General features: G+C 49.3%; 2 protein-coding genes, 2 long non-coding RNA genes and 1 pseudogene across 6 annotated transcripts; 1 reads left to right on the top strand and 4 right to left on the bottom strand.

Moving 5' to 3' along the window:
* Positions 1–29,992: 29,992 nt before the first annotated feature.
* LOC141585253 (uncharacterized) lies at positions 29,993–35,714 on the bottom strand. Its single transcript, XR_012518649.1, has 3 exons — positions 34,536–35,714; positions 33,222–33,360; positions 29,993–30,101 (listed from the first exon to the last, which is right to left on the bottom strand). It is a non-coding gene; the product is annotated as an uncharacterized LOC141585253 (long non-coding RNA).
* Positions 35,715–45,465: 9,751 nt separating this feature from the next.
* TPRA1 (transmembrane protein adipocyte associated 1) lies at positions 45,466–62,264 on the bottom strand. Of its 2 annotated transcripts, none has more exons than XM_074404174.1 (11): positions 62,071–62,264; positions 52,358–52,499; positions 52,073–52,205; positions 49,942–50,028; positions 49,773–49,845; positions 49,580–49,659; positions 48,905–49,015; positions 48,722–48,782; positions 48,412–48,514; positions 47,852–47,932; positions 45,466–46,184 (listed from the first exon to the last, which is right to left on the bottom strand). In XM_074404174.1, the coding sequence occupies exons 2-11, from the start codon at positions 52,480–52,482 to the stop codon at positions 45,917–45,919; spliced, it is 1,122 nt and encodes a 373-aa protein (XP_074260275.1). In that variant the 5' UTR covers positions 52,483–52,499; positions 62,071–62,264; the 3' UTR covers positions 45,466–45,916. The 2 variants fall into 2 exon arrangements, with proteins under 2 accessions (XP_074260275.1, XP_003944170.1); XM_003944121.4 differs by lacking the exon at positions 62,071–62,264 and adding an exon at positions 61,656–61,974.
* Positions 62,265–65,028: 2,764 nt separating this feature from the next.
* Positions 65,029–68,711, bottom strand: LOC141585252 (uncharacterized). The gene is made up of 3 exons (XR_012518648.1): positions 68,597–68,711; positions 65,880–66,190; positions 65,029–65,110 (listed from the first exon to the last, which is right to left on the bottom strand). It is a non-coding gene; the product is annotated as an uncharacterized LOC141585252 (long non-coding RNA).
* A 97-nt stretch (positions 68,712–68,808) lies between these two features.
* MCM2 (minichromosome maintenance complex component 2) lies at positions 68,809–93,463 on the top strand. Of its 2 annotated transcripts, none has more exons than XM_003944119.4 (16): positions 68,809–68,890; positions 69,746–69,975; positions 75,843–76,018; positions 76,123–76,383; positions 77,274–77,493; positions 77,766–77,973; positions 79,423–79,557; positions 79,889–80,080; positions 86,876–86,969; positions 88,187–88,437; positions 88,594–88,720; positions 89,283–89,395; positions 90,309–90,560; positions 91,702–91,884; positions 92,077–92,232; positions 92,680–93,463. In XM_003944119.4, exons 1-16 carry the CDS (start codon positions 68,885–68,887, stop codon positions 92,788–92,790), a joined length of 2,715 nt encoding a protein of 904 aa, XP_003944168.1. In that variant the 5' UTR covers positions 68,809–68,884; the 3' UTR covers positions 92,791–93,463. The 2 variants fall into 2 exon arrangements, with proteins under 2 accessions (XP_003944168.1, XP_074260274.1); XM_074404173.1 differs by lacking the exon at positions 68,809–68,890 and adding an exon at positions 68,960–68,967.
* Positions 93,464–117,350: 23,887 nt separating this feature from the next.
* On the bottom strand, positions 117,351–117,441 carry LOC141585510 (small nucleolar RNA U13; annotated as a pseudogene).
* Between the last annotated feature and the right edge of the window lie 25,039 nt (positions 117,442–142,480).

Genomic DNA, 142,480 nt, shown 5'->3' with positions numbered 1-142,480 from the left:
GTTATGCTGCAATCTGTGAACACACTGAGTATGTAAGTAGGAAGACAAGATGCCCGAAACTCTCTTCCTTCACCTCACTGTCTTCTCAGCTCTCTGGTGAGTTGGCACTTCGGTCTGGATGAATGCCACTTCCTTCACGTGTGTCTTCTGGTTTGCCTGGTTCTTCTCCAACAGATCCTTACAGCGACAACTTCTCTACATGGAGATAGCAAAGCCCATCCCTGACAGCCTCTCTAGCTTCACTCCACAGGATGGATCTTCATCAGAAATGTCCTACATTGAGTCTCAAAGAGATAATTGCACACTCATGTTCATAGCAGCAATATTCACAACAACCAAAAGGTGGAAGCAATCCAAATGTCTATTGTCAGAGGAATAGATTAATAAAATGTAGTATATGCATACAACAGAATGTTAAATATTTAGCCTTAAAAGGGAGGGAATCTCTAATACATGCTACAACATGGATCAACCCTGAAAACTGTACTAAGTGAATAAACCAGTCACCGAATGACAAATACTTAATGATCCCACTTATATAAGGTTCTTACAGTGGTCAGAATCAGAAAGTAAAATAGTGGTTTCGAGAGGGACTGTTGGGAGGAGAAATGGAAGTTAGTGTTTAACAGGTACAGAGTTTCCATTTGGGAAGAGAAAGTTCTGGAGACGGATGGTGATGATGGCTGCACACTGAGCTATACGCTTAACAATGGTTAAAATGGACAATTTTCTTATGTGTATTTTACTACAACAGAAAAGTTTTTGAATTTTTAAAAAATGCCTTATGTTGAAGTTTGATTTTCTTCATGCAGGCAAGGCTTCAAATCTGGATGGTTGCCTTGAAAAAATTATTTGACTCTTCATGGTTCATCCCCTTGACCCAACTGAGAGATGACGTCTGGCTTGGGAATAGACAGCCTGGGATGGGGTGGCCAGGACAGCAGCGATTTCCTCAACCCTGACAAGCTCTCCAGGAAGGGCTGTCCACAAGTCACACAATTACGTGGTGTCAGGAGACAACCCGGGCTTCCCAGGCCTGCAGCCCCGAAATGTGCTTCTCCCCAAGATGCACACTCAGACATGTGCTCATGTGCACAAAAACTTCTGGTCACTCTCTCTAGGAACCTTTGGCAGTGTTCTGCTGAGCCTTGACACTCTCCCCTGGGTGCAGAGGATGCTGACTACTGGAGATGTTGGGAGGAGGACCCTGAGCAGCACTATACATCTGTTTTATAATCTGTTTTACAATACGCTATTGTTAACTATCGTTCTGCACCTCTAAGTAGTCTTCTATAACATTTCTTAATGGTTGCATAGCATTCCCTTGTATGTATGCAAAATAGATGATTTAATCAATTCTCTTTTTTTTTCAGATTGTGGTTGTTTCAAAGTTTTTGCTATTATAATTGCCCCTACAGGGAACACACTTGGATCTGAATCTTTACTCATTTAATTATTACCTTGGAATAAATTACTACAACTGGAATTGTTGGTTCAAAAGGTATGTGCATTTTAAAGGCTTTTGATACAGATTGCAAATTGCCTTCTCAGAAATGTTCCACGAATGTGCACTCAGAGCAGCAGGGTGTTTGAGTCCCCATTCCCTACACACCCCCAACTCTGGGTCCTATCTCTTCGGTGCCTCATCTCTTGCCAATTGCACTAGTTGTTGTTTTTCTTTAAGTATCTTATTGTTGTTTGCATTTGCATTTCTATGATCGCTGGTAATGTTGAGCACTTGTCATAGATTTATTAGCCACTTGCGGTTCCAAGTCTTTTGTCTGCGTCCTTTGTCCTTTTTCCATAGAGGCACCCGGCTTCTCCTTAATGATTGATAAAAGCTCTGAGTGTACCTACTTTCCTGAGCGAGGCCCAGCTGTGCTCCGCACCCTCTCTGGTTGCTATGCAGATGTGCCAGTGGCGGGCCCAGTCGCCATGGCCACAGATGCCCGGGTGTCAGCGAGGAGCGGCGTGGGGAGAGGTTGCCATGGCAATGCTACCCAACTGGGGCCTCACTCCCCGCCCACTCCCCAGAGGCTGGGCTGTGGGACTGTGCGCCCAGGCAGAGGCTTTGCAGGCTGCAGAAAAGGAGGTGAGGGAGGTTGTGCCCACTGTGTGCCTGGCAGTGCCCTGACTCAAGGAGTCAGAAGTTAGAATATTCTGTCTGTGAATGTGGAGATGCGTAAAAGACAAAGCCACACTCAACACAAAACTGAAAAGTTATGTCCCATGACCAGACCAGATAATGAGCTAAATGAACATTTTGGTTAATAATATTGCAATTATCTTGTGATTTGTACAATTGTGGTGCATTATCTGTTTAAAGTACTAACTTGTTAAAGTGACCACTTAAAATACAGACCCATTTATTTAGGCCATTGAGACATGCCTTCATTTTTTAGTATGCCAAGATCCTCCAATAAATAAATACATGGAAATGCCAGGGCCTCCTGCTTCTCCCAGTCTTGGGGATGGCCTGGCACCCCATCTCACAGGCTGCATGGTGGCTCCCAAGTTCACACACTGACCTCTATGCCAAGTACCCCAGAATGGGACTGTGCTTGGAGATACAGTAGTCCCTACTTCTCTGCTGTTTTGCTTTCTGAAATTTTAGTTACTTACAGTCAATCACATCTGAACATATTAAATGGAAAATGCCACAGCCTGGGCAACATAGCAAGACCCCGTCTCCAGAAAAAGTATAAAATCTAAAAACTAGCCCAGCATGGTGGCGTGCGCCTGTGGTCCCAGCTACTCAGAAGACAGAGGTGGGAGGGAGGATCACTTAAGCCTGGGTGACAAAGCAGGACCCTGTCTTAAAAAAAAAAAAAAAAAAAAAAAAAGAAAGAAAAGAAAAAGAAGAAAGAAAATTCCAGAAACAAACTATTCATAAGTTTTAAATTGCACACCAGTCTGCGGAGTAAACTTTAAAACCCCACTGAATGCAGCCCCATCCAGCTTGGGTGTGAATCATTCTGCTGTCCAGTGTCTATGCTCTACCTGCAACTCCCCCACCTGTGAGTCAACAACATCGTCTGTTCCCGACACCCAGCCTGCAGTATCATCATGGCTCAATGGCCCAGGGTCCCCACAGCAAGTGACCCTCCCTCTGATGTACATGTCATCAGAAGGTCTGCAGTAGCCTGACACTGTCACTGTCCCACATCACTCACTCACAAAGGCATTGTGTCATCTCACAGCCTCACAGAAAGGGTGAGTGCGGCACAATAGGGCGTTTGGAGTGAGAGAGACCACACTCCTGTAACCCTTATTACTGCTCTATTGTATTCGTGGCTGCTATTGTTAATCTCTCAGTGTGCTTAATTCATAAATTACACTTTATCATAGGTTGGCATGTGTAGCGAAAGTTCAGCACTATCCGAGGTCTCTAACATCCACCCTCGCAGATCAGGGGGACTCCTGCACAGTCAATAAAGAGGTACTTAGGTTAAAACGAGTGGCTCATAACCCAATATAACTGGTGTTCTTGTAAGAAGAGATCTGGACACAGACACAGGAAGGGAAATGACCAGGTGAAGACCCGGGAGAAGAAAGCTACCTGCAAGCCAAGAAGAGAGGGCCCTTAGAAGAAATTGTACTCACACGATGCCCTGCCACACACATCACCCAAGAAAGAACCCCAGGTGCTTCCTAGAGGGTAGGAAGCCAGCCCCATTCCCTTGCTTACAGCTGGGGAAACTGAGGCTGACGCTGCTCTATCTCCTTGGGGCAGCTGGAAGGAAGGAATTGCTCCCTTCAGACACCCCCAAGATCTAGGCAGTCCCTCGAAGGCCCAAGATCTTTCTACCCTGGATTAGGGTGATTTATATCTTTTTCATGCATTTATTTATTCATTTCATTATCTAACTCATATTTATAGAATACCTACTATGTGCCAGACACTGGGCTAGGTGCTAGGGAGACAGTGGTAAGCAGGGCAGACAAGATCTCTGCCCTCACTGAGCTTACGTGCTAGTGGGGACAGAGTGTACACCTAAAACCTAATGAAAGATCATTCTAGAGAGGGGCTCCAAAATGCTGGGGACTAGCAAGACAGTTAATAGGGACCAGAGGGACTGGAGCAGGGAGACAATGTCAAAAGGTGGTCAGGGAAGGTGGTATTTCAGTGGGACTCAAGTCACAGGTAGCAGCCCATGTGTGAGGCTGGAGGAGGTGTGTTCCTCGGGAAAGGAGCTGCACGTGGACATCCCTGCGTCTGGAGATAGTGTGGACTGTCAGAGGAGTGGTGAAGAGGGCAGTGTGGCTGAAGCACACTGAGCAGGATGAAGAGGAAGTGGTGAAATGGGGCCCCAGAGCTGTGAAGGAGAGCCTTGTCTTGCGTCTTCAGGAGCAATGTGCCAGGGGAGGGTCCAGACTCTGGGCTAACTCCCCTGCCAGCCCTGTCCACCCCTGGGCAGTCCCCTGGGTGGCAGCAAGGAACATGCGGAGCTGCATGGATTCTGGAGACAGAGCTAAACTGGAATCTCAGCTCTGAACCCCAAGCTATGTGACCTTGATTGTGTCATTTTGTAGAAGACACTGTCCTGTGCAGCCCAGATCCCTCCTTCTGGACCAAGGTGTCTGGGAATGTTGAAGCCTGAAGATTGACAGCTGCATCCCTGGGTACTGCCCCTCCTGGGAGGGAGGGAGATTTAGGGTTAGGCATCCCATATCCAGTGCCTGGCTGGTGAGAGGGTACAGAGTCCTGGCCCCTTAATTAGAAATTAAGAACCACGGCTGGGCGTGGTGGCTCCTGCCTGTAATCCCAGCACTTTGGGAGGGCGAGGCAGGTGTATCACAAGGTCAGTAGTTCGAGACTAGCCTGGCCAAGATGGTGAAACCCCGTCTCCACTAAAAATACAAAAATTAGCTGGGCGTGGTAGTGTACACCTGTAATCCCAGCTACTCAGGAGGCTGAGGCAGAAAAATCGCTTGAACCTGGGAGGCAGAGGTAGCAGTGAGCTGAGATCATGCCACTGGCTCCAGCCTGGGTGACAGAGCGGGACTCCATCACAAAAAAAAAAAAAAAAAAAAAAAAAAAAAAAACACTCTGAAGGGCCGTTCAGGTGGGAATGGCTGAGGCTTCTGTTTTGTCTTCACTGCTGCTCAAGTTCTCCCTCTGCCCAGGCCCCCTTCCCTCACTCCCTCACCAGTGTCAAGCCTGAGTCTACTCCCTAATAAACTTCCTGCATGCAAATCTTCATCTCACAGTTTGTTTCCCTGGGAACCAGACCTAAGACACACTTCATCTCTCTGAAACTCTGTTTCTACAGATGTACAACTCAGTTTCTGCAGGTTTACTGAGTTATAAAGATGAAAAGTAACTGATATATGCAAAGCTCCTGGCCCAGGACATGCGTCTTCAATAAATGTCACTTGTTCTCTTTTCTGGCCTCTCTGTGCCATTTAGTCTCACACATATGTGCATCTCCCATTGAGCTCAAGCCAAGGCCTCATGCAGGAGAGATGCCCAGTGTGTTCTGGATTGAGTGAATACACAACATATAAAAAGCATTGCACCTGTCATATTTATTAGAAGATGAAGTGGAAATGGTTCATTGTCTCCCCAGTATTCATGCTCAACTTCTGTCATAAAAATAAAACTAGATTTTTAGCTGAGTATACAGCCTTCCAGAATGAAGACTGCTACAGCCTTCCCTGCAGCTAGGTACGCCCATCCATTTAAATGCCGGCCAGTGAAACATGAGCAGAAATGATGTGTGCAATTTCAAATGTGTTCTTTAAAAGAAAGGTCATGCTTTGCCCTTCCCACTGGTAAGAATGCAGACATGATGACTGGAGCTAGAGCAGCCATACTGGACCACAGAATAGCAGGGCAACTGTGAAGCCGGCAGACGTACCCTGGGTTGATGCTCACTGGTTGTGCCTGTCAGGGCCTGGTGTGGCAAATCTCTCATCCCAAAGAGCCTTGGTGTTTGCATTGTGAAATGGGACAGAAATTCTAAGTGAGACCATATACAATGGAATTTCATTTTACCCAGCAGTTCTATTTTACGGGGGAGAAAAATTTCCTTAAAACTGAAGGACCTGGACTCTTGGGAATATTTTATTTCAAATTAACTCCTTCTTAATTAACTCATTTTGTTTTTATTTATCTTTGTGGTGTGACCTTCCTTTCCCGGAGATGGTCCAGATCTAGCAGGTCCAGGGGAAAGGCTAACAAATAAACAAGCAGGTCTCTCCCTGTCAAAGAGGGCATCGAGTTCATGTAAATTAAAATGTGGGCCTGGCAGGTCTCCAGCAAGGCACGTCAGAGGTCCAGAGGCACTCATCACGCTTGTACACTTGTTATTCTGTGATGATTTAAAATGCCCTCAGAGCTGCAGGCGCCATGTGGTCATGTAGGTCTGGAGAGGTAAAAGTAAAGCACGAGCTTTGCGGCCTCTGCATATAGAAGAAGAGGAGGGTTTTCCTATAGATCCTGGTCAACAATGGAGAAGTTTCCATGAGCTCACTTGTCTTGGAAGTTAAGAAAACAAAAAAGAAGTTTCCATAAGTACAGCAGAGGGGCAGAGGGTAGATCCTGGCCTAGATGAAGTGAAGGGTTTGGGGGGAAATTGGGAAGAAGAGTTTTAGAGAACAACTCATGAATGCATAGAAGTAGTGGGATTGGCTGTGGGTGTTGGTGGATCCAAGGACTGGCTTTCCTCTGGCCCGGACCCAGGCCTCCCCAGACCTCAGCCCAGCCCCATCCCAGCTTCCCTGCCTCCAGCCCCTGCCCACCCTCTGGGATCCAAGGGACCTCTCCTGAGAGCTTGGCTTTCTGCTCTATGCACCCCAGGGTATCACCCAAGATCATGTTTAGACCTTTCACACGAATTGGACAATTAGAGCTGACAAGTAGTATGAATAGCAGCAGTGCACAGCTCGGAATCTTGAAGGAGGCTGGGGTAGAGGACGGTGCAAGAGTACAGTTTCAAAGGGCTTTACTCACTGGAACTTCTTCAACCAGAAATATGGAAGAAGTCAAGGCACTTTTTCTTAGTCCCCTCCACCAAATACAGCTAAAAGTCATGGATATTCCGTGTAGAATGAATACAAGAAGGCCCTGAGAGGTAGAGAGAACGAGCAGCCAGGAGTCTCAGAACTCAGCAACAGCATGCTGGTGAATTCCACGGGCCTTCTTTTTGCTTCAGGTATGCCAAACTGGGTGCTAAAGAGTCAGCAACCCAGAAACACCAATGGGCTCAGAAAACAATCCCCAAGAAAAACCTGCTCCCTCTAGCCAGGCAAGGGACATTCCAGAAAACTTTAGATGATAACTGACCTAAGCCATCAGACCACACAGGAAAAGACCAGGCCCCACCCGACCCTGGCCAGCAGAAACTGAGGAGGGAGCCTAGGCCCCCACCTTCATCCAGATGGTACTGACTGAGGTGCCACCCCCTCTTTGGGAAGGTATCAGAGCTGCCCAGCGGCAGCAGGGACGTTCACCACAGCCCAGCCTCTGGGCTGAGACAGAGGTTTAAATAAGGACCGAAGCCCCTCATACAACTCCTAGTACCCAGGCTTCAATTGCAAATCACTCCACACCAGGATCCAGGAAACACCAACCCGGATGAGAAGAGACACAGAAACGAACCCGGGATGACACCAACGGCAGCATCATCTGAACACAATTTGAAGCCACCATCACAAAAATGCTTAACAGCAAACACAACAGAGTCAAGTGAGAAAACAGAACTTCTCTGCAGAGAAACAAGCCATAAAGAAGAACTAAATGGGTACTCGGGGTTGAAAACACAATAACCGAATTAACTCAGGGGATGGCTCAATGCCAGAACAGAGAGGATGGAGAAAAGAGTCAGTGAATCTAAAGATAACATAATAGAAATTACTCAGTTTGAACAACAAAGCAAAATAGATTTAGGTAAAAATGAGCAGAATCTCAGGTATATACATTTTGGTCTATATTTTGGCCTATCCATAACAGAAGATCTAACATTCCAGTTATGAGAGACCAAGAAGGAAAGATGAAGGTGGAACTGAAAAGACTTTTCAAGGAATTGATGGTTAGAAATTTCCGAAATTTGGCAAAAGACAGAGACTTACAGATTCAGGAACCTGAGCAAACCCCACATGGCATCAATCAAAGCAAACCTCTGCCAAGACACCTCCTATTGAGACTTCTGAAAACTAAAGACAAAGACAAAGTCTTGAAAGTGTCAAGAAAGGAACAACATCTTGGCTGGGCATGGTGGCTCACGCCTGCAACCCCAGCACTTTGGGAGGCCTAGGCAGGCACATCACTTGAGGTCAGGAGTTCAAGACCATCCTGGCCAGCACGGTGAAACCCCATCTCTACTAAAAATACAAAAATTAGCTGGGCGTGGTGGTACGCACCTGTAGTCCCAGCTACTCAGGAGGCTGAGGCAGGAGAATCTCTTGAACCCGGGAGGTGGAAGGTTGCAGTGCGCCAAGATGGCACCACTGTACTCCAGCCTGGTGACAGAGTGAGACTCCATCTCAAGAAAAAAAATACAAAAATTAGCCAGGCATGGTGGTGCACATGTGTAATCCCAGCTACTCAGGAGGCTGAGGCAAGAGAATCACTTGAATCTGGGAGGCAGAGGTTGCAGTAAGCTGAGATCACACCGCTGCACTCCAGCCTAGGTGACAGAGCAAGGCTCTATCCAAAAAAAAAAAAAAAAAAAAAAAAAAAAAAAGAAACAACATCTTACCTTTAAGGGAAAACCATTTTAATGACAGTGGATTTATCACTGAAACCATGGAGACCAAAAGGAAGTGGCACAGCACTTTTCAAGAGCTGAAAGAAAAGACCTCTCAGCCCAGAATCTTACATCTACTGAAAATATCCTTCAGAAATCAAGAGGAAATCAAGACATCTTCAGAAGAAAAAAAGAACAGAGACTTGGTCACCAGCAGACCTACCAAAAAGGAGTGATTAAAGGAAGTTTGGCAAACAGAAGGAAAACCACAAAAGAAGGAATCTCAAAGTGTAAGGAAGGAAGAACACAGTGAACAAAATATAGACTCATCTCTTGAGTTTTCTAAATTATGCTTGACAATTGGAGCAAAACTTATAACATTGAATGATGTGATTGTCAATGTATGTAGAGGAAACGTTAAAGAGAATTATATTATAAAGGAGGAGAGAACAGGGAACATGAAGGACTTAGGTTTCTCTACTTCATCCCCACTGATAAAATGTCAACATCAGTTAACTGTGATAAGTTATATATACATAATCTAATACCTGGAATGACCACTCAAACATCCGCACAAGGAGATGCTCCCAAAAGCACTATATACAAAACAAAATAGTATCTGGCAGGCCTGGGTACAAGGCTGAGACAGAGCCCAGTTGAAGTGTCAGAGTGGGGCATAAGCCTAGGGCTGGCCTGGCCACCAATTTCCGGCCAAGGGTGGCATGAGGGTGTGGAGAGGGAGGGCGCTGTGCAGACTGGGAGGAGTGGGAGACGAAAGAGGCATCCTCCACAAAAAATGCAGGGAGGCACTTGCTGCCAGGCCTGTGGGTGGCCTCCTAGAGGCTAAGCCTCATGGAGGAGGGATAGCCAGGTCCAGGCAGTGTGGCAGGTGAGGGGCACACTGGAACTGGAACTTGGAGAACTGATTCCAAGGTCACCCTCTCGGGGGTAGGCGTTTGCATGTCCCTAGTTGAATTTAGTGACCCAACCAGGGCAGGGTCTGGCCTGCAGGTCACTGTGGGGAATAGAATGCCAAATGGGGAAACTGAGGCTGAAGCACAAAGTGGTGGATTGGACAAGCACTGCACAATGGTGGTGGGTGTAGGGAAGATGCAGGAGCTTTGTGGCCCTGGAAGCAGCGACCTCCAGGTCACACCAGACACAAGGCTGAAGGACCATGGGGCAGACTTACATTCCAGAAGCGGCCACACAGCACCTCCCATCCCAGAGACTCTTTTGCAATGTGACTGTCTTAGTCCATTTTGTGTTGCTATGACAGAGTACCTGAGGCTGGGTCATTGATAGAGAAAAGAGGGTCCTTTAGCTTGCCGTTTTAAGAGACTAGGAAGTTCGAGGCCTTGGCCCTGGCTTCTGCTGAGGGCTTCCGTGCTGCTTCATAACATGGCCAGGGTCAAAGGGAAAATGGGCAAGTGTGAAGGGAGGTAAACCAAAGGGTGGCTGGCTTGATCACAACCCGCTCTAGAGCGAACTAACACATTCCTGTGAGAACTCATCCAGCCTCACCAGAGTGAGAACTCACTCACAACCTAGAACAGCTAAGTTCACAACCAAACACTAATGAGGGAGGGAAGGCCTCCTGACCCAAACACCCCAACTAGGCCCCATCTCCCCCCACCACCACCACACTGGGGACCCCATTTCAACATGAGTTTGGGGGACAAACAAATAATGGATTGACCTTGTCTTGTCCCTGCCTAAGGGTGGCCTCTAACTTCCCCGCCCCCATGCCCCTGGCCTTGAACCTGGCCTGGCCTTGCTGATTTCCTTGCATTGAAAAAATGTCATAGGAATGAGGTCAGAAGAATGAGGTCCCTAGGAACTGGGCCTCAGGATGCACCTCCGGAGCCCAGCCTGCCATGCTGTGAGGAGGGCCAAGCCACCCTTCGCTCAGGCCCAGGTGCCAGGCCTTGAACTTGCAGAGCAGAGGGGAAGCACCCTGATGCACTCTGGCTGAATTCCTGACCCACAGACTTGGAGAGCGGCAGAAAATGGCCGCTGTTTTAGGCCTCTAGGCTTGGAGTGGTTTGTCACCCAGGCACCTAGAACAGAGCTCCCTTCCTGTTCACCCATCCTCACCTAGGCCAAAAGACTCCCCTACTTTTAAGTGGAAAGGGGCAGAGGGTGGCAGGAGCTGGAGGCCAGGACAGAGGAGCAGCTTGTCTGCCTCAGCACAGGGCCTGCAGGATCTGGGGGAAAGACTCAGGCTCTTGCCCTTTGCCCCGACTGACTGCCACCTGGGCCAGTATCCTGGCTTCCCGGACCCCTGTACCTTCACCTGTCGCACAGAAATGGTGAGACAGAGAACATGCCCAGCACACCCTTGAGGCCAACATCTGGCTCCTGCTTTTCTTTATGCAGCTGCCACCATCAGGCATGTGTTGCCTGGTCTGTAGACAGCACCCAGGGGCATCTCAGAAGACGTAGGGCCGTGCACCTTCTTTTTTTTTTTTTTTTTTTTTTTTTTTTTTGAGATGGAGTTTCGCTCTTGTTATCCAGGCTGGAGTGCAATGACACGATCTCGGCTCACCGCAACCTCCGCCTCCCGGGTTCAGGCAATTCTCCTGCCTCAGCCTCCTGAGTAGCTGGGATTATAGGCACGCACCACCATGCCCAGCTAATTTTTTGTATTTTTGGTAGGGATGGGGTTTCACCATGTTGACCAGGATGGTCTCGATCTCTTGACCTCGTGATCCACCCGCCTCGGCCTCCCAAAGTGCTGGGATTACAGGCTTGAGCCACCGCGCCCGGCCTGGGTCGTGCACCTTCTAAGCCTCGACTTCCTGCTTCTCCAAGTGAGAGAAGCACTGCGCGGGGTACCTGACGCCGAGCCCTCTGTGCCTTACCTCCTCCCTTGCCCTTGAATTGTCGTCTTCTTCTCTCCTATTCCTCCCCCATCACCTGGCAACACTACTCTGGCCTGGCAGGACCCCAGCTTCCTCCCTCTCCCCGGCAACTCTCTCTCTCAAAGATGCCACCGAGACTTTAGAACTTCACAGCTGACTTCACCGCATCTGCTCATCGCTCTTCACATGCCACAGTCAAGGTCGCCTGTGACCTGGCCTGGCTGCCTCTCTCCCTGTCTCCTGATCCCTGCCCTGTGAAGCCTTGCCCTGCTTGGACTCCGGATATGACTCGACCAACAGTGGAGAATCCTGGCAGACGCCGCCTCCGCCAGTGACGGAGGTGAAGGGCCCCGGGAAGCAGTGGCGCTGCTGTGTGGACCCCATGTGGTGTGATGAGGGGCACCTCCCCTCTGTGTTCCTCCCCCTCAGGACACCAGTGCCATCATAGGGAAGCATCAGAGAAGCCCCAGGGGAGGGCCGTCCTGTGGACTTACCAACCAGAGTCCTTCTGGAGTGACCGGGTCACAAAAGATGAGGAAATGCTGGAGGGGATGGAGGGGACGAGATGACCACATGAAATGGATTCTGGATTACTTCCTGAAACAGAAAAAAGACATCAGTGGAAATGCTGGGGACATCTGAACTCTAGTTCATGGTGGCATGGCAACAGCTATTCCTGACAGTTGTGCCCTGGTTACGGGATGTGTTAACATACGGGACAGGAATTCTCTGCACCACCTTTCAATTCTTCAGTAAACCTAAAATTATTTCAAAATAAAAGGTTTCAAAACCCCTAGATGCTTAAGAGTTCCTTATCATGTCTCTCACTATAACTGTATGCAGAATCATTGCAATAACTCGAAGCAGCGGAGACTAGTAATGGTGACAGCGCCGGCCTCCCTTCAAAAAGAAGCTGGCATCATGTGTGTCCCTCCGGGTCCCATGCAGGTGTTAACACATATCATAACTCCATTTTGTTTTTCTTACAAAGGAGATATAAAGCACACTGTCTCCTGCCACTTGCTTTTTCTCCTGTTATTCCCCCTGGGACGTCTTCTAGGGGGGGCCCGTGTTCATGGCTGTGGATGTAAACCACATTTCAAGCAGGCTTCTCGATGAGCTATAATTTCTGTGTCCAGCTCCTCATCAGAGCCGATTCCAGAGACACTGTATTTACCCAGTACTGTGCACCGTGAGTGGCTCCTTCCAGGGGTGAAGAAAAGTGCCGCGTTACCATTTCTTGTTCTAAGCTCTTGCTTCCATTATCTTCAAAACACATTTCCTTCACATGAAACTTCTTAAGCCACTTGCTCGTTTTGTTAGGGTTAGTTTAATTAAAACCAGTAACTATAATCCACAAATCCACTTACCCAGGCAATTCGCTGAAACAGAACGGACCTGTGTGGGCCCTTCTATGCTTCAGGCCTCCCCCTGCTGCAAGGGGACAAGGCTGCCCCCAGCACCAGGGCCGAGGGAGGGCCTCTGGAGGGAGGTGCCGTCTTTACAGTATGCGTTGATCAAGCTGATTTCTTTCCTGTTGTGGAGAAACACGCATACAAAATAGAAGTTCCAATGTTTTCTTCTCACACCCTGTGGAATGCAGAGAAGTTCCGGCATATTTCCTGTGGCATACTCACCAGTGGCTTGGCCTGCACGGAGAGGGTTGGTGCTCCATTTTGGGGACCCCTGGGCCGGGTCCTCTGCCATCCTTCACCAGGCTAACTTGTCCTCCAGGCTCTGGGGACTCGCCTGCCTCCCAGGAACACGCACAGCACACACTTGAGCCCGACTCCCCAGCTGCATCAGGACGCCCCCCTCGCTCTGGTCACAGCCGCCACGCTCCCTTTTGTGGGACATGACGCTGACCATGCCAGTGGGTGCAAGCCGCCCCTGAAGCCTCTGAGAGCGAGCCCCGACTCTGTGCTCACGCTGCCCACAGACTGGTACTGACAGGCGCTGAGGATGCACCGCGGAGGAAGGAATGGGAGAAGAGTTTGCATCTGCTCTGAACATGGCGGGTGAAGGCCTGCCCCTCCCTCCCCGCCCCAGCCTGCCACGCCCCAGCGCACAGCTGTGCCTGCTCTGCATCTCACACCTGCCCCTCCTGTCTTCCCCACACTTAGCCACTAGTCGGAAAGCTGTGGCCCTGCTTCCCAGCTTCCCCTCTAGACACCCCTGTACCCCCAGGACTCACAGCACACCCTGCTTAGAAACCGTCCATGGTTCCCCCACTGCCCCCTCACCCTCTTTGTCCCTAGAACCTTGGCACAGACTTGGGATGCTCCCCAGCTCTATGCAGCCACCCTGCTCCATGTCACCTGGAACCAAGGCAGGGCCTCCTGCTGTCAGCATGATGTGCTTCTCTTCTCTGTAAAGGCCAAAGTGTCCCTGTGGACCCAGGGGTGTTTGCTAAAGGTGGGCACACGTGAGCAAAGGGAAGGAGCGAGGAGCAGCATGTCCCACCTCAAGGAGGTAAGGCAGTGGGCAGGGCCCCAGGCTCTGGGCTGAACCTGGCCATTGCAATCCTAGGTGACACAAAGGTCCAGGAAGGGTGGCGTGTGGGTAAGCGGCATACATGGTGGGCACGAGGGGGTGGGCGGGGCTGGAATCGACTGTCCTTGTGTGTCCTGCTTTCCTTCCGTGGGGGGTCCCTGGGGCATCTCAGCCTGGCAAACACAGCCTGGTGAGGTGTTTCCCTCCCTCCGAGTGCTGGCACGTGACCAAGAGAGGGTAGTGTTAGGAGGCACCTGTGCCTGTGTCTGTGGGAATCAGATCCGCCTGTCACCATGAGCTTTGTCTGCCTGGATCGTTGTGGGGGTGTGTGTGTTTGTGTACTGGCGTGTGATTGTTTTGGTTTGCTGTGATGGGTGTAGGTGTGTTTCTGTGGGGGCTGTGAGTGCTCTGTGGGGGTGTCTGCTGTGGGGGTGGGCCATGTCCCCACATGCCTGCAGGGCTGTGTGTAGGTGTCTGTGTGCTCAATGAGCCTGCGTGTTCCAGCTCTCCCCATCATGGGCCCGCCAGACCCTGCCCAGTTCCCCACTCTTTGCTCCCCTCCAGTTCCCATCACCTAGCAACAGACAGAATCAGAGCAGTGGCCTCTGCAGACAAAGAAGGTGTCTCTAGGAGGGAAGAGCTGGGAGGAAGTGGGGGAGGGGCCCCAGACCAGGCTCAGAGCAGAGCCATGCTCCTGGCCTTTGGCACAGCAGAAGGTGGCCTCCAGCAGCTCACCCCTTGGCACAGGCAGGTCTCTCTCCATCCCCTTTGCCCTAACCTTCCTCCTCCTTGCAGGCCCTAGAAGCTGGAGGGGGCTGGCCAGTGTTGAGCTCACAGACACAGTGGCGGGGCTCACAGAAGCTGCCCCGCCCACCAGGAGCCCCCAGTGGGCCTCAGCCAGCTAGAAGTGATGAGACAGAGGATGGAGTGGACTCAGGGCACGGAGGCCTCACCCCGAGTGCACCCAGGTGAGGGTGGGGGACACTCAGACCTGCCCCTCCCTGCAGAAACCTGGTTTCCCCGCCTTGGAGGCCGGCGCCGAAGGGCATTCATGTGCAGCTGTGGGTGAAGGGTGGCCCATCCTGAGGGTTGGGAAGGGAACAGGCTCAGGTGCTTCCTATGGTCCTCAATGCCCTGGAACCTGGCCTCTCCAGGGGCTCCAGTCTCCCCTGCACAACCCTTCTCTGTCCCCACACTCCAGCCCCGCTGGCCATTGGGCCAGACCCTCTTTCTCCCGGTCTTTGCACCACCCTCCCCTGCCCAGCGACACCCTTCCTCCAGGTTCCTGTGGAGCTCACGTCATGGTTCCTGTGGTCACGCATACACCACCACTTCTGCAAGGCTGGTCCTGGCCACTGTATGGCGGCTTCCCTCTCTACCCACTCTGTCCCTACCTCTGTTTTATCTAGCCTGAGGCACTTGGCTCGCTCTAAGATGGTCCTAGTTACTCCCTGATTGTCTATCCTCTGACTCACCCATGATCTAATAATAAGCTCCATGATCTAATAATAGCCAGATTCATTTAGCACTTACTATGTGCCAAGCACTGTTCTAAGTCCTTGGATGTCTTCTAACTCATTTTGCCCTTGGAGCAACCATACAATATAAGAGCTACTATCTCCAGTTAACACTTGGGGACACTGAGGCAAAGCATGTGGCTGAATATTGTGCCCATAGTGACAGAGGGACAGCCTATTTTGTTTGCTGCTGTGTCCCTCACACCTGGCACAGCGAAGATGTCCTGATAGATTTCTAGAGAGAATGGAGGGGAACAAAGTCCCCCCAGCACCTGGGGTTTTGTGCCTCCCTGCCGAGGGCCCTTGCAAATAGCGTTTGCTGGTGAGGGCTGAGGCTCTAGCTGACACCCTAGACCGGGGTAGGGATCCAATCTGGCTTTGTAGACATCGTGCGAAGCCTCTGCTCTGGAGATGGGAACCTGCAGACAAAGCCTCCTTATCTCGCTCCTCTAAAAACATTTTGACCTAGGAGACAGCATTCACTCATGAATGTAAGAAAAAAAATCCCTGATTCCTACTTATTGCCAGCCTCAATGCTGACTTCTAGTGGCACCAAGAAAAATGCAACTGAGCCTTCTTCCTCAGGAGGCTCACAGTCTGTGGGGACATAGAAAGTTAGTCGGTCATTCAGATTGCGGTGAAACCTCCTAGCAACTGTATTCACAGTGATCAATGGGTGTAGGTGTGTTTCTGTGGGGGCTATGAGTGCTCTGTGGGGGTGTCTGCTGTGGGGGTGGGCCATGTCCCCACACGCCTGCAGGGCTGTGTGTAGGTGTCTGTGTGCTCAATGAGCCTGCGTGTTCCAGCTCTCCCCATCATGGGCCCGCCAGACCCTGCCCAGTTCCCCACTCTTTGCTCCCCTCCAGTTCCCATCACCTAGCAATAGACAGAATCAGAGCAGTGGCCTCTGCAGACAAAGAAGGTGATGTGCACCTGTCGGGTGGAGCTGCTGGGGAGTGGGTATGGGGAGTGGCAGGAGGTGAGACTGGACAAAGAGGGACATCTCTAAGCTCCTGGCCAGAGAACTAGAGGGCAAATAGGGGTCATTCATGGTCCCACGCAAGAGAAGTGACACAATCACCTTTGTGTTTTCCAGTTGGCTCCCATGCAGGGGCAGGGGCACACACAGGCACACACACTGGGTTAGATAGTGAGGCGAGGTGCCACCTTAGGAGGCCCCTGGTGGAAAAAGGTTTAGGGGAGGGAGTCAGGGGCTTATACAACCTTTGGAAGGGCTGGAGCATCAAAAGTTGGGACTTGGCGTTTTACTGCCAGCTTTCAGGGAAGTAGGATGTTACTTTGCCTCTCAGGTCAGGAAACTGCTGAAAATTGCTGAAGATATTCAAGACTTTCTGTTGTTGTTGTGCTTAATAAATATGGAATGAATGAGTGAGTGTTCACAGACTCTCACACATATTTACATCACAGGGAGCCAGTTTTCCCCCAATTTAATAGTGATTTATTAGAAAGGTGAACAAAATTATAAATAAGGAAAATACTACCTTCACCATTAACTTAAAAAAATCCTAAATACAATTCTTTGGACTCTCTTGATCATTATTCGTAGGAATACATATGGATGCAATCAAAGTAAAGAATATAGTTTTGCATCCTAACTTTCTTTGCTTAATTTTTAAATTTTGAAATAACCATAGATTTATAGGAAGTTGCAAAGGTAATACAAAGATGTCTTCTGTAGCCTTTATCCAGTTTCCCCCAATGGTGACATCTTATGTAGCTACTCAGTACTGAAACTAGGACATTGGCATTGACACAACGTGCATGCAGAATTCTACGTCATTTTATCACATGTGTAGATGCAGGCCTGCTGCCGACCCGAGTCCCGCGACTGGTGTCCTGCCCGAGGGTCCTGCTTCCCTAGGCATCCCAGAAGTAGAGCCTCCAGGTTGACCAGAGCCTCAGAGAAGACACCCGCCTGCTTATTTGTCCCTTCATGTAGCAGGTGACAGAGGTGCCAGGGACATGGCAGGGGTTCCCTGACACAGCACTGCCCCACGGAGCCCATGTCCCAGGGCAGGAAATGCATGACACACAGCCAGCCAGATGAGAGAAGAAATGTCAGGTACAGAACACAATGAGAAGGAAGTTGGCTATGCAGGTGGCCCCACGCAGGCTAGGGTTGGGAAGGGACCCTGAGATGGAGGTGAACATGCAGGATGTTACTTAGCTGAGGCTTTTGGGTTGACACTATGGACAGAAAGGGCAGGAGGAGGCAGGGCTAGCAGGGAGCTGTGATCAGCTGCAACATAAGCCCCAGCAATGCTGGTAGAGGTTCTGAAGATTCACGGCCCTCCAGAGGGCCCCAGGTGGGCAGGGAGCTGCACCAGTCACTCACAGGGAGGGACATGACCTCAGGTGTGGCAGCTCTCTGCAGCTGGGTGTGCTGGCTCCTTATCCCTAGGGGTAGGGAGATGGTCTGAGCAGCCCCCACAGATGCTATTCTAATTAGGAAGGCTTCTGTGATGCCTCATTTTGTGCATCAACTTGGCCAGGCCACGCTGCCCAGTTTCTGGTTCAACGCCAGTCAAGACATTTCCACAAATATATTTTTAGATGGAAAAAATATTTAAATCAATGGATCTTGAATAAGGCAGATTACCCTCCATCATGTAGCTGGCCTCATCTGATCAAAGGCCTCAGTAGAACCAAGACTGATCTCTGCCAAAGAAAGAATTCTTTCAGCAGACGGCCTTCAGACTTGAGCGATGATGGCGACTCTTCCCCAGGGCCTGTTTGACAGACTTTGGGTTTCTTAGCCTCCACAATCCTGCGAGCCAATTCAGTAAGATAAGTCTCTCTCTTCTCTCTCCTCCCTCTCCCCTCTCTTCTCACCCTCTCTGGTCTCATTCTCTCTCTCTCTCTCTCTCTCTCTCTCTCTCTCTCTCTCTCTCTCCCCTTCTCTCTCCAGGCAAGAACCCCAGGGTAGCTGGGAGCTTGGTGTGTTCCGGGACAGCAGGGAGGCTGGAGCCACTGGCAGGGTGAGGAGTCAGAGTGCAGTGGGACTGCCGTGCGTATGGGGCCTCGTAGGGTGGCACAGACCTGTGCTTGTTCGGCGTGGACAGGGTTTGGATGGGGATGATGTTTCCTCTGTTCTCTGAGTAGAGACTCGATGACTGGAGGCCTAGGGAAGGCAGAGAGGCTATGAGGAGGCTGCTACTGTGGTGGCATGCATAATCCAAGGCAGTCATATTGACCAGATGCGGTGGCTCATGCCTGTGATCCCAGCACCTTGGGAGGCCAAGGCAGGAGGACTGCTTGAGCCCAGGAGTTTGAGACCAGTCTGGGCAGCATAGGGAGATCCTGTCTCTACAAAACATATTTAAACAATTATCCAGCATCGTGATGTGCACCTGTGGTTCCAGCTACTTGGGAGGCTGAAGTGGGAGGATCACGTAAGCCCAGGAGTTGGAGGCTGCAGTCACGCTCACACCACTGCACAGTCGCGCTCACACCAGCCTGGGTGACAGAGTGAGACCTTGTCTCAAAACACAAAAAAGTGCATTTTGCAGGCAACATCCGAAGGCCCAGCTGCTGGCTTGACTGTGGGCTTTGAGGAAATGAGCAGAGTCAAGATGGAAGTGTGGGTGTGGGCAGGCCCTGTTCCAGGCTCCGGATGTTTCCATCGTAGCACTGGTAAGGATGAGCTCATGTGCTGAAGCCCGTGTCTGGAGCAGGGAGTCACGCACTCCAGGAGGGCAGGGGAACGGGACATTGTTGAATCCTGCCTTATCCCTGAGCCTCCACAACTGGATAAATATGTGTAACGCGAATGGAGGGACTGCCTTCTTTCCACGCGTGTGGCCACTAGGTGCCGACAGCCCTGCTCCAGGCTAAGGGCATGGCTGCCTCCTGCCCGGGCAGCCTGCAAGGAGGGCTGTGCCGAGCCCAGAGCCAGAGCAAGAGCTGGCTTTGCCTGGAGGAGCTCATGCGAGTTGAGGAGATAAGGCACAAAATAATTAGTGAGCAGAGTGTATAATTAAGTGCTAAATTGTGTGTTTCAGACTCACTGAGCTGTGGGAGTGTGAGGTGGGGGGAGTGACGCCAGGCTGGAGGAGCTGGGCGAGGCAGCTTCTGCAGGTTGGGGGCATGCCTAAGGGGAGCAGCCCAGAGAAGGGACAGGGTTCCAGGTGGGGGCAAGGCAATGGGGTGAGGGGTGGCAGGAGCACAGTGAGGTGTGGAGAAAGAAGAGAACAGCTATCAGAGCAGTGGGGTCTGTAGGTTGGAGCCCCAGGACTGCACAGGGTAAGCAATGGATCCCAGCACCTTGTGACAAGCTGGGCCTCAGGTACCACATCTGTGAAATGGGGATGCTGGATGTGTTCAATGGGAAAGCCCAGGTCTGGTACATGGGGACACCCAAGCAAACAGACAGGCAGGCACATAGACAGAGGGGACAGGCAGACAGGTGGGAGGAGCCAGGTGGCCAGACAGATGCTCAGACATAGATGGGGCAGACAGACAAGCAAGAGAATTTCAAATAGACAGCTGGATTCATGTCTCCCAGCTCCTGGCCCTTCCGCAGCCCTGACCAGAGCAGGACCTACCCACCCTCATTCTGCTCTGAGAGGTGGGAAGTCTGGGGCTGCCAGGTGACCCGGAGCCTGAGGGCCCAGTGTGGCAGTGTGTCCTCACCACAGCATTCAGGAGCTGAGATTCGGGGTGAGTTGGGCTGACTTCGGGCCTTGGGGGCCAGGGCCCAAAAGTTCAAAAGGGCCCAAATGGATGGAAGGCAGGGCTGAGCAGGGGTGGCTCTGGGCTGGAAGGAAGCAGAACCACAAGGGACACATGTAGCCCGGCCAGGCCAGGCCCGGGCAGTCAGGCCAGACACAGGAGAACGAGCGGCATGTCGCTAGCATGGCAAAGGAGCCCAGCGGCGCGGGAGGCTTCCCCTTGGCAGTGCTGTGTTTGCAGCCTGGCTTAGTGTGCCGCCGCCTGTTACACAAATATTGTGACAGGCCCGCTCCGTGCACTCAGGAATGGCGGCGTCACTGGCTGTCACCGAGGGCGGCCAGTAATGCGGGCACTCTGCACCATGCAGCCTCTCCTTCCGACGCAGAGCAAGCCTGCTGCCTCAACGAACACAGGGCTTGGCTGCCACCAAACACACCCAGAGGAGACAGGGGAGTGGGGCCCAACCTGACTCCACACCCCACACACGCAGGCAGGAGGAGGCAGCCCCATGGACCCCTATGCCCGACCTGGTGTGGACGCATCCAGCCAGCAGACACCGAGCATCTCTCACATGTCAAGCACTGTCCTGGAAACCATGGAACACAGCGGCCAAAAGCCCTGCCCTGTGGAGCTCCCGAATAATGAAGGAGGCTGGCCATGGACGAATGGAAATACAGCCAGTCTGGAAACAATACAGGGCCAGGGGAAAAGCCACAGGTAGAGCATGGCAGATGTTAAACTAAAAACGGCCTGGAAAGGACTTCACACTTCTATACTAGAGTCCTTGTGGATGAACTGTGACCTAACTGAGGTGGACAAAATTAGAAAAACTGGTGTTCAAATAAGGTAAATGCCCATCTGCAACCAAGCCAGCTGTTTCTGTACCTGACTGCTGATTTCTCTATGCCATTTCCCTGTTTTTGTCTATAAATCTTCTTCCGCCACGTGGCTGCGCTGGAGTCTCTGTGAATCTGCTGTAATTCTGGGGCTGCCCAATTCCCGAATCATTCATTGCTCAATTAAACTCCTTTAAATGTCATTCAACATGTGTGTTTTTCTTTTATCACGGGATCGTCAGGAAAGGCCTCCTGGAGACTAGAGCAGAGACCCAAAGGAAGGGGAGGAGCCGGCGGGATGGGAGAAGAGCATCTGGAACAGGGCGTGCAGAGGCCCAGGGCCAGGGCTGTCGCTGGCCTGTTCTGGGGCTGGTAAGGAGCTGGGTGTGGTAGAAGCAGAGTGTGCACCAGGAGAGCAGGCCACCAGGCGGAGAGATCCCTGCCACTCTGTGCCGTTGTTGGGCTGTTTCCTCTGAGCAAGTCACGGAGGGCATGGAACAGAGGAGGGACAGGACCTCACTTCGGGTTTAGGAGGGTCCCTCTGGCTGCTATGGGGGCAGGAGCAGAAGCAACGAGGCCAGCAAGGAAGCTGTGGCGACAACTCAGGAGAGCTGGGGCAGGCGGCCCACGCCAGGGTGGGAACGGAGTCATCGCAGGGGGTCAGATTCTGGGTGTATTTTGGAGGTGGAAGTGGCAGGGTTTCCTTAGAGGCTGGATGTGAGGTGTGAGGAAAAGAGAAGAGACAGGGCCGAATGTGTTCATTCACTCATTAGTTCATTCATCCTACATTTACTTGTCTTTTTGACTTGGTGGACAGGGAGTGTCGCAGCATTGATGAGAGTAGCCTTGCGGCAACGCTCCTCTTAAACATCAAAAACCCAGCCTCGGTCACACAACCAAAGGGGAAGCCACTCTTCCAAGAGTCTCCCATCCACTGGTCCCTCCTCCTCCAGCCTGACCACCTGCTCAGCCCACGGGGACAGCAGGGCTCCAGAGCTTTCTGACCCGCCTGGGGCGACGGCGGGCCAGGGAAGGGTTGTGGACCACGGCAACCTGTGAACCCAGTCCTGGAGGAGTGCTGGGCAAAGATGAGGCGCAGGGTGAAGGTGGGAGGTAGGGCAGGGTCTGGGGCCCCGAGGGGCCCCACACACCTGCTGGAGGCTCAGCTGTGCTGAAACCAGGCAGCCCTTGCAGGATTGAAGGGAGCAATTTTGTTTAAGATGTCGCCCTCTGGTGGCCATGTGCAAAGCGTCCTGGAGAGAGCCCTGGGAAGGCCGCGGCCCCAGCTAGGGCAGGAGGAGAGGGCTCAGTCACCCTACCACAAAGAGGACAGAGGCTCTGTGCCCCCTCCCACCCAGACCCTCACACTGCCGCGGTGTGCTGAGCCTGTCTCTGCCCCTGCTGTTCCCTCAGCCTGGTCCCAACCTCACTGTGACCTTGGGCAAGTTCCAACCCCCACAGCCTCCATGGGAGGGCAGGGCCTCAGGATCTGTCAGCCAGAGGACCTGCCTGTCCTAAATCCACACTCCTTTTTGCAGAACCCAGCAAAACTGGGCAAGACAGGCCGGCAGCCCTCAAGAGGGCTGTGTCCACGGTGGTAGCACAGCTGAGCCGCCTGATTTCAGCATCTTTAAACAAAGCCTCCAGATGGAGCTCATTTGCCTGCTGGGGAGGGCTGGAGGGCTGCTGAGCTATCCTGGGCAGCTGCTCTCAGGGATCTTCCTCTAATTGGATCCCCTGGGAAGGGCCCTGGAAAGGAGAAAACCTCGACCCCAGCCAGCCCATCCATCTCCATTTATTCATTCCTTGAGAACCCATCATGTGAACCAGGGTCCTGAGCTGGGGTCTGGGTGAGCAGGAGGAGGAAGGGCTGCACAGATGGAGCACACACTTGGGCAGGTGGGGAGGCCCACAGTCCTAGGCAGGCAGGGATCTCGTGCATTATGCAGGAGGCAGAGCTAAGCAGGGTGGAGTGACCAAGCACAGGCTTCTCTGAGGAGGTGACATTGAGGCTGAGGCCTGAACGGCAAAATAGAGCCAGCCACGCCACAGTGCAGGGAGGGACTCCCGGAAGAGCGGACTGCAAGTGCAAAGGCCAAGAGACCAACAGGAGCCTGGAGGCTGTTTAAAGACCAGCAGGGAACGGGGGAAGGGTGGGGGTTTCAGCGGGTGCCTCTCAGGTAGGGCCTGTGGCTGTGGTAAGGAAAAATCTGTATGTTACACCACAGGTGCTCGGAGGGGCCTGCCCCAAGCCTGCTGGAAATGCCCCCTCTGCTGTGGCGGGGACTAATGATGCCACTCATCTGTGCACAGCCGCTTTATTATTACTTATTGGCCCACGTGATGCTCCACCAGGAGGAACTGTTAGGCTTATTTAACGGATCAGGAAACTGAGGTTCTGAACAGCAAGCAGAGCTGGATTTGAGCAGAAACAGTCATTCCAGCTGAATCCAGCCCTTACAACTAGTCTGTTTTACCTGCATAGCTTTGAAAAGCTGAATCTGTTGCCAACTCTAAAACATTGGGAGGCTTCACATGGAAGATGTTTTGGCTTCTGGCACCTCTTCAATAGTCTATGGCACTAGGCTATGGCTGTGAGCCCTGGCCCTGCACAGGGGTGTCTTCAGATGCCCCTTCAAACCGGAGGACAGGAGGAGCACAGCCCCGCTCTCCCAATCCCATGCCCCTGTAAGTGTCCTGTCCTGCTCATCCAGTACCTGGGTTTCACACCTGGGCCACCTCTGCTTGAGCCCACGCATCATGGCGAGCCCTGCCTTGCTCAGCTGACAAGGGATACATATGCTAGAGATTCCCTGAGGGAACTAACGATCCTCCCACACCACCCTCACCACTCCAATTCCACGACTGTCTCCTCACTGTCCTGCCACCAGACCTGAGACCCCCGACTCCAACTTCCAAGCTGAGAATGAATTCAGAGACTTTAAGAGCCAGAGACCATGGATGGGGCCATCCTCCAAGGGGACACTGAGGCCAGTGGGGTTCGGCACTGGCCAGCCTGTCACTCCTGGGGCTTCTGGAGACATCCTGTGAAGAATCATATTCTTCCCTCACTCTGGGGCCCAGAGCCCCAGCTCTGTCTCCATTTAGCTGTGACACTCAGGCCACAGGCCTCAGTTTCCCTAGCTGTTCACTGATGGGATCACGGTGAAGCTCCTGGGGGCTTTTTGGCTCATGTACCCATTGTCTCAGGAGAGAAGCAGCTTGTCTCTCTGGGTTCAAACTCAGCCTCCACTTTTAGCGATATAACGTTGGGCAGGTAGCTTAACATCTCTGAATGTTTCTTCATCCAAAAAAGGAGATATATTATTGGGTTTATTAGGAGATTCCAGGAGGTGATTCAAGAAAAGCCCTTGGCACAGAGCAAGTGCTCAGCAAACGTGAGCAAGAGGGGGGAATTGTGAGCTGACCCGTGTCCCATCCCCAAGGACTTATGCCAAGGTCACGACCAACAGGCCAGCATCCCAGAGAAGGCCAGGCTCCAGCCCTCCTCATCCAGTGTCCACCTGCCTGAGTGATACAGTCCCAAACACTCTCCACTCCCATGGCACTGAGTCCCTGCCACGTGCCAGGTAGCCCTGTCAATGCTGGAGAGAGGTCCCGTGGAGATGGACATGGGGAGGGTGCTGCCCTGGAGTTCTAGTGGGAGCAGGGAGGGAATAAATAGGGGAGAGAAACTGAAACATCCAGGGAGGAATTGGGACTACCTGGTCCATGGGGGTGGGGGAGAATTTCCGGTCATCAGGAGTGGTGGAGGGGCACTGCCAGGGAGGGGCGTTCTAGGTGAGGGAGCCACACTTGCTGGGGCAGGAGGCAGGCACAACCCTGAGGCCTTGTTGGATGGCACGAAGACTGCTGTGCCCACCTCGAGAGGAGGGGAGGGGGAGCCTGGGTGTCAGCTGGGCGGCAGGGCATTCATACCTCCTGGGGATTCTATTTTAAGGTGACAGGAGCCCTGGAGGGTTTGAAGCCAGCTCGGTGGTGGGCTTTCTATTCCAGGAGGCCAGTGGCAGGCTCAGCTCAAACCCTGAGAGTCTGGCTCCAAGCCCACAGCTCCAGGCAAGAATATGAAGCTCGGAGAGGGACTTGGAAGGGAGGGGTTGCGGATGGAAAGGTGGCGTGGCTGGGGATAGAGGGTCACAGGCTGTGGCCAATGGGTGCGGTCAGAGGCTGAGGGTTCGAGCTGGGGTCTGGAAGTGGGACACGTACTGGGTGCTGGAGAGGGGACAAGAGCTGGGGTACTGGGAGGGGTCAAGGGAGGAGGAACGAGGCTGGGGCACGGGCTGGGTCAGGGGGAGGAATGGAGGAGTAAGCCAGTCGGTGTTAGAAGCTCAGAGCAGACATACACCCTGGACTGCGCCCTGGAGAGGCGGGGGACGGGAGCCGGGGTACTGGGGGAGGGGTCAAGGGAGAAGGGACCGGGCTGGGGCACTAGGGGAGTGATCTGGGATCAGGCGGAGGGGTGAGGAAGTACGCCAGGCGGTGTTGGCGCAGCTCTGAGCAGACGCACGGTCTCGCCAGGGGCTGGGCAGCAGGGCACACGCTGTCCGCCCCTCCGAGGGCGCAACTGAGAGAGGTCTGAGGCAGTCTCGAGCCCCCGATCCTCCTTCCCTCCTCATCCCTCCCCTCCTCCCCTGGCCGCCTTCCCCTCTCTTTCTCCCCTCCCCTCTTCTCCCCTCTATATCCTTCCTCTCCCCTCCCTCCGCCCCCTCCCCTCCCGGAGCCCGGCCCCGCGCGCCGCCTTGCCTGGTGCCGCACCGCCCCCTGGTGCCCGCGTCGAGCATGGCGCGGAGCGACCGCACTGGGCCCGGGCTGTGCTGGGGGAAAGAGGCCAGGGAACCCCTACGGCCTCCGGAGGCTGGGCGTGGGGGGCGCGCAGAATGTCGGGGACTCCCCTGGGACCCACGATTAGCCCCGTCCTGCCTGCACGTGGCTGCGTCCTTGGGCGCCCCCCACCCCCCCGTGGATCTCGCTTCACAGCAGGACTCAGCCAAGGTCACCCACTGGGAGTGGCAGACCCAGCTCCAAGTCCCGTCGCCGCAGGCCAGCAGGCTGAGAGACTGTCTGAGCCTCAGGGTCCTCATCTGTAACACGGGGATCAGCATACCCCCTGCTTCAATCTTCACCTCTCCAACCATTGAAATCTCAACAGTAAGGATCCAAGTGCCAAATCCTCCATGAATGTCTGCATAGTTTTAGTTTAAGTCTTCCTTCCTGTGCATTTCCTTTTAGCACTGAAATGAACCCCAAGCGACAGGCCGGGCACGGTGGCTCAAGCCTGTAATCCTAGCACTTTGGAAGCTGAGAAGGATGGATCACTTGAGTGCAGGAATTCGAGACCAGCCTGGGTAACATAGGGAAACCCCGTCTCTACAAATAATTTAAAAATTATCCTGGCTTGATGACGGGCGCCTGTAGTCCCAGCTACTCAGGAGGCTGAGGTGGGAGGATCGTTAGGATCTCTTGAGCACAGGAGGTCGAGGCTGCAGTGAGCTGTGATCACGCCACTGCACTGCAGCCTGGGCAGCAAAGCAAGACCCTGCCAAAACAAAACGAAACAAAACACCATAAACGACATTGAACCTCAGAGTCTGGTATATAAAAAGAATGGTTTTTGAGAAGCAAGACCCTCCAGAAGTCAAGCTTTAGCCCTAACAAAAAGTGTCCAAGGAACAATCTTTAAACTAAAAACGCACTTAGAGCAAAAAGAAAAATCAAAAGACAAATGAGAAACTGGGGAAAATGTTTGCAGCTCCTCACAAAAGTCTGGCTCAGGGTCAGCAGGCTGTTTGTGTGGGGCTCTGCAGTGAGCACTTCCAGCTCTGGAGGCCATGAGGGTATCTGCAGCAACTACTCAGCTCTACTGTGGTGGCAGAAAGCAACCACAGACAGTGAGTGCAACTCTGTTCCAATCGAATTTTATTTACAAAAATATATATATATATTTAAAGGCAGTGGGTCCAACTTATCCAACAGGCAACAGTTTGCCAATCTCTGGTCTAGTCTAATTTTCTAGAATCTAGAAAAGTCAAGCCCTCAAAAATTGGCAGAGAACATCAATAGAAAGTTTACAGAAAACTCAAAAGGCCCCTAAACATATGACAAACACCCAACTTCACACATTATAACAGAAATGAAAATTGATGACATCAAGTTACCACTTCTGACCTATCAGAACAACAAAGAATTCGAATGCTGCCAACAGCGTGTGTGTGTGCACATGTGTGGGGGTGTGTGTGTGTGTGTGTGCATGTGTATGTGTGCATGTGTGTGTGCGTGTTTGCGTGTGTGTGTGTAACAGGTCCTTCCACATTGCCGTGAGAGTCAAGGGAACACACTCTGGAAGGGAAGCTGTTTATAGAAAGGGCTGTCATAATCACCTTGTGACCCTGCAGCCCCACCTCTGAGCATGGGTCTTGCAGACATCCTGGGCACCACGAAACCATGTGTCCTCACAGTTCCACCAGGGGAGCAACTGCTGCTGTTTGTAATCGCAAAAATATTGCAAACAACCCATCTAGGAGCTGGTTAGACAAACTCTGCTTTGGGCACACGGTGGAATACCACACAGCTGTTGAAGATAGTGAGGAGGCTCCGTGGGCTGATAGGAAAATTCTACATGCTGTTGGGAAACAGGTTCTTACACACTGCAGTGAGACTCACTACTACAGCTAGATCCCAGTACCCAGAACAGTCCTGCCACATAATGGATGTCCAATAAATACATGAAAGAATGAAGAATCTGCACACTCTACACTCTAACACTTAGGGACGAGCCAGGAGAGGCTGCATTCCCTGGGCCATGCTTATAGATGTCAGGAGAAAAACAAGCATGCAGAACCATGCACAGAGTATATGGCTTTTGTGTAGGAACAGGGTGGGGCAATAAGAATGTCTAATTGTATGTGTTTGTGTAACAAAACATTGAAAGGATCCATAAGAAATCAGTGCAAGTGGTCACCTATCTGGGGCATGGGGTGGTCAGAAACAGGAGGGAGAAAGAATTCTCAATATACATCACTAGTTTTTAAGCCCCATGAGAATATGTTTCCTATTCAGATATTTAAAATTTTTTTAATCAACGTATATGGCTCTGACGGGGAGTGAGGAAAGAAGCCAAATGCAGAAGGATATACATAGAATGCTACAGTTTGTATGGGAAAGGCGTTTCCTTCTGTGTGGAATATCTCTGGAAGGCTTACAATCCCCGCCTCCAGCGCCGGCAGTGATGGCCTCCGGGATGAACGCAAGGCCAGGGGTTGGAGAGAGGCTCACCTTTGACTGCTGATCCTTTCAGATGGTTGGTTGGTTGCTGTTTTTGTTTTTTACCATATCCATGCTTTGAGATCGTCAAATCAAAAGAAAAAGAGATGAAAAAGTAAACTGGTGAAAGCCCATGGCTGTTATAACAACAGCAGCACCCCCGACGGGCGTTCCAAGGGCGTTGGCTGCATTAAGTCACCTGGCATGCTCTCTGTTGGTACCATCACCAGCTCCACATTATGGCCCAGGAAGCTGAGCTGCAGAGCAGTGAGGTGGCCTGGCCAGCGTCGCGCACGGTGAGCACACTCCTGGCAAGTCCCCACGGCCAGCAGCTGGAAAACACAGATGCAGCCCCACACAGTTCAATGCTGGGATTTCCTCTATGAACCCACCTTAACTGGTTGCCCAGCCTGTGCTCAAATACCTCCCAGAATGGGAAGCCCACCGCCTTACAGAGAGGGTGTTCCATGGTCAGATGTTTGGGTCAAAAGCCCCTCCTCACACTCAGTGGCAATGGGCCTGCCTGCCTCAGCTCTGTCCTGGGAGCCCATCTGACCACTCCACCAGGGAAAGCCACGTGGGCACATGGCTGGGGAACCTGGGGCTATTCTTCATTCTGAGCAGTGCTGGCTGCTGCAGTTGCCCCTGCTGAGTGACTTGGGTCCCTTCCTCTGAGTCAATACAGATACACATGTCCCCCTTTGTTAGACCGCTGTGAGCTTCACAGGGGCAGTGCTAGCATGCACAGAGCCCTAGCCAGTCTCCCTAATTCTTCTCCACTTTAATCTTTGGTCTTGCACTCATCGGCCCAGCCTGGGCATGCACCAGGGCCCTTGCTATCCCCTCTGTCTGGAAAGCTCTTATTCTGCCTGCATCTCCCAGGCTTCAGTTTCTTAGCAGGGACGTAACCTCCTTAGAGAGGCCTTCACCCATGATGCTAGCAGCATGTCTCCCCACCATTCCCTTTCTCATTCCCATTTCACTCTGGAATCGGCTTGCTTCTTTGTTTCTTTGTTTGTCATCTGTTTCCCTTAGTAAAATATAAACTCCAGAAAACAAGGACTTTATTCCATTCACCACTACCTCTGGATTCCAGTGCCCAGAACAGTCCTGGCACATAATGGATGTTCCATAAATACACGAGTGAATGAGTGAATGAATCATAAAGAATGTACACTTTAGCACATAGCGCAAGCCAGGAGAGGCTGCATTCCCTGAGCCATAGATCTACAAGTCCAGCTCAGAGCAGCCCCCCTACAGGCACTGCTACAAGCCCTGCACCTCCCATCCACCACCCAGGGCAGAGGTGAGGCCAGGAGGCCATCCTCCCAGAGAAATATCAGGGCTCTAAATTCAATTTAAAACGGTTTAATTGCCTAATTGCTCAGCTCTTCGGTGCAGTTTGTTAACACAAGCGATTCTGCAGCAGCCAGGCCAACCTAGCAGAAAATTGGCATTTCAGCCAGAGGGAATTAAAGAGGCAGAGCACAGAACTGCCACTGCTCCCAGCCATCCCATAGCCCCTACTCCACCACCCCCAGCCCTGGGTGAGGCCCCGCCCCCTGCAGAACTTGCCTGAGTCCCTGTCGACACGCCCATAGGTATGGGGGTGCAGGGTGGCATTTGTGTTTGGGGATGAGCAGCTGCTCTGCCAGCATGTTTGGACATCTCAGCCATGTGCTTACCTAAGCATGTCTGTGCTTTCCTTTTCTTCATTTTTAATTTAGGCTTTCAAAGGAAAAACACATGCAAATGATAAAAAAAATTAACTCAAGATTTAAACAAGTTTACAGCTACAATGGGCCCCTCTTTCCCCAACCCTGATTCCAGACCACCGGCTCCCTTTCCCAGGGACAAACACCGCTATTGGTTTCCTGTGGGTCCTTCCAGAGATAGTTTATGTTTACATGTGCATAAAATTGTTTCTATGGAAATGATTACATACGATAAATACTATGCTGCTGCTGGTGATCGTGGTGGTTTTGACAATACAAACCACCACCATAGGCCCCAGTAGGGTGCAAGGAGGAGCACGCAGCATCCCTTCTATGCCATTCCTCTGAAAACACATAAGACCATTAGGAAGCAGCAGACAAACCCAAACTGAGGGACATTCTATTTTTTTTTTTAATGCTGGAGGATAATGTTCAAAGACATCCAATTCATGAAAGTCAAGGAAAGACTGAAGAATGTTTCAGACTGAAGGAGACTCAGGAGACAGGCTAACTCAGGACACCATGTGGTCCTGATCTGGATCCATTTTCTCTGAGGAGATTCTACAATTGGCAAAACCACCTTAGTGGGGTCTGGGGATCCAGTGCTTGTGTCCTCTCAGTGCTACTTTCCTGATTTGAATGGCTATGTTGCAGTCACAGAGAATGCTCTGTTGGAGGGAAAACCACACTAAAGCCTTCAGGGTGTTGGGCATCTTGTCAGCAACTCTCAGGTGGTCCAGGAGATAAAAGTTCTTTGTAGGCCAGGCGCGGTGGCTCACGTCTGTAATCCCAGCACTTTGGGAGGCCTAGGCGGGCGGATCGCCTGAGGTCAGGAGTTTGAGACCTGCCTGACCAATATGGGGAAACCCCATCTCTACTAAAAAATACAAAAATGAGCCAGGCGTGGTGGTGGGCACCTGTAATCCCAGCTACTGAAGACGCTGAGGCAGGAGAATGGCTTGAGCCCGGGAGGCGGAGGTTGCAGTGAGCCGAGATGGCACCACTGCACTCCAGCCTGGCGACAGAGCAAGACCATCTCAAAAAGAAAGAAAAAGTTCTTTATAATATTTGTACCTTTTCTGTGCACCTGAAATCATTTTAAAATAAAAATTATCTTTAATTTTACCCCAGAAAGGTGTGCTGGTGATTTAGACAATAAATTATATGGTCATCCTAACCACAAGGACTGCAATACAAACATCGTACCCCTTTGACCTAACCCTGCTGGTGAGCGGAGGGGAATGGTCCCCAGAGGCCCCTTATATGGTACTTGACATGGGACGTCAGAAAGGGAACACTCCCCTTTCCTACCCCAGGCTCCTTACCTATACCCACCTGCCCTAGAGCTCTAGCACTTCCTGAAGATGCACTCTACCCTCAGGCATTGCCACATGGAGCATCTGATCAGGACAGGTACCTCCAGGATGGAATGCTCTGACCAGCCCGCCCTGGTCAAAGCATTGGGCCTTCTAGCCATCAGTGTGGCCTATCTCAAGCTGCCCTGGGCTGGCATTCCTGGTCCTGGCTCAGAATCTGTCTTCCCTGGGAGCCATCTCAGTGGCTCTGACCCTGAGCTCCATCCACACACCCCCAGCTCTCAGTACTGTGCTGCTTGATTTCACTGTCGAAAGTCGGATATAGCTTCCCACCCGTCAGCATTCACCACACCACAGCACTTACCCATTCATTCATTCATCCATTCCTTCAACAAAATTACTATTGAGCACTCAAAAAGACTAGTCACTACCCTAGGCACTGGGGAGACAGCAGTAAACAAAGCATACCAAAACTCCTGCCTGCATGGAACTTACACGAATAAGAGAGATCAAAAAGAAATTGTGTTAACAAACAACCTCACAGGTAATTTGTAAACAGGAGTCTTATGGGTAAAACAACAGGACTCTATACTTATTATTCCTGTGCGCTTACTGTTTCTTCTGAACTTGCGGTACCCTAGCACTTCCTATTCCACTATCACTGTTCCCTGCACTTCCTGTGTCCCCCAACATACTCTGCTTATATACCTCTGTTCCCCTGCACTTCCTGTTACCCCTGCATTACTGTTCTCCCACACTGGCTATTCACCTGTGTATTACTGTCCCCTCACTTACTGCTCCCCCTGCACTCCCTCTTTCCCTGCACTTACTGTGCCCCCTTGCCCTTGCTATCTGCCCCTCAGTTACCATTCATTCCCCTGCACATACGGTTTCCTGCACTTACTATCAACCCATTATGATTAACTCTGCTTGTTTTTCTTCCTAGCACTCACTGCTATCTAAACCTCTATATATTCCGTGTGTGTCTCCTGGATTATCTACCTCCCACCCTAGAATATCAGCCCCTTCAGGGCAGGGATTTTTGTCTGGTTTCTTCACTGCTGTTTCCTCTATGTGGATAAATGAAGAACCAGAGGGGCTGCTTTCTGGTGTGGCTGTTCAGCTGTTTTGCTCTGGGAAGGTGACGCTGAGCAGAGAAGGAAGTAAACAAGGAGAACCTACAGAAGGGGTGAAGATTCAGGCTCTGTGGTGTCACCTCACCATTCCCAATGCGACGCTGATTTTCCCCTTAGATGTGCCTGCTCTGTGGAGCCACCGCTGTCTAACACAGACCTAGGACCTCAGCTGCTTCCCAGGCTGGCTGCAGCAGGCCCTGGAGTGGCAAACCAGACCCAATACAGTCACCACACCCACCCCCCATCTCACAGCCAGGTGGAGCAGCCCCATATTCCCCACCTCCCACTGCCTGCTCCACAGACTCACTGCCAGCCCAGGCCTTTCCATACAACAAGCCAGCCTGTGACCACCTTGGACCCTCTTTATTCACATAATATGCTCTGTCGCCAAGTCTTCCTCATCCTGCAAGTCTTCCCCGTCCTGGACAGATTGCTGACTTACTATGGAAGAGGACTTCCCCTGGGTCCCTACCCTGTCAGCTGGCAGTAAGTAGAATGATTCCTAGCAGCTGGGGCCTGTGGGTGTGATTCTAGCACCAGGACACACACAGATGTTTGGGAAATAAGTCAAGTTCTCAATCTCTTTGGAGAACCCACAGTTCTGAAGAGGCTTCTAAGCACTGGCTATTGTCCCTATTTTAAAGAAGAGGAAACTGAGACCCAGAGGGTAAAATGACTCACCCAAGGTCACTCTTCGAAGTAGAGTAGCACCAACAGATGCTGGAGAGGATGTGGAGAAATAGGAACACTTTTACACTGTTGGTGGGAGTGTAAATTAGTTCAACCATTGTGGAAGACAGTGTGGCGATTCCTTAAGGACCTAGAAATAGAAATTCCATTGGACCCAGCAATCCCATTACTGGGTATATATCCAAAGGATTATAAATCATTCTACTCTAAGGACACATGCACACGAATGTTCACTGCAGCACAGTTTACAATAGCAAAGACCTGGAACCAACCCAAATGCCCATCGATGATAGACTGGACAGGGAAAATGTGGCACATATACACCACGGAATATTATGCAGCCATCAAAAACGATGTGTTCATGTCCTTTGTAGGGACATGGATGAACCTGGAAACCATCATTCTCAGCAAACTGACACAAGAACAGAAAATCAAACACTGCATGTTCTCACTCATTGGTGGGTGTTGAACAATGAGAACACATGGACACAGGGAGGGGAGCACTACACACTGGGGTCTTTTGCGGGGAAATGGGGGAGGGACAGCAGGGGGTGGGGAGCTGGGGAGAGATAGCATGGGGAGAAATGCCAGATATAGGTGAAGGGGAGGAAGGCAGCAAATCACACTGCCATGTGTGTACCTATGCAACAATCTTGCATGTTCTTCACATGTACCCTAAAACCTAAAATGCAATAAAAAAATAAAAAAATAAAAAAATAAAAAAGAAGTAGAGTCTCACTTGCAACCCAAGCATCCGATTTCTTTCCCTCACACAGCTGCCCCTCTCTGCACAGTGCTGACCTTCCCAGCCAGTCTGCTCAGATCTGGCAGTGTCCCTCTGGCCTGAAAACCACAGTTTCCCAAATTGGGATGGAATCAGAGAGGTTGGATCAATGACACACTGTTAGCAACCCCCAGGGGCCAAGTGGGGTCAGTTGCAATTGCTCTGAGATGGGCTCAGAATGTGAGGAGTGCATCCCAGCAAGGTGGTTCCCAGAGCTCAAGCTGCCTCCTGAGGATCCATGCAGCAGGGGCAGTCAGCAGAACAAGGGCCTGTTTCCATTGGCTGCATTTGAAATAACTTTGTCTTAGCATCCTAAGAAGTAGACCCAGCAAGGGGGAACCACAGCCTGTAGCAACTCACCTGTGGACTGTTCCTCATATGCCCCGGCTCTATGGGTCTAAATGATGGGTCTGTCCCTTGGCAACCCTAAAACTTTTTAATCTCAGGACTGCTTTACACTCTTAAAAATTGAGATCCTAAAAGAGCTTTCGTCAGGAGGAGTTTTATCGATCAATGTTTACCTTACTCATTAGAATGCAGAGCTTCGAAGGCACAAGAAGTCATGAGCATGCACCTCACTGGCTGTCAGAGCTGTGATGTCATCACATGGCAGGCCTGGAAAATTCCACTGTGCACTGTGACAGAATGAGTGAGAAAGGCAGATCACAGCTTATTGTGAAAATCATTCTGACCTCATAAACCCCCTCAAAGGGTTTTAGAAATCCCCTAGGGCCAGGACCCAAGTCTGAGAACCCCTGGTCTATGTCACATCCCTGTTTCAAAAGCTCCAGGGATTGCTACGACCATGTAGAAGAAAACTTTGGTGGCATCGAGTGAAATTGAAGATATGTATGCACATGATCCCAGAAATTTTATTCCTGAAGATACACCCTAGAGAGTGCTTCAAAAGTCAAACACCAGATCGTGCATGGGGATGTCGTTTGCTGTCACAGCTTGCAAACAACCTGAATTGGCAGGAGAACTGACAAATAAATGATGCTGTATTCGTATAATGGAATGCTATGCAATAGCTGTATCTATGTAGATGAGTCCCCAAAACAAAATTAAATAAAACATAAAGTTGTGGAAGAAAGTAATCGGTATAAACTTATTTGATAAATTTAAATGCATACAAGACAATGCCACATACTCTCACAGATACATGCTGCATGGATAAACACAAAATTTGAGAGAGTGAGAGAGTAGTAGCCTACTGTGGGGGTCAGAGGAGGGAAATAAGAAAGGAGGATTACACATGGTGGGGTGAATTGTTTCCGTGATGGCTTAACTTATAAGATAATGTTTGAAAGACCTATCTGAATGACTATGGGAAATGATGACAGGCTGGTGGTGGTACAACACTACCACTACCATCAGCACCACCATCAGCACCACCATCATTACCAGAACCACCATCACCACCACCATCACTACCAGAACCACCATCACTACCATTACCACCATCACCAAAACCACCAGCACCACTATCACCACCACCACCACCACGTGTACCACCACCATCACTACTACCATCACTACCAGCACCAACACCAGCACCATCACTACCACCACCACCAACAAAACTACCAGCACCACTATCGCCACTACCATCACTACCAGCACCACCAGCATCACCACCACCACCACCAGCATCACCACCACCACCTGTACCGCAACCATCACTACCATCACTACCAGCACCACCACCACCACCTGTACCGCAACCATCACTACCATCACTACCAGCACCACCACCACCACCACCACCACCATTACTACCAGCACCACCAGCATCACCACCATCACCACCACCACCACCTGTACCGCAACCATCATTACCATCACTACCAGCACCACCACCACCACCACCACCATTACTACCAGCACCACCACCATTACTACCAGCACCACCACCAGCACCATCACTACCACTACCACCACTGCCAAAACTACCAGCACCACCATCACCACCACCATCACCACCACCATCACTACCAGCACCACCACCAGCACCACCACCAGCACCACCACCAGCATCATCATAACCACCAGGACCACCATCACCAACACTAGCACCAATTCGTTAGCTGATTCTTTGTATTTCTTAGCACATGTAGCAGAGACTGTCAATTGCCTATATAATATCCATTTTCTTTTCTTTTTTTTTTTTTTTTGAGATGGAGTTTCGCTCTTGTTACCCAGGCTGGAGTGCAATGGCGCGATCTCGGCTCACCGCAACCTCCGCCTCCTGGGTTTAGGCAATTCTCCTGCCTCAGCCTCTCAAGTAGCTGGGACTACAGGCTGCGCCACCATGCCCAACTAATTTTTTGTATTTTTAGTAGAGATGGGGTTTCACCATGTTGACCAGGATGGTCTCGATCTCTTGACCTCATGATCCACCCACCTCGGCCTCCCAAAGTGCTGGGATTATAGGCGTGAGCCACCGCGCCCGGCTATAATATCCATTTTCTTTCTCTGTTACTGATTTATGGGAAACAGCATGTGCCCAACCCCCTCAAAAAAGGAAACCCCACCTTTTCCAGCCTCCCTTGCAAACAGGAGTGGCTCAATCAGCAATTTTTGGCCAATGATGGGGAAGTGAGAGTTATTAAGTACAGCTGATGAGCCAGCTCCTCACAGGGAAGAGATGCTGGCCCAGAGCCCCAGGGACCTCAACAGAATGGGACAGCTGGAGCCACAGCTGCCATCCTAGGACTATGAGGCCACCTTTGGGATAGGAGCCAGGGCTGAGGCCAGCGGAGCACAAAGCCAGAGGGAGCCTGATCCATGGATTGGCTGCCTGCCCCCTCCTCACCTCAAGCTCCATCCCCACTTTATTTAAGGCCCTCTGGTCCGGCTGTGTGAGTCCACAGCAGCACACCCTCAAATCCCCATCACTGGCTGAGCTGAACAATCACACCTTCCCAGGCACATTCAGGGGGCATGCCGCTCACCGACAGTGCAAACGGCGTGTGCTCCGATTCTCCTACTGACTCATCCTAGCCTACTCTTTGCCTTTCTGTAGTCTTAGTTCTAACTTGTTGAGTCTTTTTTTCCTCTCCTTTTGGTGCCAAATAATGAAATTTCAGCAGTTAGCCTTGAGAACGCTAAGCCTTTCTTACTGCCAGTGAAAGAAATCTCAGCAAGATAAGAAGGAAGAAACGTTCCTGCTTCCCCTCAGCTGCAAAAACACAGGCGTTCTTTGGAATCGCAAGGCTGCCTCTGATAACGTGGGGAATTAAAAATGTTATATACATACATATTTTTTCCTCTCTCTCTCTCCAGTGTGGAGACTGATGAGAAAATGTAAAATCCCATTCTATTTTCTGTTAGTATAAAAGTGTCTTCAGAAGCGTTATTTGGACAAAGGGGTCTTTAAGGTGCTGGACTTTGGGCTTTGCCAGCACGAACTGCCATCCTCTCCAGGCTGCAAGACCCATTAGGAGGTGTCTTCTATGATCATTTCTTGTCCTGCTAAGAATATTTAGTTTGACATCTGTCACTTTCTGAAATTTCTTGGTCAAACTATAAAAGAATCGTTGCCATCTGCATGAAGGAAAAAATTAGTAAAAGCTAAGATGCTGTTTCATTCCTTATTTGAACCAAGGTTCTGAGAGTCGTGTCTTATTTCAGTCCACACTGATCTACTGATTTGTGCTCACAGCTTTCCCGGACTAGAATGCCCTCCCTTTCTGCTCCTCTCTTCATTTTCCTGACACCTGCTCTCCTTTCAAGCTCATCGGTTAGAAACCCCTTGCCCCCAGCTTGGAGCTGGGTCTCCTCCCCACGCCCACAGCCCCTGGGCATCCCTCTGCCTATCTCTCCCCTCATCCACATAAGACAGGGCTCCTCTAGTTACAAGTGACAAGAGTCCAGCTTAAGCTGGCTTGTGCCTAAAAGGAGCTGTGTTGGCTGCAATGCCTGGAAACCCTCACCATCCCCATCTCGGGCTTGGATAGGTCCAGGTGCTGGGTGAAGGGCTTGCTCCTGAGTGCTGCCCCTCTCCAAGGCTCTGCTGTGGCCCTGATGGCCTCATTCTCAGAGGCTCTCACAAGAGAGCTAGAGCAGTTCCAGAACCACATTCCACCAACCCTACAATCCCTGCAGAAAAATACTTCCTTTTTCAAGAATTCCAGGAGCAGCTGTTATCCGATTGGCTCAGACTGAGTCACATGAACGTTCCTCATTGGCTGGGCCTGAGCGTGTTCCCACCGTGGAGCCCAGGCGCGGGCCAGTCCTCAGAAGAGAAGTTGGGGGCATCTTAAACATCTGGGCAGGCAGGCCGGGTATGATGGCTCACGCCTGTAATCCCAACATTTTGGGAGGCTGAGGCGGTGGAGGGGGGTACCATTTGAGCTCAGGAGTTCAAGACCAGCCTGGGCAACATAGCAAGACCCCCCCCGTCCCTATTTTATTTTTTAAAAAAATTTTTTTAAAGACTGGGCAGGCAAAAAAGACTGGACCCCACAGCAACACGAGGTTATAGTTTGTTTCCTTGTCTGCCTTCTGTGTCTAGATCACCACAGAACATGGCACAGGCACACTAGGTGCTCAGTGTGCCTGAATGCCATGAGTGGGAAGGACAAGATGTAGCCTAGGAGAGTCCTCCTGGTTGCAGGAATGTCTGAAACTCTGATATGTGCAGGAGTCAGGCAGGCGATATGATGGTCCATGCCAGGAGTGGTCAGAACTGGGGGCAAAATGTCCAATCTGAGCCTGTCACATCTTCTGATTGTTTTTTTGAGAAGCCAAAAATTTGTTCATATGAAATCCTATAATATTTAAAATATGACAACGAATTTTTTAAACATTGTGCATGCCCACAAGACACCTCCATTTACGAGGGTGATGAGGGTCAGCATTTGGAACAGGGAAGAGCAGGTACCTTCTGGAAGGCCACTGTCACAGAGGCTGCATCAATGACTAGAGGAGGGTGCTTATCACCCACTCCAGTCTGTAGTCAAGGGTTTCAGAGCCAGCCCCAAAGGCAGCCCAGGCACCCACAGTGAGGATGCCAATGGTGTGAGGGTGTGTGCCCCCCAAGCCCATGGCCCAAGCTCCAGCCCAGGCAAGCCCCTGCCCTTCGGAGGGCTGGCTCCTTGGATCTGCTCTCACATTTTCCACCTCGAATTGGGCACTGTCTTCCCCAGAATACCATTCAGCCCCAGCCAAGCAGAACTTATCTTGCATCCCAGAGCCTCCCGGAGCCAGCTTTAAACACTCTTCACAGCAGGTTATTGGATCTCGATTTGAGGAATGCATTTAGCTAAGTCACCGTCTCCAAACAATATAAGAAATAAAACATTGGGCACACTCCTGAGCCCAGGGCCAATTACACAGGCCACTCCCCACAAGCCGTTCCTGTGCCCCCCAGAGAAAGTCCTGCTTAGAAACGGAGCACGGAGAGTTCCTCGGAGAAGCTGCACTGGGCCAGGCCCTGCACGGGGTAGGGTGGGGGCTTCATAGAAGCCAAGGAGGCACAATCAGCCCCACATTGTAGGTGGAGAAACTGAGGCACAGGGAGCAGGAAGCCTGCCAGCTTACTTGAGGAAATGGCAGCGCTGGGAGTGGAAACGAGTTGGTTCTATGCTCCGGAGGTGTGGACTCCAGGCCCCGCTCTGCTAGAACTGCCCCAGGGGCTCTCAGTCCCATATCAGGCAATCCTTTGGGCATTTTCTCTGCATCCACCAGGCTGGCTTTGGAGTGGCTGCAGGCTCCTCATTTTGGTGCAATGGACAAGACTTGGGGCCCTTCCATTGCTGAAGGTATTTCTGTCAGAGGTGACAGTGTGGTGCAATGGTCAGAGGCCTGGATTCAGCCAGACTGCCTGTAGTCAAAACCCACCCTACCATATTTGGCCATGTGACCTCACTCCCTCAGGTTTCCCCATCTGTAAAGTGGGGCTGCATAACCCATGATGAGTGTTTAGAATGCTGCCAGAACATAGTGTTTAGAACTACTTTCATATCCCCCTACACAATCAACCAAAAACATGTGCGGTGCCAGACGACACTGCCTTCCTCTCTGATGTGACATGTGAAAGCCATCTCCTCCCATTCACACTTTTCACATGTGGTGTTGCTAAGGGGGGCAGTTTGGCAAAATTGCTCTCCCTGTTCCCCTCCACTGACCTGGGTCCTCCTGAAAGTGGTGTCGTGTCCTGGGTAAAGTTAGGCTGCAGATTCAGGCAGACCTGAGCTGAACACCCAGCTCTGCTTCTTGTCAGGTCTTGGGCAAATAACTGCTCCCTGAGCCTTGGAGTCCTCATCTGTAAAATGGGATCAGGTAAACCTGTCTTGCAGGGTAATTACCAGGACCTTAGCAGAATGACCTCTTGTGAATGACCCACGGGTGTGAAACAGGATCACCAGCTTTGAAGATGAGACTGTCCTCTGAGAGGCTGCAGCATGGGAAGTCCAGAAGATCTGACATTTGCCGTGCCTGAGGCTGAGCCCGAGTCCCAAGGCAGAACCTGTGCCTGCATCCCCAGGGACACGGTGGACTTGGGACCCACATCCTTTTGGCCTCGCTCAGTTTTTGCAGCCGTAGGGAGTGTGAGTGCAGTCTCCAGCCCAGTTCTGCAGCTAAGCCATGGGGAGAAGTAAGTGGCCACTCACTCTAGGCCACTCATACTAGGTTTATTCATGGGGTTCAGTGCTAAGCAGGTGCCTCTAACCCCTTGCAGCTCCCAAAAGGCACTTCTGAGGTGGGGGAGAGGCATGCTCATGGCCTAGCAGCTGCTTCTCCAGGTTGGCTCTGCTGCATCTTGATCACCTGCCTGGGGCAGAGGGTAGACTCAGGTCTCTAGGGAGCCCATCTGCCAATGAGTTTGGTGCCATGGCCTTTGACATCCAGATGCCAGGTGCAGGCCAGCTGAGCATCTCTGGGACAGCCTATGAGGCTGGCTGGCTGCTCCACGAGGTACCTACCCCAGCTTCACTGGGAGAAGAGCAGACTAACTCTCCTGGGCTCCAGCACAAGCTTCTCTCCTGGGCCCGGGCCCTTGCTCTGCAGGTGGCACAGCAGGAACAATTGGTTGGGGAAGGGGACCATGCTTCCCAGGCTGGCACTCCAGAAGGCGGCTCAGTGCTGGGTGCCCAGCGCACACTTAGTAAACAGCCTGTGCCATCATAACACACTAGCTCCTCTCCGGATGCCTTCACCCCTCCACAGTCACCCTAAAGCACAGAGATGAGGCCACTGGAAGCTGAAGGGAGGGGGAAAGACTAGGGCACTTGGGTTATGACCCTGGCACAGGCATCCCCAAGGAAGCTAGAATGGGAGAAGAAACTGACAGAATGACCCACGGAGTCTGAAAATGAGCCCATGTGACACAGGGGTTAAGGGGTGATTCTTTGAACCCAGGAACTGTTACTTGTCCCTATCCCAGGCCTTGCCCTCCCTACTTGGAAATAAAATTAATCAAGTAGCTACTGTAGCAAATGTCCATCTCAGCTAACACTTGAGACATTCCAGGATGTGCTGCAGTGACAAACAGCTCTTGTCTTGGAGGTTTAAAGGGTACATGTTCAGTGCAGCTCAGCAGGGGGACTCTTCCCACTGAGCCCCCTCAGGGACCTAGGCTGGCAGAGACTCTATCTTTACCACGTGCATCTGCCATCACCGTGGTTGGCTGGAGCAATGCACTAGCCATTTCTCCTGCTTGGAAGTGATGCATGCCCCCTCTACTCACATTGCAGTAACCATTAGTCACATGGCCTCATCCCTCTTCTAACGGGGCAGAGCAGGGTGATGCTCCTCCAGGTGTCTCAAGGGAAATAGCAGAACCCAGGGCCATCCTCGAGAAAATCCAGCCCTACACAGGGCAGGGAATCCCATCACAGCACACCAGGGATTTTCTAGAATGCTGCCGAGTTTCCACCATGGCCCCGTTCTGCTGAGCTGGAGGGAGATTTAACCTCAGACATGCTTAGGGCTTTTCTGCCTGTTCCATGGATCTGGTAAGGTCTCAGGACCTTGCACGGTGTCAGGATGTCAGGGGGAGAGAGGCTCTCATGCCATTTGTTATGGCTGAAGTGCATCGCCCAACACTCATGCACTGAAGCCCCAGCCCCCAGCACCTCTGCAGGGGACTGCATTTGGAGATTCGGCTTTTACAGAGGTGATTAAGGTGAAAAGAGGCCATTGGGGGGTCCTAATCTAATCTGACTGGTGTCCATATAAAGAGAGGAAATGCAGCCCCAGACAGACAGCAGGGACCCCACACACAGAGGGAAAAACCACTTGAGGAGGCAGCAAGGGGGCAGCTGACTCCAAATGCAGGAGAGGGGCCTCAGAGAAACCAACAGTGGACACCCTGATCTTGGAATTCCAGCCTCTAGAACTGTAAGAAAATAAAGCCCTGTTGTTGAAGGCCCCCATCTGTAGCACTTTGTTATGGCAGCCCTGGCAAACCCACTTCATCACTGGCCATGTGTTCAACCCTCCGGTGCTCTGGGCAGGGGACGTGCAGGTCTCAGAGCTCCGCTGCTTCAGAGCCATGCTTGGGCTGGCACTGGGCTTGGCAGCAACTGAGGACCCTTCCTAAAGGTCTTCTTCCCTAGATTCTCAAGGGTGACACCTCTGAGGTGGGTGCTCCACTGATCCACAAACATCAGGGTACAGTTACTGAGGGAGGAAAAAACGGATACTGGGTGACAACCAGTCACCTGCTACCCGGTGCCACCAATGAGGAAACTGAGGGTTAAGAAGCAGCTGTGAAATTCTCAAGGTCCACAGCCAATGAGCAGCAGCAGCGGGAACGTGAGGCTGGACTGTGGCCACATGCAGTGAACTCTGTGAACTCTGTGACCATGTTAAGACTCCAGAAGCCCTGCATCCTGCCGCTCCTCTGCCTAATGCCTGCTCCCACCCAGACACCAGACAGGAAATGTGGTCTCAGCAAGGCTCTTCAGAAAGACTGAACATGTGACTAGCACACCACATTGGTGAGGATGTGCAGGTGGAAATGAAAGCCAGCATAGCCTCTTTGAATGGGTGTGTTGGTTCAGATTGGGTTCAACCGTAAGAGAAACATCAACAGTGGTTTGAACAAGCTAGTCACTCATCTCTCTCGCACGTTCCAAAAGTCATCTGAAGGTAGGGTGTCCGTGGCCTGGGCTCTCTTATCCTGTCGCACTGCAGTGAGAAACTTCTATTCCCCAGATTATCCTACGGTTCAAGACTCCAGCCGTTATAAGCACATCCCAGTCAGCAGGAAAGAAGGGCCCACCTCCTATCCCTACGGAAGTTGCATGCATACATATCCATTGGCCAGAACACACCTGCAAAGAAGGCTGGAAAATGCAGTTCTTATTCTAAACAGCTGTGCATCCAGCTAAAAATCAGGGATTCTATTCCAATGGAAAAGAAAACAACACATATTGGACGACAACTATCAATCTCTGCAGAAGACTAATAAGAGTAATTAAAACTGGCCGGGCGCGGTGGCTCACGCCTGTAATCCCAGCACTTTGGGAGGCCGAGGCGAGTGGATCACGAGGTCAAGAGATTGAGACCATCCTGGTCAACATGGTGAAACCCCGTCTCTACTAAAGAAAAATACAAAAAATTAGCTGGGCATAGTGGTGCGTGCCTGTAATCACAGCTACTCAGGAGGCTGAAGCAGGAGAATTGCTTGAACCCAGGAAGTGGAGATTGCAGTGAGCCAAGATCGCGCCATTGCACTCCAGCCTGGGTAACAAGAGCGAAACTCCGTCTCAAAAAAAAAAAAAAAAGGGTAATTAAAATAAGAGTGTGTGCTTCAGCAATTCTACTTGCATGAGTTAGCAAAAGCAAATTTATAAGGATTGTTGATATTGCCTTGTTTGTTGTTGCAAAATCTTTCAGAAACAAAAGTCCACCCCAAGGGAACTGGTTTATAAATTGCCATATATCCATATGTATGCAGCTGCAGGAGTGAAGCCATCCTCCATTTGATATAGAATCACCTCCAAGACGCATTGGAGCAAGCTACGAAACATTAACATTACAGAAATAGGGATGACATACACACCCGTTGGTGTGAACGCAGGGTGGCTCTGGAAGGTTATGAAGACCCTGGGTGCTTCGCAGGGGCGGGGAACAGAGAAACTCAGTGCAACACAGGGAGATTTATCGTCCACCAAATACCCTCCTGCATGGCATGAACCTTTTTTTTTTTTTTGCCATGTACATATATGACCTATTTTTAAAAAACAAACTTAAAAACAGAACAAAAATGGTCTTCTGTTGATGCCTCTCTGCTCTTTCACTGCACCCAGCAAACCTCAGCTGACTCTTTGCCGTCTTGGACCGCATGTAGATTTGATGGTCAAATCCCCACTGGCCCTCAACCCTCACTCAGCATGCCCTGTGAGCTTGCCTTCCCCAATTACCAGGCTTTTACATGAGCTGAGAGGCCACAACAAAGTGTGCCACTCAGGGGCACCCTGCAGTACCCATTGCAGCCCAGGAGTTCAGCTCACTGGCCATACCACCAGGGTAGTAGTACCCTGCCCACTACCAACCCTCTGGGTCCTGGATCCCAGCATGCCTGACATGTTGCCCCACAGACATGAGCTGTGTTGGAACTGGTACCCTCAGCACCCCATTCCCCACACCAAAAAAAGTCTAATCTTGGAGGCAGGCAACAGCCTGACCCTCAGGGCCCTCACAGCTGGGGCTGAGACCTCCCCAGGCTCCAAAGGAAGCCTGCAGTTGGCTGGGTCCTGGGTGGAACCCTCCTTCCAACACTGGGAATTACATAACTGGCAGCAACTCCCTTTCACTCCAGCTGCCAAAAAGCTCAAAGGCAAACTCAGGTACAAAGGTAGCGGCAGAGATACGTGGGGCTCTCTCCCCTACTCACACCTCATGATCCCAGTGCTTTGTTCTGATTTACTCACATTTTCAGCCAACCACACCCATCCTTATGATAAACATCATTCCGCGCATCCTGTCTGCTGACGGTCTGCTACACACCAAGCACTATTCTGGAGGCTAAAAATAAGAGCCATCCTTGTCATTCATTACGGTATGCCAGCCACTTGCACTTACTGTTTTCCAATCCTTACAAAGGCCCCTGCAGGACAGATAGTCTTCTCCCCATTTTACAGATGGCACAGTAAGTCCATTCTGAGATTTACTGGAGCTGAGCAGAGGGAAGCAGCTGCCTAAGGTAAGTGTGTGTCTCCGACACAGCAGAGGTGCTGGCTCGCAGAAACATAGTTCTTCTCTCTCTTCATGTCTGTCCCCACTAATCAGATGAGCCCAGGGGCAGGGGTGGCTGGGATCCTGTTTCTCTCCGCCTCCCCAGCAGCCAGCCCAGGGCTTGGTTACTGCGGACTGTTCCTTGGTTGAGCAAACAGAGGCCCCCTGAGCCTCCCAGCCCTTTACCCAGTCCTCAGGCTCCTAGCAGAAACCAGCCCCCAAACGGTTTTGGTATTCCTGCTAAGCCTCCACATCAACACCTTCTGTTCCTTTTCCTTTTTATTAAAAAATAGATCAAGAAAATATACACACTTCAGTCCATCCACCATGGTGGGCTTTGAGGAGGCCAAAGCACCACGGGGATTGGATGGAGGCATTGGGAGAGCCAGCCCTGCCCTTGTGCCAAGGGTGCAGAGAAGGAGGGTGCCCTTGGCCAGCCTTGCCAAGCATGGCCCTGGAAGGAAAGCCTGGGCCATGTGGCTGAGCAGGATGAGAGCAGGTGAGAAGGGGAGGAGGGTCCCCAGTGAGAGTAGAGATGGCAAAGGGGATCAGGAGCCCCAGGGAGGTGGGGGCCTCCAGACTCATGGTGGGAACAGAGCCGCACAGGGCTACCACCCACAGAAGGTCCCGCGACCCGGTCCTCCTCCCCCAGGGACTCTAGGCCCTCTGGCCTCCTCTCTGGCCTGTCCTCTGCAGGCCCCGACAGCCACTCTCAGGCATTGATGGCCTTCCAACGCTCACTGTCCGTGCTGTTGATGCTGCCAGTGTGGCAAGGCATGGAAGCGATGTCGTCCAGGTAGGCCACCCCGCCAGCAGAGTCAAACTGTGTGCTTGAGTAGCTGGCAGCTGAGGCCCCAGCAGCCCCTGCAGCCTCCAGGCCCTCCCGCCGGGCCACAGCGTAGGGCTGGGGTAGGTGTACATCCGGCTCCTCTGTCTCATCCACTTGGCATTTGTAGGAGAAGAGGATCTTGGGTTCCGAGCTGATGGGTGGGAGAGAGGGGCAAGGGAGCCTCGATGAATGACTCAGGAACAGACTTCCCTCCAAGCCGATGGGACCACCAGATAAGGAAGGAATTTGCCTGATACCCACCCCAAGACAGCCTGTCAGGTGGACCCCAGAGGTTTTGGAACCCAGCCCTCCTCCTGGCTGTGTGAGCTGGGACAGGGGGCCTCTGTGCCTGCTTCCTCATGGTGAAAGGGGCGCGTGGACCCCGTGTGGAGGATGGACATAAATCATAAACCTTTGACAGCGCCTGCCCAGGCACCCAGGAAACACTGGCTGTGGCCTCTGCTCCCACTCCTGTGACCCCTGCTGCTCATGTTACCACCCATTTCACCCTGGCCTGGTCCCTCGGCCCTCAGGGCAACTCTCCAAGGGGGACACACTACACCCAATTTACAAAAAAGGAGCCTGAGGCTTCGGAGAGAAATCATGTGAGCAGAAGCAAGATGGGGCCATGGAACAGTCTGGCCCACTCCCAGCTTCACTAAGGTGGGAGGCTGAACCCCTAACCCCAAGACCCAGCAGGTGAGAAAGGAGGGCAAAGCACCCACATTCCAACCACATCAGAGGCCTGGAGTAGAGCCCCCAATCCCATGTCTTCAGCATCCCATCTCATGGATGCTTCTGCAGATGCACATGTACACAGCAGTGTACCCACTCCCAGAGAATCCCACTGAATTGCCACCCCAAACTTCCTCCCTTCTCAATCTTCCCCCAGCAGGGTACAAACTCCATGAGGACAAGGATTTGCATCCACTGTGGGCCTCGCAACTTCTAGTTCTAGCAGTGTCTGGAACACAGTAGGTGCTCAATGAATGCTTGTGAATGAATGAGTTAATATATTATTAAATAAAAACCACTTTGACTGGCACAGTGACTCATACCTGTAATCCCAGCACTGTGGGAGGCTGAGGCGGGCGGATTGCCTGAGCTCAGGAATTCGAGACCAGCCTGGGCAACCCGGTGAAACCCTCTCTACTAAAATACAAAAAATTAACCGGGTGTGGTGGCATGTACCTGAAGTCTCACCTACTTGGCAAGCTGAGGCAGAGGAATCACTTGAACCCAGGAGGAAGTTGCAGGGAGCTAAGATCACACCACTGCACTCCAGCCTAGGCAATAGAGTGAGACTCCGCACCCATGCCAAAAAAACCCAGCAATGCAGAACAACATGCATAGCCCAACCCCCTCTCTCTCTGTCTCTCTCTCTCTCGGAAAGACTGTCTGTGTGTACTGTATATGCAATGTGCATACATATGTATGCATGTGTAGACATGGCACATATCTACATGTGTGTATATGCTGCACACATGTGTGCTCGTGTGTATGCATGCATGTGGGTGTGCACGTGCATGTTTGTGTGTATGTGTGTCTGTATGTGCATATGTTAATGTGTATGTGCATGTGTGCATGCCTGTGCATCTGTGTCTGTATGTGCACGTGTGCATGCACATGTGGGTGGTTGTGCATATATCTGTTTGCATGTGCATATCTGTATATGTGTGCCCATATGCATGTGTGTATTTTCTGCGCATGCACATTGTATGCATACACAGTCCCTCAGCATCAGTCCTTGCACCCGTGGGGGAAGAAGGCGAAGTTCCGCTGGCAGCCACGCGGGGGCGCTGGCGGCTACAGACTCACCCGAAGAAGCCCCGGAGGAAGGCCACATAGATAAGCGGAGCGAAGAAGCTGAAGTACAGGAAGGTTGTTGTGTCTACACAGCTGCAGAGAAGGCAGGTCAGCACGGGGCCTCCCAGTCCCACACTGTCCCCCTTAGCCGCCCCATTCCCTTCGTTCCCCCAGGGCTGGATGCTCTGCCTCCAACTCCCCATGCCCCCACCCAGTGGACTCTCTGTCCCCAACTTTCCCACATTCTCAGTAGGTCAACACTCTGCTCTCCACCTCCCCATGCCCCCAGCAGGTGGACGCCCTGACTCCCACCTCCCCACGTACCCAGTGGTGGATGCCATGCCCTGCCCCTCACCCACCCCTCTCCTGTAATGGATAGACAACCTTGCCCTGCCCAGCCCCCACTTCCCCATGCCCCAAGCGGGTAAGAGCCTGTCCCCTCCACATCTCCCCATGCCCCCAGTAGGTGGGCATCCTGCTGCCCACCTCCACATGCCCCCAGTGAGTGGACACTCTGCCACCCACCTCCCCATACCCTGCCGCCCCCACATACCAGAGCCGCCCCCACATACCAGAGCCCCTCGATGATGTCCAAGCACAGCAGCACACTCCCCAGCCCCTGTAGCAGGTTAAGCAGCGCCAGGATGCCCGCATACACGTAGAAGCTCCTCCGAGCTGGGGGCCGGACAGGGTGAATCATGAGGTTCCCAACCTGGCCAGACCAGGCTCTGCCTCCCGCACCTACCACCTTCAAGCCTGGTGTATCCTCCAGGGCCCCTCTAGGCCTCCCTCTCACCCAGGGCTCTCCCGCTCCCAGCCACAGTGGCCCCGCAGACCCCCTCCTGCTCCCGCCTGTCCCAGAGCTGCTGGCCAGCTGCTCACAAGGCAGGGAAATGCGCTCCTTCAGCGGGGTCTTGGGGAGGATGACCACCAGAGAGTAGACCTATGGAGACAGGCAGGGCTGAGAAGGTGCTGGGGGTGCCAGCCCAGATCCACAACCAGGAACTCAGGCATCCAATCCCCTGCCTGGCCCTGAGGCCCCAGCCACCCCAGCCTGAACCTCACCAGGAAGAAGAAGCAGGAGCTGACCAGCCAGAACTGGCGGCCCCCATGGCCATAGATGTTAAAGTCCTCAGCTGAGAGATGGGCATCAGGGTACAGGATCTCCAGGGTCCCCTGCAGGGGCAAGCAGGAAGGGATAAAAGGAGAGTATCTCAAGGCTCTTCCCTCCCAGGGGCTTTTCCTGATGCAAAGCCCCCTAAGCTTTCCACCACACCAAGTCCAGACCCTTGGCCTGACCCTCAAGTCACCTGCCCCAGCCTGCTCCCTGGCCACATCCTGCCCACCCGATTGCAGCATCTGGAGCTGGCCAGTCTTGGTGTGAGTCACATGGGGCAGGGGGCAGAGATGGGCAAAGTGCAGTCCCTGCACCCAATCTAAGAAAGGGGCCTCTAGATGCATGCTTCTCAGGGGGGTCTGCAGACCTGCACTGTCCCTACCTGTGCTCCTTGTTAAAAGGTCAAGTCCTAAGCCTCCCACCCCGGCACCCTGGCCTACTGGATCCAAGTCTCCCAGGGACCCAAGAACATGCCTTGGTAACAAGCACCTCGTGTGATCTCTCAAGTGCAAAGTTTTAGAACTCTGACAGTGATAATGACTGGAAACCTGACCCAGGCCCAGAAGCAGTGGGTGCCTGATGCCCTGACTCCTGGAGTCTCCTGCCCACACCCACCCTCTTACCTGGGTGACGGAATAGGCCAGGGACAACACTGTGGTGATGGCCAGCACCCGCTTGATGCTGGACTTGCTCTCCAGGTGGCCTGGAAGAAATGTGCTGGTCAGTATGCAGGAGCCAGCCCGTGACCAGGCCAGGGTCAGCCCGTGGCCAAGAAAGGGCAAGGGAGAAAGCCCAAAAGCCCAGTGGTACACACACCGAAGGCCAGGCCCAGGATGATCACACTCAGCTCGATGGCCAGCAGGAAGAAGCGGGTGATCTCCCACAGGATCTGCATGCAGAGTGGGCAGAGCGTCAGCCCAGGCCAGCACTCCCAGCCCAGCCCAGGCCAGGCCTCCCCAGCCTCCCTCAGCAGGCCCAGCCGCACCTTATCAGCAACAGTTGCAGCGTCCGACGTGCTCACCGTCATGGACACCACAGCCCGGGCAATGCCTACCAGTGCCACCACGAACACCTGGTGGGCAAGGGAGTGGTGTGGCAGTCAAGGAACAAGAGCCTCTGCATTGGCAGGGGTGGCAAGCCTACCCCCACATCTACAGGACCCTTTGATTGCCAAGATTGGAAAGGAGGAAGGGGCAAGTCAGGGTGGGACTCGGAGGCAGGGAGCGGGCTCCAGGAAGCAAGGCTCTCAGACTTGCAGACCATCAGCTCTGGGTGGCCTCTGGCCTGGCCCTCCCCTCTTGGGGCCCCAGTTTCCTAGCTAGCACCAACAGCCTTGGGCTGATTAGTAGGTGAGCACGGTGGAGCCAGATGGGCGAGGTTCACATCACAAGCAGCAGGCTGCTGCTTCCTGGCTCTGTACCTTAGCTTTCTCATCTATAAAATGGGGGCAGAAACAAAACCTACTGAGTTTGATTGTTGGGTCAAATGGATTAACAGATGCAGCAGAAGCCTGCCTGGCACCCAGGAAGGACCAAGTATACATTTGCTGTTATTATCCTATTCCTGGTTTTCATTCTGAGGCATGCGGGACTGGACAAAAGGTCAATGAGGAGAGGTGCTGAGACCTCCAAGGAAGCCACTGGCCTGGCAGGTTTCACAAAAGTGCCTGCTCAGCATCTGTGGCTCTTATCGGCCTGGTATCCCTCCCCTTCCTCTCCCTCCTCACGCCCACTTCGGTGGTTCCAGGTGAGTCTGAGCCCACTGCCCCTGGCTTTAGGGACGGGCCCGGGATGCAGCAGCACTGGCCAGTGGTGTGTGCCATTCCCCTGGCCTCAGGGCTGGTTCAGGGAAGGGCATGGGACCCAAGGGAGCCTCATGAGAGACCCAGGATGTCGGGTGCAACCGCCAGGAAAGACAGGCAGAGGGCATGGAAGCCTGGCACCCTGCATGCCACCCTGCTGCCACAAGGGGAGATGGCGAGAGAGCAGGGCCATTGGGGAGTTCCCAGGCTCAGTGGGAGATGGAGATGGTGCTCCAGCAGCACTGCTGTACCCCAAAATCCTACTGTGGCTGAGGTCCAGGAACTTCCCAGTTTCTCAGTCAGAAACTGGCTTCTATGAGTCTCAGTTGGGTTTTCTGACACATGCCCAGATCCATATATACTCTGTCTTTTGTGCCATGAGAAATTGTGTCAGCAGGGCAGGCAGCAAAAGCAACAAACTGCAAAACGCCTACTGTCTGCCAAGCTCCCACTGGGCTGCAGCTATGCAGGCGGCCTCACAGGTGCTCACATGAACATCATAGCCCTCACGTGAAGCCCATACCTAGCCAGCCCATACCTGAAGCCCGCACCTGGATAGCCCACAGCTGAAGCCTCCACCTGCAGCCCACACCTACACAGCCCAGACCGCCGGTACATGGAACCTGCACCCAGACCATCCACACCTGGAGCCTATACCTGGACAGCCCACATTTGGAGCTACCTTCTCGACCACAGCCCAGACACCTCTCCCCAGGCAACATGTGCCAGGACCACCAAGTGGTGAGAATGCAGGCTCTCCCAGCAAGTAAGACGTCTTCTCCAAAGAGGTTTCACAGAACGGACACGTGAGGGACGAATAGATGGAGGATACGGTGGGCATTTTTCCCCACCCAGCATCCATTCCCCTTCCCTCTAGTACCAGCTCCCCAATTCTGTTGTAGGGACCACCTCCCTCAGTTCATATGGTCCGGCTGAGCTGATGCTGCCCTCCCAGCTTCACAGTGCCCCTCTCCTTGTTCTAGCCACAGAGCTTGGCTCAGGGATGAGCATCCTAGGTGGGCCAGTCAGAGGAAATCCCGAGTCTACACTATCAGAAAACAAGCACTGTCTACCTGAGTTGTAGAGGCAGGATGTCAGCTCAAAGCTGCTCTTGGCCATCTTTGACACCATATGGGGAGAACTCATACAAGTTAAGTCCCAAAGAGAGCCGAGATGCAGAAACAGATCCTAATGACATCATTTAACTGCCTGGATCCAGTCATATCTGAAGCTCATCTTCATTACAGAAGCAGTTAATTCTCTTTTTGTTTAAGCCAGTTGGAGTTGGCTTTTCTGTCAACTGCAGTAAACTCACCAGGATGTAGAAGGTGATAAAAATGGGGCTGGAGGTGATGCGGATCTTGGCCCGAGCAGATGGAAGCTTCCAGAGCAGGAAGATGAGGAAGAGCACATTGGGGATGAGCAGCATGAGGTCCCAGTACCGGACCCTGGCAGACAGGCACAGGAACTGGTTTACTAGTAAGGCCACATGTGCACCCCCATCTCCAGCACACAATCTGGCCCACCCTCACCACCCCACAACACACCAGGAAGAACCACTGACACTCAGCAAGCCTGCCCGGTGTTGTGACTGCCCCACCTGGAGGTGCCAATGTCTTCGTAGAGCAGTAGCAGGCAGCGATGAGGTACACTGATGTTTGGTGCCAGGGGTGGGGGCAGCGCTGTGCTCCCATTGGCCCAAGTTGCCTCCTCCAGGGTGTCCATCCCGCCAGCAGCCAGCCCTGGGGGAGTGAGAGACGCTGGGTGAGCAGAGCAGGGGCTGTGTGGCCTGGGTCACTGTCCTCCTTCCTCTGGACCTGGGACTCCCAGGTCAAAATCGGGGGGGCTACACAGAGCACCCCTATAAACCACCATCCCCACCCACTGCAGCTCAGTGTGGAGCTCCACACAGGTCATGACCCAATCCCCCAGGCAGGGGCCCAGTCCCCCATTTCAGGCACTATTTCACCACCTGCAAACAATAACAAAGCTACTCCCTCAGCTGAGCATCTGCATGTGCAAAGCATAGCCCCTTGGCTCCTTTCAGTCCTGAGGGCCCATGAGAGCAGCGTGGGTGAGAGCACAGGCTCTGGGTTCATCGCCCAGCCCTGCCCCTTCCTTCCTGTCCTCTCCGCGCCTGTGTCCCCCCACGGAATGGGGGTAACAAGTGGGCTGTGGTGATGCCAACTGCCTCAAACAAGGCACACACAGGGGGAGTTCTTGGTATCGGTCAGCTGTGGTTCCGACCTGCCACACCATGCAGAACTCAGAGGCCACGGACTCATGTGAGGCCACAGCACTGCTGAGGGCCAGAGCTGGGCACCATGCCCTCCTCAGTTGCACTCTCTGGCCCTTGTCTCCCTCTGCTACCGCAGACACACATAGAGGGGACACTGAGCTGTTCCTAGGAGATGCACAGGAGGTCTCCAAGTGGAGACAGGCACAGGGGAAGAGGCTGTACCACAGAGGTGCAGGGCGAGCTGTGTCTGCAATAGCCAGGCTGCAGGGTGAAGCTGGGGACAGGGTGGGCCCAAAGGCCAGGGCCCACATGATGCTCTGAGCATGAGAGATTGAGTCTAGCCTGGAAGACAGGAGAGCTGGTGGTCTGGGGTCCTGGTAGCCACTCTGGGGTTGGGGGACTGAGGGTCTGGCCAGAAAACCAAGACTCCTGAGTTAGAGGACTCTCAGGGGACAGACAGCAACAGATACTTCTGCAGGGAATTCAGGGTGATCAAGGTATGGCCTGGGGCAAAGAACATAACAGGTGCCAACATTTAGAATGATTTGAACAGATTGGGCCAGATGCCCATGATGTGACTCTGCTTCACCAGGAATGCTCGTAAGGCTGTGGATGACAGCCCCAGGCTAGGAGCAGCCCCAACGCACAGGCATAAATGCTGGCAGGTTCCCATGGTGGACACCACACAGCGTAAAAAGAATGACCCGCTGCTACAGGCAACACGAGTGACTCTCAGAAGTGATGTGGTGTGAAGCCAGGCACAAGGGCCGACAGGCGTACGACCCGTGGAGAAATGCGGACGGGGCACCTTTGGGGAGATAAGGAGCATGGTAATTGCAGGAGGCCTGTCAGCTTCTGGGTGTCAGATCCAGGTGGTGGGTACGCAGGCGTGTTCACTATGTGGTAATTCATTAAGCCACACACTGATGACTCATAAGCCGTAGGTGCACTTCGGTAAATTTTAAAAAGTAAAAAAGACGTGTCCTGACGATACATCAAGGGCCCAAATCTCCCCATCAGCAAGGAGCAGCCCAGTGAGCTGAACACCTGCTAGCAAGGTCTACAGAAACACAACAGGAGCCCTGCCTGTGTTGCCGCTAATGCCATCCCTGAGCAACAGCAGCCCAAGACAGGGCTGGAGGGACTTAGGAGTTATTCCAATTGCTCGTCCAAGCTCTCAAACACCAGAACCACATCTGGATGAAAGGGAGGGAAGACTCCAAAGGGGGAGGGCCATGGCTTGCAGCTCAGGTTGCTCCAGTGGGCCACTCACTGGCTCTGGGATCATGTCCCCATCTAAATAAGGATGGCAGGGTGCAGTGACACACACCTGCAATCCCAACACTTTGGGAAGCTGAGGAAGGAGAAGTGCTTGAGCCTAGGAGTTCCAGACCAGCCTGAGTGACAGCGCAAGACCACATCTCTACAAAAAATACAAAAATTGGCCACGTGCAGTGGCTCATGCCTGTAATCCCAGCACTTGGGGAGGCCAAAGCAGGCGGATCACTTGAGGTCAGGAATTCGAGACCAGCCTAGCCAACATGGCAAAACCCCGTCTCTACTAAAACATATGAAAATTAGCCAGGCATGGTGGCGCATTCAAGGAGGATCTCTTGAACCTGGGAGGTGGAGGTTGCAGTGAGCTGAGATCGTGCCATTGCACTCCAGCCCGGGTGACAGGGCAAGACTCCATCTCAAAAAAAAAAAAAAAAAAAAAAAAAAGGCTGGGCGTAGTAGCTCACACCTGTAATCTCAGCACTTTGGGAGGCCAAAGTGGGTGGATCACCTGAGGTCGGGAGTTCAAGACCAGCCTGACCAACATGGAGAAACCCTGCCTCTACTAAAAATACAAAATTAGCCAGGCATGGTGGCTCATGCCTGTAATCCCAGCTACTCGGGAGGCTGAGGCAGGAGAATTGTTTGAACCCAGGAGGTAGAGGCAGTGGTGAGCCAAGATCACACCATTGCACTCCAGCCTGGGCAACAATAAAACTCTGTCCCAAAAAAAAAAAAAAAAAATTAGCCAGGTATAGCGGTACACACTTGTAGTCCCAGCTACTAGGGAGGATGAGGTGAGAGGATGGCTTAAGCCCAGGAGTTCAAGGCTGCAGTGAGCTACGATTGTGCCACTGCACTCCAACCTGGTTGACAGAGTGGGACCCTGCCCCAAAAAAGAATGAATTAATTAATTAAACATAACTGAATGAGGCCATAGCTGCAATCTTCAGAGTGATGGGGTATGTTAAAGAGAACAAATGGCTGGCACATAGTAGATCCTAAGAAAGAAAATGGCTCTTTCCCTACTGTTGGGAGGCGAGCAAAGAAGCCTACCCTTCATTCACATATGCTTTCATTTGCTCGGCAGACCTTAACTAGCACCTGCTGGTTGCCAGGCACAAGTCTAGGTGGTTAGACATGGCAGGGAACAGGACAGACAAGACCCTGCCCTCACAGTGAAGGGAAGCCGACAACAAGCACAAAACCCATATTTAAAAAGCTAAGTTGGTGGAAGGGAGCAAACTTGGCAGGGTGCAGCGGCTCATGCCCGTAATCCCAACACTTTGGGAGGCTGAGGTGGGAGGATTACTTGAGCCCAGGAGTTTGAGATGAGCCTGAGCAACACAGCAAGATGCTGTCTCTACAGAAAGTTTAAAAAAACTAGCCAGGTGTGGTGGTACACAGCTGTAATCCCAGCTATTTAGGGGGCTGAGGCTGAAGGATCACTCGAGCTCAACAGATCCAAGCTGCAGTAAGCTATGATCACACCACCGTACTCCAGGCTGGGCCAGAGTGAGACCCTGTCTCAAAAAAAAAAAAAAAGCAAGTTTCTGGAGATAAATACTAACAGAAGAAAACAGAGAGGTGGAGCAGATTGACAAGAAACACAGTTGAGACTGCTGGGGTCCCCCAATATCTACCCTTCCGTTTAGTGATGGAACTGTAGAGTTCAGCTTGCACATGGCTTCCCAGGACAATGGGGACTTTTCCTAGCTTCCCTGCAACTGGTTGTGGCCATGTGGCTGAGTTTTATCCAACTGGACACAAGCAGAGTGAGATTTGCCAATTTCAGGTCATGCCCTTTTCCCTTCTGGGTGGCTGGAATATGGATACCACAGTGGGAGCAAGAGCAGCCTCCTTAGACCAGGAGGCAGAAACCCTGTATTGAGGGTAACAGAGCAATGAGAAAGGTGTCTGGGTCCCCAACACAATGAGGCCTCCAGGCACGTACTGGACAGCTTGCACAGAGGCTTTCATGCAGTGGATAAAAATAATCTATTTTATTATCTTAGCTTTTGTTTCAACAGCTAAGCCCCAATTCCAGTGAATATAAAGGTACTATTTGGACTGGGTGGTCAGACAAGGTGACATTTGAGCTGAGATCTCAATAAATAAGCAGGAGCCAGCCTTGGAAAGATCGAAATAAAGAACATTCCAGGGAGAGAAAGCAAATGCACAGGTCCAGAGGTAGAAGCAGGCTTGGCCTGTCCCGAGGGCAAAGAACAGGTCAGGGTAGCTGATACCAGGAAGGTTGGCAGGGCCAGGTCCCACATCCAATTTAACTTCAGTCTAAGTGCAACCAGAAGGGTGTTAGGACCAGTGCGGCGTCTGGTTTCTAGGGGAACAGGATGGCTGGGCTGCCAGTGAGAAGGGACTGAAGTAGAGGAAGTGCAGAGACAGGGAGGTCACAAGGAGCTCCGGCAGGAGAAGACAGAGGCTTACACTAGTGGCAGCAGCAGGGGTGAAACAGACGGATTTGGGAGACCTTTGGCAGGGTCAGCCAACAAGACCCACGGACAAATCAAACACAGGGAATGAGACAAGAGGCCAAAGAAGACTGATGGTGTAGTTTCGGGCCTGAGCCACTGGGCATTTTGCAACTTAGGCCAACACTATCCACCAGACACTGTCTCCTTCTTCCTCGCTTACAAGCTACTATTTTGTTTAGGATCCCTTTATAAAGCCTAGTGTTCAAGCAGGGGCCCCTCCCTAGCACCAGAAGCCGAGTCTCAATTAATTTCAGCCAGTGGTCTCTGGGGTGGAGCCAGCGTGGGGCACTGCTCTAGTTTGACATGGCAACTGCTAGGGAGCAGAGGACTGTGGTTTTTGTGTGTGCAGAGTCCGGGGCTGCCAAATCCCTGCAATGCATAGGACAGTCCACCAGATGAGTAACTGTCTGCCCCTACAGCTAGCATGCCCTGCAGAGTGACTCTGGTCAAAGTCAAGAAGGGTGGCCCTTCTGCTCCTGACCAGTGGTTGGCTGAGGCAAAGGCATGTGCTGCCTCATGGGGGGGATCTGTGTCTGTGTAGGGCAGTAAAAGGCATGGTCCAGAACAGTATCTTCCTGCAGCCTGGAGGGCTGGGCCACCACACGGAGCACGGGGGAGCTTACAGCTGGAAGCGGGTATGCAGCTCCCTTCTTGCGTATCTTCTGGTGGCATGATACCATAACTTGTAACTTTGAGTTGAGAGTATCAGTGACCCAATGAAGGCGTGAGATTCTACAGCCCTCTCCTCCCCACCCCTATTATTTTATTTATTAGTTTTTGAGACAGAGTCTCGCTCTGTTGCCTGGGCTGGAGTGCAGTGATGTGTTCTCTGCTCACTGCAACCTCTGCCTCCCAAGTTCAGCCTCCTGGGTTCAAACGATCCTCCCACCTCAGCCTCCCAAGTAGCTAGGATCACAACTGTGCACCACCACACCCAGCTAAGTTTTGAATTTTTAGCAGAGACAGGGTTTTGCCATGCTGGCCAGTCTGGTCTAGAACTCCTGACCTCAAGTGATCCTCCTGCCTCAGCCTCCCAAAGTGCTGAGATTACAGGTACAAGCCACCATGCCCGGCTATCCCCACCTCTATTATAAAGCCAAGCCAGGCAAAGCAAATGCCTGGTCCTAGCAGCCCAACGCCAGCTCTGACCCAGGACAGAATGTCATGCAGTCTCAGGACAGGCAGGGCCAGGGTGTAGGCCAGGCACCCAGCAGCCACCAGGAAGCTGAGAGGCCCACCGCGGCAGAGAAGGCAGTGGGGAAGAACAGGGGGCAGGGAGGAGGAGAGTGGGGGAAGTCAGGCCAAGTCCAGGGTATGGAGGGCAGGGTGGACTTCTCCTGGTTTTGCCTGCCCAGCATGCAGGCTCCTGCCAGTTGCTAAGAGCACCATTTTCCTGAGGGGGAATCTCAGCTCCTAGACTCTCTGGAATTTTAAAGATGTCTGACTCCACCTCTTCACAACACAGGGGATGCACCTATGATCTAAGCCTGGTCTGTCAGGATGTTCCATCACCCTGGCCAATGAAAATCTGCCTTGAGACTTTTGCTCTAAATTATTAGAATTATTAGAGCAAAAGTCTCAGGGCAGATTCTCACTGACAACTGAGGAAACACTCTCTGCTGAGCTCAGTAAGTCAGAGCTGTACCACCTAGACCTTACACTCACGGGCTCACCTGAGAGTACAGCTAACACAGAGGAGTACAGAGCTGAGACATGGATGGAGACAGATTTGATGAGCTCACTGGAGCCCCTGGATTCTGCGACACCTAAAGTCAGTCCTACCCCCTTGGACTTTTCAGTTGTAAAACCCAACAAATCCCCTTTTCTGCTTAGGCCAGTTTGAATCTGACTTCTCTAATTCATCACTGAAAAACCTCCAGCCAACACAGGTTATGGAGTCAGGCAGACGGGGCTGCACTGCTGGTTCTGCCACGTGCTTGCTGTGTGACCTGGGGTGAGTCACTCCCCCTGCAAGTATCATGGAGACAACAACACCTGCCTAAAAAGGTTGCCATAAGAATCAAGCAAAACCAGGAAGGTAAATGTCTACTGTCTACAAAAGTGACATGTGTACAAAGGTGATTGCTGCTTTTCTTTCTTTTTTGAGATGGAGTCTTGCTCTGTCACCAGGCTGGAGCACAGTGGCATGATCTCGGCTCACTGCAACCTCTGCCTCCCGGGTTCAAGCAATTCCCCTGCCTCGGCCTCCCAAGTAGCTGGGATTATAGGTACCTGCCACCATGCCCAGTGGAATTTTTTTTTTTTTTTTTTTTTTTTTTTTTTTGTATTTTTAGTAGAGACAGGCTTTGACCATGTTGTCCAGGCTGGTCTCCATCTCCTGACCTCGGGATCCACCTGCCTCGGCCTCCCAAAGTAGTGGGATTACAGACGGTAGCCAATGTGCCCAGACTAGTTGCTGCTTTTCTTACCAGAAGAGGGGTTGAAGGGCAAGGAAGGGAAAGGAATTTGTTCCCAGGCCCATGGACCCCTCTGGAAGCCCCCATTGCTGTGGGGTCTGAGGAGAGGCAGAGGAGGCGTTAGCTGCTCTCCCTGCCCCTACTTCCCTGACAACAACATAGCAACCTCTGTGCTCTGGCCTCCAACCCTGGGAGGGAGGTACTTATGCACTGTGCACGTGGAGCTAGGAAAGGCAGCCACTTGCCAGGCCCGCAATCCAGGCTGTCTGTCTCCAGAGCCCAGGCCCCCAGTCAACAACTTGCCAGGTGCCCCTCTCTGGGCCTCAGTTTCTCCACCTGTGGGTCAAGAGCACCAGGCTTGTTCTAGAGCTGTCTTCTCAGACCTGATGTGGGAACCACCCTGGTGTTGTTAACATGCAGATGCTGCTCCCAAGGGCAGAGGCAGGGGTGACAGTCTGTGTTTCCCATAGGCTCCCAGTTGGTGTCCCTGCTGCTGCTGCTTGGTTCAGCAACCACACTGGAGTTACGGGGATGCTGGCCATACCAGAATTGCCATGATGAATCAAAGCTTATGAAATAACTGAAGCACTGGCTTCTTTTTTGAAACAGAGTCTTGCGCTGTTGCCCAGGCTGGAGTGCAATGGCACAATCTCGGCTCACTGCAACCTTCACCTCCTGGGTTCGATCAATTCTCCTGCCTCAGCCTCCCAAGTAGCTGAGATTACAAGTGTGTGCCATCACATCCAGCTAATTTTTGTATTTTCAGTAGAGATGGGGTTTCGCCATGTTGGTCAGGCTAGTCTCGAACTCCTGACCTCAGATGATCCACCTGCCTCGGTCTCCCAAAGTGCTAGGATTACAGGTGTGAACCCCCCTGCCCGGCCAGCACTGACTTTTAATTAACAGGATGCACACTTCCTACGTGCAGACACGGTGCTCAGTGCTTTACATGTAGTGACACACATAACCATGGCATTGGCTTCTAGGGAGAGAGGACAATTACTGTCACCTTGTACAGAGGAGAGGAGAGGCAGAGAAGGGGTCAGTCCTCAGCCTTCTCTGCTTAGTTCTTAGACAGCTGCTCCCAAGTACTGACAAGGAAGTGGGAGGGGTTGGTTAGCTCGTGAAAGGGGCCTGAGGGCGGTGAGAAGGGGTGGAACCCCGGGTTGATTCTCGGAGGAGGAATTCCTGGGATGCAGAGCACCCTGGGCAACCCCGGCCTCCCAGGACCAAGGAAAATGGGACAGCCTGTTTCTTCCACCTGGGAGGAGTCTCCCAGCCTCACAACATTCCAGGGCCTCTGCCTCCCCCACCTCCCACCCGACTGGGGGACAGGATGTTGGCTAGGCTCAGGTTGTGGTCACGCAATGCAGGGCCTGCTGAGAGCGCCAGGACAAGGGCTTCTCTCTCCTCTCTGCGACTCAGCTTACCCTGATCTCATCAGTGCAATAGGATTCACCAGACCCCACCCGCTGCTACCGAATGGGAAACACTGGGGAGCGGGGCCCTCAATGCTTCCCACCCCAAATGGTTTCAAATCCTGGAGCAAGGACGTGGTAGGGAAGGTTCCACAGGGCAGAGGCCAAGTTACTTTGCTCTCCTGCATTGTCCTTCGGCCTTGGGGCTGGCAGATCCCTGTCCTAAGCCAGAGTCCCCAAGAGAAAGGGGAAGCCTGGGTCCAGTCTGCCCTGCCCCCTGCCCTGCCTCGTTGCCCTCCACCTGCTAGGCCGGTCCGTTCCTCAGGGCCTTGGTGCTGGCTCTTCTCCAGCTCTCTCCTGCCACCTCCTCTGAGAAGCCCTCCCTCCTCAGCTGTCTCCAGTGCCCGAGCAGGATCTGGGTGTTTAACTACTCTCTACCCCGGGAGTGCTCAGGACCCGGTCCCCTAGAAAACGGCCTGGCACGACAAGAGCCCTCAACAGGTTAGGATGGGAACAACTGAATCTCCAGCACCGCCAAGCCCCGCTGGGGACTGGACGACCCCGCAGCCCCTCCTCACTGCAGAGCAGTGAGGCAGTGGGGCAAAGCCAGCCCCCAACCGCCTTCCCCGAATCCAGGGGGAGCAGGGGCCTTGAGACAGCCTCGCGGGGCAGCAAGGCCCCGAACCCGAGGCAGGCTAGGCTCAGGAGCACCTCGACAGCTGCGGACGCCCACCGTGGGGCTGGGGCCCGTGTCGCCACTCCGCGCCCGACCGGGTCGTCGAGGCCCGGATCTCCGCCCCCACTGCCTCCAGCCCAGGCCGGCCCGACGCCGCTGCGCGCTGCCTGCTCCCAGGCCTCGCGTGTCCCCGCTCCCCGAGCGACTCCCGACTGCCCGGCCTTCCCTCCCAAACGCTGCCTCGGCCGTCCGAGCTGCGCCCGAGCGGGAAGGGGCCGCTCGCTGAGCAAGGAGGGGACGGCAGCGGGGTTTCCCGCCGGGGCGAGAGACGGGACTCCCCCACTAGCTGCGGTAAGAGACGGGGAAAAGGCCCTTCCTTACCTGAGATCCCGGGCCGCCCATCCGCCGCCGCCGGCTTTGCACCGACCCGGCGCAGGCCGCGGGACTCCGGCCTCCAGGGCCGGACCAGGCGGCCAGAGCCGGGGACCGTCGCGCAAGAAACGCGCGCGACCGGCTCCGCGGAATCGGCGCTAGGCAGGAAAGGCGAGGCGGGGTCAGATCCTGGGCCGCCGGGCTCGCAGACACTCTTCAGCCCTTCCCAACAGCGGCGACCAGGAGGGCACGACCGTCCTTTCCGTCCAGCCCAAACTGCGAAACGGCCACTGTCCCACAGCCCCTGAGTCCCTGCACCACTCGGGCCCGCCCTCTAATCTCCAGCAGCCTATAGGAATAAGTTATCAACGAAAAAAGTGAAAGAGACCAATCAGATTCCAAAGAGGCGGAGCAGCCCGCTGACCTCTTAAAGAGACAGCCAGGAGGCTGTGCGGAGAGGAGACGCTGCTTCACCGAAGACAGAGGGCTGCATTTCTCACTCGGAAAGCGGGCGGAATCGAAGACTGAAAAGCTGAGGACGCGCCACCTCTTACTCTGTACGCCTTCCAGCTGGGCTGCCGTCAGTTGACTAGCTGGCGGCAGGTAAGCTCCACCTCCTGTCGGGCCTCGGCGGGATCGTCGGGGCGGAGCCTCCAGGGACCGCCCCATCGCGTGTGGGCGCCCTGCAGGGGTGACCTGGAGTTAGCACCGGGGTAAGGCGGGCGGGGGACCCTCCCCGGCGCCACGCGCTCCCGCCGCCTCCCAGCGCGCTGCTCGACAGGGTGCCGCCAGGGCCTCAGGCACTCTTCTTTCTTTCTTTTTTTTTTTTTTTGAGACGGAGTTTCGCTCTTGTTACCCAGGCTGGAGTGCAATGGCGCGATCTCGGCTCACCGCAACCTCAGCCTCCTGGGCTCAGGCAATTCTCCTGCCTCAGCCTCCTAAGTAGCTGGGATTACAGGCACGCGCCACCACGCCCAGCTAATTTTTTGTGTGTGTGTTTTTAGTAGAGACGGGGTTTCACCATGTTGACCAGGATGGTCTCGATCTCTCGACCTCGTGATCCACCCGCCTCGGCCTCCCAAAGTGCTGGGATTACAGGCTTGAGCCACCGCGCCCGGCCAGGCACTCTTCTTAATAACCCTGTAGGGCGGTCATTATAGTCTCGTTTTACAGCGCAACCTGAGGCTTGGAGAGGTCCAATAATTTGCCCAAAGCTTCGCAATGAGGAAGTGACACAGCCAGGACGCCTCTCCCCAACTCTAATTTCCATAATTCTTCAGGCCGCTTCCTCTGGAAAGCCCTCCCTGATTGCGCCTGTCTTACCCCCTGGCATTTATGCTGCATTCACCATACGCAAGCCATGCAGGTCTCTGTTTTTGTCCCTTGGTTAGTTCCTGCTCCTGTCTCCAAGCCTATCCCCCTGCCCGGCTGGCTCCTTGCCACATCACGTCCTCAAGAGGGTTTTGTGGGCACCCTCGCTGGAGCGGCTGTCCAGTCTCATTTCCTTCCGAACACCTTAACTCTCGCCTGTCTTCATTTACCTGCCTCCCTGTTCAGTCTCCCCACCTATTATAGAATCACAGCATCATGAGGACCAAGCCACGCCTGCCTATCCCCTGCAGCATCCCGAGGCTGACTTAGAGCCTGGTACAGACTGCAGGCACCCAGTTATTACAGGCACCCCAAGACTCACAGTCCATGACAGCACCACTGGGCTGGAATGAGATTGGGCCCCATTCTCCTCCTTGCTCCTGCCCTAAAAACACAGGGAAATTGGGGAAGAAACCACCTTGTGATCCTCTGGGACTTCATCTGGGACTTTCCCATCCTGGACTGCACCCAAATGTGCATAGCCTAAGTTTCAGTTTCTGTATTCACCAGAGAGGCTGGGCAATGCCGGCCTGTGTGACCACAAATGACCACAGCCACAATGGGCATGGGGAATCCAGTGGCTCCTCAAGTTCCAGCTGAGAAGTTAAACACATCACTCCCACTCACATTCAATTGGCCATGCTTCTAGCCTCCAGAGGGCAGGAAACTCCCATCTTATCACGTGCCAGGAAAGAGAAGTAGTCATGGGACATGTGTGACCAGGCCTAATAACTACCCTGTTTTTCTTTTTCTGCCTTTTGAGACTCAGGGACTTCTGCATTTTCTTCTCTTGAGTTTTGGAGCTTATATCTAGGTTTCTGTGGGATTTTGTTGTATTTGTGAAATAACCAAGGGTATCTGTTTCACAACCAAGGGTATCTATTTCACCTCTCTCCCTTTAAGAACAGAGGCAATGGCTAATTCACTGCAGTGTCCACTGTACACCTGACAGAGCATGACATCTGCAACCTTCAATGAATAGTAGCTTAATAAACAGATCTGCCTCTCAGGTTCTTTATCGCCCTACAGCAGACTAAGGGGTGGCAATGGCTGACAGTAGGAGATGCTGCTACAGAACTGGGCTTCCTGATGGCCATGGGGATGATAGCAATCCCCAAATAACAGAGACCAGATGGGAGTGCTTAGGTGTGAGAAGCAGAGTGGGTGCAACTGTCATATGACCATCAAGGTTGAGCTCAATATATCACTGGGATAGACATCCTGCATAGTAAACAAAATACCTGCACTAGTTACTTGGTCTATGGGCTGAGAGTGATAGTCAAGTGAAAGCCTCTGAGACCCCATTATCCACCACCCAACCCAGCCAAGAGAGCACATAAATAACATCACACACCAGAGAAAATAGTGGAGATTGGTGCCACCCTTGAAGATCAAAGGCATGTGTGGGAGGGTATCCCCAACCATGTACCTATTTAATTCATCAGTCTGACCTGGAAAAAAATACAAACAGGCCAGCACAGTGGCTCACACCTGTAATCCCAGCACTTTGGGAGGCCCAGATGTCCAGATCATGAGGTCAGGAGATCAAGACCATCCTGGCCAACATGGTGAAACCCCGTTTCTACTAAAAAATACATAAAATTCATGGGGCGTGGTGGTGCTCACCTGGAGTCCTAGCTACTTGGGAATCTGAGGCAGGGGAATTGCTTGAACCCAGGAGGCAGAGGGTGCAGTGAGCTGAGATTGTGCCACTGTACTCCAGCCTGGTGACAGGAGACTCCATCTCAAACAAACAAACAAACAAACAAACAAAAACAGAATGGACTTGCAGATTCAACCAAGTGGTAACCCCGACCACAGGTGCCATGCAGGTGTCATTGTCATTGCTAGCACAGACAGATCAGCACAGCCTCCGCTTCTCTGGATGTAGCCTTCTATCTAATCACCATGCTTTTTCATCCCTATCAGGGGCAATTTGCATTCACAGGAAGGGACAACAGTACACACATATGGTTTTGCCCCAGGCCAATGGTACCTTTCCCATCCTTTGTCATCATAGAGTCTGAAGGGGACTGGGCCATCTGGATGTCTTGCAGAACACTGCACTGGTTCACCGTGTCAATGACAACGTGCTAATCAGGATAGATGAGCAGGAGGTGACAAGTAAATGGAAAATTTGATGAGATATATGTGCTACAGCAGGCAGAAGATTAAACCCTATGAAGAACTGGGGGCTTGCTACCTCAGTGAGGTTTGTAGGGCTCTGGTGATCTGGGGCACACCAGAACATCCCCCCACCACCCCATCACAGGGGAGCAAGCACAATGCCTTCAAGCCTCTTTGGGTTCTGAAGGTCGCAGATTCCACACCTGCAAGTGCTGCTCTGACCCATATATCTCTGGGTCACATGACATCAAAGGCTGTCCCTGAGGCTATGGGACCCACAGACCCCATGATACTAGAGGCATACGTGGTGGGAAGACATGCTGTGTGAAGTTTATAGCAATCTCTGGTGGGGAAACCACAATGTAGACCCTCTAGGGTTCTGGAGCTAGACCAGGCCATCTATAGCAGAGAACTAGACACTATTCACAGAACAGCTCTGCCAGGCTACTGGACCCTGGTAGAGATGACTAGGGGACATCAAGTGACCATGAGGCCAGAGCTGCCTCTCGTGAACTGGGTTCTGTCAGGCCCACTAAGATGTAAATTCAGGTGGGCCAAGCAGCAGTCCACTGTGAGACTGTAAGCAATCCATTGTAGATCGACGTCACCTACCACTGCCACAGCAGCTCCTCCCCCATAGTTCACACCCACGCCAATGGGCAGTTCTTAGGGAGGGAAAAGGTGGTGCTTGATCACAGCTGAGGGAAGGCTCATTACATGGGTCAGATGTGGTACCTGGAGGTGCAGTGGTCGCATGGAGCCCTTGAGGATGAAAGCCGCAGGCTACAAATGGTGGAACCAGAGGAGGGAGGAGACTTGTCTTCGGTGACGTTCTGAAGCAGCTGCCTCAGCGCTGTTTGCCTACTGATGCGAGAAGAGCAAACCCCAGCATGATGTGTCATGGAGCAAGTCCTCACTTCCTGAGCCTGTCCCAGGCTTCCTGAGTGTCCTCAGGACATGGCTGCTGCCTTCCCTCAGAGCGAGCAAAGCTGCAGTCATTTTGTAACTGAATCCTCAAAGTGATATCCGATCATGTCTGTCCTATGCTGTTGGGAGATTACACAGGGGTGTGAATACCAGAAGGCAAGAGCCATCAGAGCCATGATAGAGGCTGCCTACTCACCTCACCCCCACCAGTGTTTAAACATGCCCAAGAACCTCTCATCTGAGAAAAGGCCACATCCCTCTCTAGCGCCTGTCCCAGCTCTCACAGTCCATTCCACACCTGGGAATGCCTCTCTGACCCATACATTTCTGCGTGACGTAAGCACTCCAGCCTCTAACTAGTAACCCACATTCACCCTTCTCACTTCACTGCATCCTACGCCTCAACATGCTCCAATGTGGGTGTTTGACTCCAGACATACCCGCCATCGCCAGGGCCACCAACAGCTCCTAGTCCTTACCAGATGACCTCTGGACAGGTTGGTGGACCCCATCCACCATCTTGACTGCTCTCTTCAGTGGCCTTTGGGAGGGCTCCCAAATAATCCCCAGCCCTGCTAGGACCTCCTCTCCTTGAGTGTGGGCTGGACCTCAGGGCTCACTTCTAGCTAAGAGAATATGGCAAAATATCACTTTCAAGACATGGTGTTTGTCTTGTATAGCCTCTGTCTCTTGTTCACTCGCTCTGAAAGAAACCAGCTGCCAGGTTGTAAGCTGCCCTGTGGAGAGACCCCCACCCAAGAGCCATTGGGAAGCTAAGTCTTCAGTCCAACAGCCTATGAAGATCTGAATCCTATCATGTGAGGAAGCTTGGAAGGGGATCCTCCTCAAGAGGAGCCTTCAGATGAGACAGCAGCCCTGGCCAGTACCAGCCTACAGCCTTGAGAGACCTTGAGGAAGAGGCACCCAGTGGCATCATGCCCAGATCCCTGACCCGCACACACTGAGATAATGTGTGCTAATTGCTTCAAGGTGCTAAATCCCAGGATAATTTTTTATGTAGCAATAGATAACTAACAAGCACATGCAGAGTCTCCTCCAGCTTTCCTCTTGGCAGCTCCTAGCATCCCAGGAGCATCCTTCATATCCTTTGTTGGTGTCTCTTAACTGTTGGGGTTTCCCAGGTCCCAGACTTAGACCTTTTCTTCTCCCTGCACTCACTCTGGATTATACAACCAATCCCAAGCCAATCTACAGCTTCAGTCCAAACTCCCCCTCAAGTCTCACACATAGATATCCAATGACTTCCTGGATATGTCCACTCAGGGCCCACATTCAGCACAGCCAGAAAAAAACTCATCCTCTTTCCCCTTAACTCACTGGTCTTTCTGTGCTCTCTCCTCTCAGCTATCATCCACTTAGCTAAACCAGGATCCTAGTGTCATCCTGCATGCCTCTCTTGCTGTCCTCAATCACCAAGACCAATAGACCCCATCTCCTGGCAGGGCACAGTGGCTCACACCTATAGTCTCAGCACTTTGGGAGGCCAAGGAGGCAAATCACTTGAGGTCAGGAGTTCGAGACCAGCCTGGCCAACATGGTGAAACCCCATCTCTACTAAAAATACAAAAATTAACTGGGCATGGTGGCGTGCATCTGTAATCCCAGTTACTCAAGAGAATAGCTTGAATTCGGGAGGCAGAGGTTGCAGTGAGCTGAGATCACGCCACTGCACTCCAGCCTGGACACAGACTGTGTCAAAAATAAAAAATTAAAAAAAAATCCCCACCTCCTAAATATCTTGTATTTCCAGTCTTCTCCATCACTTCTGCCCCTACCCTGTGTCCCATGCAGAGATGCTTGTTCACTGCACAAAGTGCCTAACAGGGCTGCGATTCAGTCCTGCCTCTGCTACTAAAGCCCTATCCCAAGCTGCCTGTAACTACAGAAGAACCACAGCAACCTCCTTATTTGCTGCCTTCAACCTCATTCAAACCACTCTCACCTGGTGGCAGCCAGAAGGATTCTAAAACCCACACTGGTTCACGTCTCACCCTGCTCAAAATGCTTCCATGGCCTTCCATTACTTTCACAATACAGAATGCTCAAACCCTCTAGAAAAACATCGAGCTCTTTTTTGATCTGGATTCTGTCTCCATCAAGTCTTGTCCGTTGCCCGGCGTCACAAGCTCCTAGTCTTAGGGAGGAGCTTAGGGAGGGTTCCTAGTTCTTAGGGAGGGGCTTGCACATCCCCGCTGTGTCGTGCCCTCTGCAGCCTTGCACATAACATCCTTCTATCTGGAACACCCTCCCTGCATCTTCGCTCCCCTGGGCAAGGATAACTCCTACTAAAGCCTCAGTTGTGACCCCCTCCAAAATCCCAGAATTGTCCAGCTGCTTGAAGCATTGAGCCTTAGAGCTTTGGGAGAAGTTAAAATTTCATAAGACAGTAGGAAGGCGTCAGAAAACCAGGCTCTGAACCTCTGTTGTCAGTAAAATGGTCCTCATGTTACCGAGGTCACGCAGCCAGCAGGTGTGGTCAGGGCTCCCAGAGCCGCAGGTCCTACCTCGGCTCAGGCTCCTGCCAGAGCAGGTTAGCGCACGCGCGCAGCGCCCAGTAGCACACCCAGCTCCTGCCCGGACAGCTCGGGCGTTGTGGGCGGGACCTCCGGACGGCGTGGGCGGGGCCGGACCCTCTAACCTGCCCCTTCGTAACCCCGCTGGTTGCCAGTGAACGCCGACGTCATGACGTCGCGTTCCGTCGGGCGCTTCCCGGGCTTTGGTGGGTCACGTGAGCCACTTTTCGCGCGAAACCTAGTTGTTGTTGGAGTGGCGGAGAGGAGTGTGGTACTGCGATGGCGGTGAGCGCGCGCGGGCGGGCCGGGTGGTGCGGACGCGGGAGACTGGGATGTGGAGGCTGCGCGGTTCTCGTACTCTGGTACGGGTCGGCGCTCTAGGTGAAGTGAGCCCCAGACTCCGGGGCGCGGCTGCTTTCTCGCCTGCACCCTGCGTGACGCCAGGCCACCTGGCGACTCGCCTTCCTCGCGCTGATCTGGGGCTTTGGGCTCCCTAAGCCGAGCCCGGCCCGCTCAGCCCCTGTCCTTTACTCTCCCCGCACATGCTTATTGGGCGCCATCAGTATGCCCGGCGCTGAGCCCTCGAAAGGCAGGCCCCCATCTCACTACACTTCTTTAAACTTTTTCAAAAATATATTCTCAGTAATCTGTGTTCTGAACACTACACTTACTGTCGTAGTATTTTTCTAGCGCCTTTGTCTTGTGTACTGTCTCTTCCACGTCGGAGTTCCAGACCCCTTGTTTTGGTAGCTCTTGTATGCCGTCTATCTCTGTCACAATACCGCGCGCACTGTGTGTGCTGAAACAGGTCGAACGCTTAAGGGGGGGACAATAGACAGTGAACAGGTAAATAAGCAAATGACAAAGCCCCTGGTTTTTCATGGAGAAAGCATGGTGATGTGAGTGACCCGATATTTGAGCTGGCTCCTGTTTGGAAGCCACTAGCTCAGACTGCTCAGCAGAGAGCATTCCAGAGGAGAGACCAGCAAGTGCAAAGATCTGGAGGCTGGAAGGGGTTTGGTGTGTTGGAGGACAAGACTCACAGGTGGAGAGATAGGAGGGAAGTCCCCTGATGATGAAAAGGAAGCTGTATCATGCCTCACCGGCCTCCTAGGTTTCTGATGACACCTTCTCTTGCAGGAATCATCGGAGTCCTTCACCATGGCATCCAGCCCAGCTAGGCGTCGGCGAGGCAATGATCCTCTCACCTCCAGCCCTGGCCGGAGCTCTCGGCGCGCTGATGCCCTGACCTCCAGCCCTGGCCGTGACCTTCCACCCTTTGAGGATGAGTCTGAGGGGCTCCTAGGCACAGAGGGGCCCCTGGAGGAAGAAGAGGATGGAGAGGAGCTCATTGGAGATGGCATGGAGAGGTAATTTTATTCAAAGCCCTGGACTCAGCAGATAGTTTTGCAGAGATCCCATTGTGCGTTTGGTGACCTTGTTAAGGGAGCTGGAGGGAGATGAATCTGATGGCATTCTTGCCTTTGAGCACAGCTTGGTCCAGGGTTCTGGGAAGACAGGTTTACAGAGCCACGACATAGGTCTCTTTAGCTTGGTCCAGTGTTCTGGGGAGACAGGTTTAGAGAGCAATGACATAGGTCCCTTTAACTTACTGTATGTAACTTGGAGAGACTAGACCTTAAGATCTGGGTAAGCCCCAACTCCGTAAGCACCCCAGAAAATACAAGGGTCTCTAATCTGGAGGACTCCAATAGGACACACCAAATCAAAAAGACAGGAAGCAGTGTAGGGCTAAGGGCCCCACAGGGTTCTGGGGTGTCCCTTATGCTGTGCTGAGGCTCGGGATCCGAGAAATAAAGAGACAGGACGAAGAAGTACAAGGAAAATGCAGCTGGGCTCAAGGGGCCACGCCACCTATGAGCGGAGTCAGGTGAGGCCCCGAATGTCCAGAAGTGTGAGTATTTATTGTGTATAGGTTAAGGGGCAGGGGAGCGAGTGAAATCATCTTTAAGGATAGTGATAGGGTCGTGACCAATAAAACAAGGGGTCTACCCCCATTAGGTCATCTAGGCTAGGAGGTGGACAGTGCACAGCAAGGGGTCCATTCCCATTAGGTCACCAAGGCATGGAGGTGGGCTGTATGCAGTGAAGAGGGTGCAGTGTGTAATACCTCTGTCTATGGGCAAACTACTTCTAAGATTTATGGGGGGATGCTTTAAGTCACACAATAGTCACAGAGCTGTCAGGGTTACTGCCACCTGCTGGCAGCTTCCAGTGAGTTCTATAGGAAGACGCTTTTCGAGCAGCACAGTAATAAGAGCTGATAAAGTTCACAGTCACCAAGGGGCAATTGCCGGTCTGGGGGCAGCCTTCCGCAAGAACTGGAGCAAGGTCCTACAACTCCTTTATCAGGAGCAGTGGCTCTTGCCCCAAGCCTGCCATACAGTGGGTATCTTTATGATACTGAATGCTGCTGCCTGGGCCATGGATTCTTGTCCTGGTGTAACTGTGTTTCCCTTAAATCATGTTCTGCACTGTGTCTGCTCTAGGCATTCCTCCAATTATAAGCTGCTTATTTCTTAATTCATACTTTTTATCGTTTCTACTCTAGACATTCCTCCGATATGAACTAAGATATAATTATATATATGTAGGGAAATACTCTTTAGGCACTCATAGTATGAACTATTATATGATTATATATAGAAGATTATATAAAAGGAAATAACTGGGTAGTAACACTACACTGAGATAATTTTCAAGCTCTAATTCTATAAACTAATATAAAGAATTATATAAAAGGAAATAACTGAGTAGTAATATTATAAACTGAGATATTCTTCAGGCCTTTATTGTGTGAGGGTTCTCCTTAGCTCTCCTTTCTCTGTGCCTGTATGGGGGGTTTACCCACAAGCAGGAAGCCCAGTGTTTCTCTGTAGCTTTTCAAAGGAAAGGTGCATGGGGGAGGAGGGATCTGATAAATCAAGTTTTAGAGTCAATCAGCAAACATTTATTATACCTAATGTGCACCAGACCCTTTGTTAGGAGCGTTCTTGTTTATTAGTAAACGTGTTAGCTGGGCATGATGGCTCATGCCTGTAATCCCAGCACTTTGGGAGGCCAAGGTGGGTGGATCACCCGAGGTCAGGAGTTTGACACCAGCCTAGCCAACATGGTGAAACCCTGTCTACTAAAAATACAAAAAATTAGCCAGACATGGTGGTCCGCACCTGTAGTCCCAGCTACTCGAGATTCTGAGGCAGGAGAATTGCCTGAACCCAGGCAGAGGAGGTTGCAGTGAGTGGAGATCATGCCACAGTACTCCAGCCTGGGTGGCAAAATCAAAACTCCATCTCAAAAATAAATAAATCAGTGGGTTACTAAGACTTAATGCTAGGAGAGTGGAGCAAGCTCTGCGAATGAGCAAGGCTAGATTTCTGCTCCTACCTTACTCTGTGTTTCCAGCTGGGATCTGGTAGCTACTATAGTAGCAGAATTGTGTGAATGCCCAGGAGCCTCGTGGAGATGCTCCATTCGTGCCTTTCCAGCCTTAGCGTGTGTGAGAGTACTGTGCAGGTTGTCCTGCTGTCCCGAGAATGTCAGGCAGCGGAGGGGCTTTCAAGGGCACTTCAGACCGGATAGATCTTTGCTTACCACTCCTAAGGATGAGACTGCATGTGCTATAGACTAAAAGGAATGAGGAGTCTTTGGATAAATCTGCCCTGGAGTTGGGGTCAGGGCATGGGACCTGGATGGCTTCCCAGTTCTGCCTAGTGGAGTTATTCAGGCCAGATGCCCCTCTGCCATGTCCCCTTCCCTGTCTTGACCCTTTTTCTTTGCTTCTCTTTTCCTTCAGAGAGTGAGAGGCCCTTGGCAAGGGGCTTCTGGGTAGAGAGGTATCTGATAGATAGCTGAGCCCAGTGACATTTGTTTTTGTGGTTTAAAAATAAAATAAACTTTATTGGCTATAGTTTATATATTAGAGTTTACCCCTTGTGAAAATACAATTCAGTGTAGATTTCCTGAGTTATGCAGCCTTCACAGTCCAGTGTGAGGACAGGGCCATTGTCCTGTTGAGATCCTCCTGCCTGCTTATAGTTCATCTCAGTTCTCACCCGATCCACAGGCAACCAAGAATCCACTTTCTATCTCTAGGTTTTCCAATTCTGGCCATTTTATATAAATTGAATTATACATATGCCCTTTCGAGATGGGCTTTTTTCACTTAGTATAGTTTTTAAGGTCTTTCCGTGTTGTTGCATGTGTAGCAGTTCGTTCCTTTTTGTGGCTGAATCATGTTTCCTCGTATGGAGATACAACATCCATTCATCAGTTGGACATTGGGTTTCTTAAGTCTTTTGGCAATTATGAATAACGCTGCTATGAGCATATGAGCATTCATTACAGATGGTTTTGCTTTTGGTTTTTTTTTTTTTTTGGAGTTTTGAGCTTTGCTCTGCTGCCCAGGCTGGAGTGCAATGGTATAATCTCAGCTCACTGCAACCTCTGCCTCCCAGATACAAGCAATTCTTCTGCCTCAGCTTCCCAAGTAGCTGTGATTACAGGCATCACCACTACACCCAGCCAATTTTTGTATTTTCAGTAGAGACGTGGTTTCAGTTTCACTATGTTGGCCAGGCTGGTCTCGAACTCGTGACCTCAGGTGATCCACCTGCTTTGGCCTCCCAAAGTGCTGCAATTACAGGTGTAAGCCACCACCCCTGGCCTGCTACAGGTTTTTATGTGAACAGGCCTTTAATTCTGTTGGCTATGTAGAAGTGAGATTGTTGGTCCTATGTTTATAATCTTTTCAGGAACTGCCAGACTGTTTTCAAAAGCAGCAGCACCATTTTGCATTCCTCTCCACGTTCTTGCCAACACTGGTCATTTTGATTCTGGCCATCCCCACAGGTATGAAGTAGCATCTCATCCCTGAGGGCTAATGATGTTGAACATCTTTTCATACGCTTGATTGGCCATCTGTGTATCTTCTTTGGCGAAATCCTGGACTCACTTTTTAATTGGGTTGCTTGACTTTTTATTATTGAGTTGTAAGAAGTTTTTTACTTATTCTGAATATAAGTCGTCTGTCAGATATGTAATTTGCAGTTATTTACTCAATCTGGCGTATCTTTTTCATGTTTTTAATGTTTTGAGGTGCAAACGTTTTGAAATTTGATGAAGTCTAATTTACCTTTTTTTTTGTATTAACCAATTAGAAGTTTGTTGAGGGCATTTTGTGTGACTTGAGATCCAGGGAGAATTGAACCGATACCTTTTCCCCAAGAACATGGAAAAAAATCAGAGCCTGGTCAGCTCAAATGTCTGCCTGGCTGGGTTCTGCTTATGACATCAACAGCATAAAAAGCATTTGACAGCATTTATTGCAGAAAAATAGTAACAGTGTCTCTCATCACCACTTAACCTGAAAAAAGAATTCGAGGGGATTTTCATGGGGAGGCAGTATGGCATGGGAAAAGGAGCTCTGGGCTTGGACTGTATTTTGACACCCAGCTCTGCAAAGCGATACACAAAAATCACATCTCCCCCTCAAATGCCCATTTCCTCTTCTTTCAGCTGGAATGACACTGTCTCCCTCTCAACACTGCAGGGAAGAGAGCACAGTGCTTTGCACTCATTGGGTGCCTTATTAAGGCATTATTTTTCTTCCATATCTGAAGGAAGATAACATTGAAAATAGGTATCTGATGGTCTTGGAGTAACTCAAAGGGTTGACAGTGGGTGGCCATTTCAGAGAGGCTGGTTTGGCTGATTGCGTAGAAGCCAGGACATCAGGGTGTGGACAGCGGCATAGTCAGAGATGGGGAAAGTACAGGGAGAATTCCAGCCCTCACGGAGAGTTGGGTCAGCTCTCTGAAGCCTTTTGGTCAAATGTTTTATGGTTCCTTGAATTTTTTTTTTCTTACTGGGTGCATAGAAGGTCTCTGGAGAGCTACCTCCCCTTTTGTAATTGTGGTAAAATATACAACAAAATTTACCATCTTGAATTTTTTCAAGTTTGTTTTTGTTTTGAGACGGAGTTTCGTTCTTGCTGTCTAGGCTGGAGTGCAGTGGCACAGTCTTGGCTCACTGCAACCTCTACCTCCCGGGTTAAAGTGCTAGGATTACAGGCATGAGCCACTATGCCTGGCTGTTTGTTTATTTATTTTTTTGAGACAGGGGTCTTAGTCTGTCACCCAAGCTGGAATGCAGTGGCATGAACATGGCTCACTGTAGCCTCGAACTATTGTACTCAAGCAATCATCCCATCTCAGCCTCCTGAGTAGCTAGGTCTATAGGCATGTGCCACCATGCCTGGGTTATTTTCTTTTTTTGAGACGGAGTCTCGCTGTGTCACCAGGCTGTAGTGCAGTGGTGTGATCTCAGCTCACTGCAGCCTCCACCACCCAGGCTCAAGTGATTCTCCTGCCTCAGCCTTCTGAGTAGCTGGGATTACAGGCGCGCACGACCACACCCAGCTAATTTTTGTATTTTTAGTAGAGATGAAGTTTTACCGTGTTGGCCAGGATGGTCTCAATCTCTTGACCTTGTGATCTACCCACCTTGGTCTTCCAAAGTGCTGGGATTAAAGATTTGAGCCACTGTGCCTGGCCATTTTCTATTTTTATAGAGATGGGGTCTCACTATATTGAGTCTGTTCTTGAACTCCTGAGCTTAAGCGATCCTCCTACCTTGGCCTCCCAAAGTGCTGAGATATTATAGGCATGAGCCACTGCGCTCAGACAGCTTAACCATTTTTATGTCTGGTTCAGCATTGTTACATACATTCACATTGTTGTGCAGCCGTCACTGCCATCCACCCACAAAAGTCTTTTTTTTTTTTTCAGTTTGAAAACTGAAACTCTGTCTCAGTTAAACACTAACTCCCTATTCTTCCCAGCCCCTAGCAACCATCATTCTACTTTCTGTTCCTTTGAATTTGACTGCTCGATGAGTGGGACTATACAGGATTTGTCCTTCTGTGCCTGGCTTCTTTCACTCAGAATAATGTCCTCAAGGTTCATCCATGTGGCAGCACATGGCAGAGTTTCCTTCTGTTTTAAGGCTGGTACATCATCCATCATATGGACAGATCATATTTTGTTCATCTATTGGAGACCTTTTCTGAGCCTTCTGTGTTTCTGACCTGGAGGCACCAAGCCTATCCACACTGGGGCTTCTGAACCTTACAGGACAGGCCCAGTTCCTGGATGGGGTTTGATGTTTCAGGTGTTTGTTTTCAGCAGTAACCACATCTGTTTTGGGGCTCTTTCAGGGATTACCGTGCCATCCCAGAGCTGGACACTTACGAGGCTGAGGGACTTGCTCTGGATGATGAGGACGTAGAGGAGCTGACGGCCAGTCAGAGGGAGGCGGCAGAGCGGGCCATGCGACAGCGGGACCGAGAGGCTGGCCGGGGCTTGGGCCGCATGCGCCGTGGGCTTCTATATGGTAGGTCCATGTTTCTGCCTGCTCAGGGTGCTGGGAAGGAGTCCCGGAGGTGAGTAGAAGGTGCTGGGGATGACTGCAGTAGCAGGTGTCTCTTGCCTCCCCAGACAGCGATGAGGAGGACGAGGAGCGCCCTGCCCGCAAGCGTCGCCAGGTTGAGCGGGCCACCGAGGATGGGGAGGAGGACGAGGAGATGATCGAGAGCATTGAGAACCTGGAGGACCTCAAGGGCCACTCTGTGCGTGAGTGGGTGAGCATGGCGGGCCCCCGACTGGAGATCCACCACCGCTTCAAGAACTTCCTACGCACTCATGTGGACAGCCACGGCCACAACGTCTTCAAGGAGCGCATCAGCGACATGTGCAAAGGTGTGGCTTCCTTATGGTGTCTCCATAAATCCTGCCGCAAAACATTGTCCCAGCAGAGTGAACACGTGAAGCACAGGGCATGTGGCCGAGATGTCTGACAGAGAAACCAAAAGCATTGAGTTTTGCACCAGGCCTCTCCTGTGGCTGTGCAGTGACCACTTCTGGGCCACCAAAGTGTTTTTTGACAAGCTTGAAAATGGACAGATTTTATATAAAAATCTGGATTGTTACCTTGATCTTTGTAATAGGAATTGACTTTTTTTTTTTTTTTGAGATGGAGTTTTGCTCTTATTGCCCAGGCTGGAGCGCAATGGCATGATCTCAGCTCACTGCAATGTCCAGCTCCCAGGTTCAAGTGATTCTCCTGCCCCAGCTTCCTGAGTAGCTGGGATTACAGGCATGCACCACCACGCCTGGTTAATTTTGTATTTTTAGTAGAGATGAGATTTCTCCATGTTGGTCAAGCTGGTCTTGAACTTTCAACCTCAGATGATCTGCCCACCTTGGCCTCCCAAAGTGCTGGGCTTACAGGCATGAATCACTACACCGGAACAGGAACTGACAGTTTATTCATAAGTTTTCTTTCAGGCTCTTGCAAGGCATTTCATGTTCGTAGTCGTGTAGGCACTCTGCTCAGATTTCATTTAACCCCCCAGCAACTTTGAACACTGCGTGACAGGCCCATTTTACAGAGTGGGGAGTTGAGGCTCAGGCTGTGTCACTTAGCTCAGTCACAGCTGAAGGGTGGTGGAACTAGAAGTGAAAGCTGGGCTTTCTGAGTCAAAGTCAAGGATCAGGGTGGGTAGGCCCCGCTTCTCACACAGGCATTGTTGCAGCCCAGCCCAGTCCCCATGCTTAGTTAACTCTCTTTCCAACATGCCCTTCTCTAGAGAACCGTGAGAGCCTGGTGGTGAACTATGAGGACCTGGCGGCCAGGGAGCATGTGCTGGCCTACTTCCTGCCTGAGGCGCCAGCGGAGCTGCTACAGATCTTTGACGAGGCTGCCCTGGAGGTGGTACTGGCCATGTACCCCAAGTATGACCGTATCACCAGCCACATCCACGTCCGCATCTCTCACCTGCCTCTGGTGGAGGAGCTGCGCTCGCTGAGGTGAGCTAAGGGCAGGTGAAGACGGCAGGTCTGAGTTCAGTGCTGGGTGACTCGGTTGTGAATCTGGAGAGTGGTGGCGGTGTGGGCGGGGCAGCGTGCAGCAAGTAGCACCCTCTTCGCTGGTGAGTTGTGGTTGCACAGGAGTGTGATGGGAGGGATCTTGCCAGAGTGGGGGCTGGGCCTAGTTTCCAGGACAGTGTGTTGGGATGCTTTCGCCTGCAGCCTGGCCTTTCCCTGGCTCACAACTTCTGATGTGCCCTCTGCCTCTGCAGACAGCTGCACCTGAACCAGCTGATTCGCACCAGTGGGGTGGTGACCAGCTGCACTGGTGTCCTGCCCCAGCTCAGCATGATCAAGTACAACTGCAACAAGTGCAATTTCGTCCTGGGGCCTTTCTGCCAGTCCCAGAACCAGGAGGTGAAACCAGGCTCCTGTCCTGAGTGCCAGTCGACTGGTCCCTTTGAGGTTAACATGGAAGAGGTGAGAAGGGACACAGGGCCTGCTGCCAGCTGTCCTTAGGGGTGCCCAATATGCAGGGCCTGACTGGCCTCTCAGGCCGTGGAAGATAAGTGGGGCAGCCGCAAGGAGTGAGATAGAATTGTGTGTTGGCCACACCCTGGGGTGGACCCAGTCTGTCTAGCCAGTGGGTTTAGTTTGGCCTACATGGTGTTTTTAGGAATTTAAGCCGATATTTAAGTAAGGCAATTTTGTTTAAACCATACAAGTTTATGGCCCCTCTTGAAACAAGGGAAGATCTGGCAAATAGGATCTGCTTCTTGCCAGGTTACTCCTTCAGGATGTGTGTTCACCAGTCTCCATGGCATCATCACTTGTGTGGGGTGGCTGCAGTCCCATCGGGCCTTCCCCTCAGCTTGTTCTTGGGACTTGGCTGGCTTGTGTGGGGCCCCTGGACTGTACCAACCTCCTGTACCATATTCAGGAGACCCTTCTAAAGCCTCTGACCTTAAGGTCTTAGGCACATTACACGTGCCTTTGTATTTGAGCATCCCTGTCTATAAATGGGCTCTTAGTCCCAGTGGTGGTGCCCAGGCCCCCTGACTGTCTTGCTAGTGTAGCTGTTGACTGTCCTCTTCTTACCGCTCTGCAGTTCTGAGAAGCTGCAGGCTGGATGCCGGCTGAGCCGCATCTTTGCTCACTCTGCCATGCCCTGTCTGTTTCCCTCAGGCCCTGCTTCTAGGGACCTGAGGTAGTACCTGATAGAGGATTAAGTTATAGCTATCATTCGTGGGGTACTTATCAGTGCCAGGTGATAAGTATCAGTGCCAGGTGGGTGGCATATTACCTGGTCCTTTTTCACAGCTTATAAGGCAGGAATTGTTACTGGTCCTACTTGCACAGTGTTTAGAGAACTAGCTGAGGTCACCCAGCCAGAATGTGGCTCAGAACCACAGCTCAGTCATCTTGATCCAGAGCATGTGCTTTTAACTGCAGTGCCGTATGGTGAGGTAATGGACATTAAATGACATGGCACAGTGCTGGCCTTTGATGCTTGAAAGTGACAGCTGAAACTTCCTGTAACTTACTATTTTTCAGATACTAGGTTGATGTTTGTATGACTTGCTTTAATTCTCACTGCGAGGTTGCAGAGAAGGCACAGAGAGAGGAAGTCACCCAAGAACACACAGCTTAGACACAGAACCCAGGCAGCCCGATTCTAGCATCTGTACTCAAGACAGCTCAGCTATACAGCACAGAGCAGGTGCTGAGTCTGCCAGGGCATCCCAGAGGGATGGTGGCAGGAGTGGGGACTCTCCACTGATGTGCTGGGTCTCCATTCACTCATTCCCTACTGTCTTTGGCTCTCCATTTGCCACTCAGGAGTTGGAAACCTGCCTGTTCTCCCCCTGGTGGGGGTCAAGGTTGGGTGACATAGTCAGTGCTTTGAGGCCTTCTATGTGTCCCTTGCAGACCATCTATCAGAACTACCAGCGTATCCGAATCCAGGAGAGTCCAGGCAAAGTGGCGGCTGGCCGGCTGCCCCGCTCCAAGGATGCCATTCTCCTCGCAGATCTGGTGGACAGCTGCAAGCCAGGAGACGAAATAGTAAGTGGCCAGGGCAGGCTGTGAGGAAGCTTAAGTTGCAGAGGGAATTGGCAGAAGCAGTTGTGGCTGGGCTGGTGGGGGTGTTTATGGTCACAGGGACACTCAGGCTAGGATTTGCGTGGCCGGGGCAAAGAGTTTTTGTCTCCTCTGGTGAATGGGTTGTTGGAATGGTGGGTTTAGGAGGGGATTTACTGAGTTACTTATCTTAGTGTCTGTAGTGTAGAACACTTCGAATAGGAGAAATTGTAGGAAGGCAGCATAGAGATGGGCCCCTGCCCCTCCTGTAGCCCCTTGGTTAGCCTCTGACTTACTGGCCCCTCCCTTTCCCCAGGAGCTGACTGGCATCTATCACAACAACTATGATGGCTCCCTTAACACTGCCAATGGCTTCCCCATCTTTGCTACTGTCATCTTGGCCAACCATGTGGCCAAGAAGGACAACAAGGTCGCTGTAGGGGAACTGACTGATGAAGATGTGAAGATCATCACTAGCCTCTCCAAGGATCAGCAGATCGGGGAGAAGGCAGGTGGAAGGCAGGGCTGGGGGCTGCCAGGATGCTGTGAGGGGACATGAGGGGTGGCTAGGGGTGTCGTGGGCAACTAGGGCTCACTGCTCAAACCTTGCCTTATTCTCCTGGAGCCTCAGCTGGGATTCCTTGGTCCTGGAAACCACGAGTCCTTCCTATCCTTTTAATTCCCAGCCTGGAGCTCAGTAAGCTTGTCTGAAAAGAAGGCCCCATGCTCCAGGGGAAGAGGTAGACTCTGGCATTGGGGATGGGTGAACCTGGCTCTGCTTCCACCATGGGCCAGCGAGGTAGTGAGATAACTTGGATGACCTCTCTGAGCATGTGTGGTGGGAAGGAGTCCCCCGCTGAGGATTGTGGCGAAGGTTAGAGAAGAGCTCTTCCTTCAGCAGACCATTTTGAGCTCTGGTTTGAAATTGGAACAAAGGCAGGCCAGTGAGATACCTTATGTCATGAGGCATTCCTAGGGATCCAGCTGTGGCCAACGGGAATTTCTTCAGGAAAACAATCCAGTATGGTGGTTTTTGTTTGTTTTTTGTTTTTAAATAGAGATGGGTTCTCACTATGTTGCCCAGGCTGGTCTCAAACTCCTGGCTCAAAATCTTCCCACCTTGGCCTCTCAGAGTGCTGGGCTTATAGGTGTGAGCCCTTGTGCCCAGGCAGTTGGGCAGTTGGTTTTTAATGCAGATATTATTACTGAAAGATGAGGAGATAGGGATTTATGTTGCAGAAATACAGATTACTTAAACAGAATGTTAAATTTCTGTTGATGAGAATCCTTTGCTATTTCTCCCATCCTTCCCCCAGAGAGCCATGTGTTCTCAAGCTCACTGCGCTCCCCTTTTGCTCTCTTTCCTCTCTTTCTCAAGTCAATTTTTTTTTTTTTTTTTTTTTTTTTTTTGAGATGGAGTCTTGCTCTGTCACCCAGGCTGGAGTACAATGGTGCGATCTCGGCTCACTGCAACCTCTGCCTCCTGGGTTCAAGTAATTCTTGTGCCTCAGCCTCTCGAGTAGCTGGGATTACAGGCACGCACCATCACAACTGGCCAGTTTTTGCATTTGTAGTAGAGATGGGGTTTCACCATGCTGGCTAGGCTGGTGTTGAACCTCTGACCACGCTTGCCTTGGCCTCCCAAAGTGTTGGGATTACAGGCATGAGCCACTGCGCTCAGCCTTCAGATCAACTTGAAGTTCAGTTTTTAATGCAGAGCAGTTTAGCTTGCCCTTTAGCCTCCACTCTTCTGCTGCCCTCTGGCAACATAAAATTCAGATCCCATTTGGCTTATTCAACAAACTGGGTGATTTCCTTCTGACGTGTAAACCCCACCATGGACAGGAGCCATCACTGGCTTAATCACCTCTATCCCCAGAGCCTGGCTGCAAGAGGCCCTGAGTAACTGAAGGAATGGATGCTGGGGTGAGGAGAGCTGCGTCCAGCCTGCAGGCGAGCTGACTGGTTGTTTTGGTTGTTTCTCTCCATCCACCTTCCCCTGAAGCCTGTGGAGCCCCCTTCTGGGTTCCTCTGTGGCATGGCCATAGTTGCCCCTTCCTTGTCCTCCTTACCTGTCACATTTACCCATGTCTGCCTGCCACTTAATATTCCTACACATGCATGGTTCGTTTCCTTTCTTTACTCCCTGAGGCGTGTTCTCCAAGAAGGCAGCGTAGTTTTGTGGCTTGGTTTCTTTTCACAAGTGTATTATCACCTGGCTTTGCATCCACCGCGAGAAGCTGCTGCAGGCTAGACAGTGAATCCAGTAGGAACGAAGCATCCAGCGTTTGTGAGCTTATACATTACTGTAATTGCTCAGGAAAGCTCCAGAAATGCATCCCTGGCAGAGGTTGGTATTGGTTCCAGTTCCTCCTCAGCTCTTGGCCATCTAACCTAGTCTGCCAAGATTTGGTATTCCCATAGGAGAGGTGAGTGTTTTTCAGCCTCAGGAGGACAGGAGCTTCAGTTCAGCCAACACACATTGATTCCTGGAAGACCTCCTAGGGCCAAGTTCTGGGGATACAGTGGTAGGTAAGTCAGAATGACCCTTGCCCTCAGAACTCATATTTTACTAGGGTTCCCAATAATAGGAAAGAGACAAGATCTTTCATGTAGTTTTACACACGAGGAAGATAGTCACACAGGCAAAGAAAGCCAGGACCTCCAGCCTTCTACCCTTACTACCGAGGCTCATGAGTGCTACCATAGTGGATACCTTTGCAGAATCTCATCCAAGTGTTTGAGCCGGTATCTTCAGGCCTGGGTGGACTTAGCCCTGCTGGGGTCTTGCAGTCCCTAAGCAGCCAGGCCACCTGTGTCCTACATGCTTATGTGTGTCTGTGCCCACCATACTGAAGGAACTGTGTACTTGAGGAACACTCTTCTGGTACCTTCTTTCCCTTTGCTGTGAGGTTCAGCCACTGATCTCCCACTCTGTTGATTGAAGAGGTGAGAGACTGGTAGGTGAGTGTGTGGTGGGCATGGCATGCCTGGGCACTAATACAGCATCTGCCCAGGCCATCCACTTGTGCCTCTCGAGCCCCAGCTTCCAGAATGACGTGTTTCCCAAACGGAGGCAGCCCTGCCCCATTCTCTTGCCTTGATGCCTGCTATTTGTATCTGCCTTAAGCACCTTCCTCCCTCACTTGTCCCCAGATGACTTCTGTCTTCTGCAGATTCTACCTCCAGCAGGAAGCCCTGCAGGCTTCTGCAGCTGACTTTCGTATTGGTTTTTATTTTGAGTTAGTTATCCTCCTTGAGGGATCAGGAGGCTTCACATAGAAATCCAAGTGCTTGGGGGTTTTTTTTGAGACAGAATTTCGTTCTTGTTGCCCAGCCTGGAGTGCAATGGCGTGATCTCGGCTCACTGCAACCTCTGCCTCCTGGGTTCAAGTGATTCTCCTGCCTTGACCTCCCAAGTAGCTGGGATTACAGGTATATACCACCAAGCCCATCAAATTTTGTATTTGTAATAGAGATGGGGTTTCTCCATGTTGGTCAGGCTGGTCTCGAACTCCTGACCTCAGGTGATCCGCCTGCCTCAGCCTCCCAAAGTCCTGGGATTACAGGCATCAGCCACCACGCCCAGCAATGCCTGGGGTTTTGAAAATCCAAGATCTGTGGGTGCTGGCTCTGTTCCTCTCTGGTAACACTGACGAAGCTGAGGCATAGCTGCCCTTGCAGGCAGGACCTGTGGCCCCAGCTTTGCCCCGTCCCCTACTCTGTCAAGTTTCACGGCCCTGCCTGCCTTCCATGGGCCCTGGACACTGATCGAGTAAAGTATTAAGATCAGGGTCATGCCCAACATACAGATTTTAAAGAACTAACAGAAGCAGCATGCAGTCTGAAGCCAGACTTTTTAGGTTTGGATTTTGGCCTAATCCCTTATCTATAAAAGTGAGAGGATGAGAGTAAACACTCATAGTTGTTATAAAGATCAAATAAATTAGTGCATATAAAGTACTTGGCTGTTGGCGAATGCTCAGTATCTAGCAATTACTGCACATGGCTAGAAACGTTAAACTATTTGTACAAAAACTGGATGGGAGAGCCTGTGACAGGCCTGCAGAAAGCATAAGCAGCCAGTAGGTAGGATGAAAATAGATTTGAGCCTGGCGCTTTAGGTATTTTACATACATTATCTCAGACTCACAGTACCCATGCAGGTGGGTGCTTTCTCTCCATTGGCTGGGTAGAGCTCACAGTACCCCCTCAGGTGAGCACTATATCTCTGCTGCTTGTGGGGACTGAGGCATACTAGGGGCCAGAGCACCTAGAGCCGAGAGGAACATGAGCTTCAGATTTAGATGCATCTGAGGTTGATTCTTGCCTCTCTAGGGAGAAAATGGTTTGACCTAAGCCTTGGTTTCTTCTGTAAGACGAGAGAAACAAGGTTATTATGAGGATTACCTGAGATAATTCATGGAAAGTGCTGTTACTCCCTGGCAGGTCTGGGATTTTATTCTGTCCCACTTTACAGCCATTAAATTAGCCTGTTACGCCTGGAGTAACTGGGTTAGCAGCAGAAGGCACAGCAGGCAGTGTAGGCATTCGCACATTTGTTCTCCTTGTCCTCCAGTCCCACGGGGAAGTCCTCTGGATGCAGTGGTTGCTTTATGGGAGGGGGCCTGAGTTGGACAATCTGTACTGCATAGCAAGCAGGAAGCTCTTGGTCCTAGAGGAAGACATTACCTCATCCTGCAAGGTTGCTCATTACAAAAACTACCCCGGGGAAATGAGTTGGGTTAAGAGAAGTCAAGGACTGGCAGTCTTGGCACACCCAGCACGAGGTGTGTTGGGCATGAGAAGTCCATGGAGGGGTCTGCTCAGCATCCCCAGCACGAAGTAAGGGTTTCATAAGAGAGTCATTATACTTACTGAGCACTTAGTATCTGCTTGGCACTGTCCAGGTGATTTCTACATAGCAACAGTTCTATGAGGTAGGCTTCATCTGTGCCCGTTTTACTGATGAATAAACTGAGGCGCAAGAGGTTAGATAAGTTGGCCACAGTCACATAGCAAGTGGCAGAGTCAGCAGTCTGGCTTGAGTCCATGCTCCCAGTGACTGTATTGTGCCAATGGTTTGTGAGTTCATTCAGTTATTGTGAGTTCCACGGGCACTCTGTGTAGCATAAAGCCTGGCCCACATTTTAAAACATTGTTACAGAAAATTTCAAACAGGTATGTGGAATGGTGTAATGAACTCTATTTGTCTACTGCTACAATGGAATACCATAGACTGGGTAACTTATAATGACCAGAAATTTATGGGCTAATTGGTCTGGAGGCTGGGCACTCCAAAATTGAGGGCTGGCATCTGCTGAGGGCTTCCTTGCTGGGTCATCCCATGGCAAAAAGTTGAGAGTTTTAAAGAGACAGAGTGGGAGCCCAGAGGGGACCAGAATCATCTTTTTACAAGGTACCTACTCCCTGGATAGCAGTGCTTTTATCCTCCATTCATGAGAGCAGAGCCCTCATGGCCTGATCACCCCTTAAAGGTCCCACCTTCTAATACTGTAAAATGGGGGACTAAGATTCCAACACATGCTTTATACGTTCAAACCATAGCACTCTACCCAGCCTTCACAGCTGTCATAGTCACAGCCAATCATACTTTCTTAATATACCACCCATTCACCCTTAGTATATTTCAAGGCAAATTCTAGGCATGCCATTTTTTTCTGTAACTATATCAGTATGTATATGAAAAATAAAAGGCTCTTTTTGAATAAACCTAACCACAATGCCATTATCTCACCTTAAGAGATAATTAACAACTCCTTCTTAATTTTCAATATTCTGTTGGTGTTCACATTTCCCTGATTATCTTATCCCTTCCCCCTGTTTTTTGCAGTTTCTTGGAGTCATTATCCAAATAAGGTCCATAAATTGTGATTGGTTGATCTCTCTTAAGTCTTCTAATCTTTAGATCTTTTCTCCATCTCTTTTTTTCCTTGTGATTTTTTGTGGAAGAAACTGGGTCATTTGTCCTGTTGAGCCTTGCAGTTGAGATGTTGCTAATTATGTCCTCACTGGACACATGCCTCTGTCACCTGTGTTTCCTGTAATTTGGCAGTCAGGCACGGAAGCCTAGTCTAATAAATGCTTGTTTTCTTTGACTTACTAGCTTTAAAAATAATGAATTGGTTCTCAGTTATTGTTACAGATGAATGGACCCACCTGGCATTGAGGTTTCCACGCTTCAGGTGTCATCCCTACGATGCTCAAGTGTCCCGTTTTTGCCAGCTCGAACCTATTCATGTTGGCTCCTGAGTTCTGTTGACATGACCTTGGTTGTCTTTGAGGGTTTTTTTGCTTTCTGGTAGAAGATATTGCAGGTTCCTCTTGTATATTTCCTGCCCCATACCTGGAGTGGGACATTTCTCCATGAAGCCCTGTGGAAAGTGCTACTTCCTTTCAGAGGGAGATAGTAGTTAGAGACCTCTCTAAAGCTGCATGAATGTGGTCGTGTAGGCAGGATGCAGCCAGGCGGGGGCGGGGGGGGGGTCTCCCTGCAACCTTCAGGGCTGATTTTCCTGTCTTAGTGCCCTCTCCCTGGGGGGCCCAGTGCTTTCTGAGCTCCTTTGTCCTGTAATGATGGAAGGATATGGGTGAGCCCACTGCAGGAGGTATGAAGGTTGAGAGTCATCAAAGCACAGCTGTGCTGCAGGTGGAGTTGGAAGCAGTCTACTACAAGCAAGAAATGTCTTTGATGTCTCTGATTCTATCTTTAAAATTCATGCAGATTTTGCTCTCTCCCTGTCTTTTTCTCACACAAACGTACGGAAATAGAAATGTTCCACTGACTCACCAGTTGGAATTACTTGACTTCCTGGTGGATGAATCTCCCAGATGTGCCACATTGATTGCATTGACGAGGCAGGCATTTGGCATGAACTGTTGAATTTGTGCTCACCCTTCTGTGAGTTGAGTGTTGCTGTCTCTCTTTTCCAAATAAGGAAACTGAGGCTTGGGGTAGACCAGTGCCATGACAGGCCTGGTTCTGGTCTCATTTCTGCTCTTGGTCTGTGATCTTGGGAAAGGCCTTTCTGAAATATGTCATGATTAGGGGTTCAGGTGCCAGTTCTTCTAAGCTCTAAAGTTCTGTGATTCTTGAGAGGAACCAACTAATAAAAAGCTTTAGAGTCAGGCAGGGCTTGATACCAGGGCCCGATGCAGTTACAGCAGCTGTGGAAGTGGGGGTCTTTGAGCTGGGAGGACCCAGTTCCCTGATGCCAGAGCATGTGGGTGACCTATTCTGAGTATCTGTTCCCATTCCCATCACTCTCCCTTCCTTTCTCAGATCTTTGCCAGCATTGCTCCTTCCATCTATGGGCATGAAGACATCAAGAGGGGCCTGGCTCTGGCCCTGTTTGGAGGGGAACCCAAAAACCCAGGTGAGCACCCACCTTTCCTCTGCAGGGGTGTTAGCAGCTGTCTCTTTAGGGAGCAAACATTCAAAGTACACAGTGTTTTTAAAGCCTGGGTGCTGGGGAGAAAGAATGAATTAAAAGATGGTCAAGCTGGGCGAGACTCGTTCTTCAAGGGAAAAGGTGGCCCTGAGTTGAACATCCTGGGTGTCAGTCTGTTAGGGATACAGTGTCTGTCTGCTTTTGTGATTTAAGCAAATGTATCTTTGCTTCTCTTCTATTTAAAATATGTTCTGTCTTTTAAAAAACTGTTATTCTGGGGTTTTGTGTGTGTATGGGTTTTTTTGTTTTTGTTTTTTTTTGGGGGGAGACGGAGTTTCACTCTCGTCCAGGCTGGAGTACATTGGCATGATCTTGGCTTACCGTAACCGCTGGTTCAAGCGATTCTCCCACCTCAGCCTCCTGAGTAGCTGGGATTACAGCCATGCACCACCATGCCCGGCTAATTTTGTATTTTTAGTGGAGATGGGGTTTCTTCGTGTTGGTCAGGCTGGTCTCGAACTCCCGACCTCAGGTGATCCGCCTGCCTCAGCCTCCCAGAGTGTTGGGATTACAGGCGTGAGCCACCGCACCCAGCTTAAAAAACTTTGAAGTACAGAAATGATATTGTCACATGAGTATGTATTTTTATTACACTTAGAAAACACTAGAAGTATAGGTAATGCTGATCTCACCATTGACCTCCCCTTCTCATCCTGGTCCCTCCCTTTGTGGCCATTTAGGATTACATGCAAACACAGGGTTTTGTGACTACATGCGTTTAGGTGTACAAGCGCAGCATCCTCTGCATGCCCAGCGTACCCTGCCAAGCTCTCCTGCTCAGTGCCACGTTGGGGCATCTTTTCGTGTTACTGAATACAGAGCAAGTGCATTCTTTTAAATGACTGTATCATGCCACTGGATAGCACAATTTATTCAGCTCTCTGTTTGGAGAACACTTAGATTGTTTCTGGTATTTCACATTCTCAGAGGATGTCTCGTTTGTCCCTCCTCTGCACCCATGTGTCTTTTCCTGGGAGTGCCCACAGTGAGACTGCGTGGTATAGAGCACTGTATCCGTTTCTAGAGGGACTGTGCCTTACCATTCCTAACAAGTAGGTTGAGGAATTGGTGAGGGATGCAACTGTGTCCTTCTCCCCTCACTTTCCACTCTCCCCCTCCCCGCTTCCCGGTTTCCCCTCCAGGTGGCAAGCACAAGGTACGTGGTGATATCAATGTGCTCTTGTGCGGAGACCCTGGCACGGCAAAGTCGCAGTTTCTCAAGTATATCGAGAAAGTGTCCAGCCGAGCCATCTTCACCACTGGCCAGGGGGCGTCAGCTGTGGGCCTCACGGCGTATGTCCAGCGGCACCCTGTCAGCAGAGAGTGGACCTTGGAGGCTGGGGCTCTCGTTCTGGCTGACCGAGGAGTGTGTCTCATTGATGAATTTGACAAGGTTGGTCCCTGAGTGACGGAGGCTGATGGGACTCAGGGTGTGTGTGGGCTTGGGCCTTAGCGAGGGGAACGTTGTTAATGGGGTGTGTTGGGATCTCATCGGAGACTTAGTAGTAGGGACACAGACCATGCTAAGGAGCGGGCATTGATCTTGTAGATGAATGACCAGGACAGAACTAGCATCCACGAGGCCATGGAGCAACAGAGCATCTCCATCTCGAAGGCTGGCATCATCACCTCTCTCCAGGCTCGCTGCACTGTCATTGCTGCCGCCAACCCCATAGGTACAGTGGGCACCCTGGCTGCTGGGGCTCAGGTGGGGCACAGGGAGGTCCTGCCTGCTTGAATCAGGAGCCCACGGGATCCCCAGGAGCCAACCTAAGGAAGTCATTGGGCAGCAGAAAGTTCCCCTCTTCTGCATATGTTGTGAGAGTGGGGAATAATGAAAGTGGGACCCGGGACATCTGGGTTTTCTGTCCAGCCATGTTCCTAGATCCAACTCAGATGTTCTCAGAAGGCATGGGAGTAGAGTCCAGTGCCCCTCCAGCTGGGATGGAATTGGTTGTTGGTCTTTAGCAGCAAATGCTTAGAGAACCCAGGCTCTGTCACCTGCTGTGTTCTTGGTTTTTTCTCCATGGGAAGCAGTGATGCCCTCTGTCTAAATTAGGCTATTTTGGGCATTGCTTGGGTAAGCTCTTTGCTGTCTCAGACAGCAAGTGCTAAGTACCCACCCATGTCTTCCTCTTCCACTGCCCTCATCCCCTTCTGCCATCAAAGCAACTTGGGGTCACAGAGATGGGAGGGTGGGGGAATGCGCTCTGACCGAGAGGCTCCCCTATATTTTAGGAGGCCGCTACGACCCCTCGCTGACTTTCTCCGAGAACGTGGACCTCACAGAGCCCATCATCTCACGCTTCGACATCCTGTGTGTGGTGAGGGACACTGTGGATCCAGTCCAGGTACAGCTTGCATATGCCTATCTGGGGACCTTGGGTGAGGCTTGGGGTCTTATGGTGTGCCCCCAGCACAGGGGATGGTGCTGCAGGGGTCATAGCCTGTTTTCTAGGCTTGTTCCCTCAGTCTCTTCTCATGTCCAGAAGCCACCCTGATTTCTCTTTCCTTCACAGCACCTCCATCCCCTACCCCCGCCGCCACAGCATAACTCACAATCCACCAAATCTTGTCCCAACTCCTTAGCCTGCCTACCTCCCTCACTTCTGCCTCTGACCTGAGGCACTGCCATTGTCTGAATTGGCCTCCTGGCACCCATATAGATTGTCTTCCAGTTGAAGGCATAAATCAGATCAGCCCCATCTTTAACAGCTGCTCAAGGCTTTCTGCTGTCATCAGAATAGAATCACAGTCCTCCCCTCCGGCCCACCTCTGCCATCTCTGCAGCTACGAACTCCTCGCTCCCTTCCCTCACCTACACCTGCCTTTCTCTCTCTCAAAAGGGCTGAGACCTTGCTCCTGGCAGGCACTCTCTCACACTGTCATGTGACGTGGATTTTGTTATCGTCATCTCAGTTTCCTGTCCTTCAGGGAAGGGCTTTGCCAGGCACCCTGCGTTAGAGGCATCTCCTTGGTCCCTTGATCCCATCACCCTATTTTTCTTCTGAGCATTACTTTGCATAATTAATTTTTAAGATTATTTGTCTCTTGCCCCCTTGTGGAGGTGAGCCCTGTGGAGGCTCTGTCACTTGTCTGGTTTGCCCCCCACACCCAGACCTGCCTGGCACATGGTCATTGTAGTCAGTCTTGTTGAAAGAGCATTGCCCTCATAGGGGACACACGCAGTTCTTCTCCAACCGCTGACCTCCCCAAGGCTCTGCACACCCACAGTCAGACCCCCTCTCTCATGGCTTGTCTTAGGACGAGATGCTGGCCCGCTTTGTGGTGGGCAGCCATGTCAGACACCACCCCAGCAACAAGGAGGAGGAAGGGCTGGTCAACGGCAGCACCTCTGAGCCCACCATGCCCAATACATATGGCGTGGAGCCCCTGCCCCAGGAGGTTCTGAAGAAGTACATCATCTATGCCAAGGAGAGGGTTCATCCAAAGCTCAACCAGATGGACCAGGACAAGGTGGCCAAGATGTACAGTGACCTGAGGAAAGAGTCTATGGTGAGCACCCAGATAGAGCTGGGAAGTGCGGTGCAGAGAAGGAAGTGCAGTCTGAGCCTTCTGACCAATGCAGCAGGGGAAGCGGTCAGTCAGGCCAAAAGGTACCGGGGTGGGGGTGGGGGTGGGGGTGGGGGTGGGCATGGGTATTTAAAAAAATGAAGGTTGGGTACAGTGGTTTATGCCTGTAATCCCAGCACTTTGGGAGGCCAAGGCAGGAAGATTGCTTGAGGTGAGTTCAAGACCAGCCTAGGCAACGTAGTGAGGCTCATTCTCCACAAAAAATGTTTTAAAATTTAACTGGGCCTAGTGGTGTGTGCCTGTAGTCCCAGCTACTCAGGAGGCTAAGGAAGGAGGATCACTTGAGCCCAGGAGTTCAAGGCTGCAGTAAGCTTTGAGGACACCACTGCGCTCCAGCTTGGGTAATAGTGAGACCCTGTTTCAAAAAAAGATAGGTATTGATATATACCTTAACCATTTTGTTTTAGATGAAATTTAAATTTGCAGTCATTTGTCTGTCTCTGTATAGGTCCAGGGCCTTAATTGTTGGTCTGCTTATTAAATTCCATATTGACTTTGTGTAAATTTTGCTCAAATGAACACAAGTCTTTGGTTCATTCATAGTGGAGCAGAAGTTTAAAGGCAGCTCGCAAGCCATTGGAATGCAGAATCCTTGTAGATTGCTCTCTCAGCCACACCTAATCAACGCAGCAGCTTTTTAAAAATTTCTGTCTTTTTACCAAGTTTTTTCAGAGCATTCAATGTAGTTTTCCTAGAAACAACTACTTTTTTTTTTTTTGCACTTACCTTGCCCTGGATTATTCAATATTTAGTGTGTGACAGTAACCAATACAGCTGGCCACAAATACAGCATCCTCTGAGATGCACAGAAGTCAGCTAGTGGGAGCAGAATTGTGCAGGTATGATGGTGACAGGCTGTAAGCATGCAGCGTCCACTGGCATCCTCCTGTTGTCAGGAGGGATAGGAAGTGTGCTTTTACTGGGCAGCAGTCAAGCATTCTGCATTTCTGCTGTGACACTGTCAGATGGGTCTTCGTGGGTTGGCTCCTAGGAGTGCCGCTGCTTTATCTTCCTTGCGTCTCTTTCCTGCTCATGGAAGACCTGAAGCTGTGCTTTTCTCCAGGCAACAGGCAGCATCCCCATCACAGTGCGGCACATTGAGTCCATGATCCGCATGGCGGAGGCCCACGCGCGCATCCATCTGCGGGACTATGTGATAGAAGACGATGTCAACATGGCCATCCGCGTGATGCTGGAGAGCTTCATCGACACGCAGAAGTTCAGCGTCATGCGCAGCATGCGCAAGGTGGGTGTGCACCGAGGCAGGAACCTGATGGGCAAGCTCAGCGAAGCAGGCCACATGCGGGTATCTAAGGCTCTGGCCTGGATGTGTCTCCGGGATTGGCAGCCTGTCTGACCTGGCTGCTGGCACAGTGAGTAAAGGGAGCGTGGCAGGCGTGGTGGGAGCGGGTGTTTGACTGAGGCTTTTTTCCTGCAGACTTTTGCCCGCTACCTTTCATTCCGGCGTGACAACAATGAGCTGTTGCTCTTTATACTGAAGCAGTTAGTGGCAGAGCAGGTGACATATCAGCGCAACCGCTTTGGGGCCCAGCAGGACACTATTGAAGTCCCCGAGAAGGACTTGGTAGATAAGGTATGGGCCTGGAAGGGAGTTGAGAGTCGGGGTTTGCTGACTTGGGAGCTGTCAGTCTCCTGATGGGGCTCTGTCATAGTGGATCGTGAAGTGGGTGGGCATTGGTTGACAGCCGTTTATTGAGTGCTTACAGTCTGTTGAGTCCAGTTCTGTGCCTGAGGTCTGACAGCAGGGGAATGAGATGAGTCCTGTTACTGCCTTCCTGTTATACAGAGGTGAAAACAGTCACAGGGCAGCCAAATAACTTATCTCAGTTCACACGCATAGCTTGCAGAGTGAAGATTTGAAGCCCTGTCAGCCAGCCCCTTAATCAGCCTTTCCACCCCTGGATATTTTCCTCCCATAAATGGAGGTGGTAGTGTCTGAAAGTGCACTGGAACTGGGGTGCTCTGGAAACACACCTATTGTCACACCACTGATGGCCCACTGGACATTTCCTCTTTGCAGGCTCGTCAGATCAACATCCACAACCTCTCTGCATTTTATGACAGTGAGCTCTTCAGGATGAATAAGTTCAGCCACGACCTGAAAAGGAAAATGATTCTGCAGCAGTTCTGAGGCCCGAGGCCATCCAGTGATTCCCTGGGATTCTGGTTTGGGGCAGTCAGACTGCGTGGTCAGTGTCCTCTGTGCTTTATGGACACGAAACCAGACCACCTGGTCAACTCGGGATGCTAGGGCCAGGGCTTGTTGCAGGACCTCTGGCTGCACTTGGCACGACTGTTTGTTTCTCCAAGCCTTTCTGCTTCTCACCTCTGGGTGGGATGCCTTGCCAGTGTGTCTTACCAGGTGGCAGAACATCTTGCCACCTCTGAGTGCTTTGTCTCCACTTGGTGCCTTGGATCAGAGCTGTTGAGCTCAGGATGCCTGCGTGTGATTTGGGGAGACAGCCTCCTTACATGGATTTCAGGAGAACTGCTGCCCTCTTGGTGTGAGTTTCATATCTAGGCTGCTTCTGCCTTTGGCCAGAGCGCTAGTTGAAGATGTTTGTGATCTTTTTCAGTTTCCTGTGGGTTTCTGTGCCCCTGTGGTGGAAGAGGGCACAACTGTGCCAGCAAGTGGTCTGGGCTCCTTAGTCACAAGGATCAGATGTGAGTCGTGTGGATTATCTACTTGCCACAATTATTGGCTGCCATTAGTGCCTGTTTCCCCACTCTCTTATTTGTGCATTCAGTTTCTGTTTCTGTAGTTTTAATTTCTAATAAAGTTGAATAAAATATAAATGCTGGTATCTATCGGTTTCCATTCTGCTTTAATAAGTAACCTGGACTTCCTCTCAAGGCCCTTTCCACCTTCTCCCTCTAGATTTCTGTAGGAGGTAGGTTGGGTCTAAAAAGCTGTTTTGTTTGTGGATGTAGAGAAAGCAAAAATGATCTGACTCTCCCCATGGAACTTGGTTTGCAGTTACTGCCTCTGTGATATCGAAATAGAATCCATGGAAATCCTAGTTAGACATGTGTGTTGAAGGACTAGAGATGGTGCAGTCCACCTCCCAATGGGGCAGTACCATCCGTCACCTCTTCCAGAGATGCTCATGGGCTGCCAGAGGGATTGCGGTTCCCATATTGGGTTCTGATGTCTGTCTTGTCAAAGTTTTCTTTTTTTTTTTTTAGAAGGAAGGAAAGAGAGAAAAAGAAAAGAGAGAAAGAGAGAAAGAGGGAGAGAGAATGGGAGTCTTGCTCTATTGCCCAGGCTGGAATGCAGTGATGTAATCATAGCTCAGTGCAGCCTCAAATGCCTCACCTCAAGCCACCCTTCCACCTCAGGCTACCCTACCAAGTATCAGACTACAGGCGTGCACCTCTGTGCCAGGCTAATCTAAAATAAAAATTTCCTATTCTTTTTTTTTTTGAAAACTGTTTTCTAAAGTTACTATCTTATTTTGTGTTTCCACCAGAAACACGAGTTTTGCTCCAGTTGTCCCATATATTCACCAGCATGTTGTATTATCAGTTGTTTTAGCAATTCTAAAAGGTGTTTAGTAGTGTCTTAATTTGATTTTATTTTGCACTTCCCTAATGAGCTATGATGCTGAGTATCTTTTGTGTGTGTGTGTCATTATTTTAATTTAATATAAATTAAATTAAACATTTAATTTCTCAGTTGCACTAATCACATTTCAGAGGCTCAAAGGCCACATGTAGTTAGTGGCTATCTTACTGGATGGCACAGATTATCAAACATTTCCTTTATTGCTGAAACTTCTGCTAGACAATAGGGTGCCTTAGCTAAAGTCATAAGTTCTTTCACATCAGAATTCATGGCTAATCTTCAATAAGAATAGAGAAATTTTATAAGACTATAACATTGAGTCCTAAAGTGTTAAAAGTTCAATTTTCTCATTCCATGTTACAGTTATAAATTTCTCTAGTTTTGCTTTAAAAATTACCTGACCATATTTGCTATCTCCTCAACTAAGCAGGAAGCCTTTTAAGAATGGGGCCACTTTTTATCCAATTTGCCAGTCTGTGTCTTTTGATTGGGGCATTTAGTCCATTTACATTTAGGTTAATATTGATATGTGTGAATTTGATACTGCCATTTAAAGCTAGCTGGCTGTTTTGCCCATTAGTTGATGCAGATTCTTCATTATGTTGATGCTCTTTACCTTTTGGTATGTTTTTAGAGTGGCTGGTACTGGTTGTTCCTTTCTATGTGTAGTGCTTCTTTCAGGAACTCTTGTAAAGCAGGCCTGGTGGTGATCAAATCTCTGAGTACTTGCTTGTTCACCAAGGATTTTATTTTTTTCTTCACTTGTGAAGCTTAGTTTGGTTGGATATGAAATTCTGGGTTGAAGGTTCTCTTCTTTAAGGATATTAAATTTTGGCCCCCACTCTCTTCTGGATTGTAGGGTTTCTGCTGAGAGATCTACTGTGAGTCTGATGGGCTTCCCTTTGTGGGTAACCCGACCTTTTTCTCTGGCTGCCCTTAGCATTTTCTCCTTCTTTTCAACCATGGTGAATCTGACAATTATGTGCCTTGGGATTGCTCTTCTTGAGGAATATCTTTGTGGTGTTCTCTATATTTCCTGCACTTGAATATTGGCCTGCGTTGCTAGGTTGGGGAAGTTTTCCTGGATAATATCCTGAAGAATATTTCCCAGCTTGGATTCATTCTCTTCGTCACATTCAGGTACACCTATCAAACGTAGATTACGTCTTTTCACATAGTCCCATATTTCTTGGAGACTTTGTTCATTCCTTTTTACCCTTTTTTCTCTAATCTTGCCTTCTCATTTTATTTCATTGAGTTGATCTTCGACCTCTGATATCCTTTCTTCTGCTTAGTCAATTTGACTGTTAAAACTTGTGCATGCTTCGCGAAGTTTTCATGTTGTGTTTTTCAGCTCGATCAATTCATTTATTTTCCTCTCTGAGTTGTCTATTCTCGTTAGCATTTCATCAAATCTTTTTTCAAGGTTCTTAGATTTCTTTGCATTGGATTAGAACATGTTCTTTTAGCTCACAGAATTTTCTTGTTAGCCACCTTCTGAAGCCTGATTCTGTCAGTTCATCACACTTAGTCTCCATCAGGCCTTGTTCCCTTGCTGATGAGGAGTTGTGATCCCTTGGAGGAGAGGCATTCTGGCCTTGGGTGTTTTCGGCCTTTTTGCTCTGGTTTCTTCCCATCCTTGTGGATTTATCCACCTGTCATTTTTGTAGTTTCTGACTTTCAGATTGGGTCTCTGAGTGGATGTCCAGTTTGCCGATAATGAAGCTATTTCTTTCTCTTAGTTTTCCTTCCAACAGTCTGGCCCCTCTGCTGCAGGACTGCTGAGGTCAACTCCAGGCCCTGCTTGCCTGGGGATCACCTGCAGCCACTGCAGAACAGTAAGGGTTGCTACCAGTTTCCTAATCTGCTATCTTCGTCCCAGAAGGATACCCGCCAAATGTCGATCTGAGCTCTCCTTTATGAGGTGACTCCCTGGGTATACATGGGTCAGGGAGACCCTCGAGGAGACAGTCTGTCCTTCATAGGAGCTCAAGTGGTGAGCTGTGGGCTCCGCCACCCATTCAGAGCTGCTGTGTGACCTCCCGTGCGGCAACCCACTGCGCCGGCTGAAACAGTGGCACTGAGATTTGTGGTGCTTTTCTACCCAGGAATCTCCTGGCCTGGCTCGCTGTCTCAGTCCCCTTCTCAATCAGCTGAATGGGTGACTGCCTTCCCAGAGCTCCACTTGCCAGCCAAAAGGGCACCCAGTCCCGTGCATTCTGCATTGAGAACCGCCGCACCGGCCAAAAGAGTCGCGCTGGCAACCCGTGGGGCTCCTCCCCCTGGGAATCTCCTGGTCTGTGGGCAACAAAAATCCGTCTGGAAATACGGCATCCACTCACTCTCTGCGCTTTCACTGGGAGCTGCAATCCTGATGTGCTCCTAATCAGACATCTTGGATCTCTCTCCCAAGTTTTCTTTTCTTGAACTTTTTATTTTTAAGGTAAGTTCTCACTGTCACCCAGACTAGTGTGCAGTGGTGCCATCATAGCTCACTGCAGCATTGACCTCCCAGGCTCAAGCAATCATCCTGAGTAGCTGGAACTACAGGTGTGCGCCACAACACCTGGCTATTTTTAAAAATTTTTGGTAGAGGTCTCGCTGTGTTGCCCAGGCTGGTCTTGAACTGGGCTCAAGTGATCCTCTCACCTTGGCCTCCCAAAGTGCTGGGATTACAGGCCTGTGCCACCATGCTCAGCCTGGAGTGACCCTTCAAAAGAATAGGAGCTGGCCACAGGAAAACAGGCTGAAGCACAGGGCAGGGCAAGGTTGAGGCCGGAGTCATGCGGATCACACAGTACTTGTGCTCTAACAAGACTCTAGTTCACTGCAGCAGCCAGCCAGCAAGAGGGTGTTGAGGATAGCAGCAGTCTCAGGGAGAGCTGGCTGGTCATCAAGTCTTTCTGAAAGGAGAAAGGGTGGAAGGCTGGAGACTTGGGTGATGGTGGAGATTGGGGAAAGTGAACATAGGTGTATTTTGCACGTAGATTAGAGAAGATTTAGTGATGAGTAAGAGGTTAAGGGGGGGGGGGGGCAAAAAGAGAAAACCTTGGATGGCCAGGAGTGTGGCTGGAGAAATAAGTTGAAGTTTAATGGGGAAAGCCAGGAGCTTGTTTCAGACATGTTGGCTAGACAGGCCTTTTAGGCATCCAAGTAGAAATACGAAGTCTGGTGAGAATCTGTCTCAAAAAAAAAAAAAAAAAAAAAAGGAAATGTGATGTCTGCAGGCAGGTTGAATCTGGACCACTGAGCAGAGGTGTGGACATGAGGGGCGGTCATCGCAGCTGCCACGGTGCGTCTGAGTGCCATCATACCTGAAGTGCATAAAGAAAAGATCTGGGCCAGGCATGGTGAGTCACACTTGTAATACCAGCACTTGGGGAGGCTGAGGCAGGTGGATTACAAAGTCAGGAGTTCAAAACCAGCCTGGTCAACGTGATGAAACACCATCTTTACTAAAAAACAAAAATTAGTAGGGCATGGTGGTGTGTGCCTGTAATTCCAGTTACTTGGGAGGCTGAAGCAGGAGATTTGCTTGAACCTGGGAGTCAGAGGTTTCAGTGAGCCAAGATCACACCACTGCACTCCAGTCTGGGCAACAGAGCAAGACTTCATCTCAAAAAAAAAAAAAAAAAAAAAAAAAATCCAGAAGGAGACGTGACACCCATCATTTGAAACAGCAAAGGAGACAGGAAGAAAATGTGGCAGAAAAACCAGAAGGGTGTTTGTGGAAGCCAGGAGAAGAAATTTCCAGGAGGTTGAGGTCAGTTGGCTAATGTAGCTGAAAGATCAAGTGAAATGACAAACCTGCCCACTACCATGTTTCATTGAATATAAGATGCCATCCATTATAAGAATCACCATTTTATGTGCTTCTGAGAAAAAAAAAAAAAATGTAAACATGTATGATGATGTCATCAACCTTAAGACATCCCAATTTATTTTATTTTGTTTATTTATTTTGAAATGGAGTCTCACTCAGTCGCCCAGGGTGGAGTACAGTGGGACAATCTTGGCTTATTGCAACCTCCACCTCCCGGGTTCAAGCAATTCTCCTGCCTCAGCCTCCTGAGTAGCTTGGATTACAGGGATGCGCCATCATGCCCAGCTAATTTTCTCTTTTGTCTAGTTAGTTTTCCTCCCTCCCTCCCTCCTTTCTTCCTTCCTTTCCTTCTTTCTCTTTTATTTTTGTGTGTTTTTTTTAGTAAAGACAGAGTTTTACCATATTGGCCAGGCTGGTCTCAAACTCCTAACCTCAGGTGATCCACCCACCTCTGTCTCCCAGAGTGCTGGGACTTCAGGTGTAAGCCACCATGCCTGACCAGACATCCCAGTTTAGATGTCCATCTTTGAAATACAAGCTTTGCTGGGTGCGGTGGCTCACGCCCCTATAATCCCAGCACTTTGGGAGGCCGAGGCGGGTGGATCACGAGGTCAAGAGATCGAGACCATCCTGGTCAACATGGTGAAACCCTGTCTCTACTAAAAATACAAGAATTAGCTGGGCATGGTGGTGAGTGCCTGTAGTCCCAGCTACTCGGGAGGCTGAGGCAGGAGAATTGCCTGAACCCAGGAGGCGGAGGTTGCGGTAAGCCGAGATTGCACCATTGCACTCCAGCCTGGGTAACAAGAGCGAAACTCTGACTCAAAAAAATAAAGAAAGAAAGAAAAAAAATAAATACAAGCTTTGTGGTAATGTGGAAGTTGCCATGACCTCTTCCGGCAGTTTCAATGCCATGGTGACGGTGGAAGCCAGGCTGGAGTACGGGTGGAATAAACAAGCGTGAGGAGGTAGAAACTGCACATGGAGAAAACATGTGAGAAGTGTGGCTCTGAGGGGTACGTGAAATCGGACAGCCAGCAAGGTATATAGGACCATGGGGAGGCTTTTCCATTGGTGTTTAGGACTGGAAAACTGGATTTTTAAATTCATACAATAGAATTTATTAATGGATTAATTTGAAAGATAATTATGAGTGAAAAAACAAGATGTCAAAGTATGTGATACATATATGTAAAAATTTAAAATATGCCGATATTACATAATGTGTGTGTGTATGTGTAAGATAATATAGGCCAGTGAGGTGGCTCATCTCTAATCCTAGCAATTTGGGGGTCTAGCTCGGGCAGATCGCTTGAGCCCAGGAGTTGGAGACCATCCTGGGAAACATAGTGAGACCCCATCTCTACAAAAAAATACACTTAGCTGGACGTGGTGGCACAAACCTGTAATCCCAGCTACTCCGGGAGCTGAGGCAGTAGGATTACTTGTGCCTGGGAGGTTGAAGCTTCGGTGAACTATGATGGTGCCCCTGCACTCCAGCCTTGGTGACAGATTGAGACCCTGTCTCAAAGAGAAAAAACAAAAACAAGATAAAATGTTAGCTTGAGTATTCTTGTGTTTTTTTACACATTTACTGAGCTATAGTTTACATACCACATAATTTAAAATGTACAACTTGACCAGGTGTGGCAGTGCACGCCTGTAATTCCAGCTACTTGGGAGGCTGAGGCAGGAAAATTAAACCCAGGAGGCAGAGGTTGCAATTAGCCGAGATCATGCCACTGCACTCCAGCCTGGGTAACACAACGAGACTCTGTCTCAAAAATAAATAAATAAAAAGTATAACTCAATGATTTTAGCATATTTGCAGTTGTGCAGCCATCAACACAATTTTAAAACATTTTCATCACACCCCTTCCCCAAAAAACCCCATACCCATTAGTAGTTACTCCTCTTCTTCCTTTCCCCACCAGCCTTAGGCAACCTCTAATCTGCTTTCTATTGCTAAAGATTTCCCTAATCTGGGCATTTCATAAAAATTGAATCATATTGTATGTGGTCTTTTGTGATGGGCTTCTTTCACTTAGAATAATGTCTTCAAGGTTCATTCATGCTGTAGCATATGTCAATACTTTATTTCTTCTTATTGCTGATCAACATTCCACTGTATGGATATGCTGCATTTTATTTATGTATTCATCAGTTGATGGGAATTTGGGTTGTTTCCACCTTTTGATCATTATGAGTAATGCTGCTATGAACATTCCTGTAGTGTTTTTAACTAGACATATATTTTCTATGCTCTTAGGTATGTATTAGGAATGGAATTATGAGATCATATGATAACTCTATGCCTAATCTTTTGAGAAACTGCCTGTGTCCAAAGCAGCTGCATCATTTTACATTCTGATCAGCAGTGCACGAGGAGGGTTCTTTCTCCACATCCTATGTAACACCTGGTCTCTCTTTGATTCTAGCCGCCCACCTTAGTGGGATGCCAAGTGGTTTCTTTTTTTTTTTTTTTTTTTTGTTTGAGACAGAATCTCACTTTGTTGCCCAGGCTGGAGTGTAGTGGTGCAATCTGAGTTAACTGCAACTTCTGCCCCCTGGGTTCAAGTGATTCTAGTGCCTTAGCCTCCCAAGTAACTGGAATTACAGGCATGCACCACCATGCCCAGGTAATTTTTGTATTTTTAGTAGAGACGGGGTTTCGTCATGTTGGCCAGGTTGATATCAAACTCCTGAACTCAAGTGATCGACCCACATCGATCCAAAAGTGCTGGGATTACAGCCATGAGCCACCATATCCAGCCTGAGAAGTGGTTTCTTATTGTGGTTTTGATTTGCATTTATCTGTTGGTTCATGAGGTTGAGCATGTTTTCATGTGCTTATTGACATTTGTGTTTCTTCTCTTTTTTTTTTTTTTTTTGAGACAGAGTTTCACTTTTATTACCCAGGCTGGAGTGCAAAGGCGCAATCTCGGCTCACCGCAACCTCTGCCTCCTGGGTTCAGGCAATTCTCCTGCCTCAGCCTCCTGAGTAGCTGGGATTACAGGCATGCGCCACCATGCCCAGCTAATTTTTTGTATGTTTAGTAGAGACGGGGTTTCACCATGTTGACCAGGATGGTCTCGATCTCTTGACCTCGTGATCCACCTGCCTTGGCCTCCCAAAGTGCTGGGATTACAGGCTTGAGCCACTGCGCCCAGCCTTGTGTTTCTTCTTTGGAGGAATGTGTATTCAGATCTTTGCCCTTTTAAAAAATAGGGTTGTCTTTATTATTGACATAAAAATTATTTGTATGCTCTAGATACATGATTTCCAAATGTTTCTTCCCATTCTGTGGATTGCCTTCACTTAAATTTTTTTTTCTTTTTTTTGAGACAGGGTCTCACTGTCACCCAGACTGAAGTGCAGTGGCACAATCATAGCTCACTGCAGCCTTGAACTCCTGTGCTCAAGCAATCTCCCACCTCAGCTTCCTATGTAGCTAGGACTACAGGTGTGTGCCACCATGCCTGGCTAATTTTAACATTTTTTGTAAAGATGGTGCCTTGCTTTGTTGCTCAGGTTGGTCTTGAACAAGAGTTCAAGAGCCCCAAGAGGGCTCAAGTGATCCTCCCACCTCAGCTTCCCAAGCAGGTAGGACTACAGAAATACACCACCATACCCAGCTCATTTATTAATTTTTTTAGAGATGGGGGTCTCGCCATGTTACAAAAGCTGCTCAAACCCCTAGCCTCAAGTGATCCATCCTCCTGCTTCAGTCTACCCCAAATAGCTGGGATTCCAGGCGCATGCCACCACCCAGGCAGCTTTAGAGTTTTCTTCATTTAGATCTTACATATCTGGTTTGGTTTATTCCTGGTTTTTAGTAATTGTTGCTGTGATTGCAATCTTTTCTCCTACTACATTTTCTAAGTGGTTATTGAGGATACACAGAAAAGTTATTGATTTCTGCAGTTATCTTGTATCCAGCAATCTTGCCGAACTCATTGGTTTTCAATTATTTTGCCAACTGATGATCTTGCATTTTCTAGATAAACCTGCAAATAATGAGTTTTACCAAGTTTTCCCCAATACTTTTATCCCATTTCTTCTATCAGGCCTTGATGCAGTGTCCCTCACAGAATATTCAATAATTGTGGTGGTAGTGAAGATCCTTTTGTTCCATTCATTCAAAGAGAATGTTTCTAATGTTTCAACATTAAGTATGATTTTACCATTAAGTATAATAATAAGGGTTTCAGGGAAATACCCTTAATGGAATTGAAGTCTTTGTTGTTTGTTTCTTTTCTTTTCTTTTTCTTTTTTTTTTTTTTTTTTTTTGAGGTGGAGTTTCACTCTTGTTGCCCAGGCTGGAGTGCAATGGCGCGATCTCGGCTCACCGCAACCTCCGCCTCCTGGGCTCAGGCAATTCTCCTGCCTCAGCCTCCGGAGTAGCTGGGATTACAGGCACGAGCCACCATGCCCAGCTAATTTTTTGTATTTTTAGTAGAGATGGGGTTTCACCATGTTGACCAGGATGGTCTCGATCTCTCGACCTCGTGATCCACCCGCCTCGGCCTCCCAAAGTGCTGGGATTACAGGCTTGAGCCACCGCGCCCGGCCTAATTTTTGTATTTTTAATAAAGACGGGGTTTCAACATGTTGGCCACGCTGGTCTCGAACTCCTGACCTCATGATCTGCCTACCTCAGCCTCCCAAAGTGCTAGGATTACAGGAATGGCCGTGGAGTTTTTGGTCAGATATGAGCCACTATTCCCAGCCTTGTATTTTTTTTTTAGTAGAGATGGAGTTTCATCCTGTTGACCTGGCTGGCCTTGAACTCCTGACCTGAAGTGATCCTCTCATGCTCCCAAAGTACAGGGATTACAGACATGAGTCACGGCATCTGGCCTGAGACAACAAATTTGTCTTGTGCTGAGCCACTTAGTTTGTGGCACTTTGTTACAGCATCCCCAGCAAAGTTATATCCAAGGAATGATCCATTACATTGTTTAAAGGACACAGAATGTCCTTGGTCATTCATGAATGTGTAAATGAATGTTTTGGCCGGGAGCAGAGGCTTATGACTGTAATTCCAACACTGGAAGGCTGAGATGGGAGGATCACTTGAAGCCCAGAGTTTGAGGCCAGCCTGGCCAACATAGTGAGACCCTCTCTCCACACACACACAAATATTTGTTGGGCATGGTAGCATGCACCTATAATCCCAGCTACTCAGGAGGCTGAGGTGGGAGGATTGCTTGAGCCTGGGAGTAAGAGGCTGCAGTGAGCTATGATTGTAACACTGCACTACAGCCTGGACAACACAGGAAGTCCCTCTCTATCTCTAAAAAAAAAAAAAAAGGACGGGGGTTTGATTTTGTGTTTTTGTTGTTGTTACTGTTGTTTTTTTGAGACGGAGTCTCATACTCTTCCCAGGTGTGCACAATGACACCTGGCTCATTTTTATATTTTTAGTAGAGATGGGGTTTCACCATTTGGCCAGGCTGGTCTCAAATTCCTGACCTCAGGAGATCCACCCGCCTTGGCCTCCCAAAGTGCTGGGATTACAGGTGTGGGTCACTGCATCTGGTTGATTGCATGTTTTGTCTGGGTTGGGCCTGGCTGGCGTATGGTTAATAAACCAGGTCTAAATATTTCCAGGCTACCGATGGGTCGGGCATGCACTGACAGCAATGTCGTGGATGGCAATATTGGCCTTGAACATGGAAGAAAACAAGATCTGGTCTCCTTTTTTCACCCATACAGTGTCGACGAGCTGACCTAGGAGATAACAGGACAGGTACGTGAAGCCCCATGTACATCCTGGGAAAGGGGATGCCAACTGCTGGGAACCCAGCACCTCCTGCCACCACCCAGCCCACCCGGCCAGTGACTCTTCCATGTTCGTTACAGCTTTTGAGAGGTTTGCTAGTCAAAGGAGGATGAGTCAAGGAAAGTACAGGGCTGGGGCACGATTTTGTGAAACATAACAAGGAAAATGCTTTGGTTCAAGAAAACCCATAGCCAGGCATGGTGGCTCATGCCTGTAATCCCAGCAGTTTAGGAGGCAGAGGTGGGAGGATTGCCAGAGGTCAGGAGTTCGAGGCCATCATGGCCAACATAGTGAAACCTCACCTCTACTAAAAATATAAAAATTAGCCAGGTGTGGTGGCACATGCCTGTAGTCCCAGCTACTTGGGAGACAGAGGCAAGACAATTGTTTGAACCTGGAAGGTGGATGTTGCAGTGAGCTTAGATTGCACCACTGCACTTCAGCCTTGGGGACAGAGCCAGACTCCATCTCAAAAGACAAAAGAAAAAAGAAAGACAGCTCAACCCCCACTAGTCTTCTCTATAAGCAGGCTCAGAGGGATGGCCATGGAGTTTTTGGTCAGCCAGGGGTTTGAACACAATGGAATGTCTTCTCATACAGGTGACAACTATAAGCAATAAAACAGGTTGGGTTTGGTGGCTGTCATCTGTAATCCCAGCACTTTGGGAGGCTTAAGCTGGAGGATCACTTGAGCCCACCTGTTTGAGACCAGGCCAGGCAACAGGGTGAAAGCCCATCTCTACAAAAAATAAGTTAGTCTTGCATGGTGGTGCACCTGTGGCCCCAGCTACTGAGAGGCTGAAGCAGGAGGACTGCTTGAGCCGGAGAGGTGGAGGCTGCAGTGAGCCACAATTGCACCTGGATGCAGTGAGCCTGGATGACAGAATGAGACCCTGTCTTCAAAAACAAACAACAAAAAGAATCTCATTGTAGGGATAAAACAGGCTTAATACAGTGGCTCACAGCTTAATATCTGGACTTTGGTAGGCTAAGGCAGGAGGACTGCTTGAAGCCGGGAGTGTGAGATCAGCATGTGTAACATAGGGGACCCAGTCACTACAAAACACACACACACAAATTAGCCAGGCATGGTGGCACATTCTTGTAGTCAGCTACTCAGGAGGCTGAAGGGGGAGGATTGTTTGAATCCAGGGAAGGTGGAGGCTGCAGTGAGCCATGATGTCACCTCTGCATTCCAGCCTGGGTGCAGTAGTACAGTCAGAATTCAGCGCAGCCTGCACCTCCAGAGAGTGAGACCCTGTCCCAAAAGAAAAAAAAAAAAGGCTGGGGCTCATGCCTGTAATCCCAGCACTTTGGGAGGCTGAGGTGGGCGGATCACGAGGTCAGGAGATTGAGACCATCCTCACCGACATGGTGAAACTCCATCTCTACTAAAAATACAAAAAAAGTAGGTGGGCGTGGTGGTGCACTTCTGTAGTCCCAGCTACTCAGGAGGCAGAGGCAGGAGAATTGCTTGAACCCAGGAGGCAGAGATTGCAGTGAGCCAAGATCATGCCACTGCACTGTAGCCTGGGATTACAGGTGCATGCCACCAGGCCTGGCTAATTTTTGTATTTTAGCAGAGATGGGGTTTCACCATGTTAGCCAGGCTTGTCTCCAACTCCTGACCTCAGGTGATCCACCCACCTGAGCCTCTCAAAGTGCTGGAATTGCAGGTGTGAGCCACTGTGCCCAGCCTGATTTTTTTTTCAAGTATTTAAAAATAGAAAATTGGCAGTAAATCACACTGCCAGGTGTGTACCTATGCAACAATCTTGCATGTTCTTCACATGTACCCCAAAACCTAAAATGCAATAAAAAAATAAAAATATAAAATCAATAAACATTCTTGTGCAGCTCATGGGCTGTATAAAAACAGATGGTGGGATCTCTGTGTCTCCCATGTAGATACTATATGCCATGGTTTCCAGAGCCCTGGCTAGATGTTTGTTTGAGACAGAGTCTCTCTCTGTTGGTCAGGCTGGTGGAGTGGTGTGATCTCAGCTCACTGCAACCTCCGCCTGCCAGGTTCAAGCAATTCTCATGCCTCAGCCTCCATAGTAGCTAGGACCACAGGCAGTACCACACCCAGCTAATTTTTTGTATTTTTAGTAGAGATGGGGTTTCACTACATTGGCCAGGCGCTCTCAAGCTCCTGGCCTCAAGTGATGTGCCTCTCTCAGCTTCCCAAAGTGCTGGCATCACAGGCATGAGCCCTGGCTAGGAGCATTTAAGGTATAATGGCATATGGAGGCTTAGGTGGGAGGATCACTCGAGGCCAGGAGATCAAGGCTAGCCTGGGCAACATACCACCCAGAGAGATCCTATCTGCCCCTCTAAGTTTTTTTTAATTAACTGGGCATGTTGTTAGTGCACACCTGTAGTACTAACTACTTGGGAGGCTGAGGCAGGAGGATCGCTTGAGCCAAGGAGTTCAAGCTGTGATCACGCCACTGAATTCCAGCTCTGAGACACAGCAAGACCCTCTTTCTAAAAATTGTAAAAAATGTTTTGTTTTCTTGAGACAGAGTCTTGGTAAATCACACAGGCTGGAGTGCAGTGGTGCAATCTCAGTTCACTGCAACCTCCGCCTCCTGGGTTCAAACAGTTCTCCAGCCTCAGCCCCCTGAGGAGCTGGGATTGCAGGCATATGCCACTGGGTCTGGCTCATTTTTGTATTTTTAGTAGACACTGGGTTTCACCATGTTGGCCAGGCTAGTCTCCAACTCCTGACCCCAAATGATCCACCCATCTTGGCCTTCCAAAGTGCTGAGATTACAAGTGTAAGCCACTGTGCCTAGCCTTGTGAAAAATGTTAGTAGCACTTTGATTGTAATTGAATACTTGAAAAAAATGAAATGCATATGCATATGATTGTTTTTGCCAGGACTAGGAGCCAGGACCTTTTCTAATGCCTTCACCTTGTATTCCAGGGCCTTGCAAACAATAGGTGCAGTAGAAGCCACTCAGATAGTGCTTGATGTGCAGTGCATACATGTCATCATTAGGAAGAAAGAGACGGAGAGAGGAAGAACATGGGAAAATTCAGGGCAATTGATCAGGTTGACACTATCATTGCTAAAAATCAGAGACCAGGCTGTGCGCAGTGGCTCATGCCTGTAATTTCAGCCCTTTAGGAGGCTGAGGCAGGTAGATCACTTGAGGTCAGGAGTTCGAGACCAGCCTGGCCAAGATGGCAAAACCACATCTCTACTGAAAATACAAAAGTTAGCCAGGACTGGTATGGCAGATACTTGTAATTCCAACTATTAAGGAGGCTGAGACAGGAGAATCACTGGAACCCAGGAGGTGTAAGTTGCAGTAAGACGAGATTACACCACTGCACTCCAGCCTGAGGGACAGAGCAAGTTTGAACCACAAAACAAACAAACAAACACACACAAGTTCTGAGAAGACCAAGATACCCCCACATAATACACCGTGTCACTTTCCCTGTGCACTTTTCCAGCCTCACTTGAGGGCAGGAGTTCGAGACCAGCCTGGCAACATGGTGAAACTCTGTCTGTTCTAAAAATAAAAAAATTAGCCAGGCATAGTGGCACACGCCTGTAATCCCACCTACTCAGGAGGCTGAGAAAGTAGAATTGGTTGGGAAGCAGAGGCTGCAGTGAGCCAGAATAGTGGCACTGCCATCTATCCTGGGTGACAGAGCGGGTCTCCACCTCAAAAAAAAAAAAAAAAAAAAATCAGAGAAGACCAAGATATTCGGAGATAATAGACCTTGTCACTTTCACTGGGCACTTTTCCGGCCTCTTGGTAGAAAGCTCCTAACATCACCATGAGATCCTGCTGAAGGAGGGGTGGATACTGGGGTTGCTACAGTTTAATGAACCATTTTATCCCCCAGAGTGAGATGATCATCATCTGTCAGATTCCTTTGAATGTTCCTCCAACACCTGTTGTGGGCGGTTTAAACTCAGGCCCCTTCTCCATGCATCCACCAGGCGGCGCCATTGCTGCATAAATGAAACAAACACACAAGATTTGAAAATTGTGTTTTTTTTCTTTGAGCTGGGTGCGGTGGGTCAAACCTGTAATCCCAGTACTTAGGAAGGCCGACGAGGGTAGATCACTTGAGGCCAGGAGTTCGGGACCAGCCTGGCAACATGGTGAAACTCTGTCTGTACTAAAAATAATAATAATAAAAAAAAAAACAGGCATTGTGGCACACACCTGTCATCCCAACTACTCAGGAGGCTGAGACAGGAGAATTGTCTGGGAAGCAGAGGTTGCAGTGAGTCAGGATCATGGCACTACACTCCAGCCTGGGTAACCCACCACCTCAAAACAAAACAAAACAAAACAAAATCAGAGAAGACCAAGATATCTCCCGATAATACAGAGTGTCACTTTCCCTGTGTAATTTTTCGGCCCCTTGGTAGAAAGCTCCTAATATCACCATGAGATCCTGCTGAAGGAGGGGTGGATACTGGGGTTCCTACAGTTTAATGAACCATTTTATTCCCCAGAGAGAGAGGATCATCATCTGTCAGATTCCTTTGAATGTTTTTCCAACCCCTGCTGTGGGTGGTTTACCCTTGGGGCACTTCTCCATGCAGACACCAGGTGGCGCCATTGCTGCATAAATGAAACAAACTGACACAAGATTAGATAACACTGTTCTATTTATTTGAGCTAGGTGCGGTGGGTTAAACCTGTAATCCCAGTACTTAGGAAGGGTGAGGAGGGTGGATCACTTGAGACCAGGAGTTCGAGACCAGTCTGGCAACGTGGTGAAACCCTGTCTGCTCTGAAAATAAAATCATTATCCATACATAGACAGGCCTGCAATCCCAGCTACTCAGGAGGCTTAGACAGGAGAATTGATTGGGAAGCAGATGTTGCAGTGAGCCATGATCGTGGCTCCATTGCACTTCAGCCTGGGTAACAGAGCGAGACTCCCATGTCAAAAAAAAAAAAAATTGTATTCCTAAGGACTGAGAGGAGAAACTGAGGCATGCAGACTGGAGTTGGGGTGGGGCTTGGGGAGAGAATGGGTTCAAGTAACCTGTGAAGGACTCTTAGAAAGTCACAGCAACTTGAAAATCATTTATTCTACCTCCCATTTCCACATTTTCCAGATATAGAAAAGAAAGCTGAGAAGGGGAAGATAACTATCCCAAAAGCACCACGTTGGTTGGGAGCAGGGTTTTCAGAGAAAACACAGGACATCCAGTGGTCAGTTTCGGACTCTCAGTTTCTGTCCAAAATAATACACAAGACTTAGACTAAAACCTTCTTCACTCTTTGTCTGCAAATGTAACTGGGCATCTGTATGATGATTTGCTAAGTCTGACAACCCTCATTAGGGTAAAATGAAGATTAGGAAAATAATTAAATGTAATAAGCAAACATACAAAATGAGGACAACTCTGTTCCCATTTTGCAGACAAGGGAATTGCTCGTTAGGGAGGCGACTTGCCCCAAGATGACGCTCGCAAGCATTAGAGTCCGGATTTGAACCTGCTCCTGATTCCAGAGGTCTCAACTTTACTGTTGTGGCCAGGAACACACCCCAGACCTACTCGTGTGTGTGCATATTCTGCCGTGAATATAACCCTCTCTCCATCCTGTAAGTGGGCAATTCCCCTCCCTGACATTGAAGGACCCCGTCTTCAGCAGGCACCTCCTGACCCAGCAGACCCCCTGAGCCCCGATCCGTGGGACCTGGTGGCTGCCCTTATCACATTCTCCGACTCCCCATCTTAGGACCCAAGTCTGACCCCCTTAAGGATCTGCAGCTGTGTTACAGAAAAGGGGACCGAATCCAGACCCCAAGAAAGGGTTCTTGGATCTCGTGCAGGAAACAACTCAGGGTGAGTCTGTAAAGTGAAAGCACTTTTTTTTTTTTTGTTTGGTTGGTTGTTTCTTGTTTTCTGTTTTGAGATGGAGTCTCACTCTGTTGCCCAGGCTAGATAGAGGGCAGTGGTGTGATCTCGGCTCACTACAACTATGCCTCCCGGGTTCAAGTGATTTTCTGGCTTCAGCCTCCGGAGTAACTGGGATCACAGGTGCTTACCACCACACCTGGCTAATTTTTATATTTTTAGTAGAGATGGGGTTTCACCACGTTGGCCAGGCTGATCTCAAACTCTTGACCTCGGGTGATCTGCCTGCCTCAGCCTCTCAAAGTGCTGGGATTACAGGTGTGAACCACAGAGCAAGTTTATTCTTTCCTAAATAAGCAAGTTTTTTACGAAAGTAAAGATAGAATAGAGAGCAAGTTTATTCTTTCCTTAAAAAGCAAGTTTTTAAGGAAAGTAAAGATGGAATGGCTACCCTACAGAGCAGCCCAGAGGGTGCTGGTGCCCATCTTTATGGTCATTTCTTCATAACAGGCTGAACCGAGGGGTAGGTTATTCACGACTCTCCTTTTTTAGATCATATGGAGCAAGTTTCTGAGGTTGCCATGGCATTTGTAAACTATCATGGTGCTGGTGGCAGCGTAGCAGTGATGACGACCAGAGGTCACTCTCCTGGCCATCTTGGTTTTGGTGGGTTTTGGACTGGCTTCTTTACTGCAGCCTGTTTTATTGGTAAGGTCTCTGTGACCTGTATCCTGTGCTGACCTCCAATTTCATCCTGTGACTTAGCATGCCTTCCCCACCTGGGAATGCAGCCCAGTAGGTCTCAGCCCTGCTTTTACTCAGCTCCTAGTCAACATGGAGTTGCTGTGGTTCACACGCCTCTGGCAGCTGGGCTCCTCGGGATCTGCTGACGTTCTGTGCCCTCTGTCCCCAGCTCCTGGGCCCCTTTGCCCTCACTGCCATCGCTGTCTTCCTGAGCCTCCTCCCTCTGAATTTCTTCATGAGCAAGAAGAGGAATCACCATCAGGTTCAGGTTTTGGGAAAGGGAAGGACCAGGCAGGAATTAGGGAGGAAGACACAGGCCCTGGTATGGGCAATGGGGAGGTGAGAGCTGAGTGGGGGCCGGCAGGTCTGGCTTTGTTCTTGTCTCTGTGAGTTCCCCATTGTGCAGACCTGCCCGGCTCCTTCCCCATAGCAGTGAATGGCGGCTCCACCCTCCAGTGTTCAGGCCCCAGGCCCTGGGTCAGATCAATGCCTTTTTCTCCTGCACCCCATCAGTCAGCAGATTTGCTTGGTGTCACCTTGAAAATGCATCCAGCAGCGAGGCCCTGGCTCACTCCCTACTTCTCCTCCCAGCGTCTCTCCAATCCCAGCCATAGGAGACCTGTGTGAGCCGAATCCACTGCACCCTCCTCTGCTCAGACCCACAGCGGCCCCATTTTCCTTGGTCTGAGCCAAAGGCCCCGCAGTGGCCCACCAGGCCCGCCCTGAGCTGCCTCATTGCCTCCAGCCTCACCTTCCACCCATCTCCCTCCCTTCCCCACCTACCCCATTTCCCATCCTCACACCTGCCTCTCCAGGCATCTGCTTTAGCTGTTCCCCCTGCCTGGAGCACCCTCACTCCAGAAGACCCTTGTCACCTCCAGCACCCCCTGCAGTCAGGGCCGCCTCTCTCACCGCCATCCGGCAAGGACACGGCCCGCCCGTCCCTCTCCCTGCAGCTCCCTTCCTTGGCCTTTCCTGGGTTCGTTGTTGCTTTTCCCCAGCACTTCCCACTTCCTAAAGGGCCCTGCAGGAAGCACCTGGCAGGGGCCATGGCCTCGCTCTCCTTAGACTGGAAGCTCCACAGCAGCAGGGGCCACTCCCTGTGGCAGACTCAGTATCTAGTTAGTGCTCAGCACACAGAAGGTGCTGGGTCAGTGTTTGAGACCTACAGAAGAAACGAGGGAGTGGAGAAGGGAAGGAGAGAGGAAGAGAAGAAGGAAGAGAGGGAGGGGAGGAGTGAAAAGGAGGGAGGGACGGAAAGATAGGAAAGGGGAGGACAGATGGAGGGAAGGAAAGAGTTGAGGGAGAAAGAGAAGGAATGAGGGAGGGAAGGAAGAAAGGAAAGAAAGGCGGGAGGGAGGGACGGAGGGAAGGGGGATGGAGGGAAGGAACTTATTTCCTCTCTAGGCCCAGCTGTCCCAATGTCCATCTGTCACTTGAACCGTTTCTCCAGCCTCCTGCATGGCCTCCTCCGGGCACAGTGGCTCATGCCTGTAATCCCAGCACTTTGGGAGGTCGAGGCAGGCGGATTAACCTGAGGTCAGGAGTTCAAAACCAGCCTGGCCAACATGGCAAAATGCTCTCTCTATTAAAAAATACAAAGATTAGCTGAGCATGGTGGCAGGCACCTATAATCGCAGCTACTCCAGAACCTCAGGCAGAGAATCACTTGAACACGGGAGGCGGAGTTTACAGTGAGCCGAGACTGTTCCACTGCACTCCAGCCTGGTAACAGAGCAGGACTCCATCTCAAAAAATAACAAAAAAAAAAACAAACCTTCTCCACCAGCTGCCTTCTGATGACGTCCCCTACCCTAGTGAACACGGGAGACCCTGAACTCCTGCTTGACTCTAAAATGCCAAGTGACCCTGCCCACGCACTCCTCTGGCCACACTGGTGTCCTCTGAGTCATGCTGCTCCCTCTGCCTGGGTTTCTGCTGCACCCTGTCTCAAAGTCTCCCCTCCTTCTCCCCGGCTCCATCCCCCCATCCTCTGCCTGCCCAGCACCCATCTCCTGGTCATTTAAGGGGTAGCTCAGGCTGTAATCCCAGCACTTTAGGAAGCCTGGGGCAGAGGATCACTTGAGCCCAAGAGCTTGAGGCCAGCCTGGGCAACATAGTGAGATGCCCCAACTCTACCAAAAATGTAAAAGGAAGAAAGAAAGATGTAGCTCAGGCATTACCCACCTCCAGGTAGCCTTCCTGATGGCGCCATACCCAGGTGGGCTCAGGGGCAGCCTGTGTTCTCCAGGCATCAGAAGCTGCCTCCGCGGGGTAATGGTCCCAGGTCAGCTCCTGCAGGAGTCCAGGCACAGGATGACAGTGGGTGCATCAGGACTGAGGAGCAGAGATGCGGAGAGGCAGACAGCTTTGGGATACAGTTGGTGAGATCAGTGGGATTTGCTGCAGGGTGGCTGTCAGGGTGCAGGGGAGAATTCTGGACCAGCACTGTCTTCATCTCTCTCTTCCCTCCAAACCCAGAAGAGCAAATGAGGCAGAAGGACTTGTGGGCCTGGCTCACCACCTCCATCCTCAGGAACTTGAGGACCATCAAGTTCCATGGATGGCTGGGAGGGAGCCTTTCTGGGAGGGAGTCCTGGGCATCCGGGGCCAGCAGCTGGGCACCTTGTGGACCTCCAGTCTCCTCTTCTCTGTGTTGCTGGTGTCCTTCCAAGTATCTACCTTTCTGGTGATGTCACTCTAGTCTCTATACTGAGCAGGACTGGGGAAGGAGTGTGGGGTCAAGGGGTGAGGTACGTGGAGCTTCCCAGATCCTACCACCCTGTCCATCAAAACCCACACATTCTGGATCCTGTTCTCTCGGAGTTCCTGCTGCCTTCTGCGTGAACAAATTAATCACATCATTCTGGTGAAGGTGGCAGCGGGTGATGAGGTCTGCTGTTCTGAGAGTTCCAGGCTTCGACTGATGTGGGAAGGAGAGTTCAGGTGCAGGTGGGCTACAGAGGTAGAATCCAGGGTCTGAGTGGCTTTCCTGCTGCTGGCCAGCAGATGTACACAGCCACCCTGTCACTGACATGATCCTTGTCCTGCCATTCTGTTAGAACAATCTTCCTGAAGCACAGCTTTTGGAAGAATTTAAACATGTTGATACATAGACCAGGCACAGTGACTCATGCCTGCCATCCGAGCTCTTTGGCAGGCTGAGGTGGCTCGAACCTGGGTGGCGGAGTTTGCAATGAGCTGAGATTGTGCCACTTCACTCCAGCCTGGGCGACAGAGCAAGACTTTGCCTTAAAAGCAAAACGAAACAAAACAAAACAAAAAGACCACAAATGGCACCAACACCTAGAGCCCTCCAGTGCTGTCCTTCCCAGGAGTGTCCCCAGGCTCAGCCCTCATGTCTGTCACCTTGACAGAGAGGCCTTTCCTGACCACCTTCACCACCACAGCACCCCTGCTCGTGCTAGTGCACTCCACACCTGCACCTGACTTCTCTTTCCTTTTTTATTTTTGAAGACAGAGTCTTGGTCTGTTCCCCAGGCTGGAGTGCAGTGGCACGATGTCAGCTCACTGTGACCTCCACCTCCCCAGTTCAAGCAATCCTCCCACCTCAGTCTCCTGAGTAGCTGGGATTACAGGCAGGTGTCACCACACCTGGCTTTTTTTTTTTTTTTTTTTTTTTTTGTACTTTTAGTAGAGATGGCCTTTCACCATGTTGGCCAGGCTGGTCTTGAACTCCTAACCTCAAGGGATCCATCCACCTCAGCCTCTCAAAGTGCTGGTATTACAGGTGTGAGCCACCGCACCTGGCCGTACCTGCTTTAGTATTTATTCTTCATAGCGCTCTCCACCTGATGTGCTGTCTGTGTTAATGGTTTGTTTATGGATCACCTGTCTCTTTCCCCTCATTAGAATGATGGATCCATTACGAGAGCAGCAACTTTGTTTTGCTCATTGCTGTTTCCCCAGAGCCTGGAACCCTGCCGGGTATATGATAACCAGGCAGTAGTTATTAGTGGAATGAATGAATGTAAGAATGAATAAATGGCCGGGTGCTGTGGCACATGCCTGTAATTCCAGCACTTTGGGAGGCCGAGGTGGGTGGATTGCTTGAGGTCAGGAGTTCGAGACCTGCCTGGACAGCATGGTGAAACCCTATCTCTACTAAAAACACGAAAGTTAGCTAGGAATGGTGGCACACACCTGTAATTCCAGCTAATCGGGAGGCTGAGGCAGGAGAATTGCCTGCACCCAGGAGGTGGTGTTTGCAGTGAGTCAAGATCTTGTCACTGCACTCTAGCCTGGCAGAAAGAGAGAGATGTCTCAGAAATAAATAAATAATCATTAGAAAGAAAGAATGAAAGACAAGAAGGCCTAGACAGAAGAAATAAGTTACAGTAATTAATAGTGCACAAGGGAAATTAAAGGGAGAATTTATTTGAATATTTCAAGATAGCTAGAAGAGATGGATTTTCGTGTTCCCAAAACAAAAGATAAATATTTGAGGTGATGACTGTCTCAGTTACCCTGATTTGATCATTATATATTGTCTACAGCTGGGGTCCCCCAACACTCCTCGCTATGGATCAGTAGCAGTCGGTAGCTTGTTTTTCTTTCTTTCTTTCTTTTTTTTGAGGCAGAGTCTCACTCTGTGCAGTTGTGCAACCTCAGGTCAATGTAACCTCCACCTCGAGGTTCAAATAATTCTCCTGCCTCAGCCTCTTGAGTAGCTGGGATTACAGGCAGGTACCACCACACGTGGCTAATTTTGTACTTTAGTAGAGACAGGGTTTCACCATGTTGACCAGGTTGGTCCCGAACTCCTTACTTCAGATGATTCGCCCTCCTCATTCTCCCAAAGTGCTGCGTTTACAAGTGTGAGCCATCATGCCTGGCCGTTTTTTTTTTTTTTTTTTTTTTTTTTTTTTTTTGACACGGAGTTTCACTCTTGTTGCCCAGGCTGGAATGCAATGACATGATCTTGACTCACTGCAACTTCCAACTCTTGGATTAAAGCGACTTGCCTGTCTCAGACTTCCAAGTAGCTGGGATTACAGGTATGAGCCACCATGCCAGGCTAGCTTTTGTATTTCTGGCAGAGACAGGGTGTCTATGTTGCTCAGGTTGGTCTCTAACTCCCGACCTCAGGTGATATACCCGCCTCAGTCTCCCAAAGTACTGGGATTACAGGCGTGAGCCACCGCACCTGGCTCACCTGTTGGGAACTGGGCAGGCATCACAGCAGGTGAGCAGCGGGCCAGTGAGGGAGGTTTCATCTGTGTTCACAGCCACTCCTTATTGCTGGCATCACCACCTGAGCTCCACCTCCTGTCAGATCGTTGGCGTCGTTAGAGTCTCATAGGAGCGCCAACCCTACTGTAAACAGCACATGCGAGGGAGCTGGGCTGCATACTCCTTATGAGAATCCAATACCTGTTGATCTGTCACTGTCTCCCGTGACCCCCAGAAGGGACCATCTAGTTTCAGGAGAACAAGCTCAGGGCTGCCACCGATTCTGCGTTATGGTGAGTTGGGTAAGTATTTCATTACATATGACAATGTAATAATAGAAGTAGGCCGGGCGCAGTGGCTTATGCCTGTCATCCCAGCACTTTGGGAGGCTGAGGCAGGCAGATCACCTGAGGTCAGGAGTTCAAGACCAGCCTGGGCAACATGGTGAAACCCCATCTCTACTAAAAGTACAAAAACTAGCCAGACATGGTGGCAGGAATCTGTAATCCCAGCTCCTTGGGAGGCCGAGGCAGGAGAATTGCTTGAACCCAGGAGCAGAGGATGCAGTGAGCCAAGATCGCAGCATTTTGGGAGGCTAAAGTGGGTGAATCACCTGAAGTCAGCAGTTCAAGACCAGCCTGGCCCAGTGGTGAAACCCCGTGTCTAATAAAAATACTAAAATTAGCTGGGTGTGGTGGTAAGCACCTATAATCTGAGCTACTTGGGAGCCTGAGGCAAAAGAATTGCTTGAAACCAGGAGGTAGAGGTTGCAGTGAGCTGAGATCATGTCCCTGCACTTCAGCCTGGGCGATAGAGCAAGAATCTGTCTCAAAAAAAAAAAAAAAAAAAAAGACAAGCCAGTTACAATGGCTTATACCTGTAATCCCAGAACTTTGGGAGGCCTAGGTGGGACGATCACTTGAGGGTGGGAGTTTCAGGTAAACCTGGGCCACATAGCAAGACCCCATCTCTACAAAACATTTTTTAAAAATTAGCCAGGCACAGTGGCATGTGCCTGTAGTCTCAGCTACTCAGGAGGCTGAGGCAAGAGGATTGCTGGAGCCCAGGAGGTGGAGGCTGCAGTGAGCCGTGCTTGTGCCACTGCACTCCAGCCTGGGTGACAGAGTGAGACCCTGTCTCTCAAAAAATTCCGAGTAGAGAAAGGTATGAATTGTAAGTTCAAGCATGCCACATCCCAAATTTCCTTCAGAAGTGTTGATGCACGCCCCAAGAAATCTGCATTCATTTCCCAGCGCTGCCTTAACAAAGTACCCTAAACTGTGTGGCTTCAACCACAGAGATTTATTCTCACAGTTCTGGAGGCCAGGAGTCTGAAATCAAGGGGTTTTTTATTGTTTGTTTGTTTTTCCTGTGAAGACTTTGAGGGAGGGTCTGTCCCAGGTCTCGCTCCTGGATTCTCAGAGCCTCCAGAGTTCCTTGGCCTGTAGGTGGTCTTCTGTCTCTGTCTTGACATTGTCTTCCCTTGGTAGGTGTCTTTGTCTACACATCCCCTTTTTATAAGGACACCAGGCACTCAGGATTAGGATTCACCCTCATTACCTCAGCTTAGCCTGATCACATGTGAAGAGCCTATTTCCAAATAAGGTCGCATCCACAGACCCTGCGGCGTAGGGCTTCAGCGTCTTTTGGGGAGACACAGGACAACGCATAATGCCATAGATTTGCAAATATTTTTAGTTTTCGTTTCTGGGTTTTATTTTTTCTTTTTCACATCAGATGGGTGATGTGATGATACCGTAACAAGTTTTGAGGAAAGCACATGTCATACAATAGCATGAAAACCCAACTGTCATGCTTGGGTTTTTTAATTTTAATTTTAATTTTTCTTGAGGCAGAGTCTTATTCTGTTACTTGGGTTGGAGGGCAGTGGTGCGAACATGGCTCACTGTAGCCTCGATCTCCTGGGCTCCAGCGATCTTTCCACCTCAGCCTCCCAAAGTGCTAGGATTACAGGAATGAGCCACCATGCTCAGCTGTTCCCTATTTTTTGTTTGTACGTTGCTCTTTTTACTCAAAAATATACCTTTGCAGCTGAGCATGTTGGCTCACGCCTATAATCCTCATCACTTTGGGAGGCTGAGGCAGGTGGATCACTTGAGGTCAGAAGTTCAAGACCAGCCTGGCCAACGTGGTGTAACGCCTTCTCTACTAAAAATACAAAAATGAGCTGGGCGTGGTAGTGCATGCCTGTAATCCCAGTGACTCAGGAAGCTGAGGCAGGAGAACCACTTAAAGGCAGGAGGCAGATGTTGAGTGAGCCACATTCATACTACTGCACTCCAGACTGGGTGGTGGAGCAAGACTCTGACTCAAAAAAAAAAAAAAAAGAAAAAAAAAGAAAATATACATACATATATCTATATACACACACACACCTTGGCAATCTTTTTATATATCAGCATTCACTGGTACAATTTAAATTCTATTGTAGATTTCATTTAGATTAATACAATCTAAATACTATTCTATTAAGTTCTATAACTAAAAAAAAAATAGGCAATGCATTTAAATGATTCCAAGTTCAAAAGCTATGAAAGAGCATAGGACTGAGTCTCTCATATGGCAGCCAGTGGCATATGTGTTTATTGAAATCTAAGTGAGGCCGGATATGGCGGCTCATACCTATAATCCCTGCACTTTGGGAGGCCAAGTCAGATGGCTCACCTGAGGTCAGGAGTTTGAGACCAGCCTGACCAACATGGTGAAACCCTGTCTCTACTAAAAACGCAAAAAGCAGCCGGATGTGGTGGTGAGCCTCTGTAACCCCATCCACTTGGGAAGCTGAGGCAGGAGCACCGCTTGAACCCGGGGGACAGAGTTTGCAGTGAGCCAAGATCACACAACTTCGCTCCAGCCTGGGCAATGAAGTGAGACTCCATCTCAAAAAGGAAAAAAAATTTCTAAATGAATTAACATTAAAGAAAAGGAAAGATTTGGGTCTTTGGCTGTGTGGGCCACATTTCCGGTGCTCCACAGCTGCAGGTGGCCCTGAAACATGGTCCTCATTGCAAAAAGTTCTATTTGTTGGTGCCGGTGCAGCCTTAAAGCCACTCTCCCAGTCCTCCTGAAAGCCAACCGCTGTTAGGGTTGTTTTGGCGATTCCTTTCCGAGATGATCTATGCATACCATCAGCATGTGGAGTTAATGTGCCACTTAAAAAAAAAAAATCAGCATCTCCATGTAGTGCGAATGACCATGGAATAGGCCATGGAATGGAATATATTCAGCTAGTTTCATAATGAATGGCTCCTGAGCTTTTCCCAGGTTTCCTCTTAAAATTATTCTGTGAACACCATTCTCTCTGCAGAGTAAATTCTTAACAGTGGAATTAATTCCCTGACCGCAAGGTTTCTATGGTTTTCTCATTTCTTTCCTCTTTTCTTCCTTTTTCTTTTCTTTCTCTCCCTCCCGCTATTCCCTCTGTTTTCCTCTTCCTACCTCTTTCCCTCCCTTTCCTCCACGTCTTCTCCCCCTCCCCCCCCTTTTTTCTCTCTCCCCGACTGCCCTCTTTCTTTTACAAGGTCTTCTATGCACTGGCATGATCCTAGATCACTGCAGCCTTGAACCCCTGGGCCCAAGCTAGCCTCTTGCCTCAGACTCCCAAGTAGCTGGGAATAAGGCCTGTGCCACCAGGCCCTTCTATTTCTTTTCTTTTCTTTTCTTTTGTGGAGATGGGCCTTACTATGTTTTCCAGGCTCATTTTCATCTTGGTGGTTTTCAAGGGTTCTTACCCAAGCGTACCTGGATGGAACTTACTCACTTAAAGCTTTTGTCATTGTGTTGAAGTTCTGTGTCTGTCTCCTCCATCCTGGGGAGAAGATTTAAAACTTCTATCCCCTTTTCAAGCAGATCGGTGACTTCAAAAAGTATACAAATGTTGGGAGGCGAGGTGGGAGAAACACATGAAGTCAGGAATTTGGGACCAGGCTGGCCAAGAAGGTGAAACCCTGTCTCTACTAAAAATACAAAACTTATTTTTGTGTGGTGGTGCATGCCTGTAGGCCCAGCTTCTCAGGAGGCTGAGGCAGGTGAATTGCTTGAATCTGGAAGGTGGAGGTTGCAGTGAGTCGAGATCGTATCACAAGATCAGGGTACAATAGCAGCTTTAGACTTGATCCCGCCAGGCATGACCACTGGGCACGTTCAGTGGTGGGTCTGCCGATTCTGTCTCAGTTTCCAGTGTCTTCTCAGGCCTGGAGTGAGCGTCTGAAGCTGGGGCTGGATACCTTGCTGCATAAATACTTTCTCCACTTCCACCTGTGCCATCAGCCTGGGTGGGGAGAAGACCCATGTCAGGGGAGAGCTGTCTTCCTCCTAAAGCCCCACGTGTCTGATAGGTGAGACTTCTGCCTCGTTTCCAGAACTCCCAGGGGCCCTTGAACGTCTTGTTATTTGCTAAATTGCAAGCACAGATTGCCTGTACCTCCCCTCAGACCTTCCTGCCACTGCCTATAGAGCTGTCTGAAGCCTGGAAATGTTTATTTGCCTTTGGAGAAATTCTAGTTCCATCTGCCCCAGACTCATCAAAATTACAGTAGAAGTCTGTGCTCTGTAACTTTCTGGAGCCTGTTCCAGCAGACAGGAGGTCCCTTCTTCAAGTCCTCTTTGTAACCCCATACAAGATGAGGAAGCTGCGGCAGATGAGCTCAGGAATGCAAAGTGCCAGAGCTTGGTTTCAACTTTGAATCCCTGGGCCCAGGGGTTCGAGGCTTGGGTTCAACCTTAAAGTTTGTGGGATTTAAGATTGGTGTGGGAAGTGTTCTGTTTGGCATCCCCTACCCTGGTGTGTGGGGGTTGGGTCCTGGGATGCCTGGAGAGCCCAGCTTACACCTGCTGACCTGACACATTTGTGACTAGTGTTCTCTTTAACTGCAAAGTGTTGTGGTTTGGGACAGAAATTCTGTGCTCACCCTGTTCACATGCACCCTGAGGAAGCTCTGACACCACCGCACAGCCTCTGATACACACTGAGAAAGCCGGCACTAGGATGTGCCTGTCAGCAGGAAGAGCTGTGAGCATCTACATCCACATGTAGACATATCTGTACACATACATTCATATACACACATCCATATATACACATCTTTACACACATCGACACACATCTACATAGACACATCCATGTACATACACATCTGAACACACACATCCATATCCACACATTCATACACATATCAGTGTATTTCCATATATCTGTATTCATACATATCTACACACATCCATGTACAGATAGATACATCTGTGCACAGATGCACACACATTTATACACACACATCTGTACACATGTTGGTGGGGATCAGGGAAACACAGCATTAAGTAATGGTCTGGTAATAGCGAGTATTGTTTTGACATCATTTGGATGAACTGACCAGCTAGTGGCTATCAGAGGGGTGTGTGGGGTGTGTGTGCAGGTTGGCGGGGCCATCAAACACGGTATTTGTAGCTGCTCTTGGCTTTTCTAGAGGATCTCCCATGTGGGACTTTGGAGTGTAGTGAGCTGTCCCCTTGGCCCACCTGCCAGTGTCTGCACCAGTGACCAACAAAGTTCTGGCTTCACGGGCCTCAAGGACTTTGGATTGTACTGCAAGAAATGCTAGCGTGCCATCATTCAACGTGTCTGGTCACCACGTGGAGAGCAGTTACCAGCAGCAGGATGGGAGCCAGGAGAGCCAGGAGGATGTTGCAGTGAGACAGGCGAGATGACCAGGGCTGGAGCTGGTTCACAGCGGAGGTGACAGATGGGGTTGATTCTAGTCACATTCCATAGCGACAGTCCACTGCGTTCCTGATGGATCCAACGAGGGGATTGTCAAGGAGAGAAGAGGAGTCCTTTGTGTTATGTCTGAGTTTGTAACACAGATGTCTAATTTGAGAAATCTGGAGTTTAAAAAAAATTAAGGAAGGGCTGGGCACAGTGGCTCATGCCTGTAATCCCAGCACTTTGGGACGCCAAGGAGGGCGGATCACTTGGGCTCAGGTGTTTGAGACCAGCCTGGCCAACATGGCAAAAACCTCATCTTTACTAAAAATAGAAAAATTAGTTGGGCACTGTGGTGTGTGCCTGTCATGTCAGCTATTTGGGAGGCCGAGGCAGGAGAATCACTCGAACCCGGGAGGCGAAGGTTGCAGTGAGCCAGGACCCCACCACTGCACTCCAGCCTGCACTCCTCCGTCTCAAGAAAAAACAATATTGGGGAAGGATTGGCGTAGAAAGCCATTAGCTGGGCTGTCTCCTGCCCTCTAAGGTCCCAGCTTGTGTGGTCATGGCTGGGCCTGCTGGCCAAGCCTGTCATTCCAGGTGTCACCACGGCCTTTTCAGGGCTAGAGTGACTCACAGCCACCCATGGTCAGCAAGGCCGAGTGGTTCTAGGCGCAACTGGACATGAAACTGGTGACAGGAGCAGCCCTGTCATCTTTACAGGGATCCTCACACGGCAGACGGGCAGCAAGCTGGCCTCTCCGCATCACTGAGCCATCTGCTGAGTGACAGGTAGGAGATGAGACCCCTTGTGCCCCATCTCCTCCATGGCCAGGCTAGGGTGTAGGCCAAATGCCTCCTGATGGTCCTCATCAACCCAGCCTCTCAATATCAACATCCAATCTAAGGACAGACGCAGGCTCAGTGTGAGCCCCCAGAACCTCCCCCAACCTCCAACTGTCTCCAACTGTCCCCACAAACCTTAAAATAGCAGCGTTTGGGCTTTTTATTCTCACCTACAATAGAAAACACATGTAACATTTTGACCTAAAATACACGGGGCATTTAAAACACACACACAGGCTGAGCAGGTGCTGGCCCTGTGCCAGAGCCGGGGTGGTGGCACCTAGGTGTGCTGCTTATGGGTTCTGAAAGATTCCAAGGTAAGGACAGGAGCTGGGGCTGGGGGCACTTGGAGCAGTGGCTGTTGACCATCTCATATGGGTGTTTGGGAGTCGTAACAGCCAGCCCATTTCCAGCTGTGTGTTCTGGATGACCTTCAGTGTTGCAGAAGCAGAAGCTTCAGAAGGTGAAATTTACCCAATAACCCATGATGTGTGGTTAATTCTTTTGTCATCTGTCCTGTTTTTCTTTCATTTTACTTTATTAGAGACAGAGTCTCACACCATTGCTGGGACTGGATGCAATGGTGCAATCTTGGCTCACTGCAGCCTCTGCCTCCTGGGTTCAAGCGATTCTCCTGCCTCAGCCTCCCGGGTAGCTGGGATTATAGGTGACTGCCATCACACCTGATTAATTTTTTGTATTTTTAGTAGAGACGGGGTTTCACTATGTTGCCAGACTGGTCTTGAACTCCTGACCTCGGGAAATCCACCTGCCTTGGCCTCTCAAAGTGCTGGGATTACAAGAATGAGCCACTGTGCCCAGCCTCATTCTACTCTATTCTTGTGCCAAGCACAGTGTCTCACACCTGTAATCTCAGGACTTTGGGAAGCCAAGGCAGGAGGATTGCTTGAGCCCAGGAGTTCAAGAATGGCCTGGGCAACATAATGAGACCCTGTTTCTACAAAAAACAAAACAAAACAAAAAAAAACCAACCACAAAAATTAGCCACTGTGGTGGCACATGTCTGTAGTAACAGCTACAGCTACTTGGGAGGCTGAGGTGAAAGGATCGATTGAGCCTGGAGGTCAAGGCTGCAGTGAGACGTGATCAGGCCTGTTTGTGGGCTGTGGTGCAGGGCACAGGTGTTGACTCTTCAAGGAGCCCTCAACCCCAAGGCTCCTGGGGTATCCTGAGTCCCCTCTGCCTGGTCCCTGGGGCCTGACCCTTTCACCTGCCTTCTTTCTGTCCCTGTAGCACTGCTGGAAAGGAAGGAGGAGGATGGATGGTGGGTGACTGCCCTGGGTGCCAGTACAGCCTCCTGGGTAAGGCCCTGGGTGCCTGGCTGTGGGGCAAGTGCAGGTGGCAGGACCTGCCTTGTTTCCTGTGGCTGTGGCTCTGAGAGCTAAGATATGCTGTCGCCGCAAGATTTTCCATTAGTCGTTATGTGGGCTCTGAATAGGACTTAGTACCTGCTCATTAAAAAAAAAAAAGGTGTGTCCATTGATGGGACATTCATCCATCTCTTAACACCTCCCCATGGACAGGTTCTAATGGAGTGACAGGTGAAGAAGAGCACAGGGCTGGGGGGACAGCGCTGAGGCCAGGCTGAGCCCTCCTCCTCTTGGAGCCCTGGTGAAGGGCTGCCTGGCAGAGGAGGGCAGGGGTCTCTTGATTGATCCTCACAGCAGCCAGCATACGGTGCAGCACTAGCCAGAGGCTGCAGACAGAGTGGCTCAGACGACGCCTAAGGCTGGAGCTGAGCCATGAGCTCCACTGCACACAGATCCCAGCCTTCAGCCACAAGGTGAGTGCTTAGACCAGGGGTGGATGTCTAAAGAGAGCACCAGAGTTAGGGAAGTGGTGGTCTGAGTACCCCGAGGTCATCCCCAAAGAGATGAACTTGCTCTTAATAGCATAGCCATATAGGAATGGACTCAAGGCTGGCACTTCAGCTTCAGACTTATGTCTATTCATCCAGGGTTGCTTGAGGCCAGGAGGCAGAGGCTGCAATGAGCCAAGATTGTGCCACTATACTCCAGCCTGGGCAACAGAGATCTTGTCTCTAAAATAAACTAATAATTTTTTTAAAAGGCCATGTGCAGTGGCTCACAGTTGTAATCCCAGCACTTTGGGAGGCTGAGGTGGGCAGATCACCAGGTCAGTAGTTTGAGACTAGCCTGGCCAACATGGTGAAACCTGATCTCTACTAAAAATACAAAAATTAGCCACGCATAGTGGCGGGTGCTTGTAATCCCAGCTTCTCTGGAGGCTGAGGCAGGAGAATCGCTTGAACTGGAGGCGAGCTATGGGAAGCACTGGGAAAAGGGCAGCCACAAGAGACACCTCTGAGTCAGCCAGACTTTCAAGAATGACTCAGGGCCCACCCTGAGCAATCACTTTATGGAGATGAGCCCAGCTTGGACGGTGGGAGCTAGGGAGCCCCTCATGGCCGTGGCTGCAAGGATGCAGGCAGCTGAAACTCAGCCTTGGTGACTTTCCCTTTTGCATCTCTAGTCGCACATCCCGAGGGGTGAGAAACGTTTGTCACAGTGCCAAGGATGGTTAGGAGGCCTTGGGAAACAGATTTCCAATGGTAAAAATGCATTTTGGAAACAGTAGTTTGCTTTTAGTTTTTCCCAGAGGTGGGTTCTTTTGCAGAGTTAGGAATAATGGTGTGCTTGGCAGCTGAACAGGTGCTGGTTCTTCTACAGCACACATTTCACCTTGTACATTTTTTTTTCCTTTTTCACATCCAGTCCTGCAAATGGTGATTTTTTTTTTTTTTTTTTTTTTTTTTTTTTTTTTGAGATGGAGTCTCGCTCTGTCACCAGGCTGGAGTGCAGTGGCACGCTTGGCTCACTGCAACTTCTGCCTCCCCTGTTCAAGCGATTCTCCTGCCTCAGCCTCCTGACTAGCTGGGGCTGCAGGCATGCACCACAATGCCTGGCTCATTTTTGTATTTTTAGTAGAGATGGGGTTTCACAATGTTGGATAGGATGGTCTTGATCTCTTAACCTCATTATCTGCCCGCCTCAGCCTTCCAAAGTGCTGGGATTGTAAGTGGGAGCCACTGTGCCTGGCCCAACCTTTTTCTTGGTCTACTATCTCATTCTTACAAGGTCTCCAAGCTGATAACCCTTATGCCTGCTGCCTCGGTTTCTTCAGCCTTCCGCCTGGTTTGAGGGCACAGCCTTGTTTCTGTGAAGCTCACTGCCATAGGGTGTCTTTCTGGTTTCATGATGAGCTCTCTGTGGCCATGTGGTCGTTAAACGCTCACAGCCGCTGCCCCGACTGCCCTCCTGGCAGGACTAGGAACTTGTGGCCTCTCCACCATCTGGGGCTAAGACCCTGCCCAGCACCAGGGCGGGCATCCCTGACTGGCTGTTGAATGTCACCTCCTCATCCTCTCTGCCGTGCCAGAGTCCCATGGCCACCCAAAGAGCAGTGAATTTCAAAGAGTGCTCCAGGACTCGGCACACAGTGCTGTTTGCAGCTGTGAGTGACTACAGTGAGAGGAGACAGGAGTGTCAGCACAGGGAAGGAGGGCTGGGGCAGAGTCCAGGGGGAACCAGGGCCAGCACCCAGTGTCCTCTCCCAGTCCCTGTACCTTCACACGGGATGCACTTGGCTGTCCCAGCACTATGTCACCCAGGGTGTTTAGTGGGGACTATCACATTGGCAGGTGCTGCTTGGCATGGACCATACTGTCAGACTCCTAGGAGGTCAGGAGTTCAAAACCAGCCAGGCCAATATGGTGAAATTTCATCTCTACTAAAAATACAGAAATTAGCTGGGTGTGGATGTGTGTGCCTGTAATCCTAGCTACTCGGGATACTGAGGCAGGAGAAATGTTTAACCCAGAAGGTGGAAGTTGCAGTGAGCTGAGATCTTGCCACTGTACTCCAGCCTAATGACAGAGTGAGAGTCTGTCAAAAAAAAAAAAAAAAATTCTAGAATAAGAACAGAGACAGGACCCAGGACCCTTTAGAGTCAGGAGGCACAATCCCCAATACAGTAAATCCATCCATACCTAGACCCATCAAAACAAAATTGCAGAAAAGACAAAGAACAGGTCCTAAAAGCTACTGAGGAGGGTGGAAAGAAGGAGGGACATGTTGACAATTGCTTTCCCACCAGCAGCAGCAGAAGACAGTGGAGTAAGAGAAAGTAAGCATGAGGTGAGAGTTCACACCCAGCTCAACACTTACTTAATAAAATAACCTCTCAGCACTGATCCGTCTAGAGATCTCTTTACCACAAATGGACACTTACTCAAGGGACACATCCACATGTTCATTTATGTACTGTCTGTGTCAGCTTTCCTGCTACAGGGGCAGAGTATATGCAAGGGAGACCTCATTTTTATTCTCTGAAAGACTCAGGAAGGTGGAAAAATAAGGCACAGATTGGGAAAAACATTTACTAACCACCTATCAGACCAAGGACTCATTTCCAGAGACTCATCTCTAGACTATATAAAGAACTCAAAGCTTAAAAATAGGCCAGGTGCAGTGGCTCACGCTTGTATTCCTAGCACTTTGGGAGGCTGAGGCGAGATGGCTGCAACCCAGGAGGTCAAGGCTGCAGTGAGCCATGACTACACTCCTGGCTGCATGACAGAGTGAGACCTTGTCTCACAACAAAACCTCCAAAGTAACAAATGGGAAACAAATGCATGATCAGTGTTACACTCCCAGTCATAGAGAAACAAGGTAGTGCTACACACCTGAGCTCCAGTGAGTTCTGGCATGGGTTGGTGAGTTGCAGGGACTTCGCAGCATAAAGCGTTAGTTGAACATCCAAATGGGCAGGTTGTGATTTCAGCATCCACTGATGAGTGCACTATAAAAAGCACTGTTCTAGTACCAAAAAGGTGGTAGCTGATGAGAAAAAAAGTGAGGCTTAGAGGCAGGAATCAAGGTCACAGTCTACCAACCAGATCCTCTCGGGAAGCAGCCTTGGACTCCTGAAGTGCCAAGACAGGAGGTGGTGTGGCTCCACGGGAAGCTTGAAGAATCTGGAATCAAGCAGAAGCACTCGTTGTTCTGACCATGTAAATACAAAACTGTCACCTACTACAGCCATTAACAGAACATCTGGGAGGACAAGCAACTCAGAAGATTTATAGCCACTATTTTCTGCAGTTAAGGCCCTCTCTCTTCTTCTTAGGGTTTATTTAGAGACAGTCTTGCTATGTCACCCAGGCTGGACTGCAGTGGTACAATCTCGGCTCACTGCAACCTCCACCTGCTGGGTTCCAGCAATTCTCCTGCCTCAGCCTGCTGAGTAGCTGGGATTAGTCATGTGCCACCATGCCCCGCTAATTTTTTGTGTGTTTTTAGCAGAGACAGGGTTGTACCATGTTGGCCAGGATGGTCTCAAACGTTGGACCTCATTACCCACCTGCCTCAGCCTCCCAAAGTGCTGGGATTATAGGTGTGAGCCACAGTGTCTGGATGGGTTTATCATCATCATTTTTTTTTTTTAAATCAAGGGCTAAATTCTTCCCCTCTCTTGGACACCAGTAAAGTATTTAAGAAAAGCAGTCACCATTTACAGTTAAATTTTGAAGGACAAACTAACAGGTGATTATAAGTTACAACATAAAGGCATCGTATGAACTCTCATAAGAAAAACAAAGAAATGAAGACACTTTTTATTATCTTTTTGAGACAGGGTCTTGCTCTGTCCTCCAGGCTGGAGTACAGTGCAGCAGCCTCCCAAGTAGTTGGGATTATAGGAGTCTGCCACCATGTTTTTATATTTTTAGTACAGACAGGGTTTCACCATATTGGTCAGGCTGGTCTCAAACTCCCTGATCTCATGTGATCCATCTTGCATCTGACCAGAGAAATTAAGACAGTCTCAGATAAACAAAAGCTGAGAGAGTTCATTACATTGGGACCTACCCTGCAAGAAATGCTAAAGGGTGTCCTTCAAGTCAAGACAAAAGAATGCTAGGTGGACATTTGAAGCCACATAAAAAGACCTGTATTATTGGAATTTTGATTCGTATCTCTGATTTTAATTATTGGATTTGAAAGAGATGTGTCACCATAAGTATGTTAAATATATAATTTATAAAAAAAAAAAAAAGTTAGGCATGGTGATGTGCACCTGTAGTCTCAGCTATGGAGGATAGCTTGAGTCCAGGGCCTTGAGGTTACAATGAGCTATGACAGTGCCACTGCACCCCAGCCTGGGTGACAGAGTGAGACCCTCCAAAATATAGATATACTTTTTAACATCAACCACATAGGATGGGGCAGAGCAGTCAAGGAGTAGAGTATTTGTATGTGATTGAACTTACTAGTTTAAAATCGATTGCTGTAACTTCAGGATGTTTCATGTAATCCTCATGGTATTTACAAAGAAAATAAAGAGAAATGAGAAGGGATTCTAAGTGTGTCACACACAAAAAAAAATCAATTAAGCACAAAAGCAGGCAGAAGGAAGGAAATGGGATAGAAAACAAACCATAAGCCATGCAGAAAAGAATCCGCAGAGTGGCTCCAGAGGCCCCATAAATGGTGTGCTGGAGTTCTCCTAGAGGAACTGCTCACTCAGTCCTTGGCTGTAGGCCTCATGGCACAGTCACCCAACAGGGTAGTGAGTTTCGTCCGACGATAGTCTTTAAAAGGGCAAATGAATTCTACAATCAAAAGACTGTAAGAGACTTACACATTGGTTGAAACTCAAAGGATGAAAAAAGATATTCCATGCAAATGGTAACCAAAAAAGGGAGGAGGAGCTAGACTAATATCAGACTAAATAGACTTAAGGTCCAAAGCTGTTTTGAGAGATAACAGTCAATTCACCAAAAAGATGTAACAGTTATATTGTGCATGCAATGCACCTCAAAGCTCCTAAATATATGAAGCAAACACCGACAGAACGAAAGGAGAAACAGATAGTTCTATGATAACAGTAGGTGACTTCAACATGTCACTTTTTTTTTGAGACAGAATCTGACTCCTATGCCCAGGCTGGAGTGCAGTGGCATGAGACACATCATTGTAACCTCCTGAATTCAAGTGATTCCTGTGCCTCAGCCTCAGAGTAGCCAGGATTATAGGTGCGTGCCACCACGCCCAGATATTTTTAGTTGAGACAGGGTTTTGCCATATTGGCCAGGCTGGTCTCGAACTCCTGACCTCAAGTGATCCACCTGCCTTGGCCTCCCAAAGTGCTGGGATTACAGGCATGAGCCACTGAGCCTGGCCCAATAACTCTCTTTCAATAACAGATACGACACCCAGACAGAAGATCCAGGAGGAAACAGAGGGCTTGAATGATACTATAGACAAATTGGACCTACCAGACATACACAGATGAGTTCACCCAGCAGCAGAATACACATTCTTCAAAGTACATGTGGAATGTTCTCTGGGAAAGATCATATATTAGGCCTCAAAGCAAGATTTAATACATTTTAAAGGACTAAAATCACAATAGCAGAAGGAAAACTGGAATATTCACAAATCTATGGAAACTAAACAACATACTATAAAACTATGGATCAAAGAAAAATAATAAACATTAGGAAGTATTTTGAGGCAAAATGTATCAAATCTTATGGGATGCAGCAAAAGCAGTGATATGAGGGAAATTTATAGTTGTACATGCTTACGTTAAAGAAAGCTGGCCAGGGGCAGTGGCTCACACCTGTAATCCTAGCACTTTGGAAGGTTGAGGCAGGCAGATAACCTCATGTCAGGAGTTGAAGACCAGCCCGGCTAACATGGTAAAACCCCGTCTCTACTAAAAACATAAAAATTAGCCAGGCATGGTGGCAAGCACCTGTAATCCCAGCTACTTGGGAAGCTGAGGCAGGAGAATCACTTGAACCTACGAGGAGGAGGTTGAAGCGGGCCAAGATTGCACCACTGCACTCCAGCCTAGGCGACACAGCTAGACTCCATTTCCCCCAACGCCCCCAACACAAAAAGTAGCAGCAGCCAGGCATAATGACACTGTTTTATAATCCCAGCTACTTGAAAGGCTGAGGCCAGGAGATTGCTTGAGCCCAGGAGTTTGAGACTAAGTCAGCAAGTGGCAAGACCCTCTCTCAAATAAAAAGGAAAAGCTCTCAAACCAAAATTCTAACTTTGTACCTTAAATTATTAGCAAGAGAAGGACAGCCTAAACCCAAAGCCTAACCCAAAGAACAGATGGCTTCATGGGTGACTTGTACCAAACATTTACATAACCAACACCAATCCTGTTCATTTTCCAAAATACGAAGGAAAGAATACCTCCAAACTTATTCTGTGAGGCCAGCATTACAGATACCAAAGACAGACAAAGCAGCAGCAGAAAACACCACTATTCCTGATCAATACAGATGCAAAAGTGTTCAAGAAAATACTCATGAGAATTCAACAGCGTCACAGATGAATTATACAACATGATCAAGTGAGATTTATTCCTGGAATGCAAAGGTGGTTACCACATAAACATCAGTGTAAGATATCACATTAACAGAATGAAGGAGAGAAAACACATGACAATTTGTTTCAATTAGTACAGAAAAAGCATTAAAGTTTAATATACTTTCATGATTAAAAACATACTAGAAATCGAAACAACCTCAATGTAATAAAGGTCATATAAACAACCTCCAGCTAATATCATTCTCAATTATGAGACAAAATCTTCCAAGATGAGGAATAAAACAATGATGCCTGCTTTCATAATACTAGAAATCCTAGCCAGAGCTATTAAAGAAAGGAAAAAGAAAAGGCATCTAAATTGGAAGGGAAGAAGTAAAATTCTCTTAACAAATGACATATTCTTTGTAGAAAATCCTGAAGACTGCACAAAATAAACTGTTAGAACTAATAATTTGTCCAAGTTTCAGAATTCTGAAATCAACATAGAAAAGTCAGTTACATTTCTACACACTAACAGTCAACAATCCAAGAAGGAAATTAAGAAAACAGTTCCTGCTGGGCTTGGTTGTGGATGCCTATAGTCCCAGCTACTTGGGAAGCTGAGACAGGAGAATTGCTTGAGCCTGGGAGGTCAATGCTGTCAGTTTTTGTAACGATTATGCCTGTGAATAGCCACTGTACTCCAGCCTGGGCAACATGTGAGACAACACCTTAAAAAAATAAAAAAAGAAAAAAGTCCGTTTATAATAGCATCAAAAAGAACAAAATAGGAATAAACTTAACCAGGAGGCAAAGATTTTGGCAGGATTTAAAGTTCCAGAGACTGGTTGTGTAACATATGTAAAGTCATCTCGTATTTATAGATTATAAGGCTTAGTTTCATCAGGATGTCAATATGACTCGAAGTGATCTACCGGTTTAGTGTAATTGCTCTCAAAATGTCAGTGACATTTTTTCTTCAATTATAGAAAAATTCATCCTTATAAATTGTGTAAAGTTTATAATGCAATTTCAAGGGATCCTAAATGACCAAAGCAATCTTGGAAAAGCTACAGTAGTCAAAAGTGTGGTATAGCAGTGAAGACATACAGAGAGACCAGTGGAATGCAATACAGAGTGCAGAAGGAAACTTACACATACGATCAAATAAGTTCAATAAGGATGCCCAGACTATTCAATCAGGGAACGGACAGTCTTTCAACAGATGGTGTGGGAAAACTAGATACCCACAGGCAAAAGAATGAAGTTAAAGCCTTACCTTATATCATGTTAAAAAAAAAAAAAAAGAAAGAAAGAAAGAAAGAAAACCTCAATAATGAATCAAAGACCCAAGTGTAAGATCTAAAACTATACAACTCTTTTTTTTTCTTTTTTTCTTTTTTTTTTTTTTTGAGACAGAGTCTCACTCTGTCACGCAGGCTGGAGTGCAGTGGCATGATCTTGGCTCACTGCAACCGCCAGCTCCTGGGTTCAATCAACTCTCTGCCTCAGCCTGCCAAGTAGCTGGGATTACCGGCACCCACCACCATGCCTAGATAATTTTTATATTTTTAGTAGAGACAGGGCATCTTGGTCAGACTAGTCTTGACATCCTGACCTCATGATTCACCCACTTCAGCTTCCCTATGTGCTGGGATTATAAGCATGAGCCACTGTTCCCAGCCACCAACTCTTAAAACATAGAAGGAGAGCTTCCTTTGGCTATGATTTCTTGGATATGACACCAAAGGCCCAAACAACAAAAGGAAAAGTACACAGATTGGATTGCATTGAAGGATACTATTAAGAGTGAAAAGGCAACCTACAGAATGACAGGACAGGTGTGCAAATGACATGTGAAAGAGTTCCCCTCTAGAATAAAGCACTCTCACAATGCAACAACAAAAACCCAACTAATGCAGTTCAAAGCTGTGCAAAGACGTGAATAGACGGTCCTCCAAATAAGAGATGCAAATGGCCAATCAGCACATAAAAAATGCTTACCATCACTAATGATTAGGCAAACAAACCACATGGAGAGGCTGGGCATGGTGGCTCACACTTGTAATCCCAGCACTCTGAAAGACAGAGATGGGAGGATCACTTGAGGTCGGGAGTTTGAGACCAGCCTGGCTGACATGGTAACACCACATCTTTACTAAAAATAGAAAAATTAGCTGGGTGTAGTGGCACATGCCTGAAGTCTCAGATGCTTGAGAGGCTGAGGCAGGAGAATTACTTGAACCCAGGAGGCGGAGGTTGCAGTGAGCCAAGATTGCACCACTGCACTCTAGCCTGGGTGACAGAGACTGTCTCAAAAAAAGCAAAAGGAGAAAACCTACATGCAGAAGCCACCTCAGACTCATTAGGATGGCTGTAATCAACACAGAAAATAAGCGTTAGAGAGGATGTTGAGTGGTGGAACCCTTGTGTGCTCTTACTGGGACTTTAAAATGGAGCTGCAGCTATGAAAAACAGTATGGCAATTCATCAAAAAGTTAAAAATAGGCCAGGTGCGGTGGCTCACACTTGCATTCCCAGCACTTTGCGAGGCCAGGGCAGGCAAATCACTTGAGGCCAGGAGTTTAAGACCAGCCTGGCCAACATGGTGAAACTCTGACTCTACTAAAACCACAAAAAGTAGCCGGGCAGGGCAGTGCAGGTCTGTAATCCCAACTACTTGGGAGGCTGAGGGCTAAGAATCGCTTGAACCCAGGAGGCAGAGGTTGCAATGAGCCGAGATCGCACCACTGCATTCCAGGGTGACAGAGTGAGACTCTGTCTCAAAACAAAGAATTACCATATAATCCAGCATTTCCACCTCTGAGTCTGTAGGCCTTACAATGGAAAGGGCCTCACACATTTATACACTGATGTTCATAGCAGCATTGTTGAGAGCAAATTCTGACATGTGTGAGAAATCATATTGTTTGCCAAGAAATCCTATTGAGAGTGGAGACAAGGAAAACCTAGTCGGCCTCCCAAAGCAGCAAACTGCTCAAAGCATTAGAAAACAGTATCCAATGTAAATATGTCTCACGGCAGATGAATTCGTTCTTTGAACACGGGACGTGTGACCCTTTCCTTTGTTTTCTCACAAAGAGCACTTTCTAGTTTGTCTTTAACCTGTAGTAAACATACTAGCTGCCTGGATAGTTTACCTTTAACCAATGAAAGAACACACAGCATCCACTTGTAAAATTTGTCACTGGAAAGTCAAGAATACATACATAGGTCAGAGTCTGCTCTGGACTCTCAGCTGGAGATGCTGTCAGACCCCTGGCGTTCCACTCTGAACCCATCTTTTGCTCTCTATCTCTGTGTCTGTTTCTTAATTCCTTCAGCGCCGCCTGGGTTGGAGTTTTAAAATCCTGTTAGGTACATTTAAAATAGTCAATCACATATACGTGAACAAAAAGAAAGTTAACTAAATGCTCAACTCACTCTCAAAACGTAAACAATAATTTAAATAAAAATATTCACCAGGAGCTTGGGTTCCATTTGAATCATCTAAAAACTTGCTAGAAGTTTCCTCATATAGGCAGTCTCGGTTTCAAAGAAAAAAAAAAAAACACCCCACAAATGTAGACATGAAATAAATCCTAAAGATACTAAATGCACAATTTAATTTGAAGTGCTAAGGTTCTAGTTGACTAAGTCTATAGATTAATACAATATAAAATGAATGTTTGGTAAGAATATATGTTTATTTAAAAATATAAAATATTAATTATCCCCAAATTTTCTGTTTTTATTTCTGTGGGAAAAAGATCACAGGCAAAATGTGATCCTGTCATTCTAAACACTGAAGCTTGCTCACTTGTCAGTTCAGTTTTTTGTTCACACTACCAAGTAATCAGTCAGTCTGCATTCTTCTTCTGCTACAAGCATCGTCCAGAAAACAACTGAATGAACAACAACAAAAAAATTCACAACAACAAAAACATAGTGCTTGATTACATATTTCAAGTAATAACAGTATACTGAGCTGGTATTCATGAAGAAAGCAACTCTATGGAGTCTTTTTATATGGGGATATTAACACAAAAGTGAAATGCATAGTAACTGTTGAATGTCATGTTGCCAGACTGGATGCTTTGACCTATATTTTTGGGCAAATGCTAAGTTCCAGGCCCATAGTTTTAGGTAAGAAATCACTGATCTATAATTTTTATATAGTTGACTCCTGGAATACCCAAATTACACAATACTTAAATGAAAAGATGTCTTAGAGTGCTTCTAATCCAATCTCCAATACCAGGAATCCCCAGTAGATGCCCATCTGGCCTCCTAATGCAGTCAAAATATGGCCCAGGAAGTTTTCACTGAAATATTTTGTGCATCAACTCTCAGTGCATGAGCTTGTGACATTAAAGTAATCTAGAAAATGTTTATTCTGATACTTAAAGTCAAAAAGTTGCTTTCCTTCAGTGGCTGTAAATTTTGTCAATGAAATATTCTTCTGATACCTATTACTATTTTCTTCTCCTTCTCCTTCTTTTTACTTGGTTTTGGTAGGGAGTTTTGGCTCTCATATCCTTAAGCTCAAGAATAGTAGACATATTTCTGATTGAGATAGCTGTGTTCATTTCTGCAAAAGAACTAACATTTTTTTTTCCTCTGATAACATAAATTTTCTAACTGTAATTTTGCTTAGGCTTGCAAGAAATCTTAGAAAGGTACACTGAGTATCATAGGATCATAACATGTTTTGAATTCTTAATATAGAGAGGCTAAAACAAACTTATGGTCAAGCTTGTATTGCCCTATCCAGTACAGGCATTTAATGTCCCACCATGGCAATAAGCCTCGGTCAACCAGATCTGGGAAATATATTAAGGCCAGACTACTGTTCCATGGTATATTGTTGCCATTCGGAATGACGATGCCCTCTGGATGAAGGTGCAACTCATTCTCAGTGCTGAAATACTGTCAGGACTGGGGAAGAAATAAGAACATGGGAAACAGTTATTAGACTAGGGTGAGAAGAAAAGCTTTCTTGTGTTTCAGGGCCTATGAGTCTTTTTTGACCCGAGTTATAAGAACTATAGCATGGAAATCACTGGAGCACCTTCTTTCAACAGTAAATAGGAGCTGCTCTACTAACTGGAAATGAGGCAAGATAGGGTTAAGGCCAAGAGCTGCTCTGCAAGGGGATCTGTGACTGCTCTGAGCCTTCAAATAGCCGCCCATTATTCTCTGTGTGATGACCTTCTTTTTTTAAAAAAAAAAAACTTTAAAAAATTACTTCAAGTTGTAATCTAGTTCCTGTCATGCTGTAGAGAGTTCAGGAGAAGCACATCTCATTCTCCAGATGGACCTGCAGAGAGCACATGCCTACAGCCCCATGGCAGATGGGCAGAACAGGAGCAATGATCAGCAGAGATCATCTACACAGCCACATAACAGGTGTCACAATGGCCAGGTCAGCAGTCTGAGACCTGGTGAGAAGAATGGGGAGCTTGGGGCAACTGTTTCCAGACAAACATGAAGGAGAACCCTGGAGACCTCTTGGAAATAGCTGAGGGCCACTCTGAGAGGTCATTTCTAAAAATTAGACCCAGTGGGGCCTCATACTATCCTCAGCTGAATATCAAACATGAATGTGGCTTTATTTTTTTATTTTTTACACAAGCTGATGAAGCTGTTGAGGTCTGAGACTTAGGAATAATGGTAAATTTAAGCATTAAACCCAAATGACAGTTAATAATGAAAGCTCCTATTATTTACATCTTATATTTTTCTTTTTTTTGGTTTTGACTTTCTATTCTTATGGAGGTTTGTTTTTGTTTGTACTCAATTATGATTTAATATCTTATTGCATGTGTTCTTGCTTATAAAATGCTTGTGTAGACAAAGGCAAACATCAAGCAGAAAATTGTTAAAAATAATAAGAAGAAATAAGCCCCAAAAGTACCATTCTAGATATTCATCTTAAATCCCTTAGCTTTTCAGCTGGCAGTGTAACCTAAGGAAATACACTTTATGTTATTGGGGTCTAATTTCTTTCCCTAAAACATGAGGGTGTTGAGTTGTATACTGTCTGAGGTCCCTTGCACCACTAAGATTCAACCATAATATTTATGTTGATATAACTCGGCATAATATCCTGAAAACATTTTATCTTAAGTAAAGGATTTCAATCCTGGAAACCTTAAAGCTAAAAAATATTGACTGAAAATTTCAAGAGACACTGTGCTATAGTTTTACAAATAGCTAAATTTAAATACTGTAAATTTTTTCCAAGAGAAAAATGTGAATCGTTGGTAGCTTGTAGCCATAGAATAGAAATGAGAAAAGCACTATTGGTTTCATTCTACATTTCACTTAATTTTGGAGTCACATACTAGTTTACAAGAATTTAACACACAGAATATCTGTGAGACATGGTGTGCGTAAACAAAGAAATTGCATCTTGAGATTAATCTACATAAAGATAAATTTGTCCTACATCTTACACACAGAATAGAGTAATAGAGCTAATTTTGTCTGACATTAAGTACATGTTGTCTTTTACTTAAGGTACACATGGAATGCCTCACCAAGATATCCATAAAATTGTCTTTATTCACCCATGGATTATATATATATTAATGCATGCATTATTTCATCACACATTCAATCAACAAGCCGGTATTGACCATCTAGTATGTGCCTGGAGATCAATATAAGAAAACGATTGTATACAGCTTTCCTTCAATCTAAAAATTACAATATTCTTTGGTAACCCTTCCAGTTGAAGTAGATGTTTCTAGGTTGGCTTAATAAGGGTGTAACAAACATTTGGATGAAACTTTCCAATTAAGATAGGGATTTAGAGTCACAGCTACTGTGGTTAATACTGATAACCACCATTACTCTTCTGAACAAAGGAATGTCCAGCCTGGTTGCAGCCTGCATTACTTACCCATCAAATGGAGCACTCCAATAACAATCTTGGAATGGTGTCTAGCTTGCCCCAAGTAGAGATTTAGGTCATGTTTAAATTTGTTTTTCAGGGTTAAGCCAAGAATTTTCAATCCTCGGGACAGGTGTTAAATATTGTTCAAAATGCTAAATAGTATAAAAGAAGATAAAAGGAAATCTCTGTGCAGAGGAATCACCACATTAAGGTCACAATTATTTGCAGAGGCTACTCACTCTCTCCCTATTTTTTTTCTAACACTGCTCCCCCCTACACACACTTTCATTAAAGTTAAGATGTCACATGGCTTGTGTCTTGAGGCTACTGTCAAATCATGAGGATGGGGAATATCATATTAAAAAGAAGACCAAATAGGCTTTATGTTTTTACTTTGGTAACTCCAAATACCTTGGTTTCTCTAAGAAAGTCCTGATACTATTAATGAAAACCTGGAGCTCTTACTATCAGTTATACATTTGATTAATAAGAACTCTTGGAATTCAAATAAGAAAATCAGAATGAGACTAAATGAGGGCTTAAGGATAAGCCCTCCTAACAAGAAAGTTCCCAGATGAGAAACTGGACATGACTCCAATTCCTGATAAATAACTACAGTTACTGATTTATTCTAAGGCCTGTTGTACAATAAAGAAACATATAATTATTCTTCACCATAGTTCATGTCAATATATTTGATAGATCATTTAGCACTTTTTCAAACTGTAATGAGTCTTCCACTGTGAAAAACATTTGGCTTGAATGGCAGCAAATGCAAATGTATATAGCACATTCAAAATATTGACAATTGAGTTTGCTATTTATTCAATCATAAATATTTTCTGCTTATATAGCATACATAATTTATCTGAGTCAAAAGATCTCATTTTGTAAATTATTATTAACTTCAAACTTCAAGAAATTAAAAATTCAACACCATATGCAGTTGTGTGTTACTTTTTTTTTTTTTTTTTTTTTTTTGAGACGGAGTTTCACTCTTGTTACCCAGGCTGGAGTGCAATGGCGCGATCTCGGCTTACCGCAACCTCCGCCTCCTGGGTTCAGGCAATTCTCCTGCCTCAGCCTCCTGAGTAGCTGGGATTACAGGCACGCGCCACCATGCCCAGCTAATTTTTTTTGTATTTTTAGTAGAGACGGGGTTTCACCATGTTGACCAGGTTGGTCTCGATCTCTCGACCTTGTGATCCACCCGCCTCGGCCTCCCAAAGTGCTGGGATTACAGGCTTGAGCCACCGCGCCCGGCCAGTTGTGTGTTACTTAATGATAGCAACACATTCTGAGAAATGCATTACTGGGCAATTCTGTCCTTGTGTGAACATCATAGAGTATTTTTACAGAAACTTAGATGGTACAACCTTTTACACACCTGGGCTATATGGTAAGCCTGTTGCTCCTAGGCTACAAAGCTGTATAACATGTGACTGTACTCAATACTGTAGGCAGTTGTAAGACAATGGTAAATATGTTTGTACCTAAACATTAAAAAGGTAATGCTTTGTGATATGGCATTATGACCACTATAATGTAACAAGGTAATAGAACATTGTCAGTTCCATTATAATCTTACGGAAACATTACTGTATATGTGGTTCATGATTGACTGAAAGGTCATTGTGCAACATGACTGTATGTGCACTTTTCAAAAGAGACTAAGAGCCTTAGGGATAATGTAGAATATTTCCTGACTTTTTTTCTTTACTGATTTCCCTTTGTAAATATATCAGACACCACAGATGTTCACATGACTTTAGACTCTATGGCTTCTTTGTGGTTCTTTGTACTTTATTCACTTTCCTCCAGACCCTACGGAGAACAGTTTAGTGTTCTTGATTACATAACTTCCTGTTTTAGTTTTGCTTTATAATTAGCTGTTCCATCTCTCTTACTTCTACCCTGTCTGCCAATAAGAGTGGACAACGAATATCTTGGAGTCAGGAGGAAGATCCGCTGTAGAGGCAACGAAAAACCAAGCCTGGGCGAGACTAGGAAAGTTCAGGTATATACAGTAATGATAGTATTAGCTTGCTCTTATTGAGTACTTACCATCTTCCAGGTGTTCTTCTAAGGACTGAATGTGTACATAATCATTTATTGTTTATGTATTTACACTGAATTCGTTAATATTAGTTTGCCATTTAAAGACTAGAAAACAGAGAAGTTAAATAATTTGTTTTAGAACACACAACTAGAAAACATCAGAGTCAGATTCTTATTTTAGGGTGACTAACTCTAGAACCTACTAAACACGAAGTCATATAACATCTCTAAAACACTTAAAAATATCCCATCCACATCTTCCACCCTGCATGCCATGTTGGGGGAAGAGTGATGAGAAGAAAAGAAGAGAGTAGAATAAGAAGGAAATGCTGATGTTCTAAAGACAGCCAAAGCTTTCAAAACATCAAGTGAGAAACGGAAAAACACAAAGCTCCATTTCCAAAGATGGGGGAAAAGGGAGGCTGTAGACCAGTTTAAAACTCCATCTTTCAGTTCAGCACCATGTTTAAGAAAGGACAAAGAGTTGGTTGCAAAAGACAAATGAATTAATCTAAAATAGCATCTTTTTCTATGTAAAAAGAAACAGTCTCTGAGTACTGATGATTGAGACTGACAGGGGTCTAGAGTGAGAGAAGAGACAGTAATTCATATGATGTGGAGGAGACTCGCCAGAGTCTCCAGAGTCATCATTCCAGTGGTCAGTATCATTCGCATGCCACCTAAGGATGGACATATGGGTCACTGTAAAAGAACTGAGAGTCTAGGAATAAACCATCTACAGCCAGTCGATTCTGAACAGGAAAGCCAAGACTATTCAATGGGAAAAGAAACAGTCTTCTCAACAAATGATGCAAAGACAATTGGATAGTCACTTGCAAAAAAGAGAGAGTTCTTCTCACACAAAACTTGACTCAAAATGGATCAAAGCTCTAGTGTAAATTAGTTCCAATAGTGTGAAACACAGTGTGGCAGTTCCCCAAAGACATAAAGACAGAAATATCATTCAAACCTAGCAATCCCATTACTGTGTATACACACAAAGGAATACTAAGACACATGCACACTTATATAACTTGCAGCACTATTCACAATAGAATCAAAGACAGGGAATCAACCTAAATGCCCATCAGTGATAGACTGGATAAAGAAAATGTGGTACATAAGCACCATGGAATACTATACATCATCACAAACAATGAGATCGTCTTTGCAAGGACAGGAATGAATCTGGGAGCCATTATCCTTAGCAAACTAACATGGGAAAAGAAAAACAAATGTCACATGTTCTTACTTACAAGTGGGAGCTAAATGCTGAGAACACATGGACACATAGAAGGGAACAACAGATGCTAGAGCCTTTTGGAGGGTGGAGAATGGGAGGAGGGAGAGGATCATAAAAAATAACTCATGGGTACTAGGCTTAATGCCTGGGTGATTAAGTAACTTGTATGAATACTCCCATGACATAAGTTTACCTATGTAGCAAACACTTGTACCTCTGAACTTAAAAGTCAATAAGGAGCTAATAACCATGAAACTAGTAGAATAAAACATAGGGGCAAATATTGATGACATTTTATTTGCCAATATGACACCAAAACATAAGGAAAGAAAAACAACAGATATATTGATTGGACCATATTAAAATTAGAACTTCAGTATATTAAAGAACACTATTAAGAGAGTAAAAAGACAACCTACAAAATGAGAGGAAATACTTGCACATTCTATATCCAGCAAGACTCTTGTATCAAGAATCTTATATCCAGTAAGAGCCTAGTGTAAAGCCACACTTAAACAGAGTAAAGAGGCTGCCTGATGCTTTTTTCACTCTGGCAGCTTATATGTAAATTACTGGACTCAGGTTATCCTCCTGCCTCAGCTGCCCTAGTAGCTGGGTTTATTAACTTTTAAACTGCATTTTTGGAAAAATATAGAAAGAAGAGTTTAGAAAAGTTTTTCTTTTAGTGATTTTAGAATTATATTAAATGCAAAAAAAATCCATTTTTTAATTTTTGATTTTAAATGTACCTAACAGGATTTTAAAACTCCATTATTTTGTTTTTGCTGTTTATAATTGAGAGCTGTAGGAGAAAATGGCTTAAAGAATTAAACTTGCCTCCCACAGGATTTTCCTTCTCAATAGGAAATTTCAGCAGTGAAAGAAAAACAGTTTCCCATTCCCAGAATTATGAGGCTGAAACTCCCGCATGGTTACGTTTTTCTATTCCTCTACAACTAGCAATATTGTAATAGAAGTCTTTCTGTGCTGAGAACAGGTCCTAACATGTGTCATGGATTATATTCTTTACTGAGAATGGCAAGGAAAACTGAGCCAGGCCCCCAAGTGGAAAACTGCTCAAGGCATTCTAAAATAGAAGACAATGTTGCATATTGTACACTAGTTAAACCAATTCTTTAAACACAGGATATATGAGCCTGCTCTATTGCTCCCTTGTGGAGAACGCTTTCTAGTTTGTCTTTGATTTTAGTGGTAAGCAGGCACGTGCCGCCTGCCTAGTTTATCTTTGTTCTATGAGAAAACAGAACACCTGCTTGTTAATAAGAATCACCTGTTCAGAGAGCATAAATAGGTGGGTCAGCCGCTGTTGCAGGTTCTCAGCTCAGAACGCTGGGAGCTCTCTCCTCTCACTTCGTATTCTGACTTTGTTTCTCAATTTCTTCAGCACTGCCTGGGTTGGGGTCTCCATGACGGAGCTGGTCTCGGCATTTCTGAAAGCCAGCAATTCCTGGACACTTAGCTTTTCTAGCTGTTGGTTTTCTCCTTGCTCCCATGCTCAAATCATACTTGTTTCTTTTGCTTTTCTTTTCTGAAGAAGTTATAAGGGTAGGCAAAGGCCAAAGCAACAAGGAATTAACAAAGTAGATCTGAAGTTTGGAAAAACTTTTGTCTGAGGTTTGGGGAGCTTTTTAAAGAACTGATGTTTTTGCAATGTACTAAGAAGGCTTTCTAGTTGAAATAATGTCTCTGAAATAAGCCACA

This window comes from Saimiri boliviensis, chromosome 8 (assembly GCF_048565385.1).
Source record: "Saimiri boliviensis isolate mSaiBol1 chromosome 8, mSaiBol1.pri, whole genome shotgun sequence".
Lineage (NCBI taxonomy): Eukaryota > Metazoa > Chordata > Mammalia > Primates > Cebidae > Saimiri > Saimiri boliviensis.
The sequence above is the reverse complement of the archived record's forward strand: the minus strand, read 5'-3'. Positions and strand labels throughout refer to the sequence as shown.

Coding starts and splice junctions, on each gene's coding strand:
- TPRA1 (XM_074404174.1), bottom strand. CDS start 52,482: ATGGACACCCTGGAGGAGGCAACTTGGGCCAATGGGAGCACAGCGCTG. Junction 49,846..49,941: donor CTGCAACTGTTGCTGATAAG/GTGCGGCTGGGC, acceptor CTCTGCATGCAG/ATCCTGTGGGAGATCACCCG. Junction 48,783..48,904: donor GCTCCTGCTTCTTCTTCCTG/GTGAGGTTCAGG, acceptor CTGTCTCCATAG/GTCTACTCTCTGGTGGTCAT.
- MCM2 (XM_003944119.4), top strand. Junction 77,974..79,422: donor TTGAGGTTAACATGGAAGAG/GTGAGAAGGGAC, acceptor TGTCCCTTGCAG/ACCATCTATCAGAACTACCA. Junction 79,558..79,888: donor GCAAGCCAGGAGACGAAATA/GTAAGTGGCCAG, acceptor CCCTTTCCCCAG/GAGCTGACTGGCATCTATCA.